The sequence below is a fragment of the Dipteris shenzhenensis genome, chromosome 16 (assembly GCF_047967505.1).
Source record: "Dipteris shenzhenensis isolate YYH24624 ecotype China chromosome 16, Dip_SZ_1.0, whole genome shotgun sequence".
NCBI lineage: Eukaryota > Viridiplantae > Streptophyta > Polypodiopsida > Gleicheniales > Dipteridaceae > Dipteris > Dipteris shenzhenensis.
This window is the reverse complement of record NC_141611.1, coordinates 36133527-36277705: the sequence shown is the minus strand read 5'-3', so window position 1 is coordinate 36277705 and position 144179 is coordinate 36133527. Positions and strand designations below refer to the sequence as shown.

The 144179-nt window shown below is 43.8% G+C and overlaps 3 protein-coding genes and 1 pseudogene across 4 annotated transcripts; 1 reads left to right on the top strand and 3 right to left on the bottom strand.

Annotated features, from left to right (window-relative positions):
• Window positions 1-762: 762 nt before the first annotated feature.
• On the bottom strand, window positions 763-2711 carry LOC147892902 (palmitoyl-acyl carrier protein thioesterase, chloroplastic-like). Its single transcript, XM_087386812.1, has 6 exons — window positions 2238-2711; window positions 2014-2147; window positions 1804-1917; window positions 1528-1699; window positions 1346-1414; window positions 763-1167 (listed from the first exon to the last, which is right to left on the bottom strand). Exons 1-6 carry the CDS (start codon window positions 2709-2711, stop codon window positions 763-765), a joined length of 1368 nt encoding a protein of 455 aa, XP_087242938.1.
• Window positions 2712-30867: 28156 nt separating this feature from the next.
• Window positions 30868-37900, top strand: LOC147892901 (palmitoyl-acyl carrier protein thioesterase, chloroplastic-like). The gene is made up of 9 exons (XM_087386811.1): window positions 30868-30932; window positions 31120-31177; window positions 36137-36243; window positions 36295-36577; window positions 36681-36814; window positions 36901-37014; window positions 37097-37271; window positions 37388-37456; window positions 37577-37900. Exons 1-9 carry the CDS (start codon window positions 30868-30870, stop codon window positions 37898-37900), a joined length of 1329 nt encoding a protein of 442 aa, XP_087242937.1.
• Window positions 37901-60692: 22792 nt separating this feature from the next.
• LOC147892899 (DExH-box ATP-dependent RNA helicase DExH3-like) lies at window positions 60693-128927 on the bottom strand. 2 transcript variants are annotated; one of them, XM_087387096.1, is made up of 19 exons: window positions 128689-128927; window positions 113303-113457; window positions 113095-113182; window positions 112737-113000; window positions 112549-112644; window positions 112259-112447; window positions 111952-112111; window positions 111646-111776; window positions 110859-111026; window positions 110439-110711; window positions 110080-110274; window positions 103679-103882; window positions 103526-103595; window positions 96746-96894; window positions 89566-89874; window positions 89372-89431; window positions 85456-85608; window positions 85168-85278; window positions 60693-61815 (listed from the first exon to the last, which is right to left on the bottom strand). In XM_087387096.1, the coding sequence occupies exons 1-19, from the start codon at window positions 128878-128880 to the stop codon at window positions 61402-61404; spliced, it is 3381 nt and encodes a 1126-aa protein (XP_087243222.1). In that variant the 5' UTR covers window positions 128881-128927; the 3' UTR covers window positions 60693-61401. The 2 variants fall into 2 exon arrangements, with proteins under 2 accessions (XP_087243222.1, XP_087243223.1); XM_087387097.1 differs by having other exon boundaries at window positions 61679-61815; window positions 85168-85256.
• LOC147892900 (uncharacterized) lies at window positions 81573-83634 on the bottom strand (annotated as a pseudogene).
• Window positions 128928-144179: the final 15252 nt, after the last annotated feature.

Genomic DNA, 144179 nt, shown 5'->3' with positions numbered 1-144179 from the left:
ATCTTCTCTTGGGAACTTATGAACGAGCCTCGGTGCTTAAGTGATCAATCAGGAATCGGTGCTTTAAGTGATCAAAACTCCTTGCAGGTACGAGGTGATATTTTAAGCTCGATACCCGCAGCAATATGTGCTCTCAGAGTCAGAACACATTAGGCTGAGCCGCTGACAATATCACACAAGGGGTGAATTTTTGGTGGCGCAGGCATGGATTCCCAAGTCAAGTCGATTGATTCCAATCATCTCCTTCAAGTCATTCTAGAAGGATTTCACGGTCTCTCGAGCCCCGCAAGGCTTCACGCAAAATCCCAACCCCAACTGTTACGGGCAACAATTGGGTATTTTACGGTCTCTCGAGCCTAGCAAGCTCACGCAAACCCCAACTCTACGGGCAACAATTGGGTGCCGATTCCATCAGAAACCACCAAGTTTCTAGCATTGATTGCTCCTCGAGGATGTTATACAAATCGATATCCATGTTATTGCATTCCATTCTTAAACTAAAAGGGCAATTGTTAGTGTGTAGCGAGGAAAGGAGAGAGCTGCAGGACATGAATTTTTTACACATTACATTCGCAGCGGAGCGCGGGTTGGATACTAGTTTGTGTATTAAAGTTGTTTTTACAGCTTCTCATTTGCGTGGTTACGTATCCACAGCTATAGGTTGGAGCAACCTTTTGCAAGGCTGCAAAGCGTATAGACTTTGTACGAGTCTTATTATATCTGTATGTTGCAAGGAAAATCATCGTTGCTGACGCTCAATTATTACGAGCGCATCGATTGATCCCTCACCCTCCATTGTGTCCTGCCTCTCACGATCTCTGCACCATCATTCTGTAATCGCAGCAGATGTGTATATTGTGTCTGATCGGAATATGCCTTGGATGCCTCCGTGCCGGCCATAAAATCGCTGCTCAGATCGGTCAACATGGCTGTAGATGTTGCCGGCGATGGACTCAAGGTGGCGAGAAAGGCTTGCGGTGTCGCCGATTCAACTACTGCCGGCCCGTGAGGGATTCGATTGATCAGTTCGCTTAAGTTTTCCTTGATTGAAGGGGGCCGCTCGGGACTCGTGAGAGATTGGACGATGTCCGATTGTCCGCACTCACGGCGGTACTCCAAGGTGATGCTTGCCAGCTCGTGGCTGTCGTGAATCAATGCAGGCACTGTCTGCAGGTCGAAAGACGAGGCATTGGGCAACGTTTTAGAGTTCGGGAGAAGTTTGTTTCCCATAACTACGCGCTACTTGATGATTTGAATTGTACTCTAGATGTGCTACAAACGATCCGAAATATATACTTCTTGAGTGATTCAGACGGCTTCACCATTCAAGCCGGGTTTCGCTTACCTCTAGCATCCAACCAGCGTACTTCACGTTGTTCACATGCTGATTCATGTCCAAGTCACTCCGTCGTGGCTGCAGGTATTCCAAAACGTTAGTGACCAAGGGAAATGTGCTGAATTAGTTCTTCGACAACTCTGCTCACAGGAGCAGAATTTTGCGTTTGAAATCAGACCGTCGCTAATCACCTGAAGATCAGAATGGATGTATTGAGCATCGTCAGACAGCTTGTTGATCCTTTCGCTGGAATCCGCGTCTTTTATTGCGCATCTCTCGATGAACCAAGGAGAGATCTCTCCGCGCACTTCATCGGGCATTTTGGAGAGCCTTCTGGTTTTCTGGTTCATCATCACCCATTTGCTGCATCAACACAAGTGAGCTGTGTAAGTTGTTTGAATTTAACGTGATCTCTTGCTAGAATCCTATAAGAGTTGGAAGGTTGAACTGCAGCCGGGATGACATACCTTGTGGCGCGAGCTAGAATCTGTCCAGTTTTGTAATTCCGGACCAGCCAATCTCTGCGCATGCCGTTCTTTCCCGATGCTCCCACCCAAGTGTCCAATTCCAGCACGTCCCCCCTACAGGACATCAAATTTTCATCAGCAAGCTGAGTACAATCTGGTTCAAAAAAACGCCCAATCTGGGCTTCTGAACTTCAAGCCGTAGGAACATACCATGAGGGGTATTTCTCAATTTCGACTTGCATTCGAGATACGACCCAGATCAGGTGATTCCGAATCATTCCATGGGTTGCACCGAAGCCATCTCCCAGCAGGCCAGACATCCAGACGTGGTTTAGCGCGCTTTCCTGAGATTATGTAGAAAAGGTGGTAAGAAACTAATGACATCAATATCGAAGAAGTTTCGAAAGGCCGGTTGTCTTGGCAAGTTTGCAAACCTGGAAGTGATTGAGAAAAGTCTCCAACGACGCAGTTTTATCAACACCCACTTCATAGGATCGAACAACAAACGTTTGACGGTAGACGATGCCACCCTCCACAAGCCTTCCTTGCCTGAATGGTTCGACCAATATCGTGCTCGTTGGTACACCGAAAGACTTTTCTGTGCTAAGAGTCTCTTCGGCAGGTAGAAGGCCGGCAGAAAACGCTCCAAAAACTGCACCAGTGAGCGCCGAGCTCTTCTCGGACGCGATGGACATCATGGCTGCGGCGCTCTTAGAGATCACAGAGCCTATGCTCTCGCGCTCGGATTTCCCCTGCAAGTCTGTTTTGAGCACCTTTTGGGAGGTACCATTGACGAGGGGCATGTGCTGACCGCTTGCAGACGCTTGTAACACAGGCGTCCGCCTCTTGTCCTGAGTATTAGGACATGACAGGGCGGTAGAATAGAACGTAGTTGCGGCCAACTCCATGCCACAGGTGAAATTAAGGCTAGCAAAGAACACTCAGCTGGGAGAAATCAAAGACCAAGCAGCTCTTACATCCAAGGGAAGCTGGCAGGGTGTAGCAAGGTGCTGAGGAGCCAGCCTGGTGGATACATACTTATATGCACCAAAAGCTCCTACTAAGAAATGGGCAGCGTAGGAGCAAGGCGGATGGAGCGAAGAGGAGGAGCTCGAAAACTACACGAAAGGGTGGGGACAAGATAGGAAACTATCGAAGCGGAAGAATTGTCGCAAGGCGATTTTGGAAGAAGGATGCGACCTCAGCAAGGCCAAAGATGCACCAAAAGGCCAAAACCTTCGATGTTGAAAAGCTCCCATAGATTGTCGTTACTACAAATTGCAAAACTGAATATTCAAAGGCTTTTGGGCTCGTCCTCTAGCTTGGCTCATGCCCTTCTTGTCGTCTTGCCTTTATTGGATTTATCTTGCTTCTTTTGCTTATTCATGAACTCGCTTCTGCCTGCATATTTACGTTAATGAGGACTTGTCTTCTAATGGATTAGGCTTTTCACAATCCAACTTAAGGTAGGGGACTAGTCATCATTTGCAAACACCTTCCATCCTTTCTCAAGATAACACAAGAGAGTCCCCTCATTCTCAAAACTTATGCTACCAAAATGAAAGCTCCTTGCGTTACTACTTTTTAAATCCTTGGTACTCCAGAATCCCTCCCCTTCACATTCCGTCAGCACATATCTCTTTGACATAATCATGTATTTGAAATTTCTCTTAATATGATCTCATGATACACGGATTCTCCCCTTCACATTCCGTCAGCACATATCTCTTTGACATAATCACGTATTTGAAATTTCTCTTAATATGATCTCATGATACAGACAACTCATTAGCTACAAAAGGCGATATATCCCCTTAGATAAGAGCTGAGTTCTGAAAAGGGATTTTTTGTTACTATTTTATTACTAGGAAAGGGATTTGAGGCCACAAAATGACATATCACATGGAGATTGGTTGCTCCTTTGACCAATGTTTGACTGCCCTCCACCACATGCTACCCACCACTACCCCACCTTAAATGTTTGGGTGGTCCATCTCGAGCCCTACATTTCTAGTTAGGCTTGCACTTGTTGTCATCAGACTACTACTTTGTTTCTTGCTCTCTTTGAATAGTGACACTACTACACCATGCTCTATGCTATGCGCTCTCTCTCTCTTCCATTTGTTGTACTTTGTCCCCTAGGCTTGTGAGGCCTCCCAAGGAAATTAATATATCTTTGTTTCTTTCTTTCTCATATGCTCCTTGGATTCTCCCAACTATCATTTCTACTTATCCTTTCTTCTATACTACCTTGAGCTTCCATTTCATGACCCTATAGTAACTAGATAATTTGGTATTCATTGCTTACTTTTTAAGAAGTAATTTCCTAGCCCTCCAACCATGCTTATGGATGAATTGAGGTCTCTAGTTAGACTACAATCATGCACTTCAATCGATGCTTTAATCTTGATCTCTTTATTGGCTTTGACCACACAGTGTCGGATTGAAAAAGATGGACATACCATAGCAGTTGCTCCTCGGAATGGTAACCTCTTTCAACTTTCCTTAAATGATGATATTGCTAATGTGGATATAGCCCCTGGTGATTTGGACTGCAAACTATGGCATCATCGTTTTGTTCATTCGAATTTTGCCAAGCTACTTGCTATAAATCGTCATGATCTTGTGGATGGTATGAATCTCCCAGCTAGTCCTCACATGGGCCTCTGTGAATATTGTGCTCTTGGCAAGCATCATCGAAAACCCTTTCATGCATCTACTTCAACTCATTCATATGCTTTATTGGATTCTGTTCACACTGATATATGTGGACCTTTTCCTCCATCCAAGCCTTGATAAAACATGTGAGCCTCAGGATCTATGGAGCACTCTAAGGTGGATGGAAGGGAAGTAGCAAGCTAAGGGTGTCCACTTTTTGTTCAGTCCCCAATCCTTAGGAGGCGGAAAAACAAGCTTTTTAGCACACAAAAATGCAAATCTCACCTACTTCCCTATGGATCTAGTCTTTGAAGCCTTCTAAGACAACATCACACTTGCTATTGTGCACACAATCGTATAGTCTGATCGAAAATTTGATGCACACACAAAAAATTTCTTTGTGTCACACGGCATGGTTCCAGGGTGGTCACACGTTTGTCACGAACAGAGAGTGTCATATTAAATTCTAAATTTCTCACTCATTTTAGATTAAATGTTATTGAAACTTTGTAAGTGGTCTCTTTGCATTATGTAGAGCTTTAACTTGATTTATTGGTAATTTTTTGAATGATTTATCTAATTATAAATAATTATTTATAATAAATAAAGTCATAAAATACATGCATTTTAGTAGCACACCACATTTTTTTAGTATTTTGAATAATTAAGCAAATCCAATTCAGTGGAAGGTTAGTAGGCACATAAGGGTGTGTGGTTGAATCATCAAATCCCAAATCCAATGGTTAGATTTAGGAAGATTGAAGTTTAATTTTTACTTTTACTCCTTAGAGGATCAACAAAGAATATTAAAAATAAATCTAGTAATTCTCAAACATGACCAAACATTTCAAAAATGTCAATATTTTTAGTCCTCTGCATGATGAATAAGAGGAAAAAATTTTGGTTAAATTTCAGTAAGGGAAACGTACGATATGGCCTCCAACAATGAAATCTCCCTTTTATGGGGGAAAAAGGGCCACCCAAGCCTAATACCAAGACAAGGTAGGCTTGGTATTAGGCTTGATGAGGTAGGCTAGGAGCATCACCGACCCTAATGGCAAGCCTTTGGAGTGTGCATGCTGCCCATGCGGAAGGCTGAGTCATCAAAACCATGCCACGTTGTTAGACCATGTGGTGCCATGTCATCAAGGAGATGTGACATCACTCCTTGCCATGTCACCTTACATTGCCACACGTGTTGCCACATGTGCCACCTCATCATTCCACATCATGAGCCATGTCATCACACCTTGCCACCTTGGCATACCTCCTCAACCTTGCCACGTCACCAATCCCTCCACCTCAAGTTGCCATGTCAATCTACCACCTCATGAATGCCAACTCATCATGCCACATCACCTTTCAATGTCATGGAAGAGACTATATTACCACATCATGACCATGCATGGTGCCACATCAGCCAGATGTATACACATGACGATGTGCGAGGCATAGAATACCTCGATCGAGGTATATGACCTGCGTGAGGCATACAATACCTCGATCGAGGTATATGACCGAGGGGTATGTGCTATGATCGAGGGATACCTCGATCGAGGTTTATACATGCGTAATGCATTGAATACCTCGATCGAGGTATATGGTTTGATCGAGGTATATGATCTGGGCATAGCATACCTCGATCGAGGTATTTGAAGGTACAAAATTTAGCCAATTAGTTTCAATCTTAGCACCAAAACTTAGCCAATTAGTTTCAATCTTAGCACCTCTCCACCAATAATAATGAAGAACAATCTAAGAGCAATCTAGTGGATGAGTTGAGGCTCTCTATAAGACACCACGTTTTGGTTCATTTCACCCATTCTTAGCCATTCTTGGCTCCTCATCACTTTGTCACACCTTCCATCCTACTTTCATTAAGAATGGGGTCTCAAAGCCGTAGAGCTAGTAGACGTGAAAGATGTAGGAACCCCCCCCCAAATCTCATTGACGAGGAGCGCAAGTGGAAGGCTTGTGAGCGCAAGAGAGCCTCTAGAGCTCGAGCTCGCGCTGCCACCACTGATCCACCTCCAACTCTACCTCTACATCCCACATCCACCCCCACCTCCACCCCCACCCCCACCCCCACCCCCACCTCCATTGTCCCCCCATCCTCATCCGCTCCCCTACCTCTAGCCTCCGCCCTTCCCCTAGCCACGTACATTTTGGCCTCCACCTCTACCTCTTCCCCCTCCACCCTCCCCCCTCCCCCTCCCCCTCCCCCTCCCCCCGCTCCGCTTGGCACCTCCCTTCCCCCGTCCACCCTACCATCTCCCATTGATCCCCTTGCCCCACCTTGCAGCAGCAGTGTTACTTCACGATGTGACTTGCCGAAGTCCACCATCCGTCGTTGTACTAGCAAGATTGTGCAGTCTTTTTTTTGTGACCTCATGCCAGCTTCGCAGTCTTCTCGTCTCACATCCCTGATTGATCACCCTGACTTGGTAGAGTGTAGGAGGCTTGCTGGTCTTGGTGCACGTAGAGATAGGGTTGTATCTAGCGAGGTCCTTAGCAGTGTTCGACGTTCCTATGCTTCTATTAAGCATAGGAACTCCAGTGATGCCTTGGCAGCACATCGTGCTATTGTGGCTGCCATTAGTAGACCTCATATGATAGGCCATGTGCATACCGCTTCACGTCTTCTTCAGATTGCACCACGCACATTGCGAGCAGGCATCATTAGGAGGTAGAGTCTAGAGGATAGTGAGACTGATGCTCTTTGGGCTTCGAGTGGTCGTGCACCTCGTAGTGATCGATTGTTGGATGATTCCACTAGGTCCTTCATACAACAGTTTTGGGACGAGCATTGCAGAGCATCCCCAGTGTTCAAGAAGGCATTGTGGAAGAGGGTGTCACGCGGTGTGTACATTGAGCATGGTGCATGTTTTTTGGAGTGTACCCAGACTGAGTTGTACACTCAGTTTATAGAGGCGCACCCAGAGTTCAAAATTGGGTAGAGGTCATTTGAGCGATGCAGGCCATGGTTTGTGCGATGCTCTCAGGAGTGTGACACATGCTGTTGTCACTACCATGTGGATTTTGGATTGATGTATGACGTATTCCGTTCCCTTGATGGTCATAGGGGAGTGGTTCCTACTAGCCCTCGTGACTTCATTCATTCCATATTGTGTACACGAGATGGTGATGCTTTATTCCACTCCCTTGATTGTGTGGAAGGCATGTGTACTTTGTGTGGTGACTTTGCTAGAGTGCCACGAGTTGCACTAGATACTTGTGATGTGCAGATGGTTCGTTGGCAGCAGTATGAGTACTGTACCTTGACATTAGATGGTGGTGCACAGCCGAGGAGGTTGTAGCTTGTGGGGAAGGAGACACCACGTGTTGTATTCATTGACAGTTTTCAAGGGAAGCTGTACCGCTACATACGCCACTCGCACACTGTGAAATGGGAGGATCATCAGTTCCGTGCATGTTTGAGGACATTTCCTACAGGGGTGGTTGTCTCAGTGGTGGACTTTGCGGAGAATTATACCTTTGCACCACAGCATGAGATCCAATCGGAGTATTATTTCTCCGAACAGGTGACATGTGATTGAGTATTGATTTTTTCCCCGCCTCATTATATTGAATTATTTCAATAGTCATATTTTTTTTCAATGCCATATTGCAGGTTGCTATATTTGTGCACATTAGCTATTGTCATGCACAGGCTCATGTGGATGGCATTGATAGCACCATGGACTCATGCGTCATTGTGCGAGAGTATCACTTCTACATTAGTGATGATCGATCGCATGATGCCCATTTTGTGTAGCATTGCTTCACTTTGCATGATAGTTTCTTGAGGGGATCATGGTGTCACATGGCAGCCGTGCTAGATTTGGTCAGACAGCTGCGGTGGTCAGTTCAAATCCGCTAGACAGTTTTATTGGTTCTGCAGATGGCACCGTGAGACAGGCATTCCGATCACATGGAGCTACTTCGAGACAGGGCACGGTAAGGGAGAGCACGATGGTGCAGGTGCTTGCGTGAAGCGTGCTTTGCGTCGATACCAGTTGCATCACAGTGCCGATCGCTTCAAGGATGCACATGATGTGGTGCGGTGGTGCAGCCAGCACTTATCCACTAGTGCTATCTCCTCATTTCAGTCGCGTGACGATAGGGTGGTGAGCCGATATTTTTGGTGCGTGGACATTGGGAGTCTTGATCAGTCTAGGCCTTTTGATTGTCGTTCTGTGCCTGGCACTCTTGATTTCCATTCCATCAGGAGTGTAGGTGAGTCTCACCCCGTGATCTTTTCTCGACGGTTTGCATGTTTTTGCTATGCATGCATTGATGATGATTGGGGAGGGTGCTCCATGATACCATGGGCTGATCCATGGGTACGGCCAGTGCTTTCTCCCTTCCAGCCTTGGGAGGAGGTACATGATGATCAGGATGCGGGATTCAGTTCCTCTAGAGATTATGACCAACTTATAGATATTTTGTGTATCGGTGATATCTTCGCGGTTATTGCTTCGGAGGGCAATGAGGAGGGTGTGGATTATTACTTGTTGCGATGCTCTATGCTGAAGAGTGTGCTGAATGAGGATACAGTGGATGGGCATGGGATGCACTTCAATGCTCATAGCATGATCGTAGGTGGCCACTATTTTCAGCAGATACAGAGGCGTGGTCGCTATATTGAGTTCTAGGAGTACATGGCGGATCAGGAGGCATACATGTATTCTCATCTTGTTGTTGGGATCAAGATTACTTTGAGTCGTGTTCGCACTTGCAAGGCGACGTCCACTCCACGATGGCGCCTTGCAGTGGCGGATGACGAGAGCATACTTGCAACTATTGGCATGAGAGCTGATCCTGAGGAGTAGCACATTACATATCATATTTTTTGGGATCATCAATTGATTAGATTGATTTTTATTAGGTATCACTAGTTGATTACACTTTTTTGTATTCGATATGTATACTGTGTGACCGTACCATTGTAATTTTCATGGACTCATCTTTTGTATTTCACTATGATGGCTGTATACACGTTCACACACATCATTGTATTAGATTCTATTTTATACATGATGTCCGATGTCTTCTCAATGGGATTAGTTGTGTTTGTAAAACAAAAAATTGTTTATTAGTAGTAATGTTGTAATTTGTTTTGTGCTTTAGGACATTTTAAAAATGTGACTAAGAAAATTCGTGCACGTACTAACGAAATACGCGTGTGGACTTACTTGTTGGGGATGAAACTTCACACGACTCTTAGGCCACCCTAGGCATACATCCACGTGAGATTTGGTCTGAATTGATTTGGTATGCGCCACGTGGAAGGTACAATGCGTACATTTTTACAATCCCTACTAGCACGACTGCGGCAAAGCTATGGCACACGTACTAACGAAATACGCGTGTGGACTTATCTGTTGGGAATGAAACTTCGCACGACTCTTAGGCCACCCTAGACATACATCCACGCAAGATTTGGTCTCCAACTGATTTGGTATGCACCACGTGGAAGGTATAATGCGTACATTTTTACAATCCCTACTAGCACGACTATGTGTGAAAAATGGCGCACATACTAACGAAATATGCATGTGGACTTATCTGTTGGAGATTAAACTTTGCACAGCTCTTAGGCTACCGTAGACGTACATCCACGCAAGATTTGGTGCCCAACTGATTTGGTATGCGCCACGTGGAAGGACAAATGCGTATATTTTTACAATCCCTACTAGCACGACTACGTATGAAAAATGGCGCACATACTAATGAAATACGCACGTGGACTTATCTGTTGGGGATGAAACTTCACACGGCTCTTAGGCTACCCTAGACGTACATCCACGCAAGATTTGGTCTCCAACTGATTTGGTTTGCGCCACGTGGAAGGTATAATGCGTACATTTTTATAATCCCTACTAGCACGACTACTTGTGAAAAATGGCGCACGTACTAACGAAATATGCATGTGGACTTATCTGTTGGAGATTAAACTTTGCACGGCTCTTAGGTTACCGTAGACGTACATCCACGCAAGATTTGGTGCCCAACTGATTTGGTATGCGCCACGTGGAAGGACAAATGCGTACATTTTTACAATCCCTACTAGCACGACTACGGATGAAAAATGGCGCACGTACTAATGAAATATGCACGTGGACTTATCTGTTGGGGATGAAACTTCACACAGCTCTTAGGCTACCCTAGACGTACATCCACGCAAGATTTGGTCTCCAACTGATTTGGTATGCGCCATGTGGAAGGTATAATGCATACATTTTTACAATCCCTACTAGCACGATTAAACCCTGAACCCTAAATCCTAAACCCTGTTGGGGATGAAACTTCACAAGGCTCTTAGGCTATCCTAGACGTACATCCACGCAACATTTGGTCTCCAACTGATTTGGTTTGCGCCACATAGAAGGTATAATGCGTACATTTTTACAATCCCTACTAGCACGACTAAACCCTAAACCCTAAACCCTGAACCCTAAATCCTAAACCCTATTGGGGATGAAACTTCACACGGCTCTTAGGCTCCCTAGACGTACATCCACGTAAGATTTGGTCTCCAACTGATTTGGTTTGTGCCACGTAGAAGGTATAATGCGTACATTTTTACAATCCCTACTAGCACGACTAAACCCTAAATCCTAAACCCTGAACCCTAAATCCTAAACCCTGTTGGGGATGAAACTTCACACAGCTCTTAGGCTACCTTAGACGTACATCCACGTAAGATTTGGTCTCCAACTGATTTGGTATGCACCACGTGGAAGGTATAATGCGTACATTTTTATAATCCCTACTAGCACGACTAAACCCTAAACCCTAAACCTTGAACCCTAAATCCTAAACCCTGTTGGGGATGAAACTTCACATGGCTCTTAGGCTACCCTAGACATACATCCATGCAAGATTTGGTCTCCAACTGATTTGGTATGTGCCACGTGGAAGGTATAATGCGTACATTTTTACAATCCCTACTAGCACAACTAAACCCTAAATCCTAAACCCTGAACCCTAAATCCTAAACCCTGTTGGGGATGAAACTTCACATGGCTCTTAGGCTACCCTAGACGTATATCCACGCAAGATTTGGTCTCCAACTGATTTGGTTTACACCACGTGGAAGGTATATTGCGTACATTTTTACAATCCCTACTAGCACGACTAAACCCTAAACCCTAAACCCTAAACCCTGAACCCTAAATCCTAAACCCTGTTGGGGATGAAACTTCACACGGCTCTTAGGCTACCCTAGGCGTACATCCACGCAAGATTTGGTCTCTAACTGATTTGGTATGCACCACGTGGAAGGTATAATGCGTACATTTTTACAATCCCTACTAGCACGACTAAACCCTAAACCCTAAACCCTAAACCCTAAATCCTAAACCCTGTTGGGGATGAAACTTCACATGGCTCTTAGGCTACCCTAGACGTACATCCACGCAAGATTTGGTCTCCAACTGATTTGATTTGCGCCATGTGGAACGTATAATGCATACATTTTTGCAAGCACCTTTTCAATGCTTAATGTTTACAATTACGACACATGACATTATTTTTAAATTACATTATGTATTAGATGTGTGAATTGAGATATTTGAAATTCAAAATCATACTCTTAATTTTAAATACGCACATGGGGATGAAACTTCGCACGGCTCTTAGGTTTAGTGTAATAATTGCAAGCATTGATATATACGAAATTCAATGTGATATTCAAAATGATAAAGTTGGAACTTAAACACTTTTTCAATGCTTAATGTTTACAATTACTTCACATGGCATTCTTTTTTAAATACCTTATGTATTAGATGTGTGAATTGAGATATTCAAAATTCAAAATCATAGTCCTAATTTTAAATGTTTATGTTAGATTTGAACAAACTATAAACTGAGATAAACAAAGTGTGAAGAACATCATGAAAGTACGAAAATGCTCATACATCATAAAAGTAAGAACAATATCATGAAAGTACTGTTATGGATAAAATTGTCTAAGGAAAAAGGCATTAATATGTATGTGTGTTTGTATATGTGGCAATAGTATAATAAAATATGGTGTGCATAGGGCCCAAGGTTGAGGTGGCAGGGCATGACCATGTGCCACCCTTCCATGTAAGAGGACCCATAAGGTGTGTTGTACATAATCCATGATAGTAATATTATAAAATGTAAGGTGGCATGGCTCCTCCATGTGCCACCCCTCCACCTAGGCTGCATTTAGTGAGATATGGCCCAAAGTCCATTGGAGAAGCAATATAAAATAGGTGGAGATGGATATTATATTGAGTTATTCCCTCCATATGGGATAGGCCCATGTGGGGGAGGTATAGAAGGTCCAAGAGAGCAAGTTAAATAATGGGGAAAGTAGGATGAGGTGGCAAGATTCCTTGTGCCAACCCTCCACTTGTCCTCCTAGAGGTTTGAACATATTATAAAATTGGAAAGGGACCAAGGGAGTATCATAGACTTGAGATATGGGGCTTGATTTATGTGGAAAATTGAGGCAAAGGGTTGTCGCACACAATTGAGAGTGCATACCCGCCTAGCCCACATGGGAGACTTTTCCACACACACCATGCATGTGGGAGGATACATTAATGGGGAGAGACCCCCTCTTTTGTCTATAAAAGGAAGGGGCTATTCCTTGATGAGACACACTCATTCTTGTAAAGCCACCTAGCTAGTATTTTGATATTTCCCTCTCATCCCTTCTTTCAAATAAAGTATGGTTCTCTTCCCTTGATGTCTACACCTCAACATTCCTCCTCCTATCTTGTACATGCTTCTCTTCCCCCTCTCCTTTTTCCCTTGTTTCATAGTCTCTCACTTCCTTCCCTCCACTTCTAATTCCCTTTTCCCTCCTATGACAACCGTTCGCCCTCATGATCTCCTTTTCTCTATGGCCCTTGAGCGTCGCCATGCTTAGCCTCTAGCCTCTGGTCTCAATTTCTTTTTCGGCTAATAGTTTTGGTATGGCTGCTAGGATACGAATCTCCACGACTAGTGGTGAATCTTCTACTCGTACAGGCCACATCTACAAAACTATACCATCTGTGCTCTTTCTCAACTACTACGCGTGCATTCGATTCGCGCGTCTCCTGTGCGACATTTTTTTTGGGCTGCTGCAACTTCTGGTCACGGACAGTTTTCTGCGTTCACCTGCACGACAATTCCGACAGTTCTCTGACTGCTGCAGCTGCGGACAGTTTTTTGCGTTCATCTGCGTGACAGTTCTCTGGACTGCTGCGGCTTCTGGTCGCGGACAGTTTTCTGAGCCCCTGCAAAACTGTAACAGCAGATCCTGCACCCCCCTCTCTCTTCTCTTTCTCTTTCTCTTCTCCTTCTCCTCTCCTCTCCTCTCTTTTCATTAAAGAGTAGGATTTGAACCCAAGACCTCTCCCTTCACAAAAGAAAGACTTATCATTGGGCCAACAAGTTGGAAGTGGTAAAAATGTAATGATTTTTATTCATATATTGAAATCGCGGGAATTATAACTCTCTAACCGTAGGGAGTTTGCTCTTGCTGTATGCTCTATCCACATCTCCTTCTAGATCGCCGATTCAAAACTTCTCCAAGCTCACTTCACGGACGCACGCCACACGAGGAGGGTGGACATTTATGTCACTTCTTGATGCGTTTAAGGAATTGGTGCCTGGTCCTCTGCACCTTATGGCTACCAATGCACGAGATGTCTTCCTTGATCTTCATGTCGACCTTCAACGGCTGATTGTCCCAGTGCATTATTGAAGGAGATGACGGGTGGAATGATACACCGTGGATGATTCATGGTGAAGAACTACTGATACGCTGGGAGGATTTTGATTTTACTTCTACTCATTGTTCGGTGATCGAACTACTTGCTGCTTTAGAGGTAATTAAAACGGTGTCCTTCATCGAAGGGTGGGATGCTCCCCAAGCTTGGGGGGAGATTTGGCGCATCTGCTTGTTGATTCCTGTGAATAAGCTCGTCCTGAATGGTTTATTCACAATCTCACTACAAAGGTTTCTAGGCCTCGGCTATGGTTGGTAATGTTTCGACCAAGGAATCCATTTGTACCTAATCAACCTTTTGTGCCTCATTTCGAGCTTCAAGTTGTAATTCTTTTTGGTCTTAAGATAAACTATCAACAAAGGATTGCAAGTTTATTTGGTGCTGAATGTTTGGCTCAAGTGTTGAATTCTCCCCACCCTCTCCTCCTACCTATCTTGGACTACCGAGAAACTTGGGATGTCCGAATTTTAGTCTTGGTGTGATGACATCTTGGATTCTTCAATTTGATGGAGCTTACAAACCTTCGACCAAGGCAGCTGGCATGGGTGTGAAGCTCACTTCATCGGGTGGTGAGGAGTATTGTTACAGCAAGTCTTCACCCACAAGTACTTGCAATCAAGCTGAGTACTCGGCGCTCATTTTTGGGCTACAAAAGGCACAAGAACATCATGCCAAGCAATTGGAGGTGCAAGGAGATTCTCAACTAGTGTGTGAACAAGTTAGTGGAAGGTGGAAGGTGCGGAGCAAAGGCTTGGTTCCATGACATCAACAAGCCTTGGAACTTTGCAACCAATTTGAAGAGGTAAAAATTCAGCATATCCCTCGAGCTCGAAATCTTGTTGCTGATTTCTTGGCACGTGAAGCTTGTACTTCAAGCACGCATGACGCGAGTGGAACCGCCACCCCAACAAAGCTGCAAGCCACGAAGGAGGGTGATCATTTGTAAGGAATGCAAAGGTTGTGGTCATCATGAAACTAAGTGTTGGGCATACTTGATACGAGTTCACCGACTTCGAAAGATCATCAGGAGGGTTCTCAAGGACATTGCTCAAAAGAAGGATGCGAGACCGCACACCCCTTGAAGAAATAGCATGGCGACTACAAGAACTGGAAGAAGCTGAAGGTGATGTGCAAGCTCTCCAACTGTTGACATTTGTCATGGCATTCTTGTTTGCCTTGATGAACAACCTCATGCAATGCCGTGCCTCTAACCCTCGCTTGTAAAGATCGATGTGATATCATGAGGGTTGGTCCTTTTAAGATTTTCTATGTGCTATTCTATGCTGAAGATTCTCCTCGTGTAGTATTTCACACTACACCAGTCACACCCTACCCTGCCTATGTGTGCTTTCTAGATGTATCTTCACCTGATTTTCAGTTCAAGCTTCCTCTTACTATTGTTCGTCCATAGATAAGCCTATCTTTTCCATCTTCCAAGCATGGTTGACATTCTCGTGTTTTGTGGATGGGTGGAAGAAAATCCAAATGAGTATCTTGTGGCCTTCAAGCGCCGTTGTGTTTCTCTCAACTTTCTTACTGAAGACAAATGGCTATTGGTTCTTCCCACATTTCTAGAGGGTTTGGCTCAAGTGTGGTATGAGAATCAAGTTGAAGACGTTCGCCAAAGCTGGCCAAGGTTGACAGCAGCAATGATTGAGTATTTCGGCAAAGAAGAGGATCTGGAGAATGTGTACCTGCAGGTGGCAAACTTGAAGCAGTCAGAACGTGAGACGGCATGTCGATATGTGGATCGAGCGACCGTGCTCCTAGACCGTTTGATTGCCACACAGGAGGACAATGCCGGATTTCGAGCTGGAATGACTCAGCATGTGCTGGGCTACCTTGTAGCAGGAGCGAGTGATGAATTCCGCCTCAAACTTAAATGGAGAATCCAGAAACTATGGTGCTAGCACATGAGATTGCTCAAAAGTTTGATAAAGTTCAGTCTGACCCCGCTTCAAAGAAGATGATTGTCCCTCCGCAACCCCCTCAATTCCTGCAACAACAACCTGGGGGGTCTAACTCAGGGGCATACCCCCACCCCTCATCAAGGATGTATCCACCGCCTCCACCTCAAATGTATGGTCCTCCCTTAGATGCTTACCCTCAACAAGTTGGATATCCTCACCCTCCGCCTTGAAGATTTCCCCAGCCTCACCCACGAGCCCCCCTCCTCTCTACTCCCGTGGCCCCTCCAACTAAAGAGGCCCCCCCTGCAATAGAACGTGGAGTCAATGACCTAGCCAAGGCCCTGAATGATCTTCGGCTTGAGATGGTGGGCATCAGAAATCAAGCCAACCGCCCTCCAAGAGACCGTGCTAATGTTGTATGCTACGAGTGCCACTAGAAGGGTCATTATCGCACAGAATGCCCCAATATTCCAAGGGTGAATCTTCTAAGTGAGTTGGGCACTGAGGATTCTGATGTAGAGATCCTTGACCTCGGGAAAAGAAGTCGTGCCACCTCGGACCCCTCTCCAAACCGTGGACCGGGCCACCCCAGGAAGAAGGTGTCCTTCTCAGAGCCCTCAGATGCTGAGATGGCAGACCCACCAACAGAGAAAACTAAAAGATCTTGCAGAAGTAAGTGGTCACCCTCGGATTTTCCCATCGGCTCAGGGCAAGAGGACTATTCAGTCGTTCAGGACCTTGCTCATCGATCTTTGAGCATCACACTCCCTCAACTAATAGCATTAAGCCCTAAGGTGAGACGTGAGCTGCAGCAAGGTCTCTCAACAAGGAAGAGTAAGAAAAAGGGAAAGGTACGAGAGGTATCTTCTATCTCTGAAGAAATTGATCGGCACCCACATACAGTAGATGTCATCATAGATAATTGCCGTGTCAAAAATGTGAGTGTTGATGGGGGAGCTGCATGTAATATCATGGTGCCCCGAATCATGAAGAAATTGAATTTGAAATGTACAAGGCGTTCCTCCACTCGAATCAAGGTAGCAGATGGTCGACGACTCGCCACCATGGGAGTCATTGAGGATTTGCCCATCACTGTCAATGGGTTGACCACCACTGTCAATTTCTATGTAGTGGACATTGAAGATACAGGCAGAAGTTACCCAGCCATACTCGGGAGACCATGGTTGAGAAAAAGTGATGCAGTCAGCTATTGGAAGACAGGACACATGTCTTTTGGTGCTTCCAAGGAGAAGATCCTAGTACAACCTGGTGCCATGGAACTGGAAGAAGAAGAGGAGCATGACGGTGATACTCTCTCATCCTAAGTGTCTGAGTCCATGGAAGAATCAGACGGGGGGGAGGAATTCTCAGAGGAGGAAGTTTACTTGATGGGGGTGTCTCTGACCCTGCCACCTACAAAAAAGATAATAGCTAGTCCTCAACAACTCGAATCAATGCTTTCCCCAGATCTCACTCAAAGTGAGAAAGATGAGTTTCTAGAAATGTTCAAAGATTTCCCTGACCTCTTTGCAACTAGCTACCACCACCTTCGCCATGTGACTACCATAGAGCACAAGATAGAGCTGAAGCCTGATGATGCGAATCCTGTGGCTCAGAAGTATCAGAGATTAGGGCCCCTGCAGACCGATGCTTTGCGCTCAGAGTTGCAGAAGCTTGTAGAGGCTGGGTTTATTGTTCCGGTTCACAATACTGAATGGGTTTCACCAGTGGTAGTCGTCCCAAAGAAAAACAACAAGTGGCAGGTCTGCATCGACTATAAGAAGCTCAATGCTACCACCAAGAGGGATCATCATCCTCTGCCCTTTCAAGACCTCATTCTTGAGAAGGTAAGTGGTCATGAGATGTATACTTTCTGTGATGGTTACTCTGGGTTTTATCAAATCAGAATTGCCGAGGAAGATGTGCTTAAAACCACATTTGCCACACCCTGGGGGAAATTTGCATTCAAAGTAATGCCATTTGGCCTCACCAATGCTCCTACTACCTTTCAAAGATTTATGCAGATGGTGTTTGCTCCTTATTTGGGGGATTTCTTGGAGGTGTTTTTAGATGATTTTTGTATATTCTCGTCACATAAGGAGCACATCATGAAGGTTAGATTGGCCTTCCAAAGGGTCAATGATGCAAATGGCAGTCTCAACCCTAAGAAATGCACCATTGGAGCCACTCAAGGGAGGCTATTGGGACATGTTGTCTCATCCGAGGGCGTCAAGCCTCTGACCCCGAGAAGGTAGAAGCCATCCTCAAGCTCTCCCCACCTACAACCAAATGTCAGGTACGCTCATTTGTCAATCTAGCAGGATACTATCGCCGCTTCATTGATCAATATGCTGCTTTGACATGGCCCATGACTATGCTATAAAAAGATGGGGTTGATTTCTCTTGGGATGAGAATTGTGATCATGGGTTTGCACAAATCAAGAATGCTCTGGCTTCAGAACCCATTCTACGCAATCCAGACTGGTCAAAGACCTTCTATATCAATCCTGGGTTTAGTGAGCACACTCTGGTTGGTATTCTTCTCCAGCAAGGGGACGATCGGTTCATGTATCCTGTTCGATTTGCTTCTCGACAATTGCTCGACAGTGAGCGACGCTATTCAGAGGCCGACAAGCATGCCTTGTCTTTGGTGTTTTGCATTGAGAAATTTAAGCATTATGTGGTTGGAAAGTCCTTCTTTATACTCACTGGCACTGGTGTTGCAAAGCAGGTTCTTCAATCACCAAATCCCATGGGCCGGTTGGCCAAATGGTTAGCAGTTCTACAAGAATATGATTTTTCTTTCAAAATTGTAAAAGGGGGTTGTTCCAACTTGAAGAATGCTTTGATTGATTTAGAGGAGTGCCTTGATGTAACCCTTGTAGTAGCCATAGAAGTTGGGGATCCATGGTATGGTGGTATCTACAAGATTTTGACTACTTTCTCCTTTCCTTCAGAAAGTACTAGCTATGAGAGAAAGAAGATCCGCAGAGATAGTAGGCGCTACACCCTCCTTGATGGGGTGTTGTACCGTCAAGGCATGGATGGGGTACTAAGACGGGCCATTGATGCAAATGAAGTGCCTAAGGTATTGAAGCATTATCATGATGGATTTTGTGGAGGCCACTATGCCAGTGACTATACAGCTAAGAAGATTTTACATGCTGGATACTATTGGCCGACCTTGTTCAAGGATGTCACTTTGTATTGCAAAACCTGTGAACCATGTCAATTCTTTGGTAGGAAGGATTTGCGTCTCGGGCAACATCACCCAGTGATGTCCATCCATCCGTTTCAGAAGTGGGGAATAGATTTTGTCGGGCCCTTGCCCATGACTGCCCGCAAAAAGAAGTATCTTTTGGTAGCCACTCAGTATGTCACTAAGTGGGATGAAGCTATTGCCCTCCCTGCTGCAAATGGCAAGGCAGTTTCAAATTTCATATTTGAACGTATCTGCACAAGGTTTGGGACTCCCATGGAGATAGTATCTGACCATGGGAGTCCATTCTTAAATGAAGCACTGGAGTTACTCATGGATCGCATGGGTATTGATCATCACACTTCTAGCATCTATTATCCAACATCCATGGGTTAAACAGAGCAGACCAATGGCCTCCTTTGTAAAACCATGGGAAAAATGGCTGCAGGGAATAGGAGCCAATGGGATCAGAAGGTCACTGAAGCAGTGTGGGCTTACAACATCACTCATAAAACATCTACAGGTCACACTCCTTTTGAGTTGGTGTATGGTACTGAAGCAGTTTTACCACTAGAGATAGAGATTCCGGCCTTGAGATTGGCACAGGAACAGAGGATGACAGAAGATGAACATGTAGAGGCCATATTGGTACAACTTGAGAAGTTAGATGAAACCCGATGCCTTGCACTACACCAAACAGAGATCCAAAAGAATCGACAAAAGGCCCGATTGGATGCTAAGACTCGCAAGGGATGGGAAAGACACTTTGCTGAGGGGGATGTTGTGCTATGCTTTGATAACAGAAGATTGGACCACCAAATGGATAAGAAGTTTCTGCCACTGTGGGCTGGTCCATACAAAGTCATCAAAGAACGTAGCAATGGGTCTGTACAAGTTCAGGAGCTGCATGAACCATATGGCAAGAAGGTGATCAACAAGCGTTACCTCAAGCCTTTCTTTGTGCATGATGGACCCAGCCATGGAAATGCTGTGCATTCCCTGCTTGGGGGGGGGAACTGTTATGGATAAAATTGTCTAAGGAAAAAGGCATTAATATGTATGTGTGTTTGTATATGTGGCAATAGTATAATAAAATATGGTGTGCATAGGGCCCAAGGTTGAGGTGGCAGGGCATGACCATGTGTTACCCTTCCATGTAAGAGGACCCATAAGGTGTGTTGTACATAATCCATGATAGTAATATTATAAAATGTAAGGTGGCATGGCTCCTCCATGTGCCACCCCTCCACCTAGGCTGCATTTAGTGAGATATGGCCCAAAGTCCATGGGAGAAGCAATATAAAATAGGCAGAGATGGATATTATATTGAGTTATTCCCTCCATATGGGATAGGCCCATGTGGGGGAGGTATAGAAGGTCCAAGAGAGCAAGTTAAATAATGGGGAAAGTAGGATGAGGTGGCAAGATTCCTTGTGCCAACCCTCCACTTGTCCTCCTAGAGGTTTGAACATATTATAAAATTGGAAAGAGACCAAGGGAGTATCATAGAATTGAGATATGGGGCTTGATTTATGTGGAAAATTGAGGCAAAGAGTTGTCGCACACAATTGAGAGTGCATACCCGCCTAGCCCACATGGGAGACTTTTCCACACACACCATGCATGTGGGAGGATACATTAATGGGGAGAGACCCCCTCTTTTGTCTATAAAAGGAAGGGGCTATTCCTTGATGAGACACACTCATTCTTGTAAAGCCACCTAGCTAGTATTTTGATATTTCCCTCTCATCCCTTCTTTCAAATAAAGTATGGTTCTCTTCCCTTGATGTCTACATCTCAACATTCCTCCTCCTATCTTGTACATGCTTCTCTTCCCCCTCTCCTTTTCCCCTTGTTTCATAGTCTCTCACTTCCTTCCCTCCACTTCTAATTCCCTTTTCCCTCCTATGACAACCGTTCGCCCTCATGATCTCCTTTTCTCTATGGCCCTTGAGCGTCGCCATGCTTAGCCTCTAGCCTCTGGTCTCGATTTCTTTTCCGGCTAATAGTTTTGGTGTGGCTGCTGGGATACGAATCTCCACGGCTAGTGGCGAATCTTGTACTCGTACGGGTCACATCTACAAAACTATACCATCTGTGCTCTTTCTCAGCTACTGCGCATGCATTCGATTCGCGCGTCTCCTGTGCGACAGTTTTTTTTGGGCTGCTGCAACTTCTGGTTACGGATAGTTTTCTGCGTTCACCTGCGCGCGACAGTTCCGACAGTTCTCTGACTACTGCGGCTATGGATAGTTTTCTGCGTTCATCTGCGTGACAGTTCTCTGGACTGCTGTGGCTTCTGGTCGCGGACAGTTTTCTGAGCCCCTGCAAAACTGTAACAGCAGATCCCGTGCCCCCCTGTCTCTTCTCTTTCTCTTTCTCTTCTCCTTCTCCTCTCCTCTCCTCTCTTTTCATTAAAGAGTAGGATTTGAACCCAAGACCTCTCCCTTCACAAAAGAAAGACTTATCATTGGGCCAACAAGTTGGAAGTGATAAAAATGTAATGATTTTTATTTATATATTGAAATCGCGGGAACTGTAACTCTCTAACCGTAGGGAGTTTGCTCTTGCTGTAAAAAGCAAAAATACTTCATTTTATGTGCTCTATCCACATCTCCTTCTAGATCGCCGATTCAAAACTTCTCCAAGCTCACTTCACGGACGCACGCCACACGAGGAGGGTGGACATTTATGTCACTTCTCGATGCGTTTAAGGAATTGGTGCCTGGTCCTCCGTACCTTACGGCTACCAATGCACGAGATGTCTTCCTTGATCTTCAAGTCGACCTTCAATGGCTGATTTTCCAGTGCATTATTGAAGGAGATGACGGGTGCAATGATACACCATGGATGATTCATGGTGAAGAACTACTGATACACTGGGAGGATTTTGATTTTACTTCTACTCATTGTGTGATGATCGAACTACTTGTTGCTTCAGAGGTAATTAAAACGGTGTCCTTCATCGAAGGGTGGGATGCTCCCCAATCTTGGGGGGAGATTTGGCACATCTGCTTGTTGATTCCTGTGGATAAGCTCGTCCTGAATGGTTTATTCACAATCTCACTACAAAGGTTTCTAGGCCTCGGCTATGGTTGGTAATGTTTCGACCAACGAATCCATTTGTACCTAATCAACCTTTTGTGCCTCATTTTGAGCTTCAAGTTGTAATTCTTTCTGGTCTTAAGATAAACTATCAACAAAGGATTGCAAGTTTATTTGGTGCTAAACGTTTGGCTCAAGTGTTGAATTCTCCCCACCCTCTCCTCCTACCTATCTTGGACTACCGAGAAACTTGGGATGTCTGAATTTTAGTCTTGGTGTGATGACATCTTGGATTCTTCAATTTGATGGAGCTTACAAACCTTCGACCAAGGCGGCTGGCGTGGGTGTGAAGCTCACTTCACCGGGTGGTGAGGAGTATTGTTACAGCAAGTCTTCACCCCCAAGTACTTGCAATCAAGCTGAGTACTCGGTGCTCATTTTTGGGCTACAAAAGGCACAAGAACATCATGCCAAGCAATTGGAGGTGCAAGGAGATTCTCAACTAGTGTGTGAACAAGTTAGTGGAAGGTGGAAGGTGCGGAGCAAAGGCTTGGTTCCATGACATCAACAAGCCTTGGAACTTTGCAACCAATTTGAAGAGGTAAAAATTCAGCATATCCCTCGAGCTCGAAATCTTGTTGCTGATTTCTTGGTACGTGAAGCTTGTACTTCAAGCACACATGATGCGAGTGAAACCGCCACCCCAACAAAGCCGCAAGCCACGAAGGAGGGTGATCATTTGTAAGGAATGCAAAGGTTGTGGTCATCATGAAACTAAGTGTTGGGCATACTTGATACGAGTTCACCGACTTCGAAAGATCATCAGGAGGGTTCTCAAGGACATTGCTCAAAAGAAGGATGCCAGACCACACACCCCTTGAAGAAATAGCATGGCGACTACAAGAACTGGAAGAAGCTGAAGGTGATGTGCAAGCTCTCCAACTGTTGACATTTGTCATGGCATTCTTGTTTGCCTTAATGAACAACCTCATGCAACGCCGTGCCTCTAACACTCGCTTGTAAAGATCAATGTGATATCATGAGGGTTGGTCCTTTTAAGATTGTCTATGTGCTATTCTATGCTGAAGATTCTTCTCGTGTAGTATTTCACACTATACCAGTCACACCCTACCCTGCCTATGTGTGCTTTCTAGATGTATCTTCACCCGATTTTCAGTTCAAGCTTCCTCTTACTATTGTTCGTCCATAGATAAGCCTATCTTTTCCATCTTCCAAGCATGGCTGACATTCCCGTGTTTTGTATTAGCACCCTCCTGCATCAGCAATGCTCTCTGTGCCTCCTCCCTGTAGTGCTCTATCAAGACTACGCGGGCGAATGGATCAATGGCCTGATGATGACCAAGATATAGATCATCCATGCCTAGTCCTCTGTATGTGGCCACGTCAATGTCAGCAAAGCATACAAGGCACACTGATCGTGCCACCATGTGGCGGGTCATGCAATGGAGATGTGCGATGTGGCCACACCCTAGTCCAAACCACCCTACGGTGTCAAACTCCTCGTGGCAAGGGACGCAAGTGGCAGTAGGAAGCCTAGCTATGACTGCTGCGTCTATGGGTGTCCTAATCGGCACATCTACAGAGGAGGAGCGGGGTATAGGGCCATGCTGGGGTCGATCCTATGGCGAGATGGATCACGACTAATATGCCTCAACTACAAAATATAGTGCTTCGCACAATGGTATGCTATGCATGTCCGAATCCTCTGCTCCTCCAAATCTGTCTGCAACAGTCATACACGAGACTCCATCTCCTGACGCAATAGATGTGCCTGCAATGCAAACATGTCGCGTACATGGTGAGAATTAACCAAAAAACTTCAGTTCAAAACACGCTACAAAAAAATAAACTAACATAATCAAAATAACTAACCTCGTCCCTAAACTGAGCCAACAATGCCTCCAACTCTGCAATCCGTGCGTCTCGAGCCTCCAACTCGTGCTAAGGCGGTGTAGATGTGGGAGGTGGTGTAGATGTGGGAGGCTCCATCGATGATCGAGGTGGGGGAGGTGGACTCAAAAGTGATCTCGATAGGGCAAAGACCATGTGCTGCAAGGATGATGCCACTGAATGAACATCCCCCCTAATCTGTCCTCCAACAGCTCACAATGCTGGTGCAGGGATGGTGTGCAACTCTGGTGCCTCGCGTCGACGCCGAACACCTGTAATCTGATGCTCCTGACACCCCATCCTACCATGTCCCGCTCCTGATCTTGGACAGGTACTAAGGTAGTCTACCCGATGACCAAGCACAAACTCAGCGTATAGCTGCATGGCAAATGACCTGGCTATCTGACGGTTGTGAGACAATCGACCACCATTCGCAGCGAGATATCTCGGATAAATGTGTGCTGCTATGATGGGGTGCCTACAACATAAAATATGAAAGGGGAACCCTGATCATGGTCACATCGCCTCAGTGTGACCATCCCAAAACATATCCTCTAAGGCCTACCTGTGTTGTGACTCACGCTCAAACAACTATCGAATGGCTCTCGAATCCAAGCCATCACCAGTGATGTCTGCCTCAGCCTGTGCCTAAAAGCTATCCACAACGTCCTCAACTGTGTCCAATCGACCCAGAGCCTCAATAACTGAATCTAGACTCGCAACCAAGTGAGGGGGTGCCCTAGCATCCTGCAGTGCCCTCATCTCAGCTCTCAGAATCTCTATCTGCATACAAATAGTGGTGCCAGAACCTGTGCGCTGGGCTAGCGCATGCACTAAAAAAACACATGGAAATTAATATTCTATTTGGGTAATGAAAATAATATTCTATTCAATATGACTTATAATCTATTTACGTAATGAAAACTATTTGTACGTACTCCTTGATGAGGTAGGATGTCGTTGGGATCATCCTATGCACCTACCGGTAGATGGGCATTAGGAAAAAAGGGAGCTCATTTTGGGGCCTTTTAGAAGAGAGAGAAAATAGGCTCTCAACCAATTAGGAGTGGGCCAACGTAACGTTGAAAATTCAACAAAAGAAGATGAAAATAAGAAAAAGAAATAGTACTATATGTTTGTAGAAGCATGTCACATTAATGAGGTGAAAAATTTATTTTCTGTGCAGAATTTGGTGATTCTGACACCGCAGACGCGTCCGGAACGGCCCAAAACCCCAAGAACGGCACTGGAAACGCTGGAATCGGACATCCGGAGGCCCGGAAACGGCCAAAAAAGGCCGAAAAGTAGGATTTGCAGCAAAATGCGATCTGGCACCTTTTGAATTCAAAAGGTGCCAGATCGCATTTTGCTGCAAATCCTACTTTTCGGCCTTTTTTGGCCGTTTCCGGGCCTCCGGATGTCCGATTCCAGCGTTTCCAGTGCCGTTCTTGGGGTTTCAAAAGGTGCCAAATCGCATTTTGCTGCAAATCCTACTTTTCGGCCTTTTTTGGCCGTTTCCGGGCCTCCGGATGTCCGATTCCAGCGTTTCCAGTGCCGTTCTTGGGGTTTTGGGCCGTTCCGGACGCGTCTGCGGTGTCAGAATCACCAAATTCTGCACAGAAAAGTGTTGCTCTTATATGAACATTGAATGTAAAGCATGTGAAAGAATATATTTATTCCTTTTCACACTGACATTTCTCACGCAAGTATCCATATTTTCTTGCTTTTGTAGAGAGAGAAAAGAGAAAATAGTGAATTTCTTACAGGGCCCCAAAATGAGCTCCCTTTTTTCCTAATGCCAAATGTGTGGCTCAATATTATGTTTATCAAACTCAATATTATTAAAAATTCTTAATTTTGATTAAAATTTTTTCAAACTTTAGTTGTTGCATTTTTAAACTTAGATGTCTCAAATATTTTTTCCTTATATGTTTCCCTTTTTTTACTTTTTATCCAATATGAAACTTTTCCACATGTGGTGTAAGGACCATATTGTCCACTTATGGCCCCTATACTAAGGACAGATAGTGGAGAGGTTTGGTTAATAAGACCTTCTTTGAATGCTTTACTGCCTTGGGTTTGCAATAGATATGGAGGAGATAGAAGGATACCTAATACATTACTTTGAACAATACACAAGCAAGGCGCATCTAGTATTTCTCGGACTACACATTAAAAAAGAGATTGGGTTGACACTACAGACCTTTTAAAGCGAGAACTTTGAGAAAATAATTAGGCCTTTTCAATATTATCTATTTTGGTTGGGCAATCCACCTCAACTAGTGGCCATTCCTATAGATCATCACTTGGTTCCCATGCTTGGGGAGAGAGGAGACCCTTGGACAATCATAAATTACGTATGTGTTTTCGATGCGCTGGTGCATTTAGAAGATCCGATTAGCCATACGCTTATGCATCTAACCACTCTAGTGTTGGGGTCTTTGCCCATGTGGTGTGGTGTTTTAGGGATAATGCCCATGTGGTGTTTTATACAGCCTACTTACTCTACCTAAATTATGAAACAACTCTTAACCAACTATATAATCTATAATATTCCACATAAAAGATGATTTTTTAAAAGATGGTTTTGAAGACTAAAATTTAAACGTTTTTTTATTTAAATAAAATTAGCACCAATTTCAAAAATAACATAAAACCTACTTTAATCTCTCTTTTTCTTGTTCTTGTTTTCTTGTTTTCTTATTTTTAATACATGATTTTCTTATTTTAACAAAATTCTTATTTTCTTGTTCTTGATACATGATTTCTAAAAGCAAAATTTAAACGTTATATTAAATTCAAAACTTCAGTAATTTGTAAACTTCAGTTATAAAATTTTTTTAATAGATTATTTTAAAAAACAAATTATATACTTTTTGACATTTAAATAAAAACTTCACTAACTTAAACTCTTATTTTCTTTTTTTTTAAAGATCATTTTTAAAAATAAAATTTAAATGTTTTTTTATTTAAATATAAATAACACTAATTAAAAGAATATCTTTAATCTCTTTTTTTAAAAAGATGATTTCAAAAAACAAAATATATACATTTTCAGGCTTTAAATAAAAAATTATGTAATTTCAAAAATAATTTTAAAAAACTTTAAAATGCATTTCAAATTTAGAAATATTCTATAATTATTCCTATAAACTAAAATTTAAACGTTTCTTTATTTAAATAAAAATAGCACTAATTTAAAAAATAACTTTATCTCTTTTTTTTTAAAGATGATTTTAAAAACAAAATATTTACATTTTCACATTTTAAATAAAAAATTACATAATTCTAAAAATAATTTTAAAAAACTTTAAAATGCATTTCAAATTTAGAAATATTTTATAATTATTCCTATAAACTAAGATTTATACATTTTTTTATTTCAATAAAAATAGCTCTAATTTAAAAAAAATAACTTTAATCTCTTTTTTTCCAAAGATGATTTTTAAAAGCCTAATTTTTACATTTTTACATTTTAAATAAAAAATTAAAATGCATTTAAAATTTGAAATATTTTATAATTATTCCTATGAACTAAAATTTAAACGTTTTTTTATTTAAATAAAAATAGCTCTAATTTAAAAAATAACTTTAATCTCTTTTTTTTCAAAGATGATTTTAAAAATCAAAATTTTTACATTTTCACATTTTGAATAAAAAATGTCGTAATTCAAAAATTTTAAAAAAAACTTCAAAATGCATTTCAAATTTAAAAATATTTTATAATTATTCCTGTGAACTAAAATTTAAATGTTTTTTTTAATAAAAATAGCTCTAATTAAAAAATAACTTTAATCTCTTTATTTTCAAAGATGATTTTAAAAAATAATAATTTTTACATTTTCACATTTTAAATTAAAAATGTCGTAATTCAAAAATTTTAAAAAAATTTACAAATGCATATGAAATTTAGAAATATTTTATAATTATTCCTATGAACGTTTTTTTATTTAATAAAAATAACTCTAATTTTAAAAAATAAAATTTGTTCATTTTCACATTTTAAATAAAAAATGTCGTAATTCAAAAATTTCAAAAAAACTTTAAAATGCATTTGAAATTTAGAAATTTTTTATAATTATTCCTATAAACTAAAATTTAAATAAATTTTAGCAAAAAAAAATGCTACATTAAAAAAACCCTACCTGGACTCTCCCGCTCTGTCCATCTCCGTCGCTGTTCATCGATCGCTCTCCGTCGCTAGCGCAATTCCGTCGACGTCCGAAAAATCCGAAATCGGTCGATGAGGAGGAGCTCGATCGAGGTATGCAGAATGAGGGGGGTCACTCTCCTTTTATAAGAAAATTTAGGGTTTCCCTACCTCGATCGAGGTATTTCACATGCAACATACATATCGCTCCATCATACCTGGATTGAGGTATAGACATGCCACGATACCTCGATCGAGGTATTTTGACATGCCCATACATCTCGGTACATCTACCTCGATCGAGGTATAGACATGCCACGATACCTCGATCGAGGTATGTCGGCAGCAGCCGGATGCCACATGTCTTGATTGACATATTCGACATGCGGCCAAGTCATCGGTCCAGCATACCTCGATCGAGGTATGTCAGCTGCCCTGTCGGATGGCACATACCTCGATCGAGGTATAGCTGGACATGCCATGTTACCTCGATCGAGGTGTAGCTGGATTGCCACGATACCTCGAACGAGGTAGATGTGGCATGTATAGGTGGCTTGCCAGCAAACCTCGATCGAGGTATAGGCTCGGTCCGGTGAAAAAAGCCGAGCACCTCGATCGAGGTATTGGCTTGGCTCGGTTGTCCTCGTGTGTGAACTAATACCTCGATCGAGGTATTGCAGACCGAAGCAAAACCTTTGTATTTTCACTCGAGCGGGTGTCACACTCACCCGAAAGTGGTCCGGAAGTGGACACCCTTAGCTTGCTACCACCCAAAACCTGTGTGGAAACATGGTGAAGAGAGTGCTCATGACATGTACCTCAAGTCAATTAGGTTCCAAGATAGATTAGCTTGGACTCATAAAGAGAATCTTGAGATAGTGCAAAGTGCCTGATTGATATTACTTCAAATGAACCTCCCTTTTTTAGGTGAGGGTACTTACATCCATATGCTTGCTCACATGTGGGATATCTCCTCCATGCCATGTGGCAGCTTGCCCTTTACTCATACCTTTGCTCTACATGTGCTCATGGCACCACAACTCTCAACACCTCCCCTTGGTGCCATGATTCTTTGGCTGCTGTAAGGTGGTCAGATGTGAGTTACAAGATCAAATCCTCGCCTGGGTGCCTACATGGCTACTCTCAGGTGGTCGGGTTTGATTTACAAAATATAGGCAAGGTTGGCAATGGTTTTTTTTTTTGTTTCTCAATACATTCCATTGATGTCACCTTTTGGCTCATGGCTTGATGACGATGGTGTGTAGTTGACCTGCTGGTTCTTCAATCTACAATCTTCTTCCTTGTGTAGCTTCATGCATGATGCTTTGTTCTTCCATGTGCCTTGATGCTTTATGTGTGGACTCTGTGTGGATGCCATGCTTCATGCTATGGTCATCTCATACACTTGTTCTTTTGGCATGCTTATGACAACGATGTGTGCATTCATGCTTTGCTTTTCCATTTGTTGCAAAGGTCTTACCAATTGATTTCTTTCAATATTGGTATTGTCTAATTACACACAATGATTTTGACTTAACAAGCATGTAGATCTTGAAAAGACGATCACTTTTCCTTTTTGGAGTGTGTGCAAATTCCTTCTGGATTGCAAGTTACACCTTGTCGAAGTTTTTGTGAAGAAGAGGGCCTTTGATGATGTGGCACAAGGATTCACATGCTCAATTCCATACTGTGCTTAGCAAGGGACTCTGTGCTTAGGTGGCACTGTGCCATGTGGCAATCTTTAAACCCAAATAGGTTAACCCACAGTTACTCAAACTGTACCAAGGTTCAACTGACCTAAACAGTTAACTTAACCACAGTTAAAGGTTACCACCTTATCTACCACGTGGCATATCATGGCTTTAAGGTTTGAACCTTGCAGGGAAATGGACATCGATAGCGATGCAGGCAATGCTTCGGCACTGTTTTGTAGCAAAGGTTCTCTTGCATATCCTTGACAACGGCTCTGAAGCTTGGAGGTGGGCATTGGTAGGAGCTATGCAAGGAGCGTGGAGATGGGCTGGAGTAGTCAGTGTTTGGATACAGCTGGAAGCTATGGTGCTGTCGGGTCGACAGAGCAGCGAGAGAGAGAGAGATATATGTGTGTCACGAGAGAGAATCCTTGTGTGGTTACAATCCCCCAAGAGCACTAGACGTGAATGAAAGACCTGGCTTGTCAACAACGTCCATTGCCATAGGATAAGAAGGGGCCACCATCGATTAAGGAAGCATGATCTGATGTAGTCACTAACCGATGCAGCTTGTTGGCTCATAGTTCAAATGAAGGAGGTGCCACTCAGGCCGATGAACTCTTTGGAGGTGTTGGCTAGCTTTGGAGCTTGTTTTGGAGAGGCTTATCTCAAGAAGGCCTGTAAAGGTGCCCAGTCTCTCATAGAGAATGCAACAAATGCAAATGTTGCTTAGAACGAGTCCTCGATGAAGGAGTTGTCTACCATTAAAGCAGTTTTGAAAGCTATGGAGGACTACAAGCAGAAGTTGCGGTGGTTGCTTTTGCTATGGGAGTCTTTCTCCTTAGAACAAAAAACTAATCTGTCTCTATCTTGAACTCACAGACTTCTCAGTCAATATTGCAAAAAATATATCTCTAATACTAAGAAAATCTCTCACTAGAAAAGCTAACCTAGGAGAAAAACATGAGCTCCTAAGGAGTGTCTACAACTAATCTAGGAGACTATACCTAAGCTCTGATACCATGATAAAACATGTGAGCCTTAAGATCTATGCAGCGCTCTAAGGTGGATGGAACTTGTGTGGAAACATGATGAAAAGAGTGCTCATGACATGTACCTCAAGTCAATTAGGTTCCAAGATAGATTAGCTTGGACTCATAAAGAGAATCTTGAGATAGTGCAAAGTGCTTTATTGATATTACTTCAAATGAACCTCCCTTTTATAGGTGAGGGTACTTACATCCATATGCTTGCTCACATATGGGATATCTCCTCCATGCCATGTGGCAGCTTGCCCTTTACTCGTACCTTTTCTCTACATGTGCTCATGGCACCACAACTCTCAACAAGTCTTTCTATAGGTATTTCATCACTTTCATTGATGATTGGTCAAGATATACAACTGCATTTCTCTAGCAACATAAGTCATAGGCCTTATCAGTATTCAAGCAATATAAAACTGCTGCAGAACTTCATACTGGTTTTTGGATCAAGACCCTTCGTAGTGACAATGATGGAGAATATATTTCTAATCTTTTTAATGATTATTGCATTGAGTGTGGCATTCATCATGCATATACTGTTCCATACTCCCCTCAACAAAATGCTCATGCAAAGCATAAGAATCACACTTCTCTTGATGCTATGCGATGTATGCTCTTTTATTCTGGATTATCTCAAAGCTTTTGGGCAGAAGCACTTCTAACAACCATATTTGTGCAAATCATCTTCCTAAAACTGCACCTTCTGGTCAGATACCAATCATAGCTTGGACATGGGAGACTCCTTCTATATCACATTTTCGAACTTTTGGTTGCATTGCTTATATTCATGTACCAAAAGAGACACGGAAAAAGCTAGATCTTCCTAGCAAAAAGGTCATATTCATTGGATATTCTCCGAATTCTAAAGGTTATAAATTCTATGATCCCTCCTTAAAGAAGGTGATAATCAATCGTGATGCCATATTCAATGAGCAGTTAATGGGAGGGACATCGTCTATCGAGGATGCAGAGGACACTGAGTCCTTACTTTCTGCCTTTTCTTTTCTATTTGATAATGATTCCACTTCTGATGTCATTACTACTCGTTCATCTGATGGCATCACTGCTTCTCCATCTGTAGAGCAATGTGTTGACAATCTTGATTTGCATCCTGCACATACATAGGTCTTTGATGATAGTGTTGATATTTATGTTGATCTGCCTATTGATTTTGAACATGGTTCTACTCATGATTGTGTTGATGACTTTCTTCTATACAAAAGAGTCAACAGCAAGAGGCAATGGAAGCTGAATATGATTCTTTGATCTCTAAAGCTACATGGGTTCTTACTGAACTACCTCCTGGTCACACTCCTTTCAAATGTAAGTAGGTTTATAAAACTAAAACCAAAGCTGATGGTTCTTTTGACAAGTTTAAAGCTTGCCTATTTGCAAAAGGATACTCACAAATTGCAGGAGTTGATTATCATGGTACTTTTTCACCCATTATTCGTAGCACAAGTATTCGGGTACTCTTGGATTTGCTACTCAATTTGATTTGGAGATTCATCAAATGGATGTGAAAACTGCTTTTCTTAATGGAGATCTTAAAGAGGAGATTTATATGGAGCAACCAGAAGGGTTCATACTTCCCGGTCAGGACCATCTTGTTTGTTGCCTTCATCGTGCTCTTTATGGTCTAAAACAAGCTTCCCGTTCTTGGTACATGAAAATTGATCAATTTCTAACATCGCAAGGTCTCAACTCTTATTTCTCTGATTCCAACTTACTATGCCAAACGTGATAGTGCCCTTTTTGTCATTCTTGCTCTTTATGTGGATGACACCATACTTGTTTCCAACAATCTCAATTTCTTGCAACATGTAAAGAAAATCTTATCCTCAGCATTTGATATGGTTGATCTTGGTGACATTCATTCATGTCTTGGTATTCAAGTTCAGCGATTTCATCACAAGGGAATTTTGCTACTTCGATAAACAAAATTCATTCAAGATGCAGTTCAAAAGTTTGCCTTGACGAATGCTCACTCTGCGACCACTCCTTCTCTTGTGAGCTCTGTCAAAAATGCTCGATTGACTCATGATGTTGAGGTTTCACATGAACCCTATGCCAATCTTGTTGGTTGCCTATAGTTTATCGGTTTGAACACTCGACCAAATATTCTTTTTACTGCCAATTTTCTAGGTCAATATCTAGCTGCTCCCTCAATGCAACATTGGTTTGCAGCAAAACATGTACTAAAGTATGTGATGATTACAGAGGTAATGCTTTGTAATGAAAAGGGTGGAACGAGAGGGAGCTGGGATGAGCTTCATGAGGATAAGAAGAGTAGAATGAATGAAGAGACACAAACAAGAGACTTTGCTTTGGTTAGCTACATCAACCACCTTTCTATTTTCCAAGATGTGGAGGTTGCATTATGAACCGATCGAGCTACTCGAATTACGAAATTCAAATGGAATATTCTCAAATGGGCAAGGATAAAGATCTGTGATTTGGGCTGCGAATTTGGGAAGAATTGGGGAGCAAGTCCCTCCAAGTTCCGCTGACCACTCAACCTCTTGTCTACATCATCTACCTAGACTCTGTTCCCACTCTCCACCATCTGCTTCTTCACAAATTCTTCGTGCTTCATGCCACACAACAGCATTTCAAGTTTGCCTTTAGTTAAATTCTACACAACCATATCTTTCATGTCAGTGAAAGTCATGACATGCAGCAAAGGAATGTGACACTCACTAATGATCTTCATCGCGTCCCTAATGACATACTAAAGAATTCATCATAGCAGCTCTTGAGTTCATTTTCAAAGGTAGTATATCTTCTTCAAGATTGCATGTATGGAAGGTATGGACTTTGTTTGAAGCAGGAATTCTATGGCAATCATAGTCTCAAAAAATGGCACTTTTTTCCCCAACGATGTTTCTTTGGTTGCTTGTACAACGTATTTACTCTGATGTTAGCAGGTGCTACTTGATTGTGGAGCCGTACAATTAGATACTTTTACTATGGATCAATTCACATCTCTTGAAAAAAGAGAGACAAAGATTGTCGCTTTCAGTTTATTGCTTGCTTCTCCAATCTGAATTATTTGTGTTTTGTTCCAATAGTACTGGCTAGATGCAGTTATCCCATGGGCTACAAATTTATCTACAAAATGGATGCTACAGAGGATGGCTTTTGCCTTTGGTCCCTCCTCGATTGCGCTCACAGTTCATTGGTTGGATTAAACCTATCGATCGGCAATGTTGTGATATACAAGGAGCCATAACACTAACTGCTTCATTGGAAACCAACCATGCATCGATACAGTCAGTATGAAACAACCCGGTAGCACTCTTATGGCCTGGCCTTCTTCGAAAACTCTCAAATAGATGGTATAATCTAACCCTAGAAACAAGCACAAGTGCTTCCATTGATTGCAATCATATGTGATGGAAGGTAGCGCATCTTAGATCGTCGATTTGTATGAGAGTTCTAGAAGCAAGAGGATAGCATAGAGATGGTCACGAACGAGGATGGCAAGCCCACAAAGGGGAAAGTAGTAGAAGCATAGATGATCCACGCAGACGAGGGTGAGTCCACTAGTAGCAAAAGATACTCCCAGAATTTGTCTATTAGGAGAAGAAGAATAAACAAGGCAACAAACATGGCGCAGGTTCAATGAAGGTAACTACAACGAACTCGTAAGATGCCTAAAATGAGAGCTCATAGTTTTTGTTGGTCGATCAGAACCGTGCCACATGGCACAGCCTTTTGTAGATGAACATATCTTGTTATCACCACTTTCGACTGTGGGCAAAATCAAGGATCTCCAATCTTTAATGTGTAAATTACAAACCCATATTACTTCCTTCCATGCTAGCTGATCGTTTCTCTCCACGTGATGCCTCAATCGAAAGATAACTACTCAGAAAACAACGAAAGCATGGATCCAAAGTCATAGAAAGATTACTCAAAAAACAACGAAAGCATGGATCCAAAGTCTTACAAAGTGTGAGTACAATCAAAAGAATAATAGATACGGTGGTTTACGGGGAAAAAAAGAAAAGTACAAATCAAAAGAACAACCTTCTTTGTACATCAATGATCAGAGGTGATATGGTAAGAAAAGGTGATATGGTAAGAAAACGCAACTTTTGTTTTTTTAAAGCTTTACACTAAGAAAAGCAAGGGTGCTTTTGGTGGACTTCTACACTCACCGTTGGATCTTTATGGCAAACTACCCCTTAGGTTGCTTGTCGTTAAAAAAGTGTGTGCATGCGTGTCTACATGTGTGTGTGTGTGTGTGTGTGTGTGAGAGAGAGAGAGAGAGAGAGAGAGAGAGAGAGTCTCCTTTAAAGGTAATTCAACGAAAGACACACGATCCATATCCCACACTCCTAAAAGCTCGCACTCCTAAAAGCTAGAAGGCACACCCAACATGAACCTACACGGTAAGGCCGTAAATGGCAATTTAACATAAGGGCAAGAGAGGTAAGAAACGTCGCTAACGTGTGGAATTGTATAGTACCAAAACCTTTGAATGAGCTAACGCCACCTTTGAAAGCAATATACGTATGAACATCCAATGCAGATATTTGGACTGCGTATGAAGCTTTTGTCCTTTGGCATATGCGCACTGATCGCCCTCGCAAAGCTCGCATCCTCCTTGTAAATTCCAAGCCTTCAGCCCATGAGCTTCGACCTTGCATATCGCAGACGCCATCTTTTATGTGTTCTTTCGTAGCTTGCCCTCCATCGTTCTTCCCGCCTCTCCACCACCAACGCCTTCCCATCTCCCAGGAGCTGAATCTGCTGCATATAAGCATGCTTGCTTCGCAGCACTTACCATCTTCCAGCTGATGTGAGAGCTGCGAGCACTAGAGTCCATTCATTTGCAAGTGTGTGTAAGACCTCCAGCTTGTCTTACGTGGGTTTTGGAATTTGCTTTCTCTGGCAGAGATCTTTGCCTGTGCCATGGATTTGGCCGTGTTCTCTTCTGGTGTACTCTCATGCCCTGCTGCTCAGGCCGATAGTAGACCATCTCCTTACCGGATATGCGCCAAAGCTTCTTCAGCAAGCGGTCAGCCCATACCCCTCGTCAACGGCACCTCTCAAAAGGTGCTCAAAACGGAGTTACAAGCAAAATCTGATCGCGAGAGCATAGGTTCCGTGATCTCGAGAAGCGCTGTTAGCATGATCTCCATCGCCTCAGAGAAAAGCTCCGTGCTCACTGATGCAGTTTTTGGGACGTTTGCTGAGAACATTGCACCCGCGGAAGAGGTAGCAGGCAATCTTGCTACAGAAAAGATTTTAGGTGTACCGACGAGCAAGATATTGGTCGAACCGTTCAGGCAAGGAAGGCTTGTGGAGGGTGGCATGGTTTACCGCCAAACCTTTGTTGTTCGATCGTACGAAGTGGGTGTTGACAAAACTGCGTCGTTAGAGACTTTTCTTAATCACTTCCAGGTTTGTAAAGACGCCTAGATCACCAGCTTTTCGTGCTCTTGTTTCATGATTCATGTTGATTCATTTAGTTTCGTAGTCTTACACGCTTTATACATAATCGCAGGAAAGCGCGCTAAATCACGTATGGATGTCTGGCCTACTGGGAGATGGCTTCGGTGCTACCCATGGAATGATTCGGAATCACCTGATCTGGGTTGTTTCTCGGATGCAAGTCGAAATTGGGCACTACCCTGCATGGTACGCTACTGTTCAATGATTTATTATCTGTGTTTCTTTCTCTGAAATCATATCAGTTATGCTGATAAAACTAGAGGCTTTGTTAGGGGCGACGTGCTAGAATTGGACACTTGGGTAGCAGAATCCGGAAAGAACGGTATGCGTAGAGACTGGCTCGTCCGCAATTACAAAACTGGACAGATTCTAGCTCGTGCCACAAGGTACATCACTCGACGGCATTTCAAACCGCAAATGGATTGCCAATTTTCAAACGGCTTACCCAGCTTGCTGGTGTTGATGCAGCAAATGGGTGATGATGAACCAGAAAACCAGAAGACTCTCCAAAATGCCCGATGAAGTGCGGGGAGAAGTCTCTCCCTGGTTCATGGACAGATGCGCAATCAAGAATGCGGATTCTAGCGAAAGGATCAAGAAGCTAATCGATGACGATGCTCAATACATCCATTCCGATCTCCAGGTAATGAGTTGAGTATAATCCTTATTCAAACTTAGAATTATGGCAGGAAAGTTGGGATGTTTTCTGTTTAAGACCCCTCGTTCGTGGCTTGATTACTGGAGTTGACGTTCATGCAGCCACGACGGAGTGATTTGGACATGAATCAGCATGTGAACAATGTCAAATACGTCGGTTGGATGCTAGAGGTAAACATATGGACCTGAATGGTGGAATGATCTTGGATAAATTTCTTCTCTATTGTGATTCTAATCATTCAATCATAGCAGCTTGTTCTCTAAGACTTTCCCTATGCTATGAACATGCAGACAGTGCCTGCATTCATTCACGACAGCCACGAGCTGGCAAGCATCACCTTGGAGTACCGTCGCGAGTGTGGCCAATCGGACATTGTTCAATCTCTCACCAGTGCCGAATCCTCTCCTCCATTGAATGAAAGCTTGAATGGAATGATCAACCCTAGTTCTCACCACGCGGAAGCAATCAAATCGACGTTTCTGACCTCGGATGTTCTGGCTATTGATACCGAGGCTCCCAAAGCATCACAGTTCACACATCTTCTGCAATTACAGAACGATTGTACAGAGATTGTGAGAGGCAGGACACGATGGAGGATGAAAGATACTCGTTAAGGAAAAGAGTGGAATCTATCTGCAATGTTGGGTATCTTTTCTCTCACACACTGTACGCAATAATACTCCGAGATCGTTTCACACACACACAAGGAAGAAGAAATCACTTCATAGCAAATAGCAAACAAACCCGGACTTGGAGGAGGTTCCAGCACCATTTCATTGACTAGACCAGCTAAGCATGTAGCAACCAAACACGGACTTGGAGAACGTGCAGCTAAGCATGAGGATACCATTCAAGCAATGCGATTCTCTCAAGAGAGCTATGCAAAAGGGTGACCCCTCAAGGGAAGCCATGCCCATTTATCATTAGAGCCAAAGAGGCGCTATTCGTGCCCCTATTATTCTTGGAATATTATAATTATTAAGAGCGCACTTTTCTCAATGTTGCGTCCAAAAAAACAAGCATGAATATAGCTTTAAAGGTATACCAATGCTATCTTAGAAAATTCAAGTTTACCCTAATTTAATTACACAACAAGACAAAGCACCTACAGACGCGTTTTCATAATTTTAAAAAAAACTTACGGGTGCATCTATTTGCACATCTATTTGCGAATCTACAAACCTGCATCTAAAGGCGCATCTATATAACCAACAAATGTGCTTATAGATGCGCAAATAGACGCTCTACTAGAAATTTTTTAAAAAATAGAAAGACACGTATATGGACGTGTTTATAGATGCATCTATAGACGTGCAAATAGACGTCCTCTTTAACAGAGAGACGCGTATATAGACGCTCTATAGGATATTTTTTGTTAATAAAAGCAGAATTTTGTGTGTTTGAACAAAATGCTGTGTATGTTGTGTATGCTATGTAGTTACAAGAATCCCATTTTCACATTGTGCAATTCAATTCTTATAACCAACCGCATTTTAATTAGCACTCTTGCAAGCACGTCCATAGCCGACGATTACAAGTCTAAATAAGACATTATAACTCCCAAACGTTTAGTTCACAAGGCATTAATTGATAGAATGTTGCACAAGAAAATTGAAAGCCAAAAAAATAAAAAGAGTGTATATTGATTCATAGATCAAAAAGTGCTTGTGCCACGTCCTGTGGCTTCAAGTACAAAAAATAAGAGGAGTGTATATACAAGAGAGGCACGAAGCCAAGCTAGTGGCTTTAAGTACAAAAAAGAGTAGCTAGCACTACTTCTACGACTAATCTAAGTTCTCTGCATCCTCGCTCCCTTCTTTGCCTCCTTCTGCATCTCCTTCTTCCTCATCTTCTTCTGCAAGACCCCTGTAAACAAGGAACAACATGTATCAATGTATGAAACAAGGAACAAGGAACAACATGTATCAATGTATGAAAAATTAAATCTTTATTAATAATATTGACATTATTTAATTACTTTCAAATACCTAGGGGGGCGCTCCAGTAGCCCGGATATACTGCTCCTCGGTAATCAACCCGTCATCATAGAAGTACCTCCATGTATCTCCTCTACAATGGTGGTGGTGGTAGGCTTTCTCGACAGAAGTAGGGTACCTGCCCACGATATCAAGTTGCAAGATGACACAATTTGCGGAGAGGTTAGTACAAAGAAACAATCTTCTAATAAACTACATAAACAATATAATTTGAGATCAATACTTACAAATTGGGCCTCCCATGATTTAACACCCCCTGCTTCAAAATGCACGCTTCCATATTGCTCCATTTGGATCCTTCGTGCCTCCACGTGCTACAGATTGGGGTTCACCATCGCTGCCTTCATTGCTTTCTTCCACTCACGCTTGTGAGCGGTGTGGGGTGGGCCCCTTGGTGGTTGACCTCCCTCGAGCCTCGCAATCTCTGCTAGTGCCTGCCTCTTAAGCCTGCCTCTTAAGCGAAGATCTTTTATTGCTAAGTATTGTAACAATCTTTGACTTGGCCCATTTATCTGTGAACTGAACATTGGGGGGATTGGGATACCTAGAGCGAACAGCAATGAGGGTCTGATCAGCCAACCTTTTTGGATGGTCTTTGTAGTGAATAAAGCAATCTTTGTAGTTGTTAACAATTACAGAGTGCATGAAGGCCATGATGTCCTTTCCCCGTGCATCCATCAAGATGCCTCCTGTCTGAGTGATGTTATAGTAGATTGTACCATCACCCTCTGACACATCTGTATCATCTGAATCATCCTCGTCCCCACCACTACCCCTCCCAAAGTACTGTGCCATGCATCCTCCACCGCTCTCCCTACTACTACGCCTGCTATCGTGTCGTGTCGAGCTAGTACGCTGACCACTTGCAGTTGGAGAAGCGACTCTCGACTACACGGGACTACGTTGAGCACTCGTAGCTGGAGAACCAAGTCTCGACTGCATGGGAGTATGCCGACTGCTCTACGAGGTAGAAGGGCCTCCTGATGGCATGGGGGAAGGGGCTCGGCTCTGTAGCCGGCTGGGCTATCTCCACTCCACTGGGGTAATCACAACTGGTGTGGGGTTGGGGTGGTTTGGAGTCTGTAGTGCCGACTCTAGGGGGGTGTTTAGAGTACCCGTCATGTAGCCGTATAACTCCCCAGGACTGGGAGGGTGCCCCAAAAGGTTATATAACTCCCGAAAGATGGTCTCCCGAAGATCAAGTAAGGCTGAAGAGCTTTCTGGCCACATGATGAACTGAAGAAAAGCAAAAAAGAAGAATACTGATGAACTGAAAAAAAGAAGAAAAAAGAGAGAAAAAGTGGGGATAAAAGAGAGAAAAAGAGAGAAGGAAAGAGAGAAGAAAAGAGAGGAAAAGAGAGGAAAAGAGATGGGAAAAACAGAGAGAAAAAGAGAGGAGATAATAGAGGAAAATTACCATGAAAAGAGAAGGAAAGAGAGGATAAAATAGAGAAGGAAAAAGAGAGAAAAGGTGAGGATAAAAGAGAGAAAAAGAGAGGAGAAAGGAGAGGAAAAGAGAAGAAAAAAAGAGAGGCAAAGAGAGGGCTCAAAAAGAGAGAGAAAATGGGGATAAAAGAGAGGAGAAAGGAGAGGAAAAGAGAGGAAAAAAAGAGAGAAAAAGTGGGGATAAAAGAGAGAAAAAGAGAGAAGGAAAGAGAGAAGAAAAGAGAGGAAAATAGAGGATAAGAGAGGAGAAAAAAAGAGAGAAAAAGAGAGGAGATAAGAGAGGAAAATTACCACGAAAAGAGAAGGAAAGAGAGGATAAAAGAGAGAAGGAAAAGGAGAAAAAAGGTGAGGATAAAAGAGAGAAAAAGAGAGAAGGAAAGAGAGGAGAAAGGAGAAGAGAAGAGAGGAAAAAAAGAGAGAAAAAGAGAGAAAGAAAGAGAGGAGAAAGGAGAGGAAAAGAGAGGAAAAAAAGAGAGAAAAAGAGAGGAGATAAGAGAGGAAAATTACCACGAAAAGAGAAGGAAAGAGAGGATAAAAGAGAGAAGGAAAGAGAGAATAAAAGAGAGAAGGAAAAAGAGACAAAAAGAGAGAAGAAAAGAGAGGAGAAAAGAGAGGAGGGAAAGAGATGAGAAAAGAGACGAAAAGAGAAGGAAAGAACGAAGATAAGAGAGAAAAAGAGAGAAAGAAAGAGAGGAGAAGTTCACTGTGATTCTGCTACAGCAACTCTTTGCTCTCCTACAAGAGCTTTTTCCCTCTTTCGAGAAAGAAAGAGAGAAAAGAGAGAAGGAAAGAGATGAGAAAAGAGACGAAAAGAGAAGGAAAGAGAGGAGATAAGAGAGAAAAAGAGAGAAAGAAAAAGAGAGGAAAAAGGAAAAGAGAGAAAGAAAGAGAGGAGAAGAAAAGAGAGGAAAAAAAGAGAGAAAAAGAGAGAAAGAAAGAGAGGAGAAAGGAGAGGAAAAGAGATGAGAAAAAAAGAGAGAAAAAGAGAGGAGATAAGAGAGGAAAATTACCACGAAAAGAGAAGGAAAAAGAGGATAAAAGAGAGAAGGAAAAAGAGAGAAAAGGTGGCGATAAAAGAAAGAAAAAGAGAGAAGGAAAGAGAGAAGAAATGAGAGAAAAAAAAGAGAGGAAAAGAGAGAGAAAATGGGGATAAAAGAGAAGAGAAAGGAGGGGAAAAGAGAGGAAAAAAACAGAGAAAAAGTGGGGATAAAAGAGAGAAGGAAAGAGAGGAGACAATAGAGGAAAAGAGAGGAGAAAAAAAGAGAGAAAAAGAGAGGAGATAAGAGAGGAAAATTACCACGAAAAGAGAAGGAAAGAGAGGATAAAAGAGAGAAGGAAAAAGAGAGAAACGGTGAGGATAAAAGAGAGAATAAGAGAGAAGGAAAGAGAGGAGAAAGAAGAAGAAAAGAGAGGAAAAAAAGAGAGAAAAAGAGAGAAAGAAAGAGAGGAGAAAGGAGAGGAAAAGAGAGGAAAAAAAGAGAGAAAAAGAGAGGAGATAAGAGAGGAAAATTACCACGAAAAGAGAAGGAAAGAGAGGATAAAAGAGAGAAGGAAAAAGAGACAAAAAGAGAGAAGAAAAGAGAGGAGAAAAGAGAGGAGGGAAAGAGATAAGAGAAGAGATGAGAAAAGAGACGAAAAGAGAAGGAAAGAGAGGAGATAAGAGAGAAAAAGAGAGAAAGAAAGAGAGAAAGAAAGGAAAAGAGAGAAAGAAAGAGAGAAAAGAGAGAAGAAAAGAGATGAGAAAAGAGACGAAAAGAAAAGGAACGAGAGGAGATAAGAGAGAAAAAGAGAGAAAGAAAGAGACGAAAAAGGAAAAGAGAGAAAGAAAGAGAGGAGAAGAAAAGAAAGGAAAAAAAGAGAGAAAAAGAGAAAAAGAAAGAGAGGAGAAAGGAGAGGAAAAGAGATGAAAAAAAAAGAGAGAAAAAGAGAGGAGATAAGAGAGGAAAATTACCACGAAAAGAGAAGGAAAGAGAGGATAAAAGAGAGAAGGAAAAAGAGAGAAAAGGTGAGGATAAAAGAAAGAAAAAGAGAGAAGGAAAGAGAGAAGACTCGGTGAGGAAAAGAGAGGAAAAAAAGAGAGGAAAAGAGAGAGAAAATGGGGATAAAAGAGAGGAGAAAGGAGAGGAAAAGAGAGGAAAAAAACAGTGAAAAAGTGGGGATAAAAGAGAGAAAAAGAGAGAAGGAAAGAGAGGAGAAAATAGAGGAAAAGAGAGGAGAAAAAAAGAGAGAAAAAGAGAGGAGATAAGAGAGGAAAATTACCACGAAAAGAGAAGGAAAGAGAGGATAAAAGAAAGAAGGAAAAAGAGAGAACGGTGAGGATAAAGAGAGAAAAAGAGAGAAGGAAAGAGAGGAGAAAGAAGAAGAAAAGAGAGGAAAAAAAGAGAGAAAAAGAGAAAGAACGAGAGGAGAAAGGAGAGGAAAAGAGAGGGAAAAAAGAGAGAAAAAGAGAGGAGATAAGAGAGGAAAATTACCACAAAAAGAGAAGGAAAGAGAGGATAAAAGAGAGAAGGAAAAAGAGAGGATAAAAGAGAGAAGGAAAAGAGAGGATAAAAGAGAGAAGGAAAAAGAGACAAAAAGAGAGAAGAAAAGAGAGGAAAAAAGAGAGGAGGGAAAGAGAAAAAGAGAGAAGGAAAGAGATGAGAAAAGAGACAAAAAGAGAAGGAAAGAGAGGAGATAAGAGAGAAAAAGAGAGAAAGAAAGAGAGAAAAGAGAGAAGGATAGAGATAACAAAAGAGACGAAAAGGGAAGGAAAGAGAGGAGATAAGAGAGAAAAAGAGAGAAAGAAAGAGAGGAGAAGAAAAGAGAGGAAAAAAAGAGAGAAAAAGAGAGAAAGAAAGAGAGGAGAAAGGAGAGGAAAAGATATGAGAAAAAAAGAAAGAAAAAGAGAGGAGATAAGAGAGGAAAATTACCACGAAAAGAGAAGGAAAGAGAGGATAAAAGAGAGAAGGAAAAAGAGAGAAAAGGTGAGGATAAAAGAGAGAAAAAGAGAGAAGGAAAGAGAGGAGAAAGAAGAGAAAAAGAAAGGGGGAAAAGAGGAAAAAAGAGAGAAAAAGAGAGGACTCAAAAAGAGAGAAAAAATGGGGATAAAAGAGAGGAGAAAGGAGAGGAAAAGAGAGGAAAAAAAGAGAGAAAAAGTGGGGATAAAAGAGAGAAAAAGAGAGAAGGAAAGAGAGGAGAAAAGAGACGAAAATAGAGGAAAAGAGAGGAGAAAAAAAGAGAGAAAAAGAGAGGAGATAAGAGAAGAAATTTACCACAAAAAGAGAAGGAAAGAGAGGATAAAAGAGAGAAGGAAAAAGAGAGAAAAGGTGAGGATAAAAGAGAGAAAAAGAGAGAAGGAAAGAGAGGAGAAAGGAGAAGAAAAGAGAGGAAAAAAAGAAAGAGAAAGAGAGAAAGAAAGAGAGGAGAAAGGAGAGGAAAAGAGAGGAAAAAAAGAGAGAAAAAGAGGGGAGATAAGAGAGGAAAATAACCACGAAAAGAGAAGGAAAGAGAGGATAAAAGAGAAGGAAAAAGAGACAAAAAGAGAGAAGAAAAGAGAGGAGAAAAGAGAGGAAAAAAGAGAGGAGGAAAACAGAGAAAAAGAGAGAAGGAAAGAGATGAGAAAAGAGACGAAAAGAGAAGGAAAGAGAGGAGATAAGAGAGAAAAAGAGAGACAAAAAGAGAAGGGGAAGGGGAAGGGGAAGGGGAAGGGAAAGAAGGGGAATCACTTTTTTTCATTCATGCAATCACTTATTTCCGTCATTCAATATGCAATCCTTTTCTTGGAAGTGGAAGGGGAAGGGAAAGGGGAAGGGAAGGAAAACAAAGAAGATCTAAGACTGTCAAAACATGTCTATATCCACGTCTAACAGTGCGTCTAGAGGTGCAGCTGTCTATTTTCAAATATAGACGCGTCTATAGATGCGCTATTAGATGTGGATATAGACACGTCTATAGACGCACTCTGATAGACTCACTTTTTTTAGAACCTGAAAAGGACATGCGCTCGACACAAAAATACAACACTAGTACCGAAAACATTCGTTCCCTACATATGACAAGGATGAGTCCAAAGAGAGTAACTTTCAAAGAAGATCAACCATTAAGAGACTTACCTTGGATAGAGGTATGGAAGCTTCTTGTCCTTCTTCAAAGCTGCTTCTCTTTCTTCTCTTCTTTGTTCACCCTCTGCTTCTCTTTCTTCTCTTCCTTATTCACCCTCTTCTCTTGTGTGCTTGGGGATGATTGTGTAAGCTTGGAGATGAGTGTGGGTGCTTGGAGATAAGCGTGGATGCCCATAGCTATGTCTGTGAATAGCAAAGCAAGCCACGTGACATTAAAAGTATGTGAAGAAAAGCAAGTGCGCTAAAAGTAGGTTCGAAAATCAGCTTGCAGTTTGCATGTCTAAAAGTGCATCTATATGTGCGTCTAAAAGTGCATCTAAAAGGGCATCTAAACACGCATCTATCAGTGCGTCTACAGTACGTTTAGACGTGTCTATAAGCGTGCACCACAGTACATACGTGCTTTTAGATGCGCCACAGAGTTTTAACATTTACAACTCATGCAAGAGCAAATTTTTTGGGTTGTATTGCGTACTTTTTCCTTTCTAGGTATGTGAGCTCAAAGGAAATAGATCCCACCACACTTGAGAATGCTCGAGTTATGTCAATGGAGGTGGTTTGTTTAGTGGAAGAGACATTTCCACATTCTATTCTCACAAGCCAACTACATCTCATAATGCATTTGGTGGATGAGATTGCTATATGTGGTATTGTACATGCACGATGGTTGTTCTTTCTCGAGCGCTTCATGAAGCTCAAAGGAAATAGATCCCACCACACTTGAGAATGCTCGAGTTATGTCAGTGGAGGTGGTTTCTTTAGTGGAAGAGACATTTCCACATTCTATTCTCACAAGCCAACTACATCTCATAATGCATTTGGTGGATGAGATTGCTATATGCGGTATTGTACATGCACGATGGTTGTTCTTCCTCGAGCGCTTCATGAAGACCTTGAAGGGTTTCGTGAGACAAAATGCAAGACCCGAAGGTAGCATGGCCGACGGTTGGTTGGTATAAGAATCACTTGTATATATTTCTAAGTTTCTTGTTGATGTGGATAGCTCTCTCCCACGAATATGGAGAGATGATGAAGACCTAAGGATGACCTCTATTGTGCCTCAAGGGAAAGGATGCAGCAAAGTAATAGACAAGGAGTTGCTTAATAATATCGACCTCTATTGCATGCTTAATAGTGATGTGATGAAAAGATGGGTGACAAGATACGAGGATGCAAAGCCAAGAAAACAAGAAGAAAGGGCTCTCTTTCGTACACACCACGGATCTCGTGTGCCATACCCTTAGTATCTAAGAGCACTTCCCAAGGATATTCATGTGGATTGGCTACTTGACAAAATGGAGAGAGCAGAGAGAGACGAGGGGATGCATATCACAATGGAAGAATGGGAGTATGCTAAGGGATGCATGAGCAAGGTCGGTATATAGAATGTTATGCATAAGTTAGGAGCTTTCAATAATTTAGATTTCTTATTTAATTGATTTTGTCTTAGTGTAGTGTACTATGTTCAATGCTATATGGTGTGAGGGCAAGCATTTTTGAACACAACGAATTGATGATAAGAGAAACACACAAGATTGCGGCATCATTGCTAGCTTTGAGGGAGCCAATGGAGCCATGGATGATTATTGTGGCATAATCCAAGATATTATTAAGCTTGATTTTCAACGCTTCTTTGCGTATGTTTTGGATGTAAAGTGGTTTAAGGACGTGGTGGAAAGAGGCCCTAATGCAACAATCAAACACCATGCAAGTGGCTTTGTAACTATTGACTCCACAAAGTTTTGGCAAAGTAAGGACATACTAGTACTACCGCAACAATGTGAACAGGTATTGTACACACATATAAAAATACTCACTTTTAAATATTTGATACCTTCGATGCAAGGAAAATAACATGATTATATTTGTGTTTGAATTAGGTTTTCTATCAAGCAATGGTGGATAATAATAGATGGTGGCATGTCATACCCATTATGCTACGTTCTAAAGTAATGTATCGTACATTTACTAATATGGAGTGTATGAAGGATGATCATGGCCATGGAGGTGATGATGACCATGATACGAGAGAGGAGGATGATCATGAGATAAGAGATACAGATATTGAGGCCATTACCCATAAGGACGAGCCTACCATTGGTGATGTTGATTTCGATGAGCACATGAGTAGCACAAGTAGTAGTGGGTTGCTACCATTGGTGATGTTGATTTCAATGAGCACATGAGTAGCACAAGTAGTAGTGGGTTGAATGTATTTGTAGATCTCAACACTAGTTTGGATTTTGAAGTAGATAGTTTGGCAAGGGTTGATCTCATTGAGGATTAGATTGAACCATAGCCATCATTGATATTGGCAAAACTATTTTACATACTATCTCATTCTCCTCACCTCACTTAATTTTTGTATATGTGGCATGGGTTTGTAAAAAAGCATTGATATTTTTGTTAAAATTATGTACTTTGGTAATCATGGGCAATGTTTGGAAAGCAGTGATGTACATTTATCAGGATGCCCCAAAATCTCACTTTCTGTATTCTCTGTTTTGCATCTAAATTCGCGTCCAATTCACAGTGCAGACACGCTAGTAGATGCCTGAATAAATGTGTTTATAGATGCACTATTAGACGTGCTAATTGATGCGCTAATAGACACGTGAATAGATGCGCTATTAGACGCGTCCATCATTTCTCTATTTGAACAATGCCTATAGACGCGCCTGCTATTTTGTGCATCTATGAAGTGCGTCTATAGTTGCTTTGTGTTGTGTTAATTGTGGCATGTTTACAATTTCTTTAATATATGGAGGGACTTCTAGGGGGATTAGCTTGGACCTATCCACAATTCTCCAAATATTACAATATATTTGCTTCTCTAAAAATCCCACTTTAGACTCAAAAAGAGCCTCTTAAATTAGGCCCTTAAGCATGGATGATTTTTTTCTATTAGTTTTATTAAGAAGCAAAACATTTATATTGGTGTTGAAAGATTGTATGCCCTCATAAAAATAAAGGTTTGAAAATTTTGCCAAGATTTGAAACTTTTATGAGAAAAAATTTACTATTTCGTTAGAATTTACAACGTTTTCATTAAAATTCAAAAGAAAATATATATAATTGTAATATGCTTTACAAATATTGTGAAACTAAAAAAACTAGCTCAATAAACTTTCGCCAAGATTTTATATCAATATATAAGTATAGCATCAATAAAAACATCCCTGCCGTTAAGATTTGTGATTAGCAAACAAGCCAAGGGGAAGGCTTGGGCGTTGGGTCATTGTTTGCTTTGGGTGTAGCCATTTTTTGTGAGGTTCAGGAAATTTTCTGTATATAGGCATCTTGCATGACCCATAACTTATGTATTACTCAACAGAATTCGGCAAACTTTGTCTTCAAGTTGTAGTATACATTTCAAACTCTAACATGAGAGCAAAAAACTATGGAATAAGGATTTGGAACGAGACCATTAAAGCATTACAAGTACTATGTTGCATGTGAAGCATGCATCCTAAAGATTGTAGGATATAGCAATTTATTCAAAAACATCAAAATTTTATTCTATACATACATGCAACCAAGTAGTCATTCAAAAGTACACTACGTGAGCTTCTCCTGAACCCATGGACACACTTAAATGAGAACATAATTAGGCATGGACTAATGGGCCTCCAATGTTGTGCTAAATTAATGCATACCCATTTGAGGGCATGCTCCATACCCTCTTTTTTTTTGTTCAAAACCAAAACGGATTGAAAATTTGGAATCCAAACTAGTGGGACTACTGCATGGTGATCTTAAAACATTGATAGTTATTGGTATTGGTATCTAGATTCACCCTAAAATGAAAGAAGTTGCAAAAGTACAATTTGTGCATTTGCAAAGATCTTTTAATAAATTCAACACTATTTACAATTTTGAATTGTTTCTTTTCCCATGCACTTGCTTGCTTTATGGCTCATAAGCATGCCAAAGGTCATTGCATTTCATAATTCATAGCATCAAACCCAATAGTGTGCCCTTTGGCCTATTTGTGCTTTGAAGCATTTCAGGCCACATTACACTTGTTTGGAATATCCAATTTTGCTGACATGTATCGCCGGAGGGAAAAAAACCGATAGCTAAAAATTTCGCTACTCCTGCGAATTTGAATTTTCACACCTCCCGCCCATCAAATGGAAAGCTAAAAATCCTGGTCAAAGCACAAGGAACAAATTTTGGCTCGAGAAAAGCGATGGCATGGTATCGAAAAGGCAACCAGAAGACACTTTTGCAACATCTAAGAAGGGAGAAACAACGAGAAGAAAGAAGACTCCTTGGAGAGCAGTAGTAGAAAGCAGTTGCAGATGCACGATTGGAGCGAAGAACACGTGCTGTGGTGTCAGACTGGTGGGAGCATTCGAGGTAGCAACATCAAGCCATTCAGGTGATTACCAGTCTCGAGTCTTCACAAGCTTTAGCCTGCACCCTAAAGTTCGTAGAGTAACAACCCTACCAACACCTCAAAAGATGCATGCCCAAGAGGCGATGCTCTCTAACTTGAGAAATGGCCTACATAAAGTGAAAGGAGTGCACAACTTAGATCAACTAGTTGTAAAGAGGGTGACATTATCTATGTTGGTGTCCCCTGAAACAAAGAAGAAACGACTTGGGTGCACAATGTCAAAGATGTTGTCAATCAGAAGGACCAACGTGGCTCCAACGGTTGAAGGTAGAGTAGAAGCAATGCACGATCATCCCAATCTGAGAAGTCTGTGGGCTTCAACAGAACATAAGAAAAGAAGAGAAGTCTAAGTGCGAAAGTCATTGTTACAGTGACAACGTTTTGGGATGAAAATATGAGATATTCTCCAAAGAGAAAGAATATCTCTAAAAAGCGGACGAGATGCAAGGTGTTTGAGAAGCACATCATACACATGCTAGATAAAACGCAAGTCAGTGGTGTCTAAACCAACACGATGGTTGTTTATGATTGAGCTTTAGGATGGTTTATGTATTTCATTTCTTAAACCGAGCTTGGACTAAATGTGATTGTCCTAAACCAACCCAGTGTGGAACATCATGCAAATGATAGGTTGGTTCACCTCAATCGCCAGTTATGTGATTGTCTTAAACTAACATGATTGAACAGAAATTGGTTATTGTCCACCGCACGGTTGCGTGGTTGAGCAAACATTAACATCAATATATTTTTTAATAAAATAGCAACATATTGTTATTTTGCTAAACCATCCCGGTGGTTGGAACATCATGCAACCGTGGCTGCTTCAACTCAATCACCAGTAGTATGATTGTCCTGAACCAACGTGGTTGAACAGACATTAGTTGTTGACTAGCCGGGCAGTTAAAGTTATTATGTTTCTTAGTACTTAAATTCGTTAAATTAAATTTTCTGCTATTCGGGTCATATACCACTATTTCTAGACCAGGATGGCAACCTTGGACTTAATGTGATTGTCCTAAACTAGCCCGATGCTAGTTCAAGACATATAGCAGTTGATTGAAATTGTGAAATTCATAAATGAAAGGAAATATATTGCTATTTTCTAATTATGAAATTCAAAAATGAAAAGCAATATTCTTGTTATTGCTCAATATGTGAAGTTGAGACCGTCACGCTACACTAGCCCAGTTGTTGAAATTGTCACATTGTCCTAAACCATCCCGGTGGTTGAAATTATGATTGTCCTAAATGTGCCCTACACCATCCCGGTGGTTAACTGTCCTAAACGTGTCCTAAACTAGGCCAATGATTAAAATTGTGATTGTCCTAAACCAACCCGGTAGTTAAAATTGTAACTAGTCTAAACCAACGCGATGGTTGAAAATTGTTTTGTTTCATTATAGCTTAATTAGACTATGTTTTGTCTTGTTTTAGTAGTGCAAAAAGAGGGCTCACTATACTATTGTTCCATTTAAAAGAGGACTCATTGTTCTGTTGTTCTCGCATGTTGGGTCAACAGATGGAGTTATATCTCAAGTTAATGGATTAGAATCCAGATACTTCAATTGGGCAGAGGAGCTTTGAGCATTGTAAGCCCTAGTATGTCAAGAAACTCAAAGAGAAATATTTGTTGTTGCAAAATACACATAGATTTTGAAGAAGACATTTCATGTCTATCCAAATTAAATAACGGAAGACATCCATGTTGCTCTAAAATGGAGAAGATTTGAAAATATCAATGCTGAAGGATCCGATAAAAAGAGATGGCTACTATCATATAATTGCACTCAGCCAAGGAAGCATATAGGTCACGTGGTTCAATCCATTCCAAAATATGTACTTCACAATTTTACGACCAGCTGGCAGGATAAGCAGTTCAGGATGTGCCTTGCTAATTTTTCCCATGACACTATTGTCTCTATCATAGATTTTGCTGAAAATTATTCATCTCAAGAACAAGATGAGATACAAAGTGCTCACTGATACAACAAGCATATAACAATTCTTGTGCATTTCATGTTCAATTATTTTCTTGATTCTTCTACATCTGATGTCAATCTGCTTTTGCTGACTCATAGGAGTCCAGGTTAGTGCAACACACATACCATTTTTACATTTTAGATGATAGGGAACATGACACCTTATTTGTGCAACATGCTTTTCTACTACATTGGGAATGGATGAAAAAGAAAAATCCCCATGCAAAAAATAAAAAAACAACATTGAGTGTAGTCAGATGGTGCTGCCTCTCAATTTAAATCAGCCTGTGGATTCTACTTTGTCTCAAGGTTCAAATCCCTGACTGGTCTAGACATGATGTGGAATTTCTTTGGGTCTAGCCTTGGCAAGGGTGAACATGATGGATGTGGTGTTATTATTAAGCAAGCTTTGTTCAAACACCAATTAGCATGCCCTCAAGAAAAACTCAATGATGCCCATGATGATGTAACATGGCCAACCTCTCCACAGACGCGTATTCAACATACAATAAACACAGCCTTAAGAATAGTATAGTACGCAAAGTGTTCCATGAAGTGAAAGTGGATGAAGTGCAAAGCAAAAGCCAGCATGATTGCGAGAAAATAAAAGGAGTTTGTGGTCTGCATAGCATATGGGGATTTTCAAAGAACCAACTAATTAAAACAAGAAAACTTTCTTGTTTTTGCAGTACATGCATCATAGGGGATCATGACGATTGTGAGAACATTGCAACTGTGAAGACATGGGAGCCAATTCAAGTTTTCCCTCTACGTTCAGATGGAGTGACAAACAATGACTCACCACAATTTAAAGAGAGTTTTGATGACCTCACTGATTATCTAGAAGAGGGGGATAACTTTGCAGTTGTTGCTGCCTCCAGGGAGAACGAGGATGATGACCCATATTTTTTGTTGCAGTGCACAAAACCTAAGCACAAGGTTGAGGAAGCATTTAAGGATAATTGGGGAACAAGCTATGAGAAGTGGGATGTAGTAGTCAGAGCTTTTTGGTACCAAAAAACATCCACCAAGAGAGGCCGCAATTACAAACTGCTACATAAGAGTCCACAAACCTTTGTATACTCTCATCTAGTAGGTACTATTAAGTTCCGAATGCAACCTGTGCCACAACAAAAGAAGGGCAAGAGTGTCTTCAAATCTCCTTCAAATTGAATTTAGACACTCATAAGCACATCTTGGGGTGTCACAGAGCGGTGGACAAGGACGACTAAGATAATACTAAGAAAATGTAGTCTCATTGCAAGGTAACAATATTCCACTTATCCTAGAAAATGAAAAATGTATTTGAGACTTTTCTTCTTTTAGTAAATCCCAAACTAACCACCGCACTTGTTTTTTCCAATCTATATCAGATACGCAAAGAGGCCAGAGTTGCTTATTTGCACAGGCAACTTGACAATGTTAAGATGACTAAAGGGGGCAACATGGATGCTTATTTCACACAAATCAAGGACTTCATAGAGCAGCTCATAAACATTGATGAGATTGTACCATACTCACAGATTGTGTCTACCACACTTAATGGACTCCCTTACTCATATCATGGATTTGCTACAACACTTAAAATACTAGCGATGGGTAACCCCAATCACTATCTTTTGATCAACTTGTTTCCCTACTTCTGGGGAGGAGTAGAGTCGCCAAAAAAAGGTTGCTTCCACTCATGCGTATCAAGCCTTTGCTACTGATCATAGGGGCAAAGGAAAGGGGGGGAAATTACAACAAGCCCAAACCCCATCTGGTACCTCATCGTCTTCCTCTCCTAATGATGGGAAGAAGATGAAATGTTGCAATTATTGCAGGAAATCAAGCCATGACATCTCTGAGTGTCGAGAGTGTATTGCTTTCGAGAAGAAGCAGGGACAACCAGGATATCAAGGTCGTGTTGTCACACATACTCTAGTTGTTAATGTCACCAAATAAAGAGGCAGCCAATCTTGCTCATAATGACTGGGCCTTTATTGTGGAGTGTCATTATAATCCTACTCTCCATTATTAAAATTTTGCAGTCTCAGATTTTACCTCAAACTGGTACTTTGATAGTGGTGCTTCCAAGCACACCACTTCCTGCAAAAATCTCTTTCACACATTGAGTGGTGTTCCAAACGGGGGCATTGTAATGCAACATATCCCCTGAAAGGGACTAGTCAAGTGCTTGTCACTACAGTGTCGGGTGATACCATTCCATTTGTGGAAGTTTTATATGTTCTAGGTATATCAAAAAAAAAATTTCTATCTCAACCATCTCCACACATGGCTTCAGAGTTCTTTTTTATGGTTGCATTTATGATAATTGGTACAACAACTATATTGTACTTACTAGAACACTGGATAGAGGGCTATATCATCTTGACATATATGCACAATAGGATGCTATAGAAGCTAATATGTCGTGGTGGCTGAATCTATAATCTTTGATACACATCTATGGCATGAGAGATTGGGACATCTCAACTTTAACAGTTTAGTGAAGATGCATTCACATGACATGGTCATAGATCTTCCACCTATGCATGCACTTAAAAAACATGTATGCGAGGGCTGCTTGGGGGGCAAAATGCATAGGTTTCCATTTCCCAAGAACGGGACCCTTGGTGCAACCAGGAAGTTGCATCTCGTACATAGTGACGCGTGCGGACCGATGCGGACAGCATCACTTGGGGGGTACTATTACTTTGTTACTCTTATAGATTACTTCACCAAGTTACACTTGGATATATCCCATGAAGTTGAAGTCAAATGTCTTTTATTGCTTCAAGCATTGGATTACATTGGGGAGAAACTCTTGACCTTCCGCACTAACAAGGGGTGATTACACGTCTCTTGCTTTTTTAGCAACCCGAGGTATCAGTCATTAGTGCACAGTGGCCTACACTCCGAACAAAATGGACTTGCCGAGCACAAGAAGCGCAAAGCTGAAGGCAGTGTTGATTGCTAGAAAGCTCACCTTGCTGTGAAAGGTTATGCCCAACAGCATGGTATTGACTTTGAAGAGACATTTTCCCCCACTTCGCGCATCACGACCATTTGGTGTGTCACTGCTCTTGCATCTAACAGGCATTGGGAGGTCCATCAGTAAGACATCAAGACAGATTTCCTTCACGGGGATTTAGTGGAAGAGGTCTATGTCACTCAACCTCCAGGATTTGAACTTCTAGGGTCTGAAACTAAGATATGCTGGCTTTAAAAAGATCTTTATAGTCTTAAGCAGGCACCACAGGGATGGTATGCTAAGATACATTCCTTTAGGGATGGTATGCTAAGATATATTCCTTTTTACTGTGCCTTGAGTTTCAAAAAAAACCTACAGAGGCCACTCTTTATGACTGGAAGAGTGAATCAGAATTTTTTATTTTACTCTTATACGTAGATGACATACTTATCACTGAGCCAGACTAGCAGAAATTGCAGATTTCAAGGCACCTTTGCAAAAATCTTTTGCCATGACAAATATGGGCCGGTTGCACGATTACTTGGGCATCTAGTTTGCATATGTTGAGGGGGATATAATGATAAGTTAGTCCAAGTACATTGGACAACTCTTAGAACGCTTCCAGTTTGAAGATTGCAAGCCAGTTTCTACACCATTGGAGCCTAGCTTTCGTTTCTCCTCCGAGGATGTGAGTGCACCTTTTGATGCCACCCTTCATCAACAAGCTGGGGGCTGCCTTATTTATTTATGTCATACTCGACCTGATCTTCACTATGCCATTTCCCAGTTGAGCAAGTACATGCACATGCCTAGTACACAGCATTGGCAAGCAATGAAGTGGGTCTACATTGACAGTTAGAGTGCTTTGGCTATTGTGAAAAACCCAGTGTTTCATGCGTGCACAAAGCACATTGACATTCAATATCACCATGTTTGAGAGCAAAGTCGTGTGTCAATTGGAGACATACAGTTGTCCTATGTTCCCATAGAGGACAACTTAGCAAATCTCTTCACGAAGGCTCTACCACGGCCCAAGTTTGAGTCTTTTGGACATGCCTTACACTTGGCACCATTTGTTACATGATGTTCATCTTCCTATACTGTCATAGGTTGCTATATCCATCTTGGACGAATATGTGCACCCATTATATAGTTTCCAAGTATACCTAAGATGTATCCAAGATACTTCAGCCATACCATGGAGGGGGGTTTGTTAGCACTTGGCCCTGGTATGGCCTTGTAGGCTAGTCTTAGGACTCAGTCAACCCTTAAGTTGACTTCATTGGTCAACCACATGGTTGACTTCGGGGCCATATGGGCCACCCCTTTGTACTTTCTCATTATCCCTTGCATTCCACTATGTTTCCATTGCTTCCCGCAGCCAACAAGAATACCGTGTAGACTTCATCTTCCATCCTCCTCAGTGTGAAGGAAAGCCCTGAACATCCTCTCTTATGCCTCCAATGGCATTTCTTACTATTCCACACCATAGAAATACGAGTAGCAGCAGCAACTAGAACATGCAGTAGGACAAGTAGCCTTGCATTCCAACCTAAATGCGAGCCCACCCATAGACGTGGTTTCTACTTCAACTTAACCTTCACCCATCAAAGCTCTGGCAAAGGGAAATCCGTAGACCAAGAGGGACACCCATATATCGTACAATCTCCCCTCTCCTAATCCAATGGACCAGGAGATCCTCAGCCCACTCAGGAAGAAGTCTATGATCAATTCGTACTGCAAAGGTTTTTGCCCAACTGCACTCTGGCCAAGATGCTAGACAGAAAATCTGGAGAAGCTCAAACAATACCCAACGCTTGCTTGATCCTCCTGTGCAAAAGTGACAATATCATCAGCAAAAGTTGTGCACAGGGCTGGCTACCAGACGGAAGGTGAACCCCTCTTATCAGACCTTCATCAATAGCCTTCTTTATTTGAAGAATGAGAGGAACTGTGCATATGACACAAACAACAGAGGGCCTAGCAGGCACCCCTTCCTCACAGACTACCTGAGCACATATCTGCCGGCCACACCTCCGTTAGCTGATGCATTGACAAGTAAGGGTGATACCATCTTACAGAATTCTTGTCCAAATTCCAATTTATCAAGAACTGCCAGCATGAAGACCCACTGGGCACGGTCATAAGCTTTATCTAGGACTATTCCAAACAACACACACCTCTTCCTGACAACACAGGCGTAATTAAAAGCAGCAGACACTTTCAAAACATTCTCAAAAATATCCTCTCGAAAATATCCCAAAAGGAAACAAAAAACTCAGTCGTGAAGCCATCAGGCCCAGGTGATTTATCTTTCTCCATAGAGGAGACTGCCTCCAACCGTTCATCCTACGTGAAAGCCTGGCCTGTAAGTGTGGCTGACCATCCAAAACTCTACAATCCACCCCCAGAGAGAATGACCCTCAAATTTCCATGCCAGCAGTCATTTTGGACACTCCACTCACCCGCATGCCACTAAGTTCTGATCTAAAAACATCAGCTACATGCCAAAACTCAGTGATTAATCTACCATGTTTATCCATAACACGATCCACAGTTTGCCTTACATGCTTCCTTTAAACTCAAAGAAAAATGCGATGGGCAATCACCAAACGAGAGACAAAGCTCTGGACTCCTTACCCTAGCCTGCTCAACAGCTTCCAACTCTCTTGAATTGTCACTTCCACTTTGACCAACAGAGTGCCAATAATAGGATTTGGTGGAGCCTCCAAGTGCCAGCCTAATTGCCTATCTGGTCTGCACTGGAGTCTGGAAGTTCCTCTTCTTTCAATCTCTGAGCCCTGTAAGCTGAATCTAAATCCCTCACCTTCCTAAGCACTGCCCGGTTGGCAACATCCCAATGAGCACATGGGTCCTCAATGCCCCTGGTGGCTTCCTGTAAGTGTCACACCACCTCACTTTTTCTTTGGTTTCCTCTAACACCGGTTGCTTTCATGGATTACCTTAACTACTACTTCGTATTTCTACCTTCATCTTGTCATGTTCCTCGTTATCTTCTTCCTCTTCTTTGAATTGTACCTTTTTCAACGTTTACTCATTTCTTACTGCGTCTCTTGAGTTTCTTCATTCTCAAGGCAATTTCTTTCGATCGCTCATTTTTATCATCAATCCATCACAATTCTTGGTTCGATTTATGATTTCCATTGTCCTTAAGTCAAATTGATTAAGGCCACTAACCACGTCCTCAATGCAGCTTCATTAGGGGAGTCTGATAATTGGTTTGTGAAAATCATAGACAAAATCATAGACCCTTCTCTAGGTCTCTGCCTTAACAATTTAGCCCCATTCTAACATCTTCTCCACCAATTTTTTCTTGAAAATGCTTCTTTTAAATCGTGAAATGGTTTATGCTGAACCGATTAATCCATTATTTAGCTTTCCCTATTTTTATACTTTTAAAAGATACTTCCTCTTTGCCTATATTTAAGTAAGTAGCTTTAAGTATGCAAATGGGGATGCTAATTTGGCTCACCTTTGAAGAAGGGTAACTTGATCTTCACTCTTGGTGATGTCGACAGGAGAGTCTCAGTTAGCTTCCTAGGAGCTTAACTTGAGTTTATCTTGGTGCATGTCATAAAATGATTCATGCAAAACTGATTACGAACCATTGTTCAGATTTCCTGTTTATAGTTTTCAAAAGATACTTCAAAAAACCTTCCTCTTTGGTTATAAACAACAAGTTACAATGTCTTAAGCAGCTTTGGGTGTGAATGGGCGTTCTGATTCAGCTCCCCTTTGAAAATGGTAACTTGATCTTCACTCTTGGTGATGTCGCCATGAGAGTCTGGGCTAGCATCACATGATCTTGGCTTCATGTGATCCCTTGACTTGAAATCGTTTCGGATGTACCTTCCTTGATTTGTTGCTACTAGAGCATAAGATTATGGAGCAACCAAATGAAACATGCTGCAATGATCATCTCGTTCATGACCGACAAGTCCAACATCGGATAAGCAAGGTGCAAGAGCGGCATTACACTCCAAATCAGGCTTTGCAAGGAATGCAAGGAAAATTGCTTGAAGTCCAGGATCAAAAGCACAAAGTGCAAGAAAAACCATCCTCACTAGAAAAGTTTTCCCAATGTTTCAAATCTCATCATTGAAGCCTTTGTCCAAGTGATGATACTTTTATACCAGAAGATGTATGTGTTCCAAAGATCTAGGACAACTACATCATAATTATTCCTTACCATTCTTGTTGGAGATATCATAGCCAAAGAGTGTGGTGATGTGATGTGTTAGTGTGTAGTACTAGGTGATCTAGTACTAGTCTATGTGTATGAGTCACGTGTGACTGCCACGTGTCATCATGGGACTTACCCCATATGCACTAGTGTGTGAGTGAGTAGCCTATATAAGGCTTATACTTCACTTGTCTTGTCATACTTGATGAATGAATGAAAGCCTTGATTATGTCTTCATTTGAGTATCACTTCTTCAATCCCTAGCCTCTCTCTCTCCCCCCCTCACACCATGTTTCTAACATGGTATCAGAGCCACCTCCCATAGCTACCACATCATCATCTTCTCCAACAAACCCTAAACCCTAACTTTCAAGTAGTCTCTTGGCTTCCAGCACATCTACTACAGCCGATTTTCAGACTAGTGTCCTGATACACATTTCGGAGATGTTCTAGGGAGCCGCCTTGCACATTGGTGACCAGCCTTTGCGCTTCGGGGTGCCCTAGTGAGCCGCTTTGCAGATTTCGGACCTGCTGCAGCACTTCAAGCAGTTACTACGACCACAAGAGTTCCATTTTTGGTTCAGTTCTGCATTTCGAAGCCTATTCTTACTATGTTTTGATTAGGGTTTGTATTTCAAGCACCTACAACCACATATATCTGCCCACTTGCACACATGGAGTCTACAATTGCATTTTGGGAGTTCTAGACCAACCACAATACTTGCTCGTTCTTCATCTGGTGGTGCAAGTTTGTTACCTCACTTTGCACACATGGAGCCTCTCCCAAGTCTCAGCTTGGGATGAGAAGAATGACAAGGCACTCGTGCTTATTGGTGTGATGTTGGCTAACAAACTACTTCATCATCTTGACCTCACTACTTCAGCCAAGGAGACACTGGACAAGCTCGAGAACATATACACCACATCTATTGGTGTGATGTTGGCTAACAAACTACTTCATCATCTTGGTGATGTCGCCATAGGAGCAGCTCTATCTGCTATATTACATGATCTATCCCTCTCTACGGTAGCAGATGATGATCAGTGATGCTATGTGTGTTTGTGTTGAGTCAAATAAAGGTTCTCAGCCTTAAGTTGTCCCTCTAAATTGAATGTATTTGGAGTCAATAAGAGATACTCTGCCCTGGGTTGTCCCCCAAAAGTGAATGTATTGTCTTTTACTTTAGTTGATGATATTGACCACCCAGTTCAGAGTAAGGGGGGATAACCAGTGATGGTTTGCTCTTGCCAGTCGCAAGCTGACTGAGAAGTCACTATCACACGAGAGGTGTTTGATAGTTAGACTTGCTCTTTACAGTATTGCGGTGGAGGGGGAATCGGTCTACTCTTGCGTGTTGGGTCTCACACTCTTTGCTCTAAAGGGGGGTGTTGGAGATACCATAGCCAAAGAGTGTGGTGATGTGATGTGATGTGATGTGTTATTGTGTAGTACTAGGTGATCTAGTACTATTCTATGTGTATCAGTCATGTGTGAGTGCCACATGTCATCATGGGACTTATCCCATATGCACTAGGTGCTAGTGTGTGAGTGAGTAGCCTATATAAGGCGTGTACTTCACTTGTCTTGTCATACTTGATGAATGAATGAAAGCCTTCATTATGTCGAGTATCACTTCTTCACTCCCTAGCCTCTCTCTCTCTCTCCCTCACACCATGTTTCTAGCAATCCTTTGTTATTATTACACTTTCTTTCTACTACCTTGCTGAAATGATATTAGATTAACACTATAACTTAAAATGATAGGAGAGACCTCTAAGCCATTTCCTTGAGATTCCAAGAGCTTGCCTTGTGATAAATGACTGTTACTAGAACTGTCATTAATATCCTACGTTTGAGTTAAAGAGCTACTGAAAGTGAAGGTTTTATATTGTGATTGAAAACAAATGCACAAAATAATTTAACTCATGTTGAAAGAAGAAACCCATGCAAAAATCTGGAAGGAGAGGAACGAGAACCTAACGTAATCCAATAACCAAACTAAATTCAACTAACATAGAAAGAAGAAAATCACAGAAATACATGTAGGAATGGTTGATGGATCAGCTGTGGCCCCAAAATAATTAGCACAAAAGGGAAAACCCAAAGGCTGAATTCAGTATTGTTCTTTCGTACCTTTGAAAGTTATGATCCGGATTGGTAAACCAACACAAAGGCTTGATTTCCTGTGCATGGTAAGAACCATCACTGCCTTTGCCAAATTGCATGGGTGAGGTGAACTTAAGAACGCCTTTTTCGGTAAGCGAGGGACAGAACTTTGATATAACCTTGGAATTTGGTCAGGACATATAGTTCTTTGCACAGAATGAATACATTTAAGGCTTCATAACAATAATAAAATTACAACAGAGTCAGATTGCCTTGAACCCACTCAACTTTACATCATAATGAGCACTATTTTATGGAATCAGCGCCACCTTGTTACAGACCCCTTCTTCGAGCCAAGGTGGACCACAAGGATGAAATGAATCAAACGTTCCAAAGTTATTCCGCTCATTGACCATTTAGCTCCTATAGTCCACTCCAGAAATGTTCCTTAGTTGATGTATTGATTGTACATATGGTACATTGAGGTTTCCAGGTGGAAGCCCTTGGCCGCTGAAAAGATGTCACATTGAAATACATGAAGGACCCTTAAGACCACAAATCGCTGTCTGTTTGCCCAGAACATGGACCAACAATCAAGAGCTTTTTATACATTTGTAAGACAGGCTGTAAGTTTGTAGCAGTTCATGTTTTGAAATGATGGAGATGTCAGATGGGGACCACGGATGACGTGAGTTGTTTTTGCTTCCCATCCAGTGAGATTTCATAATGTCATCAATTGCTTTCATGTTGATGCTGGAGAGTGTTTTCAAACAAGTAAGGTTTGGCAATAGCTGGATGAAAAGACTGAAGTAATCCAGCAGCAAGGTTGTTGGCTGGTAGCTATTGACTGTTGGGGCATTCTACAGATCTCATAGGATCCCACAGTAGTATGCACATTCATTTAATTTCAAACATCAAGTGAAGGCCTTATGTTGATGCAGATGAACACATATCGATGGAAGGTCTGTTCTGTTGTTTTTCAGGAAGTACAAGACTATCCAGCCATTCCAATGCATCTGCAGCTGCATTCTTCTCAGCTTGCTTTTTTGAGGTGGCAGTCTTGCCTTTGAAGTGTTTTCCTCGCACATCCAGAGTTGCTTGAAATACTTTATTCCTTAGGGCTTTTACGTTATACTTGGGTGCTTTGTAACCCGCCTTCAACAGCCGATCCTGAAGAAGGCCTTTTACATCAACAAGGCTTGGTGTCAGTCGCACAGTTTTTTTGGGTGTAGCTTCAGCCAAAGAAAATCTTCCTTCATTCCGATCTCCACGTAGAAGCTCCAAAACTGCAGCAATGAGTCTCCTATTCTCTAGCAGTACATCAAGTTTTGGATCTTCCAGCTGTTACAGAGCAGACAAAAAGAATAAAGAAATCTCTCTCGCTCTCTCTCTCTCTCTCTCTCATACATGTTGTAACATAAATATTGAAGGATTTAAGTAAGTAAAAGTGAAGGATTAAAGGGTGGCTCTGGTACATTGCACATAATATTTGAAGCCCGCCTCACTTGGTATTATCTCACTCAATGTGTCTATCCTAATCATCCTTATAAGGGTTCTAACACCTCCCCTCCGGCGGGGCCAGTTAGTTCTCCTCTTTTGCATTCTGACCATAAGCCCTTCTCACATGCGCCTTGGAAGAAGAAGGGCAACAACATCCCAAGAAGAACAAACAAAAGCTCAGAGAATTGAGACAGAAGATGAGATATAGCCAAACTAAGAGAAAAAACCTTCAAATCCAAAAAAATCCAAAGCTCTCAATGGCCAAATAACAGAGTTAGGAAACACTCAAATTGACATGACCTACAACCAAGTAGCGAATGGAAGCCCACCATGTTGTTAGAAAATACTATAATGAAGCATCATTAGTGGCTGTCCTTAATGCACCACTAGGCCTTCTCGGTGTTTGGCAGGTTTTAGTGACACTGAAGCGGGAGGCTGTCCCAGGGTATTTGTGAACCCGACCATCTTCGCTATGGAGTCTACAAGGAGGTGTTGTTCTACAAGGTCTTCCAAACGTGACTCGTTTCACGTCGAACTGGTTGCCGGAACCTGAGATATATAATTAAATGCAATTGTGCAAGGTCATGTTCCATGAGGGAGGGTAGAGTCATAAGTTTAAGAAATTAACAAATGAGAGGGATCTATCTAGAGGGTTGGAGGTTTTGAGAATTTCCCTAGAGAGAGAGCATGAAGGGGGGACGATAAGGTTTTTTGGATGGAGAGAATGTGTACAAGTTTATATGGGGAATAGAAGTGCAGCTTTTTTGGAGGCGTCAATTTGGGTCTCCTCCGTCCACCCTTGCTTGCATCCTGTGAGAGAAACACATACACTGCATGCTATTGCTAATTAAATCGGGTTTCATTTTTGTGGACAAGTAGGGCAGCACTGATCACAGAGGGAGATAATGAAGTTCAATGTGGAAGCTTGATGTCGAAGAAAGGTGCACGATGATGGAATTTGACATCAACCAGGTGATAGTGAGCAATGGAATACCAATTTGTGTTTTGTTTAAGAAGTGATGTAGAGAGAAACGTTTATGCTTTGGAGTAGGCGGCGATGGGGTGTTTGATAAACTAAGAAAAAACTTGTATGCAGAATTTGGAACAATTTTTTAAGTAGTGTTAAAGAACACTCTGTGATGTGTTTGGAATAGCGAGGTGATGGCAGTGAAGATGCATGTGATAAGCAACACGCTGGATTGCACAAATTAACAATGCTTGATAGAAAACTCACAAAGGTATGAAGCAATGGAGATGAATTCATTTTGGGAGAAAATTTGATGAAAGATGAAATCTAAGGCCAAAAGGTGATCAGCTGATTTGTTGCTTTAAAATCTGCAATATTATCCGCATTTGACCCTGTGAGCAGTAAATCATCTACATAAAGAATGATGACTAAAATATCCCCCCCATCCTTCTTGATGTAGAGGGTGCTCTCAATTGGACTATTGTGCAGCCCCTTGCTAGTCCGAAAGGCATGAATTTTGGCGTACCATGCACGTGGGGCTTGTTTCAGCTCATACAAAGCTTTATTCAGCTTGCATACCTGAAGTGCATTTTTTGAAATTTCAAAGCCTGGAGGTTGTTTGACATAAACCTCTTCCAACAAGTCTCCATTAAGGAAAGTTGTTTTAATGTCCAATTGATGAACATTCGAGTCAAAATTTGCAGCCATGGCGATAACTGACCGAATGGTTGTCATTCTGGATATAGGAGCAAAAGTCTCCTCATAGTCTATGCCCTTTTTCTGAGCATATCCTTTTGCAACCAACCTTGCCTTGTACCTATCAATGGTCCCATCTGGTTTTCTTTTAACTTTGAAAACCCACCGTGTACCTATGGCATGTTTACCTGGTGGCAAATCGACAACTTCCCATGTCTGATTTTTCTGAATGGACTGCAATTCATCGTGCATGGCATTCATCCAATGCACATTATCATGTGCCTCTTCAAATGTCTCAGGCTCCTCATCAAGAAGAGTACTTGCATAAGCTGATTCAACTGAAAGTGCTCCCCCCCCATGCCTTACTGCACTCCGAGTTCTGTCAGGTAATGGAGCATCAATTTTACTCTCCCTGAGAGTTTGTAACAGCCAATTTGGGACTGTTTTTGCTGCATGTATATCTGCAATTTCTTGCTGAACAACCTCTTCCACTGCTTGTGGAGGTGGTAAGACATCCTGTGGCTGAATCGGAGCACATGGAGGTATCTGAAAATTTTGATTTGCATCAGATATATCAGCAGGGGAACCCAAGGCAATGGGTAGTAATCCCTCAAAGACATCATCAGAAGAAGTAGGAAAATCAAATTCAGCTAGAGTGTGAGCTGAATTTTCTGAAAATATAACATCTCTACTGACTATAATCTTGCGTGTAACAGGATTGTAGAGACGGTAGCCCTTGCTCTCTGCACTGTACCCAACAAAAATGCATTTGATTGCCTTATCAGACAACTTATGCCGAAACTCAACGGGCACATGAGCATATGCAAGGCATCCAAAGACACGAAAATGATCCACAGAAGGCTTTCTCCCTTGCCAAACTTCATAGGGAGTCTTGGTCTTCAAAGCTTTTGTGGGAGCCCAATTCAAAACATAATTGGCACACATGAGACCTTCAAGCCAAAATTTGTGAGGCAATTTTTTTTTGTTTTAGCATGCATCTATCCATCTCCATAAGAGTACGATTTTTCCTCTCAGCTTTGCCATTTTGCTGAGGGGTTAGCCTCACTGTAAGCTGATGTGCAATGCCCTTGTCTTTCAAAAATGCATCAAAATCTGCAGGCAAATACTCCCCTCCTCTATCTGTGCGTAATGTCTATATCTTGAGTCCTGATTCATTTTCAACCATGGTTGCAAAGTGTTTGAAAACCATAAACACTTCTGATTTGCGTTTCAGCCCATAAACCCAAGTGTAGTTGAAGTAGTCATCTATAAAAGTGACAAAGTAAAGATGACCACCCAATGATGGACTCCTCATGGGACCACAGACATCACTATGAATAAGCTGTAATTTTCGAACAGTTTTTACTGATCCATCCTTCTTGAAGGGAAATCTGTGCATTTTACCAAGAATGCACCCTTCACAGGCATGTGGAGGAGGTGTTTCAAGAGTAGGCAATGCATTAACCATAGCATGTTTTTGAAGTGTCAACAAGCTGCCATAATGCATGTGTCCATATCCGGCATGCCATAACTCCGCATTCTACATAGCAGTAATAGGAGTGGAAACTGCAAGAGCATGTGCTGGTCTTTTCTCATACATGTCAAGCTGAAAAAGACCACGTAACAAAGTGCCAGACAATCTCAAGGCATAGTCATTCTCTCTGTCATGGACTACACACTTGTCATCTTCAAAAATGACCTGAAATCGAGCTCTGTTAAGAGTGGACACTGAAAGTAGATTTTTTGTGATACCAGGCACATACAAGACATCAAAAATTTTGAATGTTGAGCCATCAATGGCTGTAAGTTCAACTTCTCCTGTACCACGAACTGAATAGGAGGAGTTGTTGGCACATGTGACTTTTTTACCAACGGGTGGAGGATGCAGAGATGTGAAAAGACACTTCCTGGAAGTGATATGTTTTGAGGCACCGCTATCAAAATACCATGTATTTTGTGTCTCATTGACACTGAAAGCTGATGCATCCTTGGAAGAATCATAACTGCATGTCAGAAAAGCATAAGAGTCATCATTACAAGTGGCTGTACTATCCGGAGCAGCCAACTGAGAGTCTAAAATGCAAGACAAGAAGGCATAGTCGTGCTCCACAAAGTTGGCTGTAGCTTGCTCATTGTCAGATGCATGAGGAGCTGAATCTGAAACAGCCATACCGAAGCTGTTTTTCTTTTCTTTTGCAAGCCTTTTCTTGCATTCTCCAATGTAGTGACCTGGCTTTTTGCAGTAATGACATATTCCATTCTTCTTGGGCTTACCTGCATCACCCTTAGCCTTTTGAGAAGGCTGTTCTGAACCACTGGAAGGCTGATTTGCTGATGTCTTTGCTTGTCCCTTAACTTTAGGCTTGAATTTTGAAAGCATGGCATGTTCACCTGCTCGTGAAGCCATGTTTTTCCCGGTCTGCTCTTCATCCGACAGAAGTCCTATCAACTCATGAAAATTGAGAGGATTTGCACCCCCCCTCAACGACAAATTCAGCGAGGTATGAAAGCTGAGATAAGACTCAGGAAGACAATTCGGAGTACTAGTAATCATCTCTAAATCAGGAATGATCTCATCAATATTCAGCAATTGCTCTTGTAAATCCTGTAGCTTTGTGAGGTGCACTGACATGGAGTCACCCTCTTCCATATGTGTATGAGACAATTCTCTTTTCAAAAAAGACACCCTGGAATCATTCCGAGCTGCATACATGCTCTCCAAAATATCCATGCTGCCTTTGAGGTCTTACACGACCGGAGATGCGGAATGATGAATCTTTTCACTGAAAGAGAAATACACGACAAAGCTAAAGCATCACGTAAATCCCATCTCTTTTGCCCTGCAGTGGTAGGTATAACTGCACCAATAACTTGTGCTGCAGCTGTACCCTGTGAAGACCTCTGCCTCCTCCTTGCTAGGGAGGGGTATTAGGTGCCACATTTGCTGGCCGGATCTCATCCCCATTTACATAGTCCCACAAATTATGGGAAATCAGAATATTGCGTACCATAAAACTCCAGATGGAGTAGTTGGTACCATCCAGCTTATCCTCTTGTGAGAGACCACTGAACTGAAAATCATTCTGATTTTGCTGGGCCATGTCTGAGAAAGAAAATACAGCAAATGCAAATCTGAATTCCCTTGCTGGGAATGGAGTGCACAATTCCCTTGCTGGGAATGGAGTGCACAATTCCCTTGCTGGGAATGGAGTGCACAATTCCCAAAAAATACAGCCAAACACTCGCTAAAAATGCAACTCAAATCTCTGTAATGTCTCTGTCAGAAATCTGCCAGAGCATCCAATCTCTCCCAAAACCTGCCAAAAGTGCTTCAAAACACTCATAGAAAGGCAGTGTGAACTGAAACCTGCAAAATTGCTCTCCCAACACAAAAGCCCCAATTTGTGGCTTGAAATTGCAACCAGAAAGGGGCAAATGGTCTAAAAGCCCCAAATGTTGCACAAATTGCTCTCTACCTGCAAAAGCCCCAAATTTCACTGCAAAATTGCAGTGTGATTGCAAAAGCCCCAAATTTTTACAATCTCTGCAACAAATGCAAAAGCCCCAAATTTGACAAAATTCCCAATACACATAATGTGTCTAATTCTGCCCCCAAAATGGCCTGCAAAGCAAAAATCTATTTCGAATTTGAATGGCTCCCTGCAAAATGCCTGTCACGAAACACCTTCCAGAGTCCACCTGTAAAGAAAGAATCTACCAAGAGTACGGCGTCTCAGATTGTACAGAGCCGACAGTACGGAACTGTCAGTTCGAAATCCGTACAATGTACGGACTGTACGGATCTGTACGGTGAAGATACGTCGATAAGCTGTACGGCGTTGTACGGTGTACGGGCAACGAGCTGTACATATGCGATGTACGGACGAACCTAATGGCACGGGCTTGTACGCACGGGATGGGCTACATGCTGTACGGCGCCGTACGCTTGTACGGACTGATGGAATGTACGGGAGCTGTACGGGCTGACGGCGTGTTGTATGGGCTGGGGCTGTACAACAATCTGTACGGGCTGGGGCTGTACGGCGATGTACGGATGGAGCTGTACAGCTACACGGCGATATGTACGGGCTGGGGGACAATGCAACAGCAGAAGCTTGGGCAGCTCGACTTGCAGGAGGAGCTTGGGCAAGGAGCTGGGAGCACGTCCAGGAAGGAGCACCACTATGATACCAAATGTGAGTTGTAGAGGGAGAGAGAGAGCAGAGTGTGAGAGCAGGAGAGTGAGAGCTGAAAGCAATAGTTGCAATAGAAGAGTGTGGTACAACTGAAGCGAGAGATAGGTTTTGTCTAAGTGACAAAACCTTATCCTTCACTAACCGTAGTTAGTGAACTAACTGTGGTTAGGGGAAAAAACCTCTAAGTGAGGGAAAAGTGCCCCTAACCTACTTATTACATTACATTGGTCACTGCTAAATTATAACAATAATTCTAACATTTCGTACCACACTAGCCCTAACGTCATCTATGGCATTGGAGGTGGAGGGGGATCAAAGCATCTGGTATGCTCAAACATGCAAATGGTTCGCAGGCCTGGGACTATTGATGGACATATTCACAATGTTTCAATATAGCCTTGAGGCTGCATCCATTCCGCTTGCTTGTTAGGAGGTGAACCAAGTCATCAAAGAGAATCTCTTGCACCTCTACACGTTTAGGATTTGGTTAGCACCTACTGAGCTTTCAATGACACTGAGCTTCTATAGAGATCATTGTATGAGGGGTTCATCGAACCGCTGGGCTACATCCAAATTCATCTCCCACATGAATTGACGATCTCAATGTGTCAGTTTCGGATATCTTCACACAGCCTACTGGTTGAGACAAGACGATCACAGGGCATCCCACGTGAGAGACGGATCTGCACTTTATGTGATATACAGGAGATAGAGACAGAGAATCACTATGCTTTCAGATGCCCTATATACTATGAGATCCATGGACTCTCTCTCTCTTTCTCTCTCTCTCTCTCTCTCTCTCTCTCTCTCTCTCTATATATATATATATATATATATATATATATATATAAAACTCCCGATTGCTCTTGTGGACAGTTACGTGTGTCATCGCACCGACTTCGTATCGAGAGTGGGCGAGCAGATAGGATTCCCAGGGAGACAGACACATAGATCACACTCACTGAATCTCCTCCAATTTCAGACTTAGGGTGCAGCCGACCAGGATTATAGCGGCCCTCATCAGACATCAGGTAGCAGCCAAGAGGGCACGACGGGTTACTCATCCAGATAGCAAACAACGATCCATTACAAGCTTCTTGCCTACACAGCACAATCCGCCGTTGGGTACAGTTTGATGTTCTATATGCCTATTGTATTGTATTGTATTAGATCAGACTCTGTCTCCACATGAGGAAGAGGATTCCAGGATGGTTGTATATGATTTTGATGGACATGTGCTATGATATCATTGACTATGTCTACACAGTTTTCTAGCATGGGTTAGGATGCTTGCTTAGTAGCTCCACCCTTTTGCTCATTGTATCATGTTTTTCTTCAATCTCATTGACCCATCCGTCTTTACTTTAATAACTTTAATAAACTCTCTCTCTCTCTCTCTCTCTCTCTCTCTCTCACACAATAGGAGCACCGAAGGGAAGGTATGGTACGAGTAATGGCAGCGAGGGAAGCAGGGAAGCGGGCTGCATATAGGGGTGGTAGAGTGATCATCCGAGAACGAGGAGTTAAGGAGGATAAGGAAGAGAAGGAAGAGGGAGAATTGTGACAATGTCGAGCTCATGGGATGTGTGCACACACCGGACTGAAAATAGCAGTATAGAATTGTAATGGCACACTATGGTTGGACCCAAGAGGTTTGTTGGAGACATATAATGATAGAGATACGATCTTCTACACCGAGACGCACAAGAGGCCAGAGAGAGGGCTGCCCACAGTGTAACAGGATACACATGGGAGTCAGCTCACAGGAAGAAATTGAGGAGAGAGAGCAGAGTACGAGGCTCCGGGGGGTGGCTGTCGTTTTCAAATCACACCTGAGACCACTCAAATCTGTGGTTCGCAGAGAGAAGCATGCACTACACATGTGGATATAAGTTCAGTTTCTAGATGCTTGACCTATCTTCATTGCGGTGTGCTACTTCCCTCCAGACACATCACCCTATGCACGAGAGGTCACTACAAATGACACAACCCATATGAAATGATCCATGATGACATCACGAAGTTCTCCAAACAGGGAGACACCCTCCTACTAGGGGATTTCAATGCAAAAACAGGAAATAGACAGGTCGTCCTGCTTGACTTCGCAGATGACAGAGATCCACACATAGTCCCGGGGCTAGATGCAGTTGAGCTCCGGATATTGAGGCACTCTGCAGATGCCCCACAGGTGACAAGATATGGACGACATCTGCTTGAGCTAGGGGCAAGAGCTAGGGCCAATCCACGACTTGATCATCTATAATGGTCTTCATAGATGGCCATCTTTCGGAAGACTCACTTGCTTCTTGCATGGCGGTGGATCTACTACAGTGGACTATCTACTAGAACCACTAGACTGTCTCACGAATACTCGACTTCGCCATACGTCCCCCCCCCCCCTTCCCACTCTGAGCTGACCACTCATACTTGGCCTTCCATATCTCCGCCACATTGCCAGCCACAAGGAGAGCTCCCCCCACGCCCACACGCATCCAAATCCAGAGAGATGAGAGCCCACCTCACACAAGAGTGGGCTTTGGATCATTTGACATCACATGAGGCACATAAGATCTTTCGACGATTGACATGTAGTAAGAGGCGGGCCTTCCTCACACATAGGATGGATGAGATTGTTAGATCTTTCTTAGGAGACCCGACCACTGGATGGGGGTTTCTATCGGAGGGTAAGCCACCTATTCCCCATGTGTGGCACACATATGCATGTTCCCTCTATGATGCCCAGATGCACACACTGCCGGATATGTCCTCTATGCCCAGGCGCACCACTTGTCATCTCTTCACCACACAAAACGTACGGGCTGCACTTCGTCAATTACACAATCAGAGAGCGCAGGACCATGAGGGCCTACGGACTGAGCACTTTGCACATAGACATGTAATGTTTTTTCCATACGTTACCATACACATACGTCATACGAGTACGGAAGTATGACCCTAATTTTACCCCCAAAAAAATCAGAAAAATATAAATTGTACACATTAAATTGACATAGAGGTATTAAACTTTCAGCTTGAAACTTGAAACTTGTATTAATTTTAAAGTCATCATTCATAAGTCATGATTCATCATTCATGAAAGACTCCAGCCTCCAGAGACCATAATCATCTGGATTCTAGATTTTGATACATAGTGTCAAATGATGGAATCATAGATCATAGATCAATCATCAATACTACAACAAAACATCATGATCAAAGGAAGTAGGAGAACATCATAAAGAAAAGGCTGCCACAGTCCGGAATTAAAGCCTGAAATGCATGACAATTCACAACCGATGAGGCTCAAGCCTCAAGCTGCATTTTCATCCTCATCCTCATCCTCATCCTCATCATCTGCATCAATGACCGCACCCTCCTCATCTTTATCACTATCATCCTCATCTGCCTTGCCATGGGACTCCAAAAGACTAGAGTTGCTTGAAGCTGCAGCAATCCATCCTTCCTGTAAGTGTAACAATAGGGGCTGCAATTTCTTCTCCCTCTGTATCACTTGCAAAGCGAGCAACCTATCATCATCCTTCTCCCTATTGATCATTTCCAGGGTCACTTCTATCTTCTCAAATCCCCATTCCTTGATTTTGGAGATGAGACGCAAATTAGTATGGATGTATACTAATTTCTCGGTATTCTTTGGAAGCACCCTTTAGTATGGATAAGAGAGAATGTGCTCCATTTCCTCTCACAAGGAGAAGCACATGTGCCTTGTGAGAGCACTCAAAAAGAGCCGACCGCTGCAAATTTGGTATGTGAGCCCCAAATGTCTTCCACCATTTCACCCCATAGGTGCCCTAGCTGTCAACATCATTGTCTTCCCATTTGCAGATCTGCAAGCTGCAAATTTGCAAAAGAGGGCAAATAAGACAAAGGAACAATTTCCAAAAGAGGACTTGAAGCCCTATTATCTAGCATCAACTATAGATTACTAAACTCGAGAACTCAGAAAAGAGCACTGAGCAGCCATAGCTGCTGCAAAACGGGAAAAGAGAGCAGCCATGGCCATTACCTTGACGTTTGGAGCAGGTAGAGAATAGAGGCAAGCTGCAGGCTGCAACTGTACGGTGACCATAGACGTTTGGAGCAGGCAGAGGCTGCACAAGGGCTGGAGATGAAAAGCGAAGGGCTGACACGAACTGCGTGCTGAAGAATAGGGTGAAGGGCTGCTTTTATAGGCCCATGAGACAGCAAAGTCGGCAAGAAGAGAAGGTACGGGCAAGCCGGGTGTACCCGCAAAGTCGGGAGCATCACAAAACGGCGTATAGGGTAGAAGGTACCGACCCTGGTCCCCCCCCCCCAAAAAAATGTCACGTACAGACAGACGGATGGCATATGAAAAAGCCATCCGTACACGTACAAACCTAACTATGTGGACAAGAGGTTTTAGCACAGATGTTCAACCAGATTGTGTCTCACAGCTTCCCACCTACTTGGAGCACCACCACTATCGTGCCGATACACAAAGCCAGGGACCCTATGGAGACTGGGAACTACCGTACCCTCATGATTGGCCATACTCTGGCCAAGATTTATGGATCAATTTTAGAAAGGGAGCTCAGCAGTCATACAGAGGCTCCATGGCAACAGGCACTAGGATAGGCAGGATTCTGGAGACAGCATTCTACCCTAGATCACATCTTCACTCTGAGCGCTATCATTGAGGAGGTGAGATCTAAACACCAGAAGATCTACACATGCTTTGTAGACTTACGGTAAGGTTTTGACACTGTCCCACAATCCCGAATGATCAGGAGACTACAGGAGCTATAGATTCCAAAGACATTGATATGGGAGGTGATGAGCCCATATGAGTTAGACGCAGATTTCCTGCCCCAGGTGGTCTATCAGATTGCGTCGAGAGTACAATCGGAGTGAAGCAGAGCTGCCCCCTCTCACCGACCCTTTTTGGGCTTTGCATTGCTAAGATCACTTCCTTCACAGACTAGGAGGCCAAGGATCACTACTGGCCGATCTCATGATACATATATTGCTATAAGTTGATGACATAGTCCTTATCTCATCCTCAGCGGAGGGGCTGCAGAGACATTTGGAGGCCCTAGAGGTGTTCTGCAGAGAGAGAGACCTAACAGTCAACCTTGGGAAGACCAAGGTTATGGTCTTCAACACCTCACATCCAGTGCTTTGCCGACCAGCTTCACTTATCAAGACGACCTAGGATTAAGACGGGCAGGCACCCTCCCTTTAAGTATAGTATGGATGCACCCCCTGAGTCGACCCCACGAGATGAGATTAACCGCATCATATGGTTAGATCTCCTCCAGCTCCACACGTCTGGGACTTGGGAGGGAGATCAAGAGCTCCCTACCAAGACCAAGTTCTACCGTGACCAATTCTTGAGCGTCTCGGTGGAGGGATTCATTATCAAACCCCAGTATCTTGAGGACAGAGGAGTCTCACATGCACTGAGGATCGCTATCGGACAAATGCAGGTTTCATCCCATCACTTAAGTATTGAGATAGGGAGAGTAGCACGTATACACAGAGAGCTACATGCCATGGACATTGGGCGTGATTGAGACAGAGGAGCACTTTCTCTATGCCTGCCAAGCCTACTATAAGATCCATGGGCAATCCCACTGTTTGTATCAAGATGGGAGTGGCTTTGGCCCACTATCACGATTGATCCACTTCCATGACCAGGTCTGCATTGGGCTCTACCTGCTCGAGATGAGCTGACATAAAGAGACTCTGCTACAATAGATCGGAGAGTAGCAGGAGGCGACCAAACCACAGGATACAAAGGCTGACCAGACACAGCGGCGAGTCACAGATTTCTAAGCATTTGAGTCAGCTCCAGGACACAATGGGGTGGAGGAGGAGCTAACCGATATGCGGCAGCCTGGATTACCGATAGAGGGTTGTAGAGGCCACCCATGACACGGAGAGCAACCACAGCACACTCTATTGAGGTCCGACCTATCACAACTTTCCTTAGAGGAGACCGCCCGAGATGAGGGGTCATTCTGGACATAGCTCAGTGGGTGCAGAGATTGAGGAGACCACGGCCCCCTCCGCCACCACAGCTTGAGACAGTCTGACAAACGCAAATCCGAGACGTTTTCACCGCTCATAGACAAGTCACCACAATGCCGGGTTTCGGATTCTGAGTTCCAGCTCCAGCTCTCAACCTATCTCGAATAGCACATGATATGTTTTATACTTGATTTTGCTTGAGCTATTAAGCTTTTTATTTCAGCACAGTACTCAGCAAGGGTCTTAGCGTGCCTTTTGCTCCAACCCTTTGTGGCTTGTATGAGTTTTTTCCCCCTTTTAGTGTACTTTGCACTTTGTCTCATGGGCCCGTCAGCCCTACTGCGGACCTCTCTCTCTCTCTCTCTCTCTCTCTCTCTCTCTCATACACAGCAGAAAGTATGCAGAGGATGATGCCCATTCTACACAAGCTCTGTGCAGAGAGTGGACTCATGGTAAATGCCACCAAAACTAAAATGATGATAGTAAAAACAAAGCAGCCTGCAAACACCCCAAGTATTATGTTCAATGAGCAGGAAATTGAGAGGGTAAACACATTCAAATACTTGGGAATAGATGTGCCAGCAAATCATAGATGGAATGATTGTGTCCATAGAAGGATAGATGCTGGGTGGGGAAAGTATTATCATTTTGAAAATGACTGCAGAAATAGTGACACTAAGAGATGGAGCATCAAACGGATTCTATTTGATGCATATGTGGTGCAAACAGTGCTATATGCAGTAGAAGTATGGGGAGGAAGCATCTCAGCATCAAAATGGAATGATATTGAAAAAATACAGAAATCATTTCTAAGACGGCATCTAGGAGTCAAAATTACTACACCGTACTCAATCATGCTTATTGAGACTGGTACAAGGCCCATTGAACTGAGAGCACTACGAAGGGTTTTCAAATATGTGAAGAAGGTCAAGAACATGGGGTGGCAGAGATTACCAATGAAAGCATGGGAAGCAAGTAAAAGGCCTCAAAAGACAAACAAAAGCAAGATGTTATCATCTGGTTGGTGGCAAGACATTCAAAGATGGTTCCAAAGATGGAGAGTAACATCCTACCTTGAGATGTCATCCGGGGAAATGGATGAGAAGGCATTTCATAAAGCTTTGTTGGTACAACAAAAATGGCAATCAGCTGAGAAAAGGGCTAAGTATGAGTACTATTGTACACATATCAATCCCATCTATTGGGACACCTACTCCAAGGAGGAAGATAATGCACAAAAGTACATAACTATACCCATACCTGCAAATGCAAGAAGAAGTATTGCACTCATCCGCACCCGATCACACACTTTGGAGGTAGAGAAAGGTGCTTGGGGAGATGTCTCAAGGGAACAAAGATTTTGCAAGTTATGTGACCAAGAACAAGTAGAGACAGAGGCACATGTCCTCCTTACATGCCCACGATATGCATGCATAAGGAGGGACTTTAACAACATTACAAAGGAACACGACACCCTCGCAAGCTTGCTTTCACATACCCATATAGCCACTCTGGGCAATTTTATTGCCAAGATTCTTCAATATCGGGAATGTTGTATTACTCAATGTATTTCAGAATAGTTGTTTTCCTACCCCTTCCATAAAAGAAGGGAGACACTTGTATTGTGATTTTCATGGGTCCCATGGGTCGGTTTCTCGGCCCCCAGAGGACGGTAATACATTCTTCTTCTTCTTCTTCTCTCAAATGCAGGATGCAAACATTGAGAATTGTAGAAAAAAATAGGGGAAACATTAAAGAAACCATGCGTAGATTGCATGTCGCCATGGGAAGAGGAGATGAGCAAATGGAAAACTGATGCAAATACAATTGGAAATTCAATTAGGCAAAATGCAAGAAGAGATGACCTCGATGCTGGATGCCAAAGTCAGCCAACATGCCTTAATGATAAAAACAGGAAACTAAAGTTATCCACCTACAAGCAAAAACTGAGATATTACAGACACGTACCCAAATAGAAGAAGGTGAGATCCAGCCACTTTGGAATGACAAACTAAGTATGCTCAAGGAACAAATGAAAACCTTGCAAGCACAAGAGGGGGAGGGGACAACAGCATGCAAAGCACTAGAGGAATTCAAAGAAGAGAATGTAAACACAGCAGCCCATAGGCCACCATGCAAGGGAAGCATGAGGAAATTTCTCAACAAATCATTGAGGGAAAAGCAAAAATGGAATGGACAGAGGTGGTCAAGAAAGGTACATCAGCCCAAAAAAGGAATTTATTTATGATGCCTTGGAGGAGGAGACAAGAAGAAATCATAACGCATTGAATGTCCTTGTCAATGGTCTAACAGTGGGCGACACCCAAATGGGCAGATGCCAAGGCATTGATCATCAAGATGGGTGCCAACATCACTTTTGAAGGGGACTGGAGAGTAGGCAAGGATGACACGCCGAGTGTAGGTGTCCTTTTTAGATCACACTCGAGGCCATTCAGATCTGTGATGTGCAGAGAGGCGCATGCACAACACATACGAATTTGGATCCAGCCACATCATGCACGGGTGACTTTCATTGCAGTGTGCTACTTTCCCACAGATATATCATCAAGGTCACCACAGAGGGCCACAACCCATATGAGACCATACATGATGACATCACAGAGTTCTCTAGGCAAGTGGAGATTCTTCTCCTAGGTGACTTCAATGCCACGGATGGGGAGTAGAAAGGTTGGCCTGCTTGACTTCAGAGCTGGCCCTCTCAGAGTATCACAAGTTGATCCAACAAAGCTCGGGATAGCAAGACACTCAGAGGATGCATCACAGGTCACACGATATGGGCAACAACTACTGGAGATGGAAGCAGTGCATGATCTAATCATATGTAACAGCCTTCTCAATCATGCGCTCTCCCGTTGTGGAGCTAGCGTAATGCAACTGGCACATTCTTTGCTGTGAACAAAGTGCATGTGGTGGGTCTGGGAAAGGCAGACATATCAGGTGGTCCCTAAATTGGGATGTCATAGAGGGATGTCGCATAAGTGTTCACACGTCTGTGTCTGTGATGGGAATAGGTAGCTTCTCCTCAGATAGGAGTCCCCAAGCAAAGGTGGGATCACCTCCTTCAAAATATTGAATCACCTCATGCATCCTATGTGAGAGGAATCGTGGGGAAAGACTAGGTGGCCGCAACCTAGACCGCCGATACCAAAGTGTATGAGGCATGGGCGAGGTCTGTATCATCTCCAATGGGGGTCAGTAGCTCACGGGACAAGTGGCTCATACACAATGCATCCAGGGCATGGTCAAAGTGTATCTAAACATGGATGGGAGCTAGCGGGCCCTGTCCTGAGACTGGCATGGTGGTCAATATGTTGAATACATGATAGGAGTGGCCCACACGAGGTGGGGGAGGAGGAACCATGAGGTCATGTACATGCGTCACAAAGGCGGGGAGCCCATCAGGTAATCCACTGTGCTCCTCCCCCCACCATTTGGGAACCAAGTGAGCCCTCCCGATGACCGCCATTTGTGAGGGGCTATAGACGAAGCACTTTGCACATGGACAGGAGGCCTTGGCTCCGATCCTTGCACAAATGTTCAATCACGCTGTATGCCACGGCTTCCCCCCTTTTTGCAGTACCACCAACATTTTGCCATTACACAAAGCAAGGGACCCATGGATACTAGGAACTCCCGCACTCTCATGATTGGTCATACACTAGCCAAGATTTATAGTCAACACTAGAGAAAGAAAGAAAGAAAGAAATTTTATTAGAGTCTTCGGAAGACTAATGGGTCTATGAGACTGAAAGAAAACCTGATACAAATCACAGTAAGGGTGGAGCTACTAAAACGAGCATCATCACCCGTGCTGAATCCTAAGTCTGATCATAAATAATCAAATACACCTGAGTGTGACAATGAAAAGAAAAAAGACTAGAGCAAAGCAAAATCCTCCGTATGTCATGTCGCCCTGGCTAGTGCATAGCCGGTGATGGGACGCTAGCATCCGTCAAGGGGTGACCTGCATCTCAATCTCTTGGAGGAGGCTCGACGCAAGACCAGAGCCACCGTGACTCCCGTGGGACGTATCCCAGGTCTAAACAATGACGGGAGGTCCCCCAGAGTGATTTCTGTGTCCCCTCGATGTCTCATGTGTCGTGCTGCGGTCGTCGGGTCAAGGTCTCTGTCACGTCTGCGGCTAGAGACTGGACGATCAATGTCACTCGATGGGAAGAACTCTGTGATCCTGCTCTGACAGGTGTCTGATGGTGTGGCCAAGCCCCGTCGCCTGAGTAAGTACTCTCTCTGTCGGACCCCCTCGTGAATGAAGGCTGCGAGGCATCTTTGATCTGGGTAGGTGAGAAATCTGAAAAGGAGCCCGGAGCGGTCTCTGAAGAGACATCTCTGAAGAGACAGTGGTAGCCACCTCGGATCTCGTAGTACACTAGGCACGTGAAAATAAAATGCTCCTCCGACTCAATCTCCTGACAATCGCATAATATGCATATGCGATGCTCCCTAGGGATCCCCTCTACTTTGCCGCTCTCTATGCGGAGGCAGTGTGATGATACCCGAAACTGTCCGATGGAGATCCGTAGTGAGTGAGGCATATGAAGCTCAGTGTACCCCAGTGGTGTGATGAATCCCTCCTCCGAAATACGAAGACAGTAATCTCTGTGGAAACTCAGCTTCACTGGAAGCTCCCTCGGCTCCAACCTGGTCCTAAAGGTGTGTAGCTGCAAGAGATCCTCTCGAATGACCTGGTTGGTGTGTGGCCCGATCGGGATGGTGGGTGAGAGAGATCAGCTCCTACACAGAGACACATGAGCAGCGGGTATTGAGACAAGATGGGTTTCTGAGACAGCATCCCCCTCTTGATCATAACTTCACCCTATCGCAATCATCGATGAGGAGAGATCAAGAGCAAGGAAAGTCTACGCCTGCTTTGTAGCCTTTCGAAAGGCCCTCAACACAATCCCACCATCCAACATAATTATGCGACTTCAAGAGATGCAAATACCAGGGGTCATGATTTGGGGGGTGATGAGTTTGTATGAGTCAGTCAGAGAAAGAGTACGTGCTCCTAGAGGCCTGTGAAATTGGGTCGAGAGCACGATAGGAGTGAACGCCTAGGAGGTAAGGAATCAATCATTGCTGGCCGATTTGATGACACAGACACTGTTGTATGCAGATGACATATTCCTTCTATCCTCTTCAGCAGCAGCAGGCTTACAAAGAGACACCTAAAGGCCCTAGAGGTATTTTGCAGAGACAGACACCTCACAGCCAACCATGACAAAACTAAGGTTATGATTTTCAACACCTGAAAATCACCTCATGGGCAGTCCTTCATCGAGATAGCTTCACTTATCGAGGGGAGCCAGTGGAGATTGTACAATCGTACACATATCAAAGGGCAGTCCTTGTAGGGCAATGACCCACGCAGCCATGGCACGACTTACACAAGGACACGGATCTATAGCTCGTTATGCTTTCAGGCACATTTCCAGGACCCACAATGAAGGGATGGCTATTTGGCACACTAGTGACACTGACAGCCATGTACGCAGCACCCTTCTGGGGAAGTGACCTGTCAGTGACTAAGTGGTGGTGCTTCAAGAGGCTGCAAGAGATTATGGGATCTAGGATGATTAAGAGCAAGCCCTCAGTCCCCCACCAGATCATACAGGCAGACCTCACCATGACACCACTCCAGATTGATGCCATCTTTCAGACGGTCACTCATCTTCACAAGGTCTGGGCCTTACCTAGAGAGAGACTACCAAGGTTGGCACTCATCTATATGACTTAGCATGGTCCTGGTACGCACACATATCCAAATGGTTTCGTAGTCAAGGTATTCAGGTACAAAGATATGGGTATTTGAGGGTACAAAGATATGGATATTTGAGGAGCTCACCCTGACTCAGCTCAAACAAAGGAATAGTGAACTCACCGAAGTCAAGGACGCATGTAAAGTTGGAAAATGGGCAGTATATTGAGATGGAATAGCATTAATTTCAAATCTAATCCTAAAGACCCTCAGTCTTAAACTAATTTAATGAAGGCCTTCCTGATATAGGACTACAACTTAGAATTGTGCTTTAATAAGTTCGAGCTGAGTTGCCATGTGCGCTCCTCGACCCTCTCTAGTTTATCCAGATGATGTAAGGATTTATGTTTTGCACTTTGTCCCATAAGCCCGTGAGGCTTTCTACGGACACTAATAGATCTTTCTTTCTCTCTCTCTCTCTCTCTCTCTCCACTCTGCACAGCACTAGGGCCTAGGACAACAGCCAGGCTGGACACCCCCGAAGGTCTTTATTCAAAACAGAAAATTCAGAGTACAAGCAGCTCGAGAGCTGAGATTTCCAAAGTAGAATTTCAGATTACAAGGGAGATCTTGGTCTCCTCTCTTGGCAATCGCCAAGTGTCAAATCCTAATTAAACTCTAATTTACATGCCAAAGTAGAATTTCAGATTACAAGGGAGATATTGGTCTCCACTCTTGGCAACCGCCAAGTGTCAAATCCTAATTAAACTCTAATTTACATGCCAAAGTGGTTGGCAGCTTTGGAGGCTTCCAAACTCACGGTCACATGCTGATGTAGAGCCCCCCTTGTAGGCAGCCTTAACCTCCCTTAAAAATAGGGCATTTTAACCCTCTTGGTACCTGCAACAAATTAATGAAGAATACCACCATGGTACTCATTGATTGTTAGTGCTTACATGCAAAATACAACTCTGGACTAATCATAGTCACTGTGGGCGTCCCCACCAGGCAAACATGTGAGAAATGCTCTGGTTGACCAAGGTCAACCCTCTTGACCGTAATTAAGGCGCATTGACCATGGGTCAAGGCACCTTAATTAAAGCCAAACACTCCGACTGGAGTCAGGAATATCTTGGTTGGACGAAGTCAACCCTCCTTGGCTAAAGCCAAGGCTTGTTGACCGAAGTCAACACTCTCTGATTGAAGCCGGTTCTGTACTACTCTAGTTAACCATAATCGACCCTCTTGGCCTAAGCCAAGTCTCCCTAACCAAGGTTAATCTTACTTAACCAGAGTTAAGTATCTTTGACCAAAGTCAATGCTTCGACCAATGGAAAAAATAATTCTTTGACCATAAAAAAATAAATTAAGAGCTCTATAATTATGATCAAATAAGTGGTCAATTGAAACTTTAACTTGGAGTATTTACAACTTGGTGACAATTGGAGGATGGAGTGATTATCAGATCCCCAATATCTAGAGGACAAGCGAATCTCACATGCCCTGAGGATCGCCATCAACAAATGCGGATCTCATGCTATCAGCTAAGGATTGAGGTAGGGAGAGCCACAAGTAAGCCTGGAGACAAAGGAGCACTCCTTGTGTACCTGCCTAATTTACAATGAGATTTGAGGACGATACCATTCTCTCTTTCAGAAAGGGTATGGTTCCCGGCTAATTCACTTCAACCAAGACCAGGTTTGTATTTACATCTTTGCTCAAGTTCAATATAAATCTATGATTTATCACATCAATCATTCAAATTTCAATGTCAAAGACTCAAATGATAGATCAAAATTCAGAAATGACAACTGTAGGCTCAAGGCTCAAGCCTCAAAAGAGTCAATACAAAACAAGATCCATTATCCATAATCCATATGTAATAGACTATAGTAAATACAAAACATGATTAAAAAATATCTATGTGGCTGGTAGCAGCTGCTCAATGCTGGAGCCTGGCATGACAAAATCCTAGACCTAAGTGCTCCAAAAATCACTCATCAAGATCATCCATGGAGTCACGTGTCTCCTCCAACTCATGAGAGTCAGCCTCAGATGAAGAAAGGGTAGGATCATGGTCCTCTGCCTCTACTGAAGTGGAAGCGATGGATCCCCCCCTCTGCCTCTAAGAGCGGGTGGTGCAGCGGGTGTTGTGGCTCGGCACTGTCAACTCCTCATAAAGCAAGGTGTACATATCACGCTCATTCCGTGGGATCTCTGGGATGAACCTCTCCCTCCTGATGTCGATCTCATCCACATTCACCTGCGAAGGCTTGTCGGGCATTCCTCTCAAGGAGCTGGAGGTTGCAATGACAAAACACCAACCGCTCTAGCTGAGCGGTACTCAGCCTATTCCTCTTCTTTGTATGGAAGAGGGCCCAAGTGCTCCAATTCCTCTCACATGGACCCGAACTGCAATCCTGTGAGAGCACTCGAATGGCGATGCGTTTCTGTTATTGAAATGCGCATACAATTAAAAATTAGAAGTTAGAACTAAGTGGAAAGTTGAAACAAGAAAGATGCACATTGTACTATGTAGACTGTAGTTAAGGGTAGTGAATTACCAGCGTGGGAGCACAATTTCCATACTTCTCCCACCATGAGACAGGCTGTAGCTGAGTCTCTCGAAGCTTTGCAGTCTCTCGACCAAAGCTTCCCGTCTGGTTGCGAAAGGCCAAGAGATCATCCTCTATACATTTCAGCATGTGCACATTACCACCTGTCAAGTTCCTGATGTATGTCATGAAGCCTTCGTCTAGCTCCTCGTTCTCGTATTGCTCCTCATCTCGCCACAAAGGATGCAATACATGTGTTACTGCATGAATCGGCCTGTGAAACCAATCCCATCGCCGATTCCACACAGCCTTGATTTCATCAACCCTTTAGAGATCAAACCATAAGATAAAAATGGACAAAAAACAAGAGTCAAGAGTCACGACCAATGTAAAGACTCGAGTGAAATAAAGATAAGAAGTAAAGCAAGGGTGGTCAGGACTGAGAAGACTTACTTCTCTGGTCTCAAGTAGTCTTGCTTGTCGAGAGCCTCCCCAATCTTGTCCATGTACTCGTATAAAAGGCCTATAGTACTGCCCTCCATGTCTGTAATGCGTAACACTGTGTAGATGGGGTTGAGAGTTTGGATCAACCTCTCAACCTCTACCCACCACTCCTCTCTCATGACATCACGCACAAAAGCTCTTGCCTTGGGGCTCTCTCTCTCATCCCACTCTAGCCATTCATTTGAGTAGACAGTGCGTACCAACTCTCTGCGGACTCGCAGGAGTCTCTCAATGAACATGTATGCAAATCTGGTGGCTGCAGGCTGCAATAGCTCAAGAGTGTTGTAGGCCCGATACAAAGTGGAGGGGCCGGCGAGGTAGAGGGCTGAGGTGGAGGTAGATGGGTAGAGGAGGGAAGGTAGAGCAGCTCCAAACGGATGAAGACACAGGCAAAACGAAGCAGGCGAAACGAAGCGGGCGAAAACAGGTCGCGGTCGGGTTTTTAGAAACCTTGGAAAAAACATAAAACGGAAACGCCGTTTCCGGGGACGGAAACGTTTCCGAAACGTTTCGGCGTTTCGCCCAGGCCGAAACGGCATTTGTGGAAACTATGGCCCTTTGTACAGTATTTATTGTAGGGGTGTCTTGTGAATGTGATACATCACCTGGCAAAGGAGTCCTCCTTGCATGCACACCCGACACTGAGGTAGAGGAGAAATCTGATCCTGTGTCTCTGCCTCTGGCCCTCTTTGCTACTGCTGCTTGACTTAATACAGCTTCCTCTTGACCACCCATTGCTGTAGATACTTCCTCTTCGGGAACGGCCAAACGCTTACGCCTCCACATTTCAAGGCTTTCCCGAACATCTAGAGGAACAGAGGGGCATGTCCCTACATCTTTATTTGGAACCTGAGCAAGATGGTCCTTCACACGGGTGACACTCCCCGTTTTGACCAACCCACAGTACTTACATCTCCATTTCCTGGAGCCACCAGATCCTGCATAACCCCCCACTTGCTCCACATGCTGCCAAAAAGGATCTGGAGTCCGAGCCATGTTACCTGTGCGGTTCGAGATCGGGAGACTCGAAGAGATTCGAGAAGTGGAGGCTGTTTTTTGGGTCCTGCAGGCTGCAGCCCCTTCTTGCTTCAGCTTGGTAGAGCTACGAGGGGCTAGGGCAAAGGTGGAGGCCGGCGAGGTAGAGGGCTGAGGTGGAGGTAGATGGGTAGAGGAGGGAAGGTAGAGCAGCTCCAAATGGATGAAGACACGGGCGAAACGAAGCAGGCAAAACGAAGTGGGCGAAAACAGGTCACGGTCGGGTTTTTAGAAACCCTGGAAAAAACATAAAACAGAAACGCCGTTTCCGGGGACGGAAACGTTTCCGAAACGTTTCAGCGTTTCGCCCAGGCCGAAACGGCGTTTCTGGAAACTATGCCCCCCACCACACACAGAGAGACGACCCAACAGATACGATATATTTTTGCAGCTCACAAGAGAGCCACCATGACACCTAGTTATTCATTTTGACTCTGAGATTGTGTACTAGTTTTGAGTTTTAAGCTTTGAACTTAGTTTAGTATAGTACTCAGCAAAGGGCCTTCTTGAGCCCTCTACATGAGTTAGTCTATGATTGTACTTTGTCTCATAGGCCCGTGAGGCCTCCCAAAGACAGTACTACATCTTTCTTTCTTTCTCACTGATGGAGCATCCTACCAAGTTCCTTCATCATTTTGACACTCATGCAAGGATGAAAGACAATTTAACAGCAGCAAAGTTCATTGTTTCTAAGATCCTGACACCAACAGAGCTTCAGAATCGTACACTGAACCTGTTGCAATTGATTGATTTGGAGAGGCTCTTCGTGATAAGGTTTTCTAGATACAGAAACTGCACAATCACTCATGTATACAACTGGGGAAGATTATAAAAAGATTTGAAAACCTACATAAGTTAGTGCAAAAAATGATCCACCAAATGTGGACAGAGGCCAAACCAGAAGTATACAATCATGGTTTACAGGGAGAGACCACAAATAAATGCCAACTGCAGCACATATGAGGCTGTATTAGGCTGCCATGAACATAATAGATGGAATAACAAACTCAGAATCCCAACAGCTAAATTGAAGCCTGGCATATGGTAAGCAGAAAAATGCAGAACAAGCAGATTGAACTTATTAGCCCCAAAATGTCACATGTTTACGACATAACTACACAAATTAATCAGGAAGGATATGAAAAAAGGGAAGGCCGCAGTCTGAGTCTGAATGTCCAATAAGCCTAGTTCATCCAAGAAAAGAATGGGAATTTGTAGAGCCAGCAAGGACTGGAAGCTGTATGTTGGAGGTTCTGCATTCCTCGCCAGAGCTGAATCTCAGCTTACCACCAAGCAGGCACAACCCAATCTGAAAGAGGAGGAAGCAGAGCAAAAATCCAGAGTAGTGCTACAGGAAAGATGATTCTTTCTTCCAAATTCATCCTCTGGGGAGATCATCAAACCTTATATTTATCATCCACTTATCGGATCTTCAACTTAAAACCCGTGGCAGAAAAAGGGCCATAACTGGATCAACACTAATAAGTGAAAGACCTTTCTGTAAACGAGATTATCAAGCTCCATTCTCAAGGTTGAAAATGTCTCAGCCAGCTGAGGGTGCATGGAAAACTCCAACCAGCCATCTTGCATGTGTAAACAACCGCGCTGATTCAGAACAAGTACCAGAGTAAATGACATAAGCATCTTCATTTACCAACACAAAATTACAACTTTCATATTGATTGAAATTGTCAGCAGAAGATAGAAAAGATTTATACAACTAAGCTAGAGATTTGGCCTTAGTGGTTGAATCACAATGCAGGATACAAATTCACAGCTAACCTTTTCACCCAGCTCCAATTTGCCTCCAAATAGAAGAAGCATTGAGTCAGATATCCCAGTAGCATCACGAATCAGGACATTGCCTGTTTTCAATTTCTCATTGAATGCAAGCCAAGGATATGGGATTTTCTCCAGCTTGTATAGCACAGAATTCTGAAATCCAGAGAATAAAAGAAAGAACTGCTTTATTTCCAAAGAGAGGAGACTCAAAAGCTGTATGGGACCATGCAAACGACGTTTGTAATGCTTGTGTTTGAAGATTATGAACAATCTATGCAGCAAAAGAATAACAAATTCCCTAATATGTGTTCCTTTCAAGATATCAAGCAAAGTGATCAAATGAGATGAGGGATGACTTTTTTTTATTTTTATTATTTTTTTTTGGGTCCTAATTGTCCTAAGTGGTACATGTACTAACTGTACCAACTGACCTAGCTGACTTTAACTAGGCCTACAAGGCACATATGAAGGAATGAGTGGCACCTATGAATAGCCCATAGAATGGGCTACAAACCCCCCTCCATGGTATGGGCTGAAGTATCTTGGACATGGCTCAAGATACCTGAATATCTAATGTCATGGTTGCACATGTTCATACTGTAGGCCCTAGGGATATAGCAACCTATGACTGTAGAGAGTGCAACAGATCAAGTCACAAAAGGTACTAAGTTTAAAGCTTGCCGAAAAGCTTCAAACTTACGTCGAGGTAGAGCCTTCGTAAAAAGATCTGCCAAGTTGCCTTCAGTAGGAACATAAGACAACTGAATATCAACAACTGAATATCACCTGCTAATAATCTCTCTCTAACAGTGATATTGAACCTCAATATGCTTTGTGCGAGCATGGAGAATTGGATTCCATGCACAACGGCCAAAGCACTCTAACAATCAATGAAGATAACGGTAGGATTTGACTTACTTATGCCATACGAGACCCGATCTTCAGTATGATGTCTCACAGTTAAGCAAATATATGCACAATCCCTCTATGCACCATTGGCATGCCGTGAAGCGTCTCTTCAGGTATCTCAAAGGCACTCAGCATTTGGGCCTTCTTTATGAAGCTGATTCTTCACTTGTTATGCATGCATTCACTGATATTGATTGGGCTGGCTGTTCGGACACCCGTGTGTCACATAGGGCAACTGTTTCATGCTTGATACTTCATGCATTTCTTGGTTCAGCAAGAAGCAAAGTACAATTAGTATTTCTAGTTGCGAAGCTGAGTACAGAGCAGCTCTTACAGCTACAGTGGAGTGTGTTTGGCTCCGAAAGCTACTTGCAAATCTTTATGCATGTACTGCCTACTGATAGAGAGTGACATCACATGCACCACTACCATCCTCAGAAGATAAATGAAAACCAAGCTCTAATGGTGTGGATACTGGCTTGCAATCCTCAAATTGAAAATGCTGCAAAAGCTGTCCAATATACTTGGATTGTGACATTTTGTTGCTCAGCATGTGTCCCAGTCACAAGCATATCATCCACACAGAGCACTAAAATCAGCAAATCTGTCCCACTCTGTAGGGCTGTCCTGAAAGCCAAGTGTGAGTAAATGAGCATGAATCCTGGAATACCAAGCCCGAGGTACCTGCTTCAATCCATAGAGGGATTTCTTTAAGCGGCATACCTTGCTTTTAGAACCTTCAACCTCAAAGCCAGGAGGTTGGGAAACATAGACCTCTTCTTGCAAATGCCCATGAAGGAAAGCTGTCTTGATATCAAGCTGATGTACCTCCCAATGAAAGTGGGCAGCAAAGGCAATAACAATGCGAATAGTAGTGATCCTAGAAGTGGGGGCAAAAGTCTCCTCAAAGTCAATGCCTTGCTGTTGAGCATAGCCCTTAGCAACAAGACGAGCTTTGTAATGGTCCATTGAACCATTAGCTTTCCGTTTAATCTTGTAAACCCACTTAGTTCCAATGGCATTCTTGCCAGGAGGTAAGTCACATAACTCCCAACTGTTATTTTGATAGATAGAATCCAGTTCAGCTTGCATAACCTTCAACCAACAATCATTCTGAAAGGCATCCTTATGGTATAATGGCTCTTCATTGCATGCTGTAGCAACCAATGCACAAGCAACCAAATTAGCATGCTCTTTCCAGACAACTGCTCTAGTACGGGCTGGCAGAGGAGTATCATGTTTGTTGTCTTTGAATGTGTCAAGGAGCCAATGGGGGACCTTTCTAGGCTCCTGTATTTCAGCTCTTTCCTGGTCAAGAGCCCTACGCATAATGTCCTGATCAAGCTGAGGCATATCAAGCTGTAAATAAGGCTGAATATCATGCTGCACATGTGGCTGCGAATGACCAACAGATGGAGGAGAAGCAACCTCAAATGTGACATCATCATGAGCATCTAACGGAAACAAAGGCATCAAGCTGTCAAAGAGATCTGGGGCAATAACAACAAGCTGTATTTTACAGTCCAGCAAAGGCATGGTGGAGGATTCATCAAATACAACATCCATACTAACAAAACACTTGCCCGTGCGAGGCTGGTAAAGCTTGGAGCCCTTGCTCTCTGAGCTATACCCAATAAAAATACATTTGACAGCTTTATCATCCAACTTGGTGCATGTCTGAGAAGGCACATGGGCATATGCCAAGCATCCAAAAGTCCTCAGGTGAGAAATCCAAGGCTTATGACCTATCCAAGCCTCATAAGGTGTGATGGTCTTCAATGCCTTTGTGAGACATCTGTTCAAGATGTAATTAGCACACATAACGGCATCCAACCACAACTTGTTAGGCCAGTGCTTGCCTTTCAACATAAACCCAGCCTCTCCATCATCACTGATCTATTCTTGTGCTCAGCTATAGGATTCTATTGAGTTCCACAGGAGGCCAAAAAAACAACAAACTCCTTTGAGATATATTCACCCCCCCTATCTGTATTAAGGTGAGCAATTTGCAGCCCACTCTCAGAGAGAGAGAGAGAGAGAGAGCATGTAAAATTTTGGCACATGCGAACTCAAACCTGAGTCAACAGATTTTGCCGTAAAATTCATGTTGTAGCTATGTTCTTCCCAATGAATAACACAACATGAAATGTGTATCCAGTGTCACAAGAAACATTTCTAGAAACGCGTTTTGAGAAATTTTGCCAGACGTTTCATCTAGAAACGGTTTTAAAAATTGTATTTTATATAAATTATATATCAAACATAAATAATAATCTCCAGATTCTCTCTCGCTCTCTGTTAAAAGAGCTTTCAGATACACACATACATACTAAGCACTCTCAAAAGAGTCAAACGCTATAACAGTCTGGCACCAAGGTGTTTCGCCCTTTTCAGCGAAACGTTTCGCCTAGAAACGTTTCTACACGTTTCGCCTAGGCAAATCGCGTTTTCTTGTTACACTGTGTGTATCATACGTTATTTCTACCAAAATGCATGTATAAAGCTAGGAAGGAAAACACAAGAACAGGAAATACACAGCTAAAGACTGCATGTCATGGACACTAGCATTCAGATCCTAATTTTCAGAACAACTGCTCAGACAATCAATATGCTTTGAAAACTAGTCCAAATGCATGTTATAAAGGAATACTTTTATGATCAGACAAACAGAACCCTCTTTAAGAAATAGATGACAGATGCAAAATCAAACCACCGTCTGCAATTTTGGCTTAAATTCGCATGCATCATACGTTGTTCCTACCAAAGGGCCCATATACAGTAAGAAATGGAGAGAAACACCGGAATAGGACATACATATGGTCATAAACAATAGCATTCACATCTTGACGTTAGTATGACTACTGAGACAGTCAAATTGAGCCCAGATCTCATGCAGATGAACGTTATCTCTTGTTTTATGATCAGGCAAATAAAACTGTTCTTAAGAACGTATGAATTAATTTACAGTTGTATAATTTCTTTTACAGTAATAAAAAATGGAACTTACTTGGTGCAGTACAACTGGCCCATCCTCCATGGTTTTGTATTTTGTAACACCCTCCATAGACTGAAAATTTCAAAATCAAGCCTTACTGCACCCCACTTCAATAAGTAATAAAAAACAAATCTGCCCTTATCTTGACATATTCATTAAGGTACAAACTTTAAAGAACAACTGAATTTTCGACTGAATCAACTTACCCAAGCTGAGGATATCCCCGGAAACAAACCACAACAGATGATTGCTTTTAGAAGGTCAGAATCCCTGCTGTGTTGGTTACAGTAATCACGAACTGGATCTACAAATCCTGCCTGTCTTAGCAAGCTTTCAAATTGCCTGCGAAGGGAATGCATAGCCTGTAATGTTGAAAAGGAGAGAAAATTCTTCCAACAATAATCAACTCCATTTCCAGTGCTCATTGCTTCTTGCCACCCATCATAAGCACGTACAATGGCAATATGATCACTGCAGTCATTTTTGCCAAACTTAAGTCTTGCCTCTTCTGCAACCTGCAAGAAGCAAATAGAAAGACAATAATCCATTTGAAGTTGCTAAATCGTATTCAAATACTACAGGGACCAGGGTTTAAGCTGTGTCACAGAGAAAAATGCATAAATGTACTTCTTGTCTCACGAGCTTTACTAAAATTCAGCATTTATATGGCAAACTAACATGGCAGACCTACATCTTATCAGACTTTTAGGATATCTTGTATCCAGAAACATGAGAACATATTTTCAGAATACAGAACTGCCATGCCACTTTGCCACATAAATGTTGGTTTTTTGAAGTTGTAAAGCTCTTTCTGGATATCTTATAACCAGAAAGAGCTTTACAACTTCTAGGATAGCTTATATCCAAAAGTTGGACACAAGTGCGACAAGGGAAGTCAAAATAGCTCACCAACAAATCAGCCTACAAACAGTGAAAGAAAGAAAGAAAGATATATTAACGTCCACGGGAGACCTCACGGGCCTATGGGACAAAGTGCACATAAAAGCGAACTCATACAAGCCTCAATGGGTTGAAGCAAAGGGTACGCTAGGACCCTTGCTGAGTACTAGTCTATGCTAACAGAATCATAATCATAATCATAATCGTATCAATCAAACTATCCAGGCACTGGGACGAAACCAAAGCCTGGTACAGTGATGGCTCTCTGGTGGGCTGCGAAAATGTCTCGTATTTGCGTCTGTCGAGCTGTCTCGCGCTGCGGTGGGAGGCGGGTCTCCTCGCTCTTTGGACTCTCTAGGCTATGTCTAGAGTGTTAAATACACAGCGCAGCGAAACAGAAACTGAACAAAGAATAGAGAGTACACAAGAGACACCGCCGAGCTACCTCTTCGCTAGTCTTTTGTATCCCAGCACCAGCCATCTGGTCACACAGATTTTTGATTCGGGTTATGAACGCCTCCGCTGTCTCTCCTTCATTAAACTTCTCAGCTGTGAGCTGATTCTCCAGGTTATAGATCCTTGTCTGATTCCGCGTCTCATACTGACTCTTCAATATGTTACAGGCCACAGTTGCCTTAGATGTATGCTGAATCAAGGTCAAAACACTATCAGTAGTACTTGTAACCAGGGCACACAAAGCATCTGTGTTCCTGCATTTCCAAGCTCATAGAAGGATGGGATTAGGACGTATCGTACTCCCCGGATTTGCTAGGTCGGGGGTTCCTTGTGGTTCTGGGTCAATCCCCAGTACTATCTCCAGAAGCTCATATGAATCCAGAATAGCAGTAATTTTAAACTTCCACAGAGTGTAGTTCGTACCATCTAGCTTGCCTTCAGTGAAGGCTGGTGGTCGGATCCTCGACGCCTGAATTGTTGGTGCAACTGGTGCAGCTCCAGCTGCTGAACTCGAGCCGCTTCCTGTTGCCATCACTCCGTATGCTATTGAAGCCCTCGCCTCTCTTCTACTCTTAGATCCTTAGAGCCACCTAGGCTCTGATACCATGTTAAATTACACAGCGCAACGGAACAGAAACTGAACAAAGAATAGAGAGTACACAACAAACTGAAGATGGAACAAAATTTTCCTTCAATACTGATGTAGTACAGATGATGGCTCCGTCCACCCGTACGCTCCCACAATGTAGCTTAGATGGCGATCTAGACAGATACTAGGTGAAGAGCTACTAGTTGGAAGATCTCTGCTGGAAGATCTAATCTGGTACAATGGACTAGGAAGGTTGCCTCTTTATAGCTATGAGGGCGGTAGTCGGATCAACGTAGTCGGTGGAACCAACCAGTCAACCTAGTCGGTGGAACCGACTAGTCGTCCATGGAATATTTCCTATACCGCCGCCTCGGGGTCTCTCACCGCCGAACCCCCACCAAGGGGACTGGCCCCCCTGGGCTTCTCCTCATATAAGGGCCTTACAACTTGAGCACCTTGGACCACTGGTGGTTACCAGAAGGGTGGGGCATTGAGCATATCTAACATAGAGTGACCCTCATCTCTGTCGGTCTACCCTGAGGAAAGTTGTGATAGGTCGGACCTCAATAGAGTTTACTCTAGGGGGCTCTCTGTCGCACACATGGTCTTTGCGCCCCTCTCTCGGTGGTACTGTGCCGGCTGCTCATCCTGTCTGCTCTCATATCGACTAGCTCCTCTTCCTCCACTCCATTGTGTCCGAGGGCTGACTCAAATGTATAGAAACATGTGACCATCCCTGCTACTCTCTGATCTGTCGTAGAAGTGCCTCCCTATGTCGCCGCATCTCCATCAAATAAGGCCCGATACAGACCTAGTCATGGAAATGGATCAGTCGTGACAAAGAACCGAAGCCACTCCCCTCTAGGTAGAGACAATGCTAGCGTCCCCGAATCTCATAGTAGGCTAGGCAAACACAGAGAAAATGCTCCTCTGTCTCAACCGCCCCTAGCATACATAGCGTGCAAACCCGCTGCTCTCCCTGCCTCAATCCTCAACTGATGGGATGAAACTCACATCTGACCAATGGCAATCCTCAAAGCATAAGATACTCCTCTATCCTCGAGATACTAGGGTCTAATAATGAATCCCTCCTCTGATACTCTCAGGAAGTGGTCGCAATAAAACTCGGTCTTGGTGGGGAGCTCCTGGTCCTCCCCCCAAGTTCGGGATGTGTGAAGCTGGAGGAGGTCTAACAGTATGATACGGTTGATCTCATCTCACGGGATCGACTCAGAAGGTGCATCCATGATGTACTAAAAGGGGGGGAAGCCTATCCATTTGGATACCGTGCCTGGCAAGCCATGTAGATATGCGTGCATACCATGTGTCTGCCCCGCTCTCTACGAGTCGTTTGGATGACTCTAGGGCCAACCTCAAAAGTCTCCAACAGGGTAAGTCCCACACTTTGGGGATGAAAGTCACTGTCTGAAAGATGGCATCAACCTGGAGAGGTGTCATGGCGAACTTGCATGTACTATCTCATGTGGAACTAAGGGCTTACATGGATCATCTTGGATCCCATCATCACCTGTAGCCGCTCCAAGCTCCTCCAGTCTCTCCTCTGTTGCATATATGACAGTCGGCCGCACTAGTGTGTCGAAAAGCCAGCCCTTCGTCGGTGGATCCTAGAAGTGCACCTGGAAACACTGTCGCTCTAGTCTAGCCAAAGCACTACGCCCTCGTGTGAGTCGTGCCTGGGCTACATGTTTCATCGTGAAGATGGGTCCTGTGAAGACTGCTCCCAAATATGTGTATGACTACACTATCTCCACTGGTTCACCACGATAGGTGAAAGTGAGTCGGTTAGTCATTGCTCGTGAGGTGTTGAAGTTCATAACCTTAGTTTTCCCAAGGTTGACCGTCAGATCTCTCTCTGCAAGACACCTCTAAAGTCTCCAGATCTCTCTGCAGCCCCTCCATTGAAGAGGATATAAGGACTATATCATCAGCATATAACAATATTTGTATGAGGAGATCCCCTAGTAATGAGCCCTCGCCACCGAGGCGATCTATGAAAGATGTGATCTCATCAATGTAGAGTCCAAAGAGAGTTGGTGAGAGATGGCAACCCTGCTTCACCCCAATGGTGCTCTCGACCCAATCCGATAGACCACCTGGGGCACGGACCCTACCTCTGACTAACTCATATAAGCTCATCACACCCCAAATCAGCATCTCTGGGTTCTTCATCGCCTGTAGTCTCCTGATCATGCGGGATCGTGGAACAGTGTCGAAGGCCTTTCGAAAGTCTACGAAGCATGTGTAGACTCTCTGATGTCTGGACCTCGCCTCCTCAATGATAGCCCTCAGAGTGAAAATGTGGTCTAGAGTAGAGTGCTACCTCCTGAATCTTGCCTGCCCTAGTGCTCGTTGCCCCCGTGCCTCTGTATGACTGCTGATCTCTCTCTCTAGTACCGATCCATAGATCTTGGCTAGTGTGTGGCCAATCATAAGAGTGCAATAGTTCCCGGTGTGCATGAGGTCTCCTGCTTTGTGTATCGGTACGATAGTAGTGGTGCTCCATGCTAGTGGGAAGCCGTTACAAACTCCAAGGTTAAACGTGCAAGGATCGGTGCTAGGACCTCCTGCCCATGTGCGAAGTGCTCTGTCCGAAGGCCTTCGTGATCTTGTGCTTTCCGGTTGTGGAGCCGGCGAAGTGCAGCCCGTTGTGGAGCCGGCGAAGTGCAGCTGGTTGTGGAGCCGGCGAAGTGCAATCAGGACTGACAAAGCATAAAAGCTATAATTGTTGCAAAATAGCTTCTGTTTTGTTCCAATAATCATTTATGTATTGAGCCATGTCATGTTTGCAAGAAGAAATCTCAATTCACAGATGATGCTACCAGATATTGTGTAAAGACTTAGGAATGGCATCATCATTACTTGCTTTAAGAGGCAAGAAAGCTTGAAGAAGTTAATTTGCATTCAAACTATGGATACATTAAGGAATTGGCCTCCTAGTCCAAGGCCCTGCCATTATGTAATATTCTATTCTCCAAGCCTTGAACATTCTAGCCATGTGACATTCATATCTGCCTTGTGGTCCAAGAGCTTCCCATCACAGTAAAGTTCTTGCCCTGTTTTGTCCGGACTTATGAGGGCTTTAAGTCTATAGCCTCAATAAACCTTGTGTTAATTTGTAACGTTTGTGCAATACAGATTTGATTTGTAAGACAATGCATTGCGGTTAACTTTATAAAAGCATCCTTGGTTAGATTGTTGATGAACTTTCCAGCTTTGGTGCCTCTTCATGAATAGCTTGGAGCCACAAGCTCAGGGAGAGCTGCATCAATGCAAAACCTATAAGATGATCTCGAAAGCTGGCCCATGGCCATCCGTACTGCATTAATAGATGAATCTGCAAGTATTCTGGTGGCTGAATGAAACCGTCCTCACTGAGATGGAGGAAATGATCCCTGCAGAAGGCCATCTTAGTGGCACGCACGCAGCTGCGTCGGAGAGACGCATGTCTGCTGAATGTAAACCTGCCAAAGATTAGCCCTGATAACAGTAGATGCGTCCAGGGACTATTGATATGGAGGGACATGATCACTATACATGCCTCATGCATGGAACCATCTGGTGGCCTGTGAATACCAACATGGCAACAACTCGTATCTCCATCGGCTGCTAGCTACATAGAGGATGAGAGGGCTCTCCATTGTAGCTGTTGTTTGCTCATCTCTGTCTTGCCGTATGCCTGGACCCTATCCAAGTATGTGATGATCTAGAATGAGAGGTCTATATGCATGGGACCGGCTGCAAACTCAGCTGATATGATGTCATGTGGTGTGCAACTCTTCCCGTCCATCATACAAGAGAGCATAACTGAATCTCTGGTTCCCAAAGCATCAAAATCTCTCAAGATACAAGGACACACATTCCCCCCAAACGTTGGCACCCCTTGCGGTATTTATTAAATATTTAACACTCATTTGAAGCCAAGCAGCTGATTACAAAGGGCACTAGGAAGCTGCACCACAGGCAAACCAATGCTCGCATACTCCCCGTCCAACCCACCCTGTAATTCCCTGCTCAACTCCAAATGGAGAAATGGCATCCAATTACTAGACAACCCTATGTCCTCAGCCAACCAAAGCATGCAACAGAGACCCCAAAAGCATCCATTGTCTGTGCCACACCTGCAATTGCACAACCAAGTGCCCAACCAGCTAGACACGGCTGCACAACTACAAGACAGCTCCCACACAGCTAGATTCTGGTGCAATCAAACCAAATCGCTATACCAAAACAGGTCAAAATCAACCTGGAGCCTTCCTAGCCACAAACCACTGCATAAATCCACCTTCCCCGCAAGGAATCAATTCCAAATGCAATAACCAGCCAACAACAAGTCCAGGAATGGAAAAAGCAGGCAAAGAGAAGCCTTCCTTCGCCAACAATCCTCTGAAAACAGGTCACCGGGGTGGAAAACCCTAAATCCAGCGAGAAACAGTAGATCCAGCTCTGGCCTAAGCTAGAAACAGCTTAGGAGAAGTATTCCAAGCCTGGAGAACCAAAAAACCAGCAACAACAGCCCAAAAAGCAAGCAGAAAACAGGTCAAAATCCCTGTAGACAGCTCCTGTTCAGCCAGAAACAATTCGCAACACCTGGTAGCAGCTCTTGGACAACCTGAAGGCAGATCACGCACCTGTAGCAGCTCTTGGCAAGCCCGACCAGCACCTAGCAGCCTCCTCGTCACAAAGCCTCTAACTACGTACTGCACGCCTCCCCCCCCCCGCCCCCCCCTCCCCATCTCTCCTTCTCTGCCTACCCTGCTGGTTCGCATGCCACACGCTGCCAGGTCGCCTTGAAGGGGGGGCACTTCCCGTGAACCCACCCCCCTCGTAGTTTGTTTGACACAGCCCACTGTACGGGCTGTGGCCGCCACTCAGGCCTTGGTTCTTGCAATCAGCTAAATGCTGCTGCTCTATCCCTTGCTCTTCATACAAGTTCATTTTCTTCGGATCAATGAATTGGGATGGTGGCAGATAGGACAGAGTGTTTTAAAATGCCCAACTTCTATCCCGTGGGACAGAATCAACACAGCTAAACAAAGGAAGCCATAAAAACGTGCAGCAACAGCTTTAGCCAATCAGCAAGACCTAGGAAATTTCACCCTCAAGCTCTGGCATACTAAAACTTAGAAATCGCTTATGCTTGCTCAAACAACATCCTTTTTTATTCCATACCAAAACCCTTACCACAAAATGCATTCAGACGATGCTACTTATTGAAGCTTGATTTCAATGACAGGAACAAATACACATCAACAAAAGGGCCAGCAGCTCAAATGCCCACATAAATTTCTTTGTCATTGCTAGGCGTATTAGATATAAAAACCACCAGTTCTCAATTTCCACAGAAAGCTAAACATCTTTCTTTACTAGTGGCATCAGAATGAAATTCGCAAGTTGCTCCATGTCAAGTCAAAAGCACTCACAGTTTTCTTGTCCATGGGTAGCATGAAAGGATCCCTGACAGCAAGGCCTGCTGCAATTGTCAATACTGGGTCAAGGCACGAAAATATGGAGCCCATAATTAGCATTTTACCTATCCTTGGCTCCACAGGGAGCTTTGAAAGCTGAAGACCTGGAAAAACAGAGAGCATAACTTTTCAGATTTTTCAGCTTGATTTTTGGTGCTGCCTTGTCAAATGAGGCAGGCAAAAGATTGGCAAATGCATACGATTTTCCTATAGTTGATTTCTACAGATTACTTTAAAGCCATCTCTTTCCGACCATCAAGCAAGGAAGCCTTTTTCACGATTGCCATGAACTCCAACCAGCTTATGTCTATGAAAGGGATAGGAAACAGAAACAGACTTGAGATTGAAATAAGCTAAATTGCTTGAATAAACCCAGCATGTCCCTATCAACATCAAGGCTGTCAAGTGTTCGCTTTATGTACTCCTTAAGCTTCTTTCAAGTCGTGGCTAAGAGTGTTTAAAACTGAGTGAAGAACTATACATTAGTCCATTATTGACCTTGGGGCAATTTGGTGGTTAGGATTATTAATAGGCTCCTAGAGTGATAGTTAGACCTTAAAAGCTAGGTAGACTATCCCATGCATCACGTCACTAGCGTCAACATAGATTTTTAAGGGGCAACATGAGGCTCGATAACCCACTTACATCCACCAGGAATGAAGAGGATGATGTGGTGCCATTCTACTTGGTTAGTCGTAGGAGGACTTGCCACATGTCACATGGGCATGCATTCACCACTCTGCTCACTCTAGGGCAGCAAATCAGGTATTAGCATTTCAGGGTTTGCTATGTATGGTTCATGGCATGTGAGCAGCCTCTAGTTGCTGCTTCTTTCAGTTGTGAATTTCTACCAGTGATTGGCGTTTCTATTTGCAGCAATTCATTTTCATTATGTGATTACTATTCAAGTGATTCCAAGCATGGAGCAGCTGCATTATAAAGAAGTCAAGTTTAGCACGCTCAAAGTGGTCTTCTCATTTAGAAAGAGTCAACATCATTTATCCAACTCAGAAGGACAACAGGGTCATGACTACCTTTTACTTGAATCTATGCACCGTCTCTTATTGGTCATTATATTGTTTCTCTTTTAAAACAACCCTTTTATTGATACACAAAGAGCACCAAATGTTGATCGATAAAGGAACCCAAGAGAACGATAGAGAAAGAAAGCTATCTGCAAGAAACGAGGCTGGAGGAGCGTAATGCCAGGATATTTGAGGAGCAGGAAAAAATCAGATCTTTAAATGCAGAGAAAAGCCTTATAATAGGCCCGAGCAGCCCGAGAATACGGTGACAAAGATCCTGCATACTGAAAAAGGGATTGGAAAAGATTCAACTACACGCCCACAAAACCATGTGAAAGATCATCACGAGAACAAATTGTGTTCAAGATATGCCAATCTGCCAGATTGCCAATCTCCCACACTGGGTAAAGAAGGAAGCAGAGATTGAGGCCCCTCTCGTTGAGGGAAGTTTGTAGAGACTCTGGTTGTGTGGCAGTGGTCCCCTCCTGCACTTACCATGGAACCAAAGTGAGTGGAGATGGACTAATTTAGTAATTCCATGGAGGAAACTACCAGTTTTCAACTAAACTGTCCCGAATCCCAGGAGAACAGTCATTAGGAATACAAAATGGTCTCCCACTAAGGAAGCATTTGGGGAGAGATTTGACATCCCTTCCACTTTAGACTTAATTTTGGAGATGTTTATGGAGCTGTCATATAAGAGAACTTTTCACGTTTTTCTAGCTCTTCCAGCACAAAGGAAAGGCTATGAACATTTGGAGAGGGCACATGATGCATTTTGAATATGTTCAGCACAGCCTTTGGAGGAAAAGTCCAGAGATCTAGCAAGGCATTGCTTTTCTGCTTGGAAGGATTAGGACAATGACTTGTCTATCACTTAGGGATTGATACCCTCGCTTATACAATCTGGACCAGATTTCAAGGAGTAGACACAGATATTGCACTCTTACTCTTCAGGCGTCACACCTCCTACATTGACTCAGCATGGGAGATTATTGACAATTCTGACAGCCTGGCAAGTTTGAAAATCCAAGTGCATAGAATCCATTGATGCTTCTCAGACTTATCCATCCCAGTTTCTATGGTATGACATCATACAAATCCTCATGGCCACCCACAGAAAAATTCGAGGCTTTTCCCAAGCAGCTAGTGCTAGGAGAGTCTCTTTCATGAGAGAGTGGGACAATAGAGGACTTTTGTTTTCACACACACCCACAGGCCCTCATGGTGCTTTGATGCACCTGCCTACTGCTATGTTTTTATATTCAGCCAGATTCTTTGTAAGTATCCATTGGGATGTTTTGTTGATCACAGAAAGTTCCCGCTTGGCTTTGATGTATTTGGTTATATTAATAGAAGTATTTTTTGAAAGAAATTAACAAAAAAACTCTACCCAATCGTCCTCAAAGGACGTATGGCAACCATTTGTGTAATGCCTCTATCAAATTAACCCTCATTAGTTTGTACTAGTCTAGGATATGTACTATTAACTAACCTAGGTGTAATAGGTGTTAGCAAGCGCAGTTAAGCCTCAAAGGCTATTGACTATTGGTCTAATCCCGTATGAGCACAGCTCAGCCGAAATGTATCGAAAATCCATATGAATCTACGGATACAGCATTTCCAAACTCAGGCTTTGCAGCAATCAAAGGTTTGCCCTAGAGCAAGTATAGGATGAGGCCTAGGTCCCTTGGGGAGGACAGGATTATTCACGGTTAACCATGGCTATCCTGAGGAATACTTGGTTAATTAAAGCATGACCCTCATATTTAGGGTTGCATCCTAATTATAGGATGGTAGGATTATAAATATAAGCAGAGGGCTCACCGTTGAGTGATCCTAATAGCGTACTCACCCAAGCAGAGACTTGATCAGCCTTGGAGTGGATTGGCATCTAGTTGAGGGATCTCAAGGTCAGCCTCATATTTACAACCAATGGCTAGGTGGTGAGCCGCTTTTGGTTTCCTATGGGTTGTGCATGACTGCCTTTGAAGGTCATCCTCCTATTTAGAACATATGGCTGGGTGGTGAGCTGCTACTCCCCTCCTTATAGGTTGTGCATAAGAGTGTGTCCTCGATTGGTGGAACCCTCGATTCAAGGCTTCCATGTTGTTCTTTCTTCTCCTATGCAAGTTACGTTGTACAGCGGAGAGGTTCTTACTCAAGGTGTTCACTGCAAGTATGGAATTCGACAGCCTCCTATTGGCCAACGAAGATATCCAATGAAGTACATCAGAGAGGTAGAGCACCAGAGCCACATAAGAAGGAAGTAGCTCGCAACAGCCAATGTAATCTCATAATCTTGCTAAAGGGAATCAGAAATTGCCATGTGCAATGTCATGAATAGGGTCATCTAGTCTAAGGACCACTACAACATGACCTGGAAATGTAGACCCTGCAAGAAACCCAATCACTAACATAAAACAGCAAGTTATAATTCCACCAATAGAAATGAACTGAAATGCCAGGCATCACTCGCACAAAACTATCATGAACCAGGCCTAAATGAATAAACAAAAGCAAGAGAGAAATCACCTTATCCACCAAATTAAAGTCTCCACTATAATCCATGACTCGTATGAACAAAGACTATGTTGAAAAAACAATTGATGGGTAATTGGATGGCTAGGATCATTAAATGGCTTCTAGAGTAGCTGGTTATCTAAGTAGCATGTGATGATTTGATGTTACTGCCAAGGTTAGAGCTTTTTAAGAGGGACACAAGGTGGCATATGATACATGGGATGCATGCCACATGGCACCATTCTACTAGTCTCTACTAAATGGCTAGCTGTCCCAAAGCATTTAGTCACCACTACACCAACTTTACAAAAGCCAATCAGCTGAGACCTTTTGACTTGTGCATGTGATTAGGTGAGTTTTGATTGGCCACAATACCTTAGTGCCAACTTCTGTGTGAACCACAAGGTGGCTATTCCCACCTATCTCCTCACCCCTCAAGCTAGCGTTTTGCATGTAGCGTGTAGATTGATTGTGAGCACCTCTACTACATTTCCGATTTCTCCATCTCCAAGAGGATATCGTTGCCACTAATTGGCAATTTTCTCAATTTAGTAAATTCAGTGCATGCGCACAAAGGATTCAAGACCATTGAAGGACATGTGGCACTCCAAGGAGAGCCCACATATCAAGCATTGGGCTAGGTGAAGAGAAGAAGATGCAAGGGGCTCAAGGAAGTCCATGACACAGATCCAACACTGTTATGACAAACTTAAAGCCACCCATATTCAGTGAAGAAGAACGAGAAAGAAAGAGTTAATTAACAGTCTTTGGGGTCTATGAGACTAAAAGACATCTGATACACTGTTCCGAGAGTTGGAACCGCCTCACGGGCATCAACACTCATGATGAGTGCATAAAAAAAGTCCATAATCATGGCACCAATACATAAAGAGGAAAGCTCTCCAAGGCGAGACGTCGATCCTGAGAAGGGGGTGTCGCAATGTCAGGCTGTTGTGGTGACATAAAACTGGAACACTGGCAGCTGTCAGCATGCGTGGCCCATTGTGGCCTCCTGGCTATGGCCCTGCAGCAAACAAGTGCCACTATCACCCATGTGGGTTGTCTCTTTGGTCTAGTGAGCATGGAGGGAAGGTCCCCTAATCTAATCTATGATGGAACACTGGAGGATGTCGACATGCATAGCCCGCTGTGGTCTCCTGGCTATGGCCCTGTGGTGAACAAGCACCATTGTCACTCCTGTGAGTCGAGTGTCCGGTCTAGTGAGCATGGAGGGAAGGCCCCCTAATAGGATCTGTGCCTCGATCCACAGGCGAGTCTGTTGTATCTCTAGCATTGGTCCTCGCGTCCGCCGTCTCTATAAGTCCTACTGGTGTGCTATCTAGCTAGAAAAACTCAACGATCATGCTCTAAGAGGAGTCTGACTGTGTACCCTGACCTCGCCTCATGTCTAGAGCAACGACTCCTTGTGTCAAACGGCCTCACGAATGAAGGATACCAGGCATCTCTAATCTAGGTAGGAGAGGAGGCTGGATAGGGGTCTGAAACCATCCTTGAAGAGGCAGTAATAGCGACCTCTGATCTTATAGTACACCCTTTGACTCAATCTCCCAGTGATCACATAGAATGCAAATGCGACACTCTCTAGGTATACCATCTGCCCTATCACTTTCAATACGGAGGCGATGTGATGAAACGCAAAACTGTCCGATCAATATCCTCAAGGCACTGAAGATGCCATTAATAAATTCATACAAAAAAGGCAAGACCTACAGCAATTGAAAAATACTCCACCAAAATACCAAGTCCTCGAGACTAGCCTATCTCTGGGAAGAAAGGCTTATACATGGTGGATGGTCTTAGGAAAAACGAAAAAACTCATAGGGAAAACAACAAATCTGGCTGGGCATCACTCGTTTGGCACACTCAGAGACACTTGCTACATCAATTGGGGGATCAGTCGCTTATCTTACTCAATTTGCTCATAAGGCCTTGTATTCCTCTTGGAGGGTGTTTAGCTCGCCCGCAAGCTCTATTACGCGCTCCTGAAGCCTCCTTTCGCGAAGTTATGCCTTTTACTCATTGTGGTGAAACACCTATGATGGCACCCAATGTCATGTGATGTGTTGCAAAACCCACTGTCATGTGTTGTAATATTAAGTTCACACTGGGTCACGACATGTGTCACTGTTGTATAGGGCCCTAGACAATTTGTAGAATCTGCCTCCAATTCAGTGAAAGAGTCTAGGGTTCCCCATAGATTGGTTTTTTCGTACTTAATAGGAGTCCTCTTTATGAAAGAAAAGAAAGAATGCTTCAAGGTTAGTCCATGTATGAATCACAACTCTGAGTGCACACACATGACAAATGTGGAGAACAGTGTCCAAAGAGCATAGCTCAACCAAATAATGTCAAACCAAAAAAGCCCAATAGGAGCTATGCATCGCATAAAGCACCTGAGTCCCAAACAGAGAGAGCCAAACCACTGAGTCCTAGATACTGAAGAAAGGGGAATCTCACAATCCCCAGGCTGAATGGACTCCTCAGCAGAAAGACAATGCGGGCATGACGAGTCAGTCCAGAACTGGACCTCCACTGCTTTACTGCAATCCCTCCATGAATAAAAAGCCAAAAGAAAAGAGTGATTTTTATATTCCAAATAACTTCCAGAACCTTGAAGCATTCTTACTCGACCAAGATCTAGGAATTCTCAGAATGTACATATCATACAATGACCTCTACACACTGTGTAGCTATCCTAACTAGATAAAGCTATTACCTTCCAAAGGATTTGATGAGTATGGCAGACTTACAGTCATGGAGATGAGACACATTGTTAAGAGACTCTAACACTTGTAGAAGATATCCAGATGACATGGGCGATGCCAGAGCTGTTAGTACTCAGGTATCTTGGTTTCTTATAAGGCATTTCTTAAAAACTGTGATATGGCATAAGTCCATGGTTGCATATGGATATCTCAAAATTGCCATGCCTGTTTTGAAACTTCATTGTGATGCATATTGTGAGGATTTGAAATTAATATTGTGTCTCGTTCTTGTGGAAAAACAAGGAAATTTCATTCACTTTTATGTTCATATTTTTAAGTACGCCTTTTAAATTTTTCAATCTCAAGATATCATTTATAATCTCTGGTGTGTCTACAAATACAGTCTGAAGGCTGAGAAGAAACGAATGGTCGCTGCAACCACGAAGTCCAGTGAAACAAACCGAGATTAGTAAGCTCTTCATCGCTGTCAAGAGCTCCAATTGTTTTCAAAAGTTCCACTGAATTTCGAACCTGGAACAGATTGATGCACAGATCAGACAGGTTAACAAATCAGGCAAGCAACAAGTAAAGTCATTACAAAGTCTGTTACTTACTGATAGCAGATCGGGTGGCTGCAAAGCTCTTGACAGAAAATCTCCAATAGATCCCAACTCCAGACTTTTAATTTGCAGACAAAGAGAGTGCAAAGGAGTTCGAAGGAGCTCAGGTTGCTGATATTCAGCAAATGCTTCATACACAGCCTTGGGATACAGATGGTAGCACTGACCAGGCTGAACTCGGCCAGCCCTCCCCCGCCGCTGCAGTACAAGTACATACTTAAACTTCTAAGGATTGTTTTACAAAGAAAAATAGGCTACAATTTCCCACAACGCATTAAATGCAATCTGCGATGAGTCATTCTTATCATAAAGCATGCATTTTTCAATTCAAGGACCGGCCTATATCAACTGTCTTAAAAATGCACCATAGCAGCAACTTAAAATGTGGCATACATAAAAAGCATGCATTTTTCAACTCCAGGGCAGGCCTATGTCAGCTGCCTCTAAAATGCAGCACAGCAGCAACTCACAATGCAGCATAGCAACAATCTAAAGAACTCTTACGATACAGAATAGAAAACCAATTTGATGAAAAGCCCCTAAAGCTCCCCTGCCCCCCTTTAATAACCCACCTTACCCTCTAACTGAGAATCATTGACAAAAAAGGAAGAACCCACTATGAATCTGACCAGAAGGGAGACAAGTAAGAATGAAGAAATGCCTCCTGATATGCATGGACAAACGATAGTAAGAGACTAATCACAAACTACTATAGGAGAGGTTATATGCTTTAAACATAGCCACATTGAGTCGTAGCGCTACATGGAGAAAGAAGCTCATGTCTCCAAGGTGAATGTCCCATCGATCGGCCAAGAAAGTTTAATAGCCTGTCTTTGTGGGAGCTAGTAACTTCTCCAAAGGTAGACTATGAGTGGCACCACATTAAATGCATTTGTGGAAATGCCCACAATGTAGTATAAGGGGGAACAATTTGTCTACCCAAATGAGTCCAAGGTAAACAACCCTATCATTCTAAATGGAGGAGATTTGAAATGGGTTATAGATCACCTAGTTCCCTTTCCAGCCTCCACCATTTCACCTTCTGCGCCACCGGCTTCACTTCTTATCTCCACCATCTCTCCATCTTTGCCATCAGCTCCCCTTCCACTCTCCACCATGTCTACCTCTTCCATTATTCTAGTACACCTAGGTTCCAAAGAGGAAGACACCTCGATATCCTCAACAATCGTGCCCATCTCATTCAAGGGCATCCTCATCGTCATGGGCATCACCTCTTCGTCTCACATTTTTGAAAGTCTAGGCAAGTCTGTCACTCTCATCTCTTCCTAATTCAGTAAACCTTGATCTTCTAGGTTTACAGTTTTCTACTCACTCACTTTCACATTGTGACAAGAACGTACACCTCACTTTCCTTTCATCCTTCAATTCTACTGCGACACCACTATCACCGAAATCCCACTAGTGTCTTCCACTTGTGCACCCACCTTCCCTATCCTCATACTTGGGGTATTCAATTCTCTCCTCTCCACAATCTTCCAGTGGACATCTTTAATTTATACCCCAATGCCAAACCTCACAAAAGCCACAGATTTAAAATCAACAAATTCGACACAGACCCCCTTCTTTTCGCCCTCTTCCATTACCTCACCACCCACTTAGCACCATCAAAGGCCCCCTTCCTAGTCCCATCTCATTACGATGCTCTTCTCTATCTAATCCATCTCCTATGCAGAGCTTATTTATAGACGCACAAACGCATACCTGGGACACTACTCACTTCTCTATTCTGTCTTCAGTACAACCCGCGCCCAACACCTGCACCCCCACACCACCCCATACTTCCACACTCACATTCGCTCCTTCCCCACCACTGATCCCACCCCACCTCCCCAATCACATCCTCCACCACCTCTACATCTCTTGTCATTCCATTGCCTTCCCTTCCACCATCCACCAATCCCCTTCCACCATGCCCAACTTGCAACTCCACAAAAAATGCCAAAACTACATCTAGGAAGCCTCCCCTCCATCCTTCCTCACCACAGAAGCAGCCTCAATCCACTTCGACCAATTCTGCTCTACCCTCTTCTGCTTCTAGAGATGCCGTCCGTCATTCTACCCTTCCATCCACCTCTTCCTCTCCAAAATGGTCCATATCATCATCCTGTCCACATTCGACTTCTCCTCAAACCTCTACACCTCATCTCCTGTCTCCACCCATCATCACACCTCCACACACTACTCCCTGATCTTATCAAAGATACCAATTAGAGGTTCAAAGACACTCTCAATTCTTTTGCACCACCTTCTTCAAACGTACTTCGTTGCGTATCTTTTCATGTGCCCTCTCCCTACACTTTCACTGCTTTCCCTCTTTATGACTCCACACGTCACCAAGCGAATGCTCCTCCCCTTGCCCACAACACCATCCATCACCCCACTTTCCTTGACCCTCCCCCAATCCCACTCTACAACCTTCAACTTCATTTTCACCCATAGCTCAAAACGTGGAAGTTGACCTCTACGATGAGAATATCCGCTATCTGAATCACCGCACTTTCAGAGCACTTAGCCCGATGCTAGGCCTAAGTGTAGACACTTAAGATCAAGCTCTAGAGTCCAAAAACTCCAATTCAAGACACATGGGATGCATGCATCAAAGAGCTACAATCCTCCTACGTGGAATGGCAGTCATCAACACTCCATGCCACTGGAAGGAAATTTTCTCTACACGACGTGCCCAAGACCAAATTACATAGCTTGAGTTCATTACCACTATTATTCTTGAGGATGATATTCCTCCACCACCCTCACTGATATGCTCGTTCAGGTCTCGCACGAGGGAGATTGATAAGCCTCACCACATCTCTATTTCTTCTTCCCTCTTCTCCTACAACAGTCCACACTATGAGGAAGGGAAGGGGAGTCGGATACAGCTCCATAACACACACTCGTTCAGGTCTCGCAAATGGAGGAGATTCATCAGCCTCACCACATCTCTATTTCTTCTTCCCTCTTCTCCTACAACAATCCGCAATATGAGAAAGGGAAGGGGCGTTGGATACAAAGGATGAGGATGAGGATGAGGACATTGAGGATACTTATTTAACAACTTTTTTTGAAACTCCCCTAACCCAAAAGGAGTTTAAAAAAGGCTTATGGAAAGACTCTTGGAGAGGATGAGATTCCAATAGACTTTTGCAAGGTCTTTTGGGACCTTGTAGGGGCCTATGTCTTGTTGTTGTGGTAGGAGAGACTCCTAGGGCAAGGATTACCTTGTCATGTAAATGGACGAAGTGTAGATGGCTTAAGTGAAGATAGTGATGATGGCCCGCAAAATGATTACAACGATGAGGGTGACGAGTCAGATCGATCAAAAGGGGTTTACAAGATGATGTAGCCTCTTTATTCATTTTCCTTTTCTTTTTAGTATTTGTACCTCAGTTCCCATTTGAGTTCAATTGGACATTTGGTTTATCTACATCAATTTCAAAATATTGCGGTGCATTTTGTGGTTCGCACGCAAGTGCATCCATGAATCCGTGGAGTGATCCGGAGGCACAAATAGCAACTACGAGGAGTTCCATTGTTGGACCTTACTCCAAACAAGCAGCACACAATTCACAACAACATGGCAGCACTCCACGCAGCTCGGGGCAACACGCATGTAGCCCGAACAACCTAGCACACACGGTGATTTGCAAAACTCATCTTTCTTCAATTCCAACAATTCAGGAGGGCTACTAGAAATGGTGCACTCCCCCAAAAACCGCCTCTGAATTTGGAAATGGGCACACACATTAAGATTTTTCTATGCATTAGCGAGTTTTGATAGCAAATTGAGATTTGAGACAGCCAATTCTTGCTTAATTTCACGTTTGTACACATTTTGAGGTGACAAATAAGAGGCTATTGCATTTTGTGTACTACTACACATATTTCAAAGCAATCTGAGGTGTTCAGCAAAGGCTGTTTGCAATTCAAGAGGTACTGCTATTATTTTCAGTTATACAGCATTTGGGAATGGCTCACAGAGACAGGCTGACACGTGCACACTGTCATAGATGGGAGCTGATAGCGAGTATCATTGGCTGGTACATATGGACAGCTAGGTGCAGGCAGGCCATAGAGCAGCAAACCAAATCAGTCTTGGTAGTCCCCCATAGAGTGGCCAGCTAGGCCGATATCCTTGTATTTTTATTTTGCACCCTTCCTTGGGGAGTCGTTTTCTTCTTGGTGTCCGTGTCACTAAGGAGTAATAGAATGTTCTTTCTCTTTTCTTCTTTTTTAAAGTATTTGGGAGTAGCACTTGTTTGCAGGCGTGACTTCAAATAACATAACTCATGTGAAAGAGTGGGTGCTATTCACAAGAAAGAGCTTGTGAAGCTTGTTGAAGGCACATCCACAAAGCCACTCACAGATGCCAAGAAAATAGAGGATTGCAAAAGATGGACAAGCATGTTTATTCTCACTGCACATATTCGATTCTCCGCACTCATTATATTTGTGAGTGCAGAAACATCAACACAAGCATGGAAGATATTGCATGATAAGTTTACATCTCACCAAGCTTGAGAACATTATCGAGCAGTTGGCAGCTATAGTGAGAAGATGGAGGAAAAAGACCTTATGCCAATCACTTTGAATTCTCTGGCATCACCATACAAAAATCCTCTCCAGCTTCAACAGGGATCTCATGTCCAGATGCCGTCATATCGAGAAATTTATGGTTTACTCCATCAGAAAGAAAAACTCCATGGCCATGACCAAGCTTTGCAATCCATGGACCAAGGCAAAGGCAAGGGTGAGGTTTTCAAGAATGCATCAAATTCTCATACAACTCATACGAGAAGAGGGGGTGGTGCCAATGCACATGCCAACCATAATGCACAAGGTTCAAGCACTGGATTTAAGTTATCCAGAAAGGGCAAAATGCAATTGTGTATAAAAAGGGAGATTATGCGAATGAATGCAGAAAGTGTGAAGCTAGCTTCCATAAAGAAGCATGGTGGAGAATCGTCCAATTATCTCTTGAAACAATGAGGTCAATCATGTACACCTCAAAAAATGAATGTGCCTAAAAGGGAGAGCCAGCAGAAGGAAAATCAAAAAAGTGCATCAAGTGGGGCAGGCAACAAATGTGGATCTTGCATTTGAGCCGGATCCCAAAGCAACCAATCAGGTAGCATGTAATGCCACCTCATACAATACTTCGTAATCTACAGCAAATGCCACCGTCCCACACCCGTTGGAAGCTCACTCCTCTATCTTTAGCAAACTTCGAAAGGGTGCATAAATCTGTGAGTGACACAATCTCTCCATCTTAAGTCTAATCACATCCAATAGGGTTTCTGCAACATGAAACCATATTGAATACTGGTAATGATCTCCCACAAAGAACCCTCTAGTCCAGCCTAGTATTCTTGTATGGAGGGTGTCATTTAACCTTCAGGACAAGTTTGCCCACAACCTGGAGTAAAGAAATCCACTCTGTTCCCTCATCTTCAAAAAAACAAAGATTAACCAGCGATGGATATCCATAAAGGCCTTTCCAAGCAATACTAAGATGCATTTCATTGAAAATCCAAAAAGTGAAAGCATCTTAAATGTTTAAAGTTAGATTAAAAATGCTATTTTGTAACTATGTCCATGGATGGTTGGATATCCTCCTGAAGGACAGACCTTACTTGTGAGGTTTAGAACTACAAAGGCCAGGCAAGATGGCTTCGGAAAGACATATCTAAAAGGGGCAAAGATTTTGATAGGCAAAGACCTCAGACATATGCAATCAGACATCAAAGGGACAGCCTAAGCATGCTATTAGATCCTGTTCAAAACAGGAACAGTGAGAGAAATAAAACAGTCGTACCCATTCTTAGTGCCACCTAACATTTTCACATTTCATACATTGCAAGAAACCACCACTATAATTCTATCAAAATTCATACTCTGAATTTTCAAGAATTCCTGTGAAATGTATTCCTTGATTTCCGATAACAGTTCATGTTAGCTCCTTACTAGTTTACCACTGCTGACCGCAGATTGTAAACTGACATCCCAAACACTGGCTAATTTATTAAAAGGGCAGGTATGGCCTCTAGGACCCTGATATACAGTTGTGCCTTTCTGAGAGGGTAGGTATGCCCTCTAGGAGCGGTACATACAGTTGTGCCTTTCTAATAACACCTTACCAATTGCCAATCAAAGCTTACCTCTAGTCTGCTTGATGGATTTACTACTGCTAAATCATAGCAAACCAGATAATATACTACCCACACAGCAGTCTAATTTTATACAACAAAAGGACTGGAGACCATGTCTTTCAACAAGACCAATGGTCCACCCTCAGATGTTGGATCAACTAAACCTGTTAATGCCATTAAATAGAGGGATATGGAGGGCATTAGGAATAGGAATTCAATAATAGCACTTACTTGACGAACAGAAGCCTTTGATATCCAGGATGGGGTTAAGCATGGCGTGTTGTTCAATGCATCATATGAAGTCTCTTTGGCCTTTCCACAATCTATAACAAACACAACATCATTGATTGTGATACTTGTTTCTGCCAAGTTAGTGGCAAGCACTATCTTGCGTACCTTCGGGGATGGGCAGTCAAATATTAGTTTCTGCATCCATAAAACCCAAAAAATATATATCTATAAGAACTTGCTTACATGATTTCACAGGAAAGAAAAGGGTTGCAAATGTTTTCAAGTTAAAACTCGTATGTAGACAATCTCAATTACGAAAACAGCAAACCATCAAAAGCATGAGTTCCAGAAACTGTTACCTGATCTGCACTTGCCATGGATCCATGGCATGGTAGCAGCAAAACCTTATTAGGTTTACCAAGCACAGGGTTCTGCTTTAGATGATCTCTCAGAGCATTGATGTCTTCCCAGCCTGTCATGAACACAAGTATTGCTCCCTCCATTTCATGTTCACAAATGTGACAAAGTATAGCCTCAATAAGATTAAATCCTAAACATTCAGGATTCCATTGAGATAGTGAATATTGAGTTCCACCACTGTAATCCCGAAAGTCTGCATGTATTAATGCATCCTATGAAATACCACGACAACAAGAGCATTAAAAGCTCAAATTCCAAGCATCATACAAGAGAATCAGAACAGTTCTAGAAACCACAAAGAAACATTGTATTACTGAACCGTGCCACCAAAATGAAACTTTTTGCCATAGATTTTTTACCTCAGCCAGGCTAACAACGGGATTTTTCCTACTTCTTTGAATCTGCTTTTGCATTTTCCAAACTTTATCCTGACCATAATAATCAATTTGATTTTGTTCAGTGAATCTATAGCCTGTCAGCTCCAAAACATCCTCCAAAAAATGTGATCTGACGGGATATGTGACACCCTATCCACACAGCAGGAAAAGCATCATGTATAGCATTAGTAAGGTTAAACATTTTAAAGAATAGATGCAATCAACAAACCTATAGATCCTACAGAGTTCCATGAATCTGTATCATAAATTCCTGAATATCATGTTCTCTGTCAATCCAGATCAATTCAAATATACCTTTCATGTTTTCTATTGGTCACTGCAACCACGATGTATGAGAAAACAATACCAAGCCTAAGAAAGATCTCCATATAGTATTCGTGACTATAATGAACTGAAATTTTGTGACAGCTCTTAAATCAACAACAGCATAAAGACTTTGCAAGGCATTCATAATATTCTCTTTTATTACAAGTACATAAAAACAGCACAAGGTCAAAAATATTGGTATATTTGTGCACGTTGTCTCACACACACACACACAGAGAGAGAATTAAATTAAGTTAAATATCCACCACACCACAAAAGAAGAAGGGAAGGGGGGGGAGGACTACAACAACTTGCTAGCAGAAGGGAACAAAGATAAGCCAAATTACATACATGAACCACAAGGATCTTTTGGCGATCATCGCCACTGCATTTGACAATTGCTATTAAATAACATGGAAGTGTAGAGTCAAGTACCACATACTGGAATATGGCACATTGGCGCACCATCAAAAAATGAGGAGAATAGCTTAGCATTCAGAGTTGCACTCATTAGCACAACTCTAAGATCCGACCGACGACGTAGAAGGTCCTTCAGCACAATCAGCAAAAAATCTACAGTAAATCAAAGAGGTTTGTTAGTCACAGTAAGGTTTCTCCTTACAACTCTGAAATAATTGATACTCAACAAAAGGTACAACAATAAGCACCAAGAGCTGGATGTTTCTCACAACAGCCTCCTAGAGCAAAAGCTTATAGTAATGCTAATCTACATAGTAAACACAGCTACCTTCATTCATGCCACGTTCATGTATCTCATCCACAATCACATGGCTCACTCCCTTTAGACAAGGGTCCCCCATTAGCCTTCGCAACAAGATACCCGTGGTGCAGAAGAGCAACCGTGTAGCAAGTCCTTTCATTCCTTCCAAGCGAACTTTATATCCAACCTTGAAAGTTGTATGTGAACAAAATCCTAAATTAGACAGGCTACGAAATGGAAGGATACACAACCAATTAAACATAGATAATGCAGAAGCAAATCCAAAGATACACTTTATGAAAACCACTTAACTGCTTTCATAAGCAGAACTTACAGAGTCACCCAACTGCTCCCCTCTCTCTGCAGCAACTCGCTCTGCAACAGATATAGCCGATATCCGCCGCGGCTGGGTACAAATAATGTTGCAAGAACCTCCACGACCAGCTTCAATTTCAGATTCTAGTATGTATTGGGGCAATTGAGTTGTTTTCCCACATCCAGTCTCTCCAGAGACCACCAAAACCTGCAGAGAGCTGAGATTGATGAGATCAACAGCTAGCAGCAATGTTCTAATGCTAATTACAAATTATGTTCTCCTTAATAAAGTAAATGCTTATAAGATACCTGGTGCTTTTCCACTGCCGCAAGAAACGAATCGCGTTCCCTAAAAGCTGGAAGTCTTTTTCGAAAGGCCATCAATTCGCATCCTTCAGATGATTCCTGTATGCCACTATAATGTGTCACATTGTATTGACAAACACAAATACAACTGTATGTATCAAATAAACTTCTAGCAATGATAAGCTGTCAACCTGCCAGACTTTTTGTTTCTCCAGAAGACGCATGCTTCTTTTGAACAAAATCTCATCAGCAAGGGAGCTTGGCATTGAGAGATCCTCTTCATCAAGATCTGGCTCGAGAACTGGAGACGCAATCCTATCATACAGAGTTGTGCAAGCAACAGCACCAATTCCCTGACTATCCTTAGGGACCTTGGTTTCGAATAGTTCTTTGCGTTCAAGATGTTCTTCAAGTATTTTGTCGACAACCTGGTGAACTGCCAAAGGAATGGACACCTAAAGGGGGGGAAATCAGTTGCAGAGCCTCAATGAAGTTTCAAATCAAGTGCATCTTCTCTGATCTGCTTAGAACATAGAATAGATTGCTAACCTTCCGAACTGGGCGTTTGTCATCCATGTCTGGTCTGTAATTAGGCAAAGGATCCTTGCTGAAGACAATAGCTTTTCCATAAGACTGACTGCAGGAACAAACAGATAGGTTACTATATCAGCTAACCAGATGGCAAGCTTCAAATAGAGAGAACACAGCTTCATGTCAGCACTAAGTTTGATGCTGCGGTATGAGCAACTGAAAGTACCTAAATAGGCCCATTCTTTTTGCAAGTGATGCAAGATACTCATAATCACGTTTGTCCCTCTTCTCGTGGGTTACTATTTCGCGTTCTATAGGGTTACGAATAAGCACATTCAGCTTCCATTTCCATCGATCTATGTTTGCATAGCTTCGGCAACCCTGACAAGCAACATTATCCAGGGTCATTACAACTGTGAGCATTACTTTTCTGTTTCAAATTATTGATTGCTCCGGGTTTTGCTGTGCTCAAATCGGGCATTTAGCACACATTGAGAATTTACAATTGTGTTCTTTGAAATTCCCAGGCCCTAATCCCCCTAGGGGGGAAATATTATCTCTCTCTCTCTCTGTCATTGTGTCTGGTTTTTTTCAGTCTCATAGACCCTTTGGTCTGTTGTAGACGTTAATGCACTTCCACCCCCCTGCAGACGCTCCCCGAGCTTCTCTCTGAGCAGCTCTTTCCGTGCAGCAGCCACTTGATTCCTTCTGTTGCCTCTCCCTCCTCGCTACTGATCTCCCCCTACAGCCTCCCTCATCTACTCTGCCCACCCTTGAGTTGGGCTGAAACCCCAGCCCAATCCCAGGGATAGCTCTAGCTAGGGGGCACAATCAGATATCATGGCCATGGTCTCCCGAGGCAGTCCTACAATTACCTAGGGGCAGTTTTCACAGGACCAGTTTTCACAATGATTTGTCCGATACCCTGATCAGACCTGCAGCCATGTATGCAGCACCCTTCTAGGAGAGTGATATTCATGGAAAACACGTGTTCTTGGCATCACCAACCACACATGCAAAATCCATCACTACATCGTCGAGTATAACATGTAGCTCAGTATTAGTCATACTTCTGCTACCATCCTGAACAGTTTGCATACAAGTGTTTGTATTCTTCTTGGAGGAAACCAAAACGTATCATCCAATGAGTCATCAAGAATACAATTCACTTCACCCTCCATGTATTCTTTCATACGAACACTTACCCACTGAGCAAGACCTCTATTTAACATTTTCACTACGACAATTCAAAGCAAGCGTGACCTCTAAAGTGTCGTTCAAGATGAGCATCGATCACTTTGTCAACATCATCTTGCATATATTCTACCTTACCCTCATCACACATAGGGATGTTTGCACGCAATCAACCCCTGTTGAGCAATCAACCCCTGTTGAATTTACATGACATGATCCATGTCTCTTGAGCAAAGGAGGTGGAATACTCATGATGCTCAAGCGTTATCTTTGACTTCACTGAATGTGATCAGGTTCATTATCCCTCATATCAGGTCCTATCGGACTTCTAAAGCTACCTGGGATATATTGGAAAATATGTGTCAAGCTGCAATGAGGCTAGAGTCTCATACTTGCGCAAAGAGCTTGATAGCATGCACATGGATGAGGGTGACGCTATGCAGGCTCATGTGACAAAAATTCAAGATTTGCAAGAGCAACTCTTGAACTTTGATGAGGCCATTCCAAACTCACAGCTTGTTACCATTACTTTGAACTCCTTGTCGGAGTCTTATCTTTCTTTTCATATGTCTCTCAACCTTTTGATCCGAGGAAATCATAGTTGCCTCACTTTTCAAGAGTTGGTAGAACTCTTCTTGCAAGAGGAGCAAACGCCAAAGAATGTGCCTTCACATTCATAGTGGGAAGCATTCTTTTTCAGCAAAGCAGATGAAGGGGTCCCCAGGATCAGACTGGTGGTTGAGTCCCTCCCATAGTTGATCCTACTAGAGACACTCGAAGGGGGCACAGTTCGCCAGCAAGTGGAGATTTTTGGGTTACTAGGCCAGTGTGTTCGTTGTAGATAAATGGGTCACCTAGCCAAAGATTGCCTCCGCCCCCACCCCCGCAGAGCAGACAGAATCAACAGGCCAGACCCAGCACCCCCCCAGACAGGAGCAGCAGGAGTCTTAGACCCCCTAAATGACCCCCTCAGAAGGGGACTGGACCCAAGTTAAGAAGAAAAAGAAACCAAGCAAACAAGCCCACAAGCGTCGCAGGCAGAGAGAGAGAGAGAGAGAGAGAGAGAGAGAGAGAGGGCTTTTCGAGAGGCACCTGAGGAGGAGCAGTTGTTGAAGCCCTTATGTGGAGATCCACCTCCCCCAGCGCAAGGGGCCACTGCCCAGCCAGAGAATTCTCCCGTGATGGAGGTTCAGCGTCTGCACTCACCCTTGCATCAGCAGTGAGCCCCAGGAGCTCTTGACGCTGAGATGGCGGAAGCTGCAGATGTTAGCCCGGCAGCGGCTGAGAAGGAGCGAGTCCAGAGCCCCATCAAGCCTGATCAGCAAGGTGGGCCTGTGGTTGCCCTTACTCCCCCCCACCCCCCTCCCCCTCCAGATCTCACTCCCTCTCCACTCTCCCACCCTCCCTCCTGGATTCCCCACGTCCCTCCCCCCCCTCCCCCTCGCCCCTCCTGCTATGGTCACCCTCACCACCCCTCCCCTCCCTCCCTCTCCCTTCCCCTTCTGCCCCCCTGTCCACCTCCTTAGTAGGTTCTTCAACCTCCCACCCCCCTGCCTCGACACCCCTGCCAGCAGGCAAGGTTAAGACGACATCCCCTTCCGCTTCCTCACCACGGCATCTGGCACAATCGAGGAGGGAGCCAGAGGGAAGGGACTCGTCCTCCCAGTCAGCAACTCCCAATCTCCAACCTGGGCATCCCTTACCGTGGGACTTATGGAGATTGGGACCCTGGAATTATCTGGAGATTCTGGATCTTACCCTCTACCCCTGGAGGTAACGCTTGTGGTCTTGCAGCCCCGGAAAGGGGGTTCGATTAGCGTACTGGGCTCCCAGACACACCCAGTTTGGAGATTCTAGTTCGCATCCATAGGGTTGAAGAAGTGGTCCCCAGTGGTGTTTGATGCTATTATGGGAGATCAGATTTCACAGATGATGGACGAGTGGATGGGGTCACATGGACTCGACCTTTGGCACACCCATGGTGCAGACGTGAATTTTCAGCTGGGCTTCATGCAAGAGAAGCCGATGTGTGGTTTGGTGGTAGGAGTTATCAGATTGCCGCTTGAGGCAAAGGTTGATCCGGCATACTACTAGCCACTCCAGAAGTGTGCCGAGTTGTTCGGGGTGAAAGTCTCCTTCATGATGAAGTGGGCACGGAAGATTTGCATTGAGCCAGTGTCCACCTTAGTACGTCGACGCAAAGACACGGACTACTCGCCCTCCAAACCCTCGGCAAAGTCACACAAGGCAGTCTTTTTGGAACAGGCACCCACTCACAGGAGAGCCTTGTTTTCTGCATCCCCGTCCTCATGAGTTGGACCAAAGTGAGTTGGAACGTGCACGGGCTCCACGATCATGCTCGTAGTCAACCGCAGTACCTAATCCTTCGACAAGACTTGCAAAGGGCAGTGGTAGGGCGGACAGTGGACATCCTTTTAATTCAGGAGCATATGTTCTCAGCATCAAACATCAGACGGCGACACCACCTCCTCCCACGAACAGGTCCAGAGGTGTGGTCCCTTGTAGTAGGACGGAGCGGAGAGATCTGCATCTCGGTCTCACAAACAGTGGCTCCAGAGGTCTATGATCGGGCCAAGCTTATCCCAACACAGGCAGTTTGGATGGGAGTTAGGATGGGAGAGTCCAGGATTGGGACCCTGAACGTGTATGCCCCAGCGTGCAGACAGCACTGTCCCGCCTTCTGAAGGAGACTTTCAGAGTGTCTTTCGGATGTAGATTCTTGGATTGTTGGAGGGGACTTCAACAACCTGGAGTTTGGGGAGGACAAGCAGGGCAGCGCCTCCTTCTTTGAGATGCCAGCAGCAGAGCGGAGCAACTAGGAGCAATTCATTTTCAAGATCAAGGGCAAAGACCCGTGGCGAGAGCCAAATTTCAGCAGGATACCTAGCAAACTCCTCTTCTCTTTCAGACAGAGGAGACATGATGGATTGCTTGAGAGGCTAGACCGCTTCTATGTTGGGGACTGGGCACTACACAGACGCGGCTCTACTGCGATTTTGGCAAGTACCACGATGTCGGACCACTCTCCAGTAATACTTCACTTAGAGCAGCCCCGCAGAGGTCTTCCCCAAAAGGGGGTCTGCATTCCAGAGGACCTCCTACAGGACGAGGAGACTCAGCAAGTCATGGCAGGGATTTGGCAACAGTCAGAGATGGCACTTTGCGAGGGCTGGGCTTTGTGGGTGGCTGATGCAATCGAGAGGAGCAGTGAGGAGTTGTAGGCTTATGCCCTTAGGCGGAGGAGGACGCTTCAGGAGCGCGAGCAGGCAGTGAGGAGAGGCCTCACCTCCATAGAGCGTCTCAGAGAGTAGGACCCAAGATCTCAGTGGCTTAGGGACAGGTTTGAGAGTGCTCGCCTTGAGCTTCAGGAGACGAAGATTCGGCAGGCTGAGTTCTCCTATCACTCTTCTCGGGCCCAGTGGGTACAGAAAGGGGACAGGATGACGAAGCAATTTTTTCAAAGCACTAGGCCCTGATCGGCAAGCACGCAACTGCAGCATCTTCGAGATCCGTAGGGCATCATGCACACTGACCCATAGGAGATTTTAGACCTGACCAATTTTTACAGCCAGCTCTTTCAAACAGAGAGGATGACTTCAGGTGGTCTTGTGGCCCAGGAGGTAGTTTGGGATCATGTTCCGAAGGTAGTCTCACAGGATCTGTGCAGCAGTCTGGAGGAGCCCTTCACAGATGAGGAGCTCTGGGAAGCCCTCAAAGCTCTCCCGACCCAGAGGTGTCCTGGCGAGGATGGCTTGACTCCGGCCTTCTTCTGGAACTTTTGGGAGATCATCTCCACCCCTTTCCGACTAGCTTGCCAAAAGATTTTTGACACAGGCTCCCTCCCTCAGTGCCTAAGCAGTGGGTGGATTTGTTTGATCTCGAAAGGAGATAGGTCAGATATCCGGCAGTGGAGACCGATCACTTTGCTTGATACCGCATACAAGATCCTCACCAAGGTCTTGAGTTTGCAGTTACAACCCCATCTTACTGACATCATTCACAACACACAAACCGGGTTCGTCCAGAAGTGCAGCATCCAAGACAACATCTTCACGTTCTGGGAGGCAGAGAATTGGTCTAGGAAGGAGTCACAGCCGTTGGCCATCCTCCTCTTGGATTTCGAGAAGGCCTACGACAGGGTGGAGTGGTCCTTCCTGGAGGGTACTATGCGGAGATTGGGTTTCTCAGACAGATGGGTTAGAGGAGTTTCTACGCTTTATGCAAGGAACTCTAGCCAAATGCTTATCGGAGGACACACGGGCAAGGCCTTTTCTCTCTCTTGCTCAGTCCACCAGGGCTGCCCCCTTGCTCTCTTCCTCGTCTTGTTTGTGGCAAAGGCTTTGGGCTACTACTTGAGATCGCGAGTGGCAGGCCTCACAGGGTTGAGGCTCCCAATCAGGCAAGAGGAGGAGCTGCTGGACTCTGAGTTTGCAAATGACACGGCCTTGTATGTAGAGAGTACCACAGCGAGCTTGGAGAGAGTCAGGGGAGCCCTGGCTATTTACTATGAGGCCTCGAGTGCACAGATCAACTAGACAAAGTCCATAGGTTTCTTCACAAGCTCAGAGGAGACACATGAAATTTGTGAGTGGGGGAACGACTTTGGCTTCAGATGGATACCGCGGGGCCAGATGGCGAGATACCTCGGATGCATGTTGGCATTGAAATTACAGCAGAGCAGTAGATCGCACCGGCCCTTGAGAGTGTTCGGCGCAAGCTTCTCTACTAAAGCTCAGCCAAACTCTCCCTAGCAGGTTGTGCCTTAGTGGCAAACCAAGTCCTTCTTGCCACAGCCTCGTATATCGCATCCTCCTAGTGTTTTCATAGAGGGTGCATTGGGCAGCTCCAACGGTTTGTTGGGAACTTCCTTTGGGCAAGTTCGGACGGCACGAGGAACATTAGAGCTCGGGTCGCTTGGCAAATGATGATCATGCCACAGGCACTAGGAGGCTTGGGTATCATCGATCCAGAAATGCAGAGCAAAGCCCTCTTGGGCAAGTTGGTTGTTCGCGGCCTCACACCTTGGAAGCTTCTCTTACAACGAGGGCTTCTCAGGAACACCCCACGCACTAGGGGGTAGTGGCAGCTTTCGCACAGATGGATCTTCTTAGAGGGCCCCCTTATGGAGAAGGGTTCCCCCTTGATGAGGAGCCTCCATAGGGTCTGGCAGAGATTAGCAGGGGGCCTCATTCGAGCTTAGCCCAAATGCAAAGAGGAATTCAAGCATCAGCCCCTTGTTTGGCACCCAGAGATTCGAGATCAGAAGGGGCGTATGCTCGGACAGCGAACTCATATTGGTTGGGCACAATGGGACAATGGACCGGCTAGGTCCTTTGGCAGATGGAGCATATTACCCATGGAGGGAGAGGCGAGGCTTGGCGCCATAGCGCATCTGCGAGCGGCAGGGCAAAGGATGAGAGAGATTGACCTAGCTATCCCTAAGCCTTGGTAGGAGGGACTTCACGTGTGGATGGACAGCATATGGTTGGGCCAGTTTTCTCGAACTGGTGTTCCCTTGAGGAAGATGATGCAACGAGGCAGCACGTTGCCTGGTTTTTTCCGTGTAGGACTTGAAGGCCTACTCTTGGCACTCACTGAGAGAGACCCAAAGATGGATGGGAGTCTAGATGGGATTCAACGGCAGATGATCAGAGTAGTGGGACGTTTGGGAAAGGAGTGGCACATTGACCCTCCCAGTATCTCAGAGCAGGATGCCCCCACCTGGCGCCTCTTGCTTTGGGAGGGTAGGCCCTTGAGGGAAGTCCGTGGGATCCGGGAGAGTGGTTTTGGGCCTCCAGGGGAGACCTTGCTGAGCAGGTGGACGAGGTGTCCTTTTCCTACACCACACGGATTGGCAGGAGGCTCCAAATGGATTTTTCAACATGGACCCCTTCGACGGAGAGGCATTGGGTGGCCCAGAGAGTGCCCCGAGATGTCCGTTCCAAGTTTTGGACACGGTTATGGTCTAGTTTGCGACCAAGAAAGAAACTTCTTCAAGCTGGCCGCCCACGGAGGCTTGCCCATCGGCCCGTGGTTGGAGCAGATGCAGGTGGAGGGGCAGTGTCACTATTGCTCTACTGGTTTTCTAGAGACGATCCCACACTACCTCTGGAGCTATCGTCAAACAGTGAGGATTGGAAACCAGTCCCTGAGCCTGCTCCTGCGAGCCCTCCCCCTCCGTCCCGCAACCTCTACCCCCCCTAGCTCACCCCCGCCTCGGCCGCCCTCACCCCCTTGCCTCTCCGCCCTCACCCCCTCGCCCTCCGCCTCACCCCCGCCTCGGCCGCCTGCACCCCCTCGCCTCTCCGCTCTCACCCCCTCGCCCCTCCGCTCTCACCGCCTCGCCTCTCCGCCCTCACCCCCTCGCCTCTCCGCTCTCACCCCCTCGCCCCTCCGCCTCACCCCGCTGCGCCATCACCCGCCCTCCCCCGCCCTCACCCCTCGCCTCTCCGCCCTCATCCCCCTCGCCCCTCCGCCCCACCCCGCCCCCTCGCTACGCCTCACCCCCCCCTAGCCTCTCTGCCTCACCCCCCCGCCCCCCCGCTTCGCCCGCCCCCCGCCCCCCCGCTTCGCTCCCCCCCGCCCCCCGCTTCACCCCCCCCCTCGCTACGCCTGCCCCCGCCCCTCCCGCCCTTCCGCCCCTTCCGCCCCGCCCCTTCGCTCCCGCCCTTTCGCCCCCTCCCGCCCTCCCGCCCCGTCCCGCCCCACCCCCACTCCCGCCTCTTCACCTCACCCGCCCTCCATCCTCAGCCCCCGCCACCTTCGCCTCCCGCCCTCGTTTCCACCGCCCTCCGCCCTCCATCCTTCCCGCTCTCCACCTCCGCTCTCGCCTGCGCCTCCGCTTCCCCCACCCGACTCACGTTGCCCCGGTTCGCCTCACCCGTCTTCTTCACACCCAGGCTCCACCCCCCCGCATCTATCCCCCCCTTTTTTGGGTGGCAGCCTCTTCTTCATCGGAGGTCTCGCAGTTTGTCTTGGCGGTATGGCGGCTCCCTGCCCGGAACCGGAGGCCCAGTCGGACCCTCCCTCTCCAGATGCCTACCGCGTTATCTTGACAGAGCAACAATCGTCTCGGGTTCAGGAGGTTGCCAATGACTTTGCCCTTACCTCTGTCTATGGCAGAGTCATTGGACACTCCCCCTCCAATTCCGCCATCAGGGACTGGCTCCAGTCCACTCTCATGCTAGAGGACGGCCACATTGAGGAGGTGGCCCTTATGGGAAGGGGCATCTTCTGGCTCAAACTCTCCAATGCGAAAGCTGCGAGCAACCTGATTGCTGGTTCCCCCACTTCTGTGGATGGAAAGATCATTATGATAGTCCCTTGGTACCGTGGATTCAGTGCAGCGGATTTTGATGCTCGGTTCCGCATACCTCGCCATCCAATGACGCTAGTTTTTCCAGGTCTTGCTGCTGAGCTGCGGCCGATTGTCAGGGACCTGGGCTCCCACTTTGGCTGGGTTATGCACGACACTTTCGCCGACGCGGTGACCACGGCAAGAGCCCCCCGAGTCCGTGTGGCTGTGGCGGACCCTGCGACTCTCCCTGCAGTGATCGAGATCGTGACAGATGCCGGCAGCATCACCCAGAGCATGGTAGTCACAGGACAGCCAGGCCAATGCCTAAGGTGTCACGGCTTTGGGCACTTGGCTGCTATTTGTCCACGATTCGCCAGTTCCTCTCGGCCCCCCCCGCCCCCTCCCCCTCCGCCCCCTCCCCCCCCCTCCGGGCAGCCACGTCAGGAGGAGCAGAGGCAGCCGGAGTCCGGTCCAGAGTTAGCTGGCGGTTGGACTGAGGTCAGAAGGAAAAGAGGAAAGAATAAGAAGATTTCCGACAAAGGCAAGGAGGCAGAGGTTACCCAACCTGCAGCAGCACCTTAGAGACCTGACAGGCAGCCGCCCCAGGGTCCTGGGAGAGCTTCTTCGTCGTCGGTAGCCCGCCCTCCACAGCCTCAGGTCCCCCTCTCTTCCGCTCCCCAGCCCCTTTCCACTCAGTCCCAGCCCCTTCCCCAGTCGCACCCCCCTCTTCCAGACCCGCAGCTTCAGCCCCCGCCTCTTCCCCCTCTTCAGTCTCCTCCTCTTCCTTCTCAGCCCCAGTCCCAGGTGCAGCCCCATCCCCCCCCCGCCTCTCTCAGCTCTCCTGCAGTGTCAGCTGTACCGATAGTTCCTCAGCCGAGGGCAGCCCCCACTCCCCCTCCTCCACCCCCCCCGCTAGTCGCCTCCGTGGAGTCTGAGTTGCCTACCCCCCAGCCACCTCCCCCTTCCCCTCCACAGGCAGGACACCCTGAATCTACACCACCACTGGAGCAGGCTTCCCTGTCCACTAGCCCCTCAGTTGCAGACTCTGGTGGGCCTTAGCTTCAGGAGAGAGAGCTTCCTCGCGACTTTTACAGATCTGGCCCCTGGGACTACTTGGATGTGGCCGACGACCTTGGGACCTTCCCTGCTTGTCTCGACATCAGTATCTTCCTGCTCCGCAAAGGGGCGGATGGGAAGATCGCAGCCTTGGCCCCGAGGGATGGCCCTAGCTTTGCTTTCACGTTCCTTAGCGACGGCACCGAGACTTGGACAGATGACTCGGTCTGGGAGGCTCTCAGAGAGCAGACGCACGCTCAGGTTTGCTCCTGGATAGGCCCGTCCGATGGACAGCTTCTCGAGACTCAGTGGTCCGAGGGTGACGTGCGCCTGCGGTGGCATTGCGCCGCCAAACGCTTCAGATTGATTGTGATCCTCAGGCCCCCTCTGTCATGGCCCCTCCCCCAGGATGTCAGAGCCTGGACCCCTCAGAAACTCCGAGCCTTCTACGGGATGACTACTTCAGAGATCTCGAGTTGGCTCGAGAAAGCATTTGCTCATGGCACCAAAGGCCTCTCGCCTTTGCTAAAGGTGTTGAAGAACGGGCAGGACGACCCCGCCTCCCCCTCCAAACCTTCTCATAAGCGTCAGCGCCTCCACTCCGAATTGTCAGCTTCTTCATCGACATCTGCCGCGAGCAGACAATTGTTCGCAGCCTCCCAGTCCTCACCATGAGCCTACACCTTGTCTCCTGAATGTGAACGGGTTTCATTCTTCTGGCACCCGTGGTCCTAGGAAGCTCATTTTGAGACGCGAACTTCAGCCAGCAGTGATTGGTCGTTTGGATATACTTCTGCTCCAGGAGCACAAGCTTTCTGTGGCTCATTCCCGTAGTTGCGGGAAGATTCTCCCTTGACGTTCTCACACTTATTGGGAGCCCTCGATCCGCGCACAGGGGAGGAGTGGAGGTGTCTGTACTTCCGTGTGCGAGCAGTTAGCACAGGGAGTTTTTGGTCATGGCACGTTAATCCCAGGCCGTGCCCTTTGGGTAGGCCTAGAGTTGGAGGGTTCCAGAATAGGAATCCTCAACATTTATGCTCCCACAGACCTCCGGTGCAGAGCCACCTTCTGGAGGACACTCACAGGGATTCTCCCAGACATGGATTCCTGGATTGTTGGAGGTGACTTCAACAATCTGGAGACCTTGGAGGACCAACAGGGCAGAGGACCAGAGTTTACAGGTATGTCTCAGGCAGAGCAGTCCGCTTGGGACTCATTTATCTTCGCGACAGGAGGTAGGGACAGCTGGAGAGACCCGTCCTTCCGTCGTTGGCACGGGAGCTTGGACTTCTCGTGGGGCTTCCGCAGGGAAGGAGGCAGACTCCTGGAGAGGCTGGATAGATTTTATGTCAGTGATTGGGCCATCAGCAGAGGCGGTCAGGCGGGTATAGTTCCAGGGACGACACTTTCCGACCATGCGCCTATGCTCTTATCATTAGACTCGGCAGTTCAGGCCCTTCCCCCCCGCTCGTGCCGGATTCCCGACTCCATCTTCTCGAGGGAGGACGTGCGCAGCAGTATCGGTAGCCTATGGGACAGAGATTGGGGCGAGTGCGTGGATCTGGTTGATTCGGTGGCGCAAGCTTTGCAGGAGTCCAGCCAGATTTGCCAGCTCGCAGCCCTACAGGTTCGACAGGAGTGGTGGGGCAGAGAGAGAGCTCTTCGGAGGGACCTCGCTTCCATTCAGCGACTCCAGCAGGCAGCCCCGGGCTCGGAGGAGCTTCGGATCCAGGCCCTTCAAAGGTCTTCCAGTGGGGAGCTGGTTGCGGCAGATAGGTCAGGACGGACGTTGTCAGATCTGTCATGAGGACAAGGAGTCACCAAAACACTGCCTATGGAGCTGCACTCGCGCCCAGGTAGTGTGGAGGTGGACCTTCGGGATCCTTACTCGCACAGCACCGAAGTTAGGTTTGATCACTTGGGGCGCGTTCTGCTGGTGCAGCACCACACTTGGTTTTCATCACTTGTTCGAGGCATGTCAGCAGGACCCCACGTTCCTTATCACACAGGGGACGTGGGGGCCGCTCGAGAGCATTCCGCCGCACCTGGCAGAGGCTGGCACAGGATCTCAGGAGAGGCAGCCAGTCTGGGAGATTATTAGCAGCATCGCAGGATGGCACATTTGGACCTCGCGCTGCGCGCAGATCCTCGGTGGCACCTCCTTATCGACTGCCCAGATCATGACTGACATCTGGAGTGAGATTATACACACCCTCAGAGGCCAGTGGGACCAGATACCGGGAGACTCCCGGGCCGGCCGGGAGAAGCGGAGACGTTTCCTCCGGGTTTAGGACACACACGGCCTCTTCTTCGAGCATACTTCGCAGGGCCTTCAGTGGCGCTACTCACCACCTCTCTGGCTATTCATTCACACTCGCCTGATCCCTCCGTGAGAGAGAGCTTTACTTTTTTGTTACCTTTTGGGCTGCGTCCGATTTGTGAACGCAGCCCGTCAGTTGCAATGCTGACCTCATGTATCTTGTTTTCGAAGTAATATAATTAGCACTGTTTTTTCGGCCAAAAAAAAAAAATCGTCAAACAGTGAGGATTTGGATGGGAGCCCTCAAGATTATGACCCGTATGCAGAGTCTTCAGAGGGACTACACTTGGGGGATGGTGGCCTGGTTGACTTAGGGTGGACACGCGTTCCAAATTGACGAGATCTCCCCAGCTTACCGGATACATGGTTACAGCATTCAGAGGATAGAGCTCCATGAGGCGGTCCCTCCTGATAGCCTAGCTGTGGAACATTTGGGTTGATCGCTACAGTCTAGTGATGGGTGAGCATCCGGTTCCACCCTCGGCTACCTTGGTCGCCATCTGGCAAGATATCATCTACACCCTCCACTCCACTTGGGAGCGTGGGACCCAAGGCTCTAGGGCGATTGTCGTAAGGCGTGCTTGATTCTGCAAGGCTTGGCCCGCACGAGTTTTTAACATTTTCACTCTGCGAGGGATTCGCTAGTTGTATAGTCCCCCCACCTGGCTGTTAGCCCTAGTACCAGAGATCCAGGCAGTGAGCTAGGTTGTCTAGAACAGGCCGGTCTTTCTTTCAGCCTTTTCCCAGTTTTTTCCGTACTCAGCACGTTCGGGGCTGCTGTTTTGTATGAAGTTTTTCAAGCATTAATAGAAGGTTCCTTTCTTTGCCAAAATAAAAAGTACCACCAACTCTACAACACTTGACTTTTGCTGTAAAATAAACCCCTTTTCTGAAATTACAGCAAGTCATTTTCTCTCTTGTATTACTAAAAGGTAATATATACCTAGATGAATCCAGGAACAAACCCAAACTCATCCTCTAAAAACACAAAGTGCAGTTTCAATCTCATGATAGTCACTCATAAGGTTGAAAATCATAAACTCCATCACGCATAGCAGGGACTAGCCACTATGACATCCCCACTGACATCATCAGCGCCCAACAGTGGGGGTAGACCATAGTATAAAAATATGCTCTCACACATACAAATCCACACACCCACACATACTTGAGCATCCGTTTATACAAAGCCTTCGTACTGAGTTTCTGTCGGCACTCCGGAGGTGAAGGGCAGACTCAGCCATGATGAAGGCTAGCACTAAAGGAGAAGGCTAATCAAAAAGTAGTCCAAAACCTCTTCATTCAAGCTAGAACTTCTTGTGAAGTCTAAACGATTTCATTTTAGTCTCTCCCAAACGAGCATCTAAATCTAGCTGATAGGGCAACGCACCATTTAAGATAGAAAGAATTATCGCAATACCAGCAAGCCGCAACATGGACGAAAACTTCACAAGGTGAAATTTGCATCGCTAATACGGCAGAAGCATATACCTAGATGAATCCACGAACATTCCCAAACTCATCCTCTAAAAGCATAACATAGTGCTGTTTCAATCTCATGATAGTCACTCATAAGGTTGAAAACCATAAACTCCATCACGCATAGCAGGACTAGCTACTATGACATCCCTTTGAAATGACAGATTTGGGTCAGCTTCACTACTCATGTTGAGGGGTATTATGATGAGTCAATCCAAATACATTGGACAGCTCTTACATAGATTTCAATTCGAGCATTGTACACCAAGTTTCTACACCTTTGGAATCTGGTTTACCTTTCTCCTTGGATGATGCTATTGAGCCTTTCGATGTCACCCCCTGTTTGCAGGCTCTTGGATGCTTGATATATTTGGGTCACACATGGACTATCTTCAGTATGTTGTTTCCCAGTTGAGCTGATTCGTGCATAGCCCCAATACACCATAGCAAGTAGTGAAATGTGTCTTTCTCTACTTGAAAGGCACCCAAGGTTTGGGCTTCTTTAGGGCCATATGTCTAGAAGTCAAGCGACCTCCAACCATAGTCCACCATCCCAGGTAAGGCTACGCGTCGCATACCCCATAACCCCGTCCGCGCATAGATATCATTAGGGAGATGCACGCCTCGACGGGCTCGGAACCTAGCTTGGTTTTCTCAAGAAGCCCCACTCCCGAGAATGACCCGAGTGAGCAATGGCTCTCACTTATCTAGATGTAGGGTGTCTTAGGCTTGAGAAACCTAGCTTGGTACTCTCAGGAGGCCCCACTCCCAAGAATGAACCGAGTGAACAATGGCTCTCACTTATCTAGATGTAGGGTGTCTTAGGCGTCTCAAGCCTAAGACTCCCCCTAGTGTACACGTGTCATAATTGTCCCATGGTTAGGACACATGACCGTAGGTTAACCTAACCTCCAGAACACTAACCTAGTTATGTCCATGCATGGACATAACATTTTCCCCCCCTTAAATAGAGAAGAATTGAGACATAAAATCTAGGAATTAGCGTCAAAGAGAATCAACACTTTCCCAAGTGCTATCCTCATTTGAATGATCTTTCCACCCAACCTTCACCTCTAGAACAGTCCTATTCCTAAGCTGTCTTTCCCTACAAACCAGAAGGCGCTCTGGTTCATGGGGTACATAAGTAAACAGATCTTCAAGTCTTTTCATCCTCAGAAACTAAGTTATCTCCAGCACCTTTCAAACTGCTGACATAAAAGACTGAACGTACCCAAACTTTTTCAGGTAATTGCAACTTGTAAGCTGCGTCATTGATCCTTTTAATGAACAAAAATGAGCCACGATAGCGATGAGATACCTTGTACGTAGGGCTAGTGCACATTACCTAAGAATCATTTGGGATTCTCACCTAAACCTGCTGACTTCTAAGAGTACTCGAGGTGACCGCTTTTGAACAGCATAAAACAGCGCTTTATCTTGAGCACTTTTTATGCTTTTCCGAATAGACAGCAAAGCCAACAAGCCCTCATCCTTGCCGGCATGGATGCACAGAAGGTAGGTGGGTCCGTGTGTAGCATGAAACCCTCATCTAATATCGGGTAGGCATTGCTCTCTGTGAAAATCCGAGCTGCACAGGAAGCTCGTTAGGTGCCAACCAGGTCTTGTACGTGGCTAGATGTACGAGATCCTCCTAGATGATGTTCTTTTTAGCCATGTAGCACAAGACAGGGACCAAAGTAACCCATTTAACATGGTGATGAACCCAAACACAAATGCGATTTTTATATTCACAATGAGCTAGCCATTCTCCTCTTGTAGGGGAAGCATAAGACTAGTCACTTTATGTTTTTTAGTAAATTCAATAATCATTTAGGCAGGGAGAAGGAAAATTTTAACTGCATTTTCCATCCCAAGTACCCTAAAATAAAATGAACAAACTAACGGCTCAAACGATTACAGATTTTATTCGTCGCAATACAGTCGAAGAGACAGCCTCCATGTCTTGCGGTGTCCAAAAAATGGATTTCATTGTTGTTGAGCACGCAGGTCTAATTGGACTCCCCAAGTTGCTGCATAAAAGAGACAGTCCAAGCTCGAGCTCTATATGGGCACTCTCTTCGCTAAAGAATGTCCAATAACGTTAGGACACAAAGACAATGAAGAATGCAGGCCGATTGTCGAGCTCTAGAGCATTTTGCACTGCTTATAGCGTTTATAGTCAGCCGAAAAAGCTTCTCAAGCAAATGAGGAATCAACACGTTCCAGATAACGTTGGGGGGCTTACTTTTCGGCCTTCGTAGCCATAATCATCATCCGAATAGACGTCCTCGACAGCGCTGGCGAGGTAGCGGAAATGAGGAGAGGGAAAGGTATTTTGCGAGAAATTGAGAGGAGCGCGGCCCCTCTGAAAAAAGTCCAAACTCCTGCGGAGCGCAGAAGAATTGGGGAAGCTGGAGAAGGCAATCCATCGCTGCATGGCGACGGCTGGCACGAAGAGCTCACAGCGATGGAGATGTTCCCATGATGGACACTAAAAACGCTCGACTGTGAAATGAAATCTTTCACACCGCCTAGAATTACACTATTAATAATTCCGAAGAAGTTCAAGGTGAATTCAATTCATGGCTGCATTTTCTTGTGTTTTGACGTTTCTATGGTCATCGGTCAAGGGCCGACGGACACTACGTTCTCTCCGGTGAGATAGTAGCCACAAAGCCATTTCTTCCGGCTTAACCGGTTTTTTGGGCGAGCAGCAACCTTGACGATAGTGTATAGGACCCCCACTTGGTGAAAAATGGTATTATAGTGCTCAGACCAATAATCGAAGTCGGTTTCGCTTTTAACATGTTTGTGGTTTTGCCTGTCGTCCACATCTGGCCAATGGTTGACCCATAAATTGCTGTAGGAGTCAATCCTTGCTGTTCCATGAATTGGAGTAGGACAGTGGTGTTTGGAGATTCTTTTTTGTAGTCGATGTTGAAGTCTCAGACAATGAAGGCGTCAAAGTTTGTTGGAAGACCGTTTAGAAGTTGCTTGATTTGACGAAAAAGTATTGTTGTTTGTGCTTTTGGTGACTTGTAGACATTGATAAAGTTGACAATATGGCGTTGTTTGTTGTAAATGTTGTTAGAAGGCATTCTAAACCATTACTACAAATGGAATTATGATTTGAGAGTGTGAGTTCATCTTTATAATAAGTTGCAATCCTGAGTCTTGGAGTTGTTGATATATTCGTAGGGCACTGTTGTTAGATGTTTCTATGTGTGTATCTTGGAGACACGATATAGTTGCAACAAGTATGTTTGGGCTACTCGGTAGGTCTATCTTCGGGTTTGAAAGGACCTTGTGTTCAGGCTTTGTAGTGTTTTTCTTGAGTGTTGTGTGGAGTGGAATAACATTTAGTCCAATTTCCGAGGGCTTTCATTCTTTAGCCGACTGATTTCTTGTAGCACCAATGGATCAACCTTAATGTTTTTTTCTTTTATTATTGATAGTAAGAAAAGTTTTGAGGGGTTGTGCACACGTGAAAGAGCAGTGTATACGAGGCCATGTGCTTTGATATTAGATGGGTCAAATGCTAGGGAGTCCATAGTCAAGCCTTCGGAGCGATGGATTGTTCTTGTTGTTGCTAGTTGGATAAAAAATTATTCTCGGCAGATCGTGTTCATGTGGTTTTTCCTGAGTTGGAACTCTCGTTCGAACTGAAGAAGGCTGTCCATGAGAATGATATGTTTGATTCAAAAAGTGGTTTGTTTTCAGCGCATGTTTTTGGACCTACTCTCTTGCTCATGAATTCCACCCATGCGACAAATGGCTTTTGAGTAGTGTTGGAGCCTTTAAATATGCCATTGGCCCCATTGACTATGCGTCCAAGTTCCCGGAGCAAATTTCAGCTATCATACCTGGTTTGAGGTACAGTTTCTTATGCAACCCCCCAGTGTTTTTCGGGTGTTCGAGAATGACTATTATTTTAATGCAAGTCTTGGGTTTGGTGTCTTGAGCCTTCACTATATGTGGAGGTGACTAAATTGAACTGAAGACGAAGTAGTTGTGCTTATCCTTCGATGCATTTGTGCAGAACAGGTGTGGAAATGTTGTTTTTTCGCATGGCTATATCAGATATAGTTTGTTGAGCATGTCAAGGTCATTGGTAGTTTGGGACCGTATTCGGACCTTGTTTAGTAGATCTAGGAATGTTATGTTTTCTTGTCTCATTGGTATTTGCAACTTGTAGTATTGTATGTGTCTCTTCCAAAAGGAAGTAATGGCTTTTGATGTTGTTGAATGCTCTAGGAAAATCCAAGAGTCCTTTGTTGGGCTGGCTTGGCATAGGTCACTGCAAAAGAGGACATCCACGCCTCCAAAGGGGATGTGAAGTTTGTATTTTATTTCTCTCATGCGCATGTTTGCTACTCTGAGCATGTTCATTCCACTAACCAAGGACACCTCATTGATAAGTATGAGCTCTACGTTCTTGTATGCGGAAAAAAATTGTTGTAATTTCTCAATTGAGATTGACATGTAAGTGGATGTCAATAGTGGCAAGTGCAATGTTGGATGTATCGTTGTTCCACCCAATGTTGTATCTTGCTTTCCCTATGTATGCTAATAGCAAGACCCTTAGTAGTTCAATGTCTACATGCTCTTTGTGAGAGTAAAACCGGAGCAATGCTTGAACCATGAGTAGGATTACAAATGTTTTACCAGTTCTCCCATTCCCTGATATGAAACAAGTGTAGTGGATCATGTGGACATATCCTTTTCTTCAACATGGCGTCCTCTAAGATTGTGTGTTGTTCAATGTTTAATCCACGAACTTTGGCATGATGTCCTCTAAGATTGTGTGTGTTGTGTGTGCATTTTGTTATGTCTTGGTGTTTATTTGTCTGTTATGTAAATTCATATCAATGCCAAGGTCATATTTAAATGTTGTGTTTACGGAGCTTGTGTTTATATAGGTTTCTATTGCACATGATCTAGTAGACGTAGACAGTGCTTGGTAAGAGCTGATCTTGTTGAAGTGCTTCTGATTGTTGCTTATGATGTCCTCATGTTGATTGAACATGTCGTGCCAGGTTGGAGTTTCTTCTATGAGGACATGTTCTAAAGTTTGGAAGGGCTAAAACAACAAGCACATTTCTCTATAGTGATTTCTCGATCCTTTGTTTTGTTGTCATTATTGTAATGAGTTATTTTCCCCTTTTTTATTTACCTAGTTTAATTGTGTGCAAAGGTGTATTGGCTCGCAAGTGTTGCTCTATCAATATCAGTGAATACATTAATCGCACTACCAAAGTGGGCCTTCAGAGTTTAGTTCTCATATTTGTGCGAAGGGGATCCAAATAGAAATCAATCGTTCTTCTATTTTGTTTAGAAGAGACATGTACATGGGAAGTTTGTGCTTACAAACTTGATTGTAGTAAGGGGAGCAAAGTGTTGGTTGTTGCAATGTTACTTCATCGTGAATGATGCTGTGTGCATGTGGGTTTAATCTTCTTAGTTTCAATTGGGAAGTGAGGCAACCACAGCATATGCATTCATGCTTCAGCGAGTCTTGTATTTTCTTATTGTATATGGTTTGATGTGTCCTTGTTAATATTTTTCTCTTTGCCAATATGTGGTGATTATGTTCACGATCATATTGTTCTTGGACATGGGAAGTGTTTTGTGCAGCAACTCGTGTTGCTACATTGAACTTGGCAGGCTTACAACATTTGTTTATTCATGGGGGAGATAATGCCCTCACTACTTTGCAAGGTTCGAGGTCATTGTTGCTCTTTTCCTCTTTGCTGATATTGTGTGGTGGTTTTGTTGACCAACATGTTGTGCCTGGACATTGGAAGCGTTATGTTAAATGATTGTGGTTGCTAGATTAATACTTGATGGCCCTCTAGCATCTTCTTGCCTATGGAAAGATAGTGCATGTATTTTGTATATTTTATTGCAGATTGTTTTGGTGGTGTGTTTACCATGTGAACATTTGTTGTCACATAGTTCAGCTATCTTGGTCACTGACAATCTTGTTGCACTGTTGTTGATAAGCCTATCCAGGCAAGGGTTGGTCATCCTTATAGGGACAATCCTTAAGGAGATGAGGTCCTTGGAACTTATAACACAATATGGGATGGTTGGTCATTGCCTTATAAGGACACTCACTTGCTCGATCTGGGCCTTGACAAGTATAGCACTGGATGGCTAGCCTGTGATTCACGGTGTTCATATCCCTCGTTCATTGCATAGTGGGAGAAGTTTGATACAATGGAATGTAACATTTTCGGTCTTGCATAATATAGTGGCTTATCCAGCTGGACTGATACACAGAACTCTTGTATGTTGAGGAATTGAGTGCTAGAGTGGTACAGTCATGATATTCCCACTCACTTAGTGGCTCTTAAATAATCACCTGATTTATAGGTGTAATCCGTGGTGGTGGGGGTTGCTTACCCAAAACAGGTGGTGGTAATGGTAGGCTTTGAGCCCTAGGTAGCCCTTGATTGGCCGAGGGGGATCCCTGTATATCTAGTTGACCCCTAGTTATATTTGTTTAGCAGTGTGGCCAAGGTCAAGGGTTGCCTCTATAGATACATGGGCGGGTTACTCGAGGGATTCATTCATCATATGTAGCCCTATCACGTGAGTTCAACAAATGGCTCTTTATATATTCCATTACTTATACAGATTTATATATGCATAAGGAAGTAAATTAAAGCTCTAAATGTTAAAATACAAAAGGGTAGTGCAAATTACAAAAGTTTCAAAAGCTTGAGAGAAGCTCCCAGCATGCAACATGGACATTTGCAAACTCGTTAAACTATTTAGGAAGAGTGGTTTATGTCCTATGACATAAAATGAGCCAAAAACTTTAAAGTAGGGTTGAAATCCTTACCTTGGATTGTTGTGGTGATATGTAGTCTTTACATTGTGTCAAATAAATGAAACTTTACTTTTACATTGTCTCTATAGGAAGGCAACATGATAATATAATTTTAAAAAATTTGGCTAGATCTATAGAATTAAGTACCAAAACAATACTTGGGCAATCAAGTACACTCTTGTGTTAACATTTTGTATTTGTTAGAATGATAATTATGTGGAGGTTTTATCTCATTGAACATGAAGCAAGGATGATTTTTTTGCGATAGTTTCATTAATAAGCGAAAGATTTATAACACTTGCAAAAGTTTATATGCTCTTCTAAAAATAAAATCTCAATACCCAAGATTTGAAACTATAATTAATAAAAGAGATAAGTTTATCCTTCAAGATTATAAGATTATTAGTGAATTCCATGTAAATTTGCCAAAGTTTTCAATAACAAATATGAAATAAATAAATATATTTGAAATTTTTACTAGTATAATATAGTATACTTTTTGAAAGTTAGGCTAGCTCTATTCAATTAAGCACCAAAACAAGACTTGCACAATCAAGTAAAATCTATTATTAACTTTTAGTGTTTATTAGAATGATAATAATTTGGGTTCAATATTGCTCTTGCAATGTGAATAGGTCCCCCCAACTTGGAGAAAATGCTAAATTCATTAATTACTTGAAGGAAAAGGAGTGTGGAATGTATGAGTCTCTAGTCTGATGATGATGCTTGAGACATTTTTTATTTGACTCTTTCTCCATTGTGTGTGTACACTAAATAGATTTCCCCAATGTGTATTAAATCAGTTCATATAGCCAAAATCCAAGCCTACAATATTGCATGTAAAGTTTAAACACATGATAGAGACTGCAAAGAAGGAGCTACAAGAGCTGACCGTCGAGCGACATGCCCATCACTATATAAAAGTTTTTGGATTCTTTTGCCTTTGGCTCCTCAATTAGCCATATATTAGGGAATTCAAAAGCAAGAGTCCCCATCAATTCTTTTGTGTTTTAGTCTTCCAATTTTCAGTCAACATCGAGGGCATAAAGTCTCAAACGACATATAGGGGTGGGCATGGAGGCGATAGAAAGTCATGGATAGATATTTCTAGATTACATTAGCATAGCTTAGTTGAATTTGGACTATTTGTATGCATCAAACTATTTGTCAATTATTTCTACAATTTTATAGAACAAAATTTATTGTCTTACAATGAAGCAATTAGCTAGAATTGATAGTTTGTTGCTTGTGAATTTTATTTTTGGTTCAAGATTATCAATTCATTGTGACATCTATGCGAAGATCTTCAAATTTCACAAAGTTCTAACTTGTAAGGCCCATTATATAATGAATGTGTGTGGTAATACTTAGTGATAAGGTGTGCACGATTTGTGTGGCTAAGTTGTCTTATCCCTCTCCTAAGCTTATATCTCTAGTCTTGTGGTATATATACTTCAAATACCTCAATTTAATTTTGATCTCTTCAATAGAGAATGAGGCAAAGGTTCCACAAGACACACAGAGGACCAAGACCATATTAAACATCCATTGCCAATTCAATGATCTTAGAGGAGCAATTCATCTCGAGGCTTGGAAGTTGGTAATGTACTATTCTGCTTTGTTACATAGGATTGGAGAGAGGGGGGGGGATGTTTTTTGCTATCTAGGGGAGGGGGAAGAACCCTACTATCATGTGCTTTTTGTTTTCCTTGTTTCCTTTGGAGAAAAAGAGAAGAAAGATTTTTTTTTGGGGAAAAACACCCTCGACTAGCATCCCTAATCTCTCACTAATCTTCCTCTATCCTCTCCCATTAGCTAACTAAGGCCACTGCTTCCCCCTTCCAATCCCCTCTTGCTATGTAGTCTACCTCACCCCCTCCACCCATGTCCAAAAAAATTGGCTTGCACACCAGAGTTACAGGTTTTTGTAGAACAAGGGAGATATAGTCCACAATCTGACATCTTTTCCCTTGGTTGGATTATCACCAAAATAGTGAGGTTTTTCTTTGATGCCGGTGATTATTTCACTCAAGGTGTTCACATTCCTGATAGTGCACTTTTGTGTGCCATTTTGATACACGTCGGTCATCAAATGATGGCCAAAAACCCATCAGAGAGACTTAAACTTGACGATGCAATGCATCAAATCAGTTGGCTATGCGCCCCATTGAAGAGATGGACCTTGCTAAGCCTTGCGAAGTAGTAAATTGTTATACAAGGCAAATATTTTAAGCCATGTTTTCTTGCAATGTTATAATAAAATTACATTTTGAATCTCATTATTTTGATAGCTCAATGAGATATAAAAGTGATTTTTTTGAGGTATAAAACATTCTTTTTTGCAACTTTAGCCTCTATTCAATATATTGTGGACTTGTTGTTACACTTTGCACTCATTATTAAGGTAGACAATTCTAAAATTTATTTTGCATGATATAATTTAGGATCAGCGCATGAGTAATCAATTTTTACAATAGATACTTGCATTCTACAAGTGACCCTAAATACTTGCAATACTTGTGGAATTCATTATGATCGTTATTGCAGTTAACTCTGTCTTCATTGCTTATGTCTGAATAATAATATATTTTGTACTTTCTCTCAATACTTGATTTTCCCAGATGTCCCTATTCTTGGAAATATGCAAGAAGAGTCAAGAAAATTTGGATCAAAATCAGTAGAAAACATATTTGTATAGGGATGAGCAAGGAGTAGATAACAGATGCAAATAGTAATGTAGTTAACATAGAGTGTTTCTACAATGAATTCATAGCAAACACAATTGGAAAATTGCCTCTCTCAAGTGAAATGAATGATAATGAAGTACACCGTATAATCAATCTTAGGTAATATGACAAAATGTGCACAAGACGACTTGAGAGAAGAATTACCTACTTATATTGACATGGACAAACTAGATTTTTGGGATTTGAAGTGGAAACATGAGAAGGCTAAAAGCAAGAGGGCAAAATACATAGATTCATATTTCAATATTTCAAAATGAGTGCGATATGAGCAACTCAAACATGCATGTGATCCATCTTCTAAGGAATGGCTAGCCATGGAGGGAAGTCATGGGGATGCTTCTAGAAAGCACATTCATTTAGAAATGCTAATTGTTCAATTGTATTAGGGGTCCATGAGGCCATAGAGGAGGGCAACAATCTTGGTGCTAGATCATTTGGAGTGTGCTTCAAAGTCACTTTTAATGGGATCACTTTCTTTCCTCGAAATATCACTTATACAACAAACCGCTACAATAAAGATGTTGCTCACACCCTAAAGTAATTTAATAAGGAATAAAGAATGCAGATATCATATCCAGGTATTGTTAGATGCATAGGATTTACAATAAGCTTACCTTGGATACAGATTTTTCCATACTTCAATGGAGGGATTATTGGAGATATGATGATGTAGCTACCCTTTAAGAAAGGGACATTTAGAAAGAAAGTGTTATGTCTGAAAGGAAATGGAGTCACTAGGAGAGAACTAGATCAAATACTTGGTGATGTAGAGCTTACTAGATTAAAGGAACTTGCGGAGGCTACCCTGGACATCATACATGCAATGATTAATGTGTTTGCACAAACAACTGTACACCAAGAAGGCATTATACATTGTGATCTTCACCCTTTCAATGTGATGCTCAACTTTACCAAGGATCACTGTCCACAAGTGGGCATTTATGATTGGGGACTATTGCTTTGGCTGGAGAATCGAGAGAAGATGTTAATTTTCTGAAGCACACTTTAGATATGGATGATGCGACTTATAAGATTACGAAGGGTGCAACATTAAGACACAATAGACTTTGTCCTTGGCAAGCTCCAAAAACAATAGACCCTAAGAACAGCAATGCATATAGTAAAGAATCAAATGTCTATGCCATGGGATATATGATTAAAGAGCTTATTATGTTCTATAAGGAATGTAAACATTACTATCTCAAGGAGGATTACACAAAACGGTCGACATAGATTGGCAAGTTGTGACATGTTTATTTCGATGTGACAAACTATATGTTTGTAGAAAAACAAAATAGAATGACATTGTTCAAGATGAGGAGTCATCTGGCAAGATTTAATACTCAACCCCATGCTTGTTTGCATCCTACAATTGAGATGATGCCTCAGTTTTTTTAATCCAATTTGATTATGAAGCTACTACTTGGACAATTGTGTTTATAAACTTCAATATTATTTCTTTCTTGAAATTTGAATAGTAATATGTGCCTTTATACTATTTGAATTTAATAAATTGTTATAAAATATGTTTTCACTTTGTCAAAAAAAAATATTGTGTTAGAATTATTGATTGATTTGAGGAGAGTTTGTGTATTTTATAACATAGCTTATATTAATAATGATTACATTCAAACTCACATATCTTCCATAGAATTGGTGGTCTAAATATTTTAAGTCATGCACGTACAGGTTGAGAAGAGGTTCTCTTTCTATTTTGAAGTAGACTTGCTCTCCTATCATGGCATCCTTTTTTAGGGTTTAAGTGTTTTATTTGTGTGTTAGAATTATAGATTGATTTGAGGAGAGTTTGTGTATTTTATAGTAAAATCAAAAGCCACAAGGCATGCACATAACTTTTATTTATAATGATTAAATTCAAACTCACATATCTTGCATAGAATTGGTGGTCTAACTTTTCTAAGTCATGCATGTACAGGTTGAAGAGAGGTTCTAATTGAGGTTTTCTTTTTATTTTGAAGTAGACTCGCTTCTATCATGGCATCCTTTTTTAGGATTCAAGTGGTTGACAATGATAGCCAGGAGGAGTTAGGACTTGTTAGGGTGGCAAGGGACAAAATTCATTCAACATTCTCTCATGTTCGTGAACAAATTGAAGGTGATGAGCTTCTATTGGGATCATTTGAGTTTGACCAAATGGCAAGAGGAATGATGGATAATAAATGATCAACTTGTAGTTGACATAAAGAGGAGTTCATGCAACATCAAGGAAGCTCTTCCTCCATGTAAGAGACATTGCACTCAACCAAGTAGTGAAGCAAATCTTGAAGCTCAAGTGAACATGTCTTCAAAGCTCTCTTGTAAGTTACTAGGCTCCAATATTCTTGAACTTTGGCAATGGGAATATGACAGACTTAGATCAAAGTTGAGGGCAATGGTAGTGTCACGGGATGATAGGTTTGATTTGCATTTTGAGGACTTCAATGGTGCACCTCATGTATAGATGTGGTGTTATGAGTGTAATGAACTTTACGATAAAGGCTTGATCGAAGGAAAGCATACAGCTTACAATTGTTTCTCTAACTTCATGAGATTTCACATCTTAGAGAGTAAAAATCATGAGCTCAAGTATATGGTCCTTTAAAGACTATAGAAAGAAGATATGAACAAATTAGTTCATTGACCAACAAGAGATGACAAAAGAGAGATAGAGGATGCAATAGAGTTCAAAACTATAGAAAGAAGATATGAACAAATTAGTTCATCGACCAACTAGTGATGACAAAAGAGAGATAGAGGATGCAATAGAGAAGCTGCATTCTTTAATGATGACAATGAAGGTATCTTTTGTTCCTTTATTCCTCAAGTATTATTTTTCATGTTCTTACACTAAGTCTCTTACTCATCTCATATTGTATCAATAGGTTGGGATTTCGAGGTGATTGAGGCTACGATACATGATTTTAAGGAGAAGCTGCAAAACCCTAAGGTGCCCCCACCCCCATAGATCAGGTCCAAGAAGCTCACTAGAGTGGGCGAAGGAACAAACCAAGTTCTCATCCAAGATGGTTCAGGCAAGGAGACAACGTCCCTTACCACCTCCTCTAACTCCGGATGAGCCCTCTCCCAGGATGCCTTCGTCCTCAAATCTAAATGTGCCGGTGTAGGCCCAAAAACATATCTAGACCCAACCTTGGAGAATTAACAATTATTAGACACTCAGAACTTGGTATGGGAATGGTAGGAGGAATTTGAGCATAGGCTCAAGGCTAATAGAGGGTCGAATACCATCCATCTAGAGACCACCTAACCACCCATAAAGGGGCAAATGCACTTAGGCTACCAGAGAGGGTGGAAGAAGAGAAACTATCTAGCACTGGTAAATCAGAGGCTTCAAACTTGATGCAGCAAACCTATGAGAGGAAGAAGACATCTACGGTCTCAAGGATCTGCTATCAATAGGCAGGGTGACCTCTTAGGAACCACGTGATAGTGTCGGGTTAGTGACCTTACTCTCCATAGAGGTTAAGATTCCAATCACATCCTTGTTAAGAGAAAATCCTATGGGCCTCTGGTGAGGCCTCTCAAACTGTATGAATGGGCAATTCTTGCCCCAAGGTCCTACCAGCCCCAAAGTCGACCAACCGAGTAGGGGAAAAACAAGAACCTACCCAAGGTTCCCATCAATAAGCTAGGCCAATACTTTGAAGGTGATGATACTTATGTAGCTATCCCCATAACCTAGCAGAACCAAAAGGTTGATGCCATCTTGGATGGGGGACCAGGTGTGAGTGTCTACACCAAGGAATGGTGGGAGAGGTGGGGAAAATATTCCCTCGAGCAAACTCACATGGTAGTGAAGCAGCCAACGATGGAATTGATGAACCCCTGAGAATCCTCATGGGTATTAACATTAAGGTATTCGCCATGTACCCCATTAGATTTGCAGTTATGGACTTTACCGACAGCATTTTGCATATGAAGCCATCCTAGGCAGCTTGAATATGAAGCCATCCTAGGCAAGCCCTCTACAATTGTCTAGACTCGTACATGATTGGTGCACAGACAACATCGATTTACGGCATGAGGAGAAAATCGTGCGACTGGAATTGCATACATACAAGGCCCATTGTCAGGACATTTATTCAAGTAGCGGAGTCCAACACAACCGACAGGAATGCATCCTTGAATTTACTGTTTCAAACTTGTGATCTAGAAGGTGATAAGAAGGAAGGAAAATAATATTGGTATGGCCCTCTCACTGAGCCAGAGTTCTATCATAATTGGATGCACATTCTAGCAAACATTGATGTCCCAAAAAGAATAGGATTCCAAATAACAATTCTCGAGCACAAAGAGTTGAGCACGGTGGTTCCCCTCATAATGTTTAACATGCTCAAAGCCCGCGAGGTGAGCAAAGGGGCAATAAGGACCAAATCAGACCTCCACTACTAACATATGTGGGTGCCACTACTGCTCACCATGAGTTCTCCTCCAATTGGGGATCATGATTGAGCAAGGTTACCGTCTCCAATTGGCTCCATAAGTGCCATGAAGGAGCCCTGCTTAGGTTTGAAGCTTCCAAGTTCCAAAATCCTGAAGGCTCCCACCAAGGCCAAGAAGGACACCACCCGAAGGGGAGTGGTGGAGGAGGATTAAGAAAAGGAGGACCTATGACAGGTACCTTTCCATTACAAGGCCTACAAAATCAAGGATCATAAGATATTATACTAGTAGGCCAAGAGAACCTAAGAAGAAAGGTGCTTCCAAGGATACGATGGCCTAGCTAAGGTTTAGGAGGTAAAGTTGGTGGGCCAGAAGGGGAGGACCCACAACTAGTATTCATAGTAGATGACCTCACCCCCAACTAGGAGCATGCTTTAATTGCCCTCCTTCGAGAGTACAAGGACTGCATGGCTTGGAAGTACACATATATGAAGGGTGTGCTTGCTGAAGTCGTGGAGCACACAGTACCCATGCTAGATGATGCCAGGCTCGTGTGCCAACGTCCCTACCATATGAATCCCAAATATACGCTTATAGTGAGGGAGGATATCCAAAAGTTTATAGATGTGGGATTCATCTATGAGATAGAGCATACATACTCGGTGTCACCCATTGTGATATTCCTAAAAAGAATGGAAAGATTCAAGTATGCATGGATCTAAAGAAAGTCAATGCCACCACCAGGCATGACCACTATCCCTTTCCTTTCATGGAACATGCTCTAGAGAGAGTAGCAGGAAAGGAAGCTTACAAAGTCCTAGATGGGAGTCTCGGGATACAACCAAGTATCTATGACCCCATAGGACAAAGATAAAACTACCTTTGCAAGTGAGTGGGGTGTGTATGCAGCCAAGTAATGATATTTGGGCTTACCAATGTGCTCGCCACATTTCAATTGTTGTTGATGATCACTGTCTTCAAGGATTACCTAAGGGACTTTGTAGAAGTCTTCCTGGATGATGTATGCATGAACTCGACATGGGATGATCACTTGAGATACCTAAAACTAGTCCTTGAAAGATGTGGGTTGTATCGGATATCCCCGAATCCCCTCTAGTGCCAATTTTAGGTTAAACATGACGTGATTCTTGGTCACATAGTGTCCAAGAATGGCATCTCCATGGATTACAACAAGATCAAGCTCCTTTTAGAGTTACCTCCTCCCACCAATGCCAAGGGAGTGCAGTGGTTTACGGGCCATATGGGCTACTATCAAAGGTTCATCCTATTTTATGTAAGTTTTACACAGACATAGCTCGGCTATTAGTAGTCTTTGAGTGGACAGAGGAATGTCAAAAATTTTTTGAGACCCTCAAGCTAGCTCTGGCCACAGCACTAGTATTGTAGGCCTGGGATTGGAACCTAATATTCCATATCTACATAGATGCCTCAAACTTTGCCATTGGATGTGTGTTAGCCCAACCAGGGGAGTACAACCTAGACTACCCGGTGTACTTTGCTAGTCAACAATTAAATGATGTCGAGGTTAATTAAATGACAACAGAGAGGGAATGCATGGCCATGGTCTATGTAGTTAAGAAGTTCAGGCATCACTTGTTAGCCAGCAAGTTCGTCTTTTTTTTGGATCATCAAGCCTTACTATATATTGGTTAACAAGCCCTACATGATTGTATGCATCACAAGGTGGATGCTAATCCTTTTGGAGTTTAACTTCATAGTCGCGGTACATAAGAGAAAGAACCACATCCTAGCCAACCACCTCTCAAGGGTTTCCAATGGGGAAGCTCCAAAGGGAGTCAAGAACAACCTCCCAGATGCTCCCCTATTCCTCATTGACATAATTTTAGAATGGGTAGCTGGAATAGGCCACTATCTGGCATACGGGTTGCCTCTAGACAAAGACCTCAAGAGGTACAGAGGCCACCATATTAGCTAATTATAGGCCAACTATATTGCATGGGCAAGGATGACATCATGGGCAGATGAGCATGCAAGCACGAATATGTCGACGTGATCAAAGAAGCCCATTCTAGGATAGCAGGCGGTCATTTTGTCATACAAGCCTTTACTCCATGGGTCTAACACCATTTTAAACACGATGCAAAGTTGGCACGTGCCACTCCATGTCTTTACTCAATAGGAAATATAGTGATTGCCTTGTGCCCTTCCTCCTCAGTAACATCTTTGGGACCAACTCTCTTCGGAGATATAGCTGAGTTTATCAAGCGATGCGATCCCTCCTAAAGAATGCAAATCCCACATAAAGCAGACATAATGCCCCTAATGGGAATATAAGCCAATCAACCCTTTGAGAAATGGGGCAAAGACTTTGTTGGCCCAATAATCCCAGCCGCTAGAGGAACAGGGGCCAGATACATTATCCTAGCCACACATTATTTCACCAAATGGTTGGAGGGATGAGCCACAAGAAAAGCTGTTGCATGGGGAGTTTTTATACGAACAAGTCATCACATGGTTTGGGAGCCCCTTAGAATTGGTCAGTGAGGACCGAGGAACTCATTTCCTCAATCAAACTATAGCGATCTTGACTAGTGAATTCATGATCATACATAGGAAGTCAATGCCATACTACCCCAGGGCAAACGGCCTGTGGCCGAGAACTTGAACAAAACATACTACAATATTATAACTTGCACCGTGAAAGCCTATCGTATCGATTGGGAACACAAGCTCATCACCACATTGTGAGCCTACCAAACATCTTACAAAGTGTCCCCCACGAACTATACCCCCTTCAGCCTAGCCTTTGGGATGGAAGAAGTTATGCTAATGGAATATGCCAGTTCATCTCACAAAATTTTAGTGTACCACTGTTAGATATCTTCAATGCCTCACCCTCCTGGTAACCACCAGTGGTCCAAGGTGCTCAAGTTGTAAGGCCCCCATATGAGGAGAAGCCATGTGTGAGCCTGGGACACTGGATGGTTGCATGTCAGATGAGGTCTATCACAATGAGACCGTTGATGAAAGAAAGGTGATCTATGTGAGTCTAGCCTATGGGCTAGGCAAGGTAGATAAGCTAGTAGCACAACGAGGCACATTGTCTTGATTGTGTGGGAGCCCCTTGCTCTCGTTGGGGTATAGGGAATATTCCTAGAATATTCCATGGACAACTAGTCGGCTCCACCGACTAGGTTGATTGGTCGGCTCCACCGACTAGGTTGACTGGTCGGCTCCACCGACTACGTTGATCCGACTACCACCTATGAAGATAGTGGGAGAGAGGGAAGGAGTCTCACTTGCGGCTTTCTCACATACACAATGGGAGAATGCACACAAAGGTGGAGGCTGAAAATAATTTCCTCTTCTTAGTAGTGAAAGCCAAAAGAACTCTAGTACAAAGAAATAGAAGAACCCTATATGTGGGTCTCAAACCAAACTCAGCTAACTAAGGTGGCATACTAACTGAGCCACGAACTAGAGTACATAAGGATAGCTGTCATCCAGCTATTATTCATGGGCGGTGTACCAACCGCATCTGCAACTAACAAGTCGGTGACATAAATGCACGATGGTCACCTTGGCATATCACGAGTGGAGCTCGATATCTCAACACTCCCCCTCAAGCTCAATCCCAATTCTTGCACACCAAGCAGGTCTCTGAACTTGCACAGCTTCTCTGTGCCCAATGCCTTCATGAATATGTCAGCATTCTGATCCTCTGTGCTGACATAAACTAGATCGATAAGACCTAGTAAAACCGCGAGA

What these genes read in the sequence shown, in the direction of transcription:
- LOC147892902 (XM_087386812.1), bottom strand. Translation starts at nt 2,711, where the DNA reads ATGGAGTTGGCCGCAACTACGTTCTATTCTACCGCCCTGTCATGTCCT. An exon ending in ATTGAGAAATACCCCTCATG is followed by an intron (nt 1,918 to 2,013) that starts GTATGTTCCTAC and finishes GATGTCCTGTAG; the next exon opens with GGGGGACGTGCTGGAATTGG. An exon ending in ACATCCATTCTGATCTTCAG is followed by an intron (nt 1,415 to 1,527) that starts GTGATTAGCGAC and finishes GAATACCTGCAG; the next exon opens with CCACGACGGAGTGACTTGGA.
- LOC147892901 (XM_087386811.1), top strand. Translation starts at nt 30,868, where the DNA reads ATGAAGGAGTTGTCTACCATTAAAGCAGTTTTGAAAGCTATGGAGGAC. An exon ending in CAAAAGGTGCTCAAAACGGA is followed by an intron (nt 36,244 to 36,294) that starts GTTACAAGCAAA and finishes GATCTCGAGAAG; the next exon opens with CGCTGTTAGCATGATCTCCA. An exon ending in CTTTTCTTAATCACTTCCAG is followed by an intron (nt 36,578 to 36,680) that starts GTTTGTAAAGAC and finishes ACATAATCGCAG; the next exon opens with GAAAGCGCGCTAAATCACGT.
- LOC147892899 (XM_087387096.1), bottom strand. Translation starts at nt 128,880, where the DNA reads ATGCAGCGATGGATTGCCTTCTCCAGCTTCCCCAATTCTTCTGCGCTC. An exon ending in ACAAACGCCCAGTTCGGAAG is followed by an intron (nt 113,001 to 113,094) that starts GTTAGCAATCTA and finishes CCCCCCCTTTAG; the next exon opens with GTGTCCATTCCTTTGGCAGT. An exon ending in TGAACGTGGCATGAATGAAG is followed by an intron (nt 111,777 to 111,951) that starts GTAGCTGTGTTT and finishes GATTTACTGTAG; the next exon opens with ATTTTTTGCTGATTGTGCTG.